Below are 142,653 nucleotides of genomic sequence, written 5' to 3'. Positions count from 1 at the left end.
GGAGTCCTGGAGACCTGCACCACGGTTCCGTCACACGTGGGAGAGTCTGTGTTGTGTGCGTGGAGGGCTCGCTTCTTGGATTCCCCAGGAAAGGTTTACTTGAGGATCCGCGCTGGAATGGAAACAGCCAGAAGGAAAGTAGCCAGCACACAGAGGCCACTGAGGACAGTGCACTCTCAAGAAGGCAGAGCGGGCAGGCCCAGAGGTGGCAACTACCCTGAGGCTACAGGGGTCCTTTCTTTTTATGTGAGGAGTGGGGTGTCTTGGGTCATGGACGGAGTCGTCCCTAAAGGAGGCAGCTTCCAATCGTTTGGGGGCCGCCTCCCACAGGTTAGGAGGGAGAGTCTTTGATCCTACAAGGTTTGCACTGGGGCTAAAACCACACTGCAAATGTATTATAATGAGTCTAGGGGTTACCCCAGAGCAGAGGGGGAAGAGGAGAGCCATGTTCTGTACTGGTGGCTCACTATTAGCCCCAGGGTCTTGGAGGCCCCAAGGCCAAGATGCTGAAGGGTCTTAGAAGCCTACAAAGTCAGGATGTGATGTCCCCAGCCTTCTAATGTGTGATGTTGTGCACCTGGGCTTCTACCGTGCAACCTTTTTATCACTGTCCTTACCTCCAGCTGATGTCTAACTGTCTACTCTATCGGGTCTCCAACTGGTGCTGGCCACAGGCTCCAAATAGCACTCCTCTTGCCACAGATTCTTTAAGTATCATTGGATCCGTTGTATCGCAAAGCCGAAGGGATGGAGCAGTTCACACTCGGCCTGGAAGTCCTGCAGACTTCCTAGGTTCCCACTCAAAGCTGGCTGCGGTAGGCATGACCCTGTCGTTGGATGGAACTGGGCCAGCGTGATGTTCTGTGGAAAGTCAAGACGGCCGAAACCACATCATGAGCGATGCAGGACATTCAGCGTGCCCCTTAGGTAAGATTCTGACGGTGTACAGCTGGCCCTGCCAGGTCACAGAAAAACAACTTCTGGTGGTCCCTACAAAATTGGTTTAGAGGAAAAGGCACCAGCAAGGTCCAGCTGCCAGGGGCCGTGTTGATTTGCTCCAGGGACACAGCTGGGGACACATCTGCAAGCAGAGTAACCACCTGACCGTTGACAAGAATCCAGTCAATTCTCCGAGATGCATCTGACTTCTGAACCAAGCTCATCAGATTCGTTAACGCGCCCATTTAGAAGCACCCTTGTGTCTCTCAAGTTTGGACGGTGGCATTGATCCTTATAATCCACACCCCCCCCCCCCCCACACACACACAGACACGCAAACATACCCTTACAAGGAATCATTATCACATTGGGTTTACCGCCTTTCTAGGAAGGGCAAGTTCCGGGGACTTCTACTTCGCCCTTCCTGGGCCAGAGAGACAAAGTGGGAACTGTACCTGCTGCCATACATGCCCAATCCAGTTGTACGTTCAGAACTAGGGAGATAACAGACCTGGTTCACTGCTAGATGAACTTGAAATCAGATTCCATCTATCACCTGCAGATCCCCACTGTGGTGGGCCACAGTGGCATGTTGGGTCCCCAGGATTTTGTATCAATTCGTAGCCAGTATCTGGTCACCTCTAAAAAGTCTGGGTCTGGGGCACTTGGGTGGCTCAGTCGGTCAAGCGTCCGACTTCAGCTCAGCTCATGATCTCACGGCTCGTGGGTTCGAGCCCCACATCGGGCTCTGTGCCAACAGCTCAAAGCCTGGAGCCTGCTTCGGATTCTGTGACTCCCTCTCTCTCTGCCCCTCCCCTGCTCGCGCGCTCTCTCAATCTCTCTCTCGCTCTCTCACTCTCTCCTTCAAAAATAAATAAACATTAAAAAAAAATTTTTTGAAGGGCTGGGTCTGCCCTCTTCTCCAGCAAACAGTCACTCTGGTACAGGGATTGGCAAGCTGTGACCCGCGAGCCAAGTCTAGCCCGTGGCCTATCTTTGTATGACCCACCAGCTAAAAGTGGTTTTTAGATTTTTAAAGGTTGTTACAAAGAAAATACCATCTCTGCTGGCCTATATCCTGGGACCAGTTCCAGGACCAATTCTGTATCACTCAGGATCTAGACAGAAAATAGGATCACACAGTAATTTTATCAGGAAAGGTCGACATAAAGAACGATCGGCTGGGGGCGCCTCGGTGGCTCAATTTAAAAATAAAATAAAATGAAATAAAATATAATGAATGATCAGCTGGTAATGGAATGCGCTGCTAAGAAGTAAAAAGAAGTCTAGATTAAACAGAATTAGCTAATATATGGAGTTGAGGTGGCTGTCTCCAGGAACCAACAATTTTGAAAGAGCCACCGCCCCCCACGCTTCGATTCAGACCTCGGGGGAGAGGGGTGTGGCTGGAGCCACTGAATGGGGCAGAAGTCTGCTGAGGTCCCCACAGGCTGAGAAAGCAGGAGACAGCCCGCTGGAGAGCGAAAGCTACTGGCCAGGCCTCTCCTCTCTCCACCTCCTGTGTAAAATGGAGATGTGATTCAACAGCTCAGCACATGTGAAAGTCCTGAAGCAAGTGGGGGTTTTGTAAGTGTGCTCAGGTGTAGGTAAGCCCTCAGTAAACATTAGCTGTCTCATCATGACCGTCATCATGGTCCATCATCATCATCATCATCATTACCGTTATCACTATATTCCCCATGGGGAGAAAACTGACCTTGGAGAAGTGACCTGCCTGAGGCCACCCCAGGACACAGCAATTCTGGACTCCAAGCCCCAGCCCAGCTGGTGCCAGAGACCATGATCTTGGACGCCAAGCAAGAAACCCGTAGCCCAGTCTCTGCATTAGATACGTGGAGAAACTGAGGATCGGACAGTAGAAGGGCCAGAGTCAGGGCATAAGCCTCGCCCGCCACCCCTACCCCCAACCCCTCCCTGCACCCGCCACCCCACCCCCTCCTGTTGACCAGAGGCAACAGGAACTCTGGTCACCTGTGCAAACGTAGCATTTCCTGCACCTCCTGGCCTCCCTCCTCCTTCCCTTCCTCTTCCTCCCGGCCTCCTGTCTGACGCTGATTTAACCTGTGGTTTTATGGTTAATCATCTCATAGTAAATCTCTGTCTTAATCTCCCATGGGCCACCCAGGCTGTCTTTTTATTAGGAAATAAATAGCGCGGGCACTCTGTGCCACGCTGCGGCCAACACGGGGAGCTTGGCGGTGGGAGGAGAGGCTGAACGAGTCTGGAGGAGTCTTGAGGCCCTGGAGACAAAGCGAATATGAGAATAATTACAAGACGATAGGTGTCTGGGCATTGTTGGTGCAAGACACAAAAGCTGTAATAAAATCGGCTTTTGCTCCAAAGCTCGAGGTGAGATTTTGAATGAAAGGATCAGGTCAGGGATGCTGGCTACGCTTGGAGACAAGAGTCCTTGACTTAAGTCCCTGTACCGCTGGTTCCGTGCTGTGTCACCTGAGGCCAGCCAGGCCCCTCCTCTGGGCTTCAACCTCATTGTCAGGGGAAGGAGGGGGGAGGGGGCGGTGCAATCTTCCCACCCAGCTGGACAGGCCCCGGCTCAGAAGGAAGCTGTGCCCACAGAGCCCTGGGCTGATGGCCTCTGAGGAGCCCTGCGGGTCAGCCCTGCCCTACTCAGCTTCCTCTCCATGACTCTGAAGGACGAGGACAGGGACAAGAATCAAGAAACCTGGGGCCTCGGCCCAGCCTGGACAACCATTTGCTGTATGACCTTGGACAAGGGTCTTCCTCTCTTGGGGCCCAAGATACTGTGACTGATAAGAACTATATTTTTGGTCTTTATCCACTGTTTCTGGCACAGCAAGGCAGAAACCTTTGGAATTTCCTCTGTCAAAAGCAACAAGGGTTTTTGTTGTGTTAATGAGACGACTTTCAGAAAGCCCCTAGGTTAACCTCAGGACAGGGCTGGTTGCCAGGAGAACCAATCTTGTGATTAGAGGGTTGGAACTTTCAGTCCTTTTTCTGCGAACCTCCAGGGAGGGGAGAAGGGCCTGGAGAAGTCCGTTCCATGGCCCAGGGCCAACGATTTCAGCCGTTCCCACTAGGTAATGACACCTCTGCCCACATACCTTGCCCTAGGCCTCCCTTCCCTCTGGCCAGGTCCTAAGTCATATCCTTTCATGTAACAAACCAGCAATCTAATAAGGAAGATGTTTCTCTGAGTTCTGTGGGTGGCTCCGGCACATCATTCGAACCCGAGGAGGGGGTCTTGGGAACCTCTGATCTGTAGCCAGTCGGCCAGAAGCACAGGTAACCACCCAGACTTGCACTTGGCATCTGAAGGGGGGCACAGGGGGGGTCTAGGGGGACTGAGCCCTTAACCTGTGTGCCGGGTAGATGGTGCCAGAACTGAGTTACTTTGGTGACATAGGAAAACCCCACATATCGGAGGGTCTCATCTGTGAAAGAGGGACATGCTGGACATTAACGTTCTTTCCAGTATCCCAGGTTCTGAGATCTGCCCCAGGATGGTCCACTCAATGAGAGGAAGGGGGGTGGGGGGGCCGTATGGGGCCTCTCTGCCCAGCCGCCCGCTACCTCTCTCCCCTGCCACTGTGGTTCCCGGGCGCCCCTCCGCCTCCTTGTCTTATCTCTGGGGGCCCCATATGGCACCGTCCTCACTCCCTGCTCCCCAGATGCTGGTGGAAATATTTCAGTGTCTCAGTCGGATGCAAAGAGCTGAGTCTCTCCCTCCAGATGGTGATGTCCTCTCCTGCTCCAAGCCCTAAACTTAGCCGTGTTAAAGATGAAAACCAGAGGCTCTAATTCCTCCTTGCCATAGCTGTCATCCTACAACCTGTGCTTCCGAAAGCAGTGCCACAAAAGAACCGAAAGCGGGGTTCTGGAAGAGATATCTGCACTCACATGTTCAGAGTCGCGTTGTTCGCAAGAGCTACGGAGGAGTGGATAAGCAAGATGTGGGGTACACACACAATGGAGTATTCCTCAGCCTTAGAAGGAAGGAAATTCTGACATGCGACACATGCTGCAACACGAGAGGAGAGTGGGGGTTGCCAGGGGCCGGAGGGAGGGGGGAATGGAGAGATGTCTCCATAATGGGGATCGAGTGTCTGTCTAATGGTTTACCGGATGGTGGTGATGGTTGCACAACATTAAGAATGTATTTACCGCCACCGAACTGTGCGCTGAAAAATGATCGAGAAGGCGAACGTATGTGCTGTAGGGGAGGAAAGCTTTTCCCTTCTTCCCTTCTAGGTTCTTGCCTTGGCTGGTCTGATAACCAAATGGAGGTAAGACAGATTAACAGGGGCCCCTGGGTGACTCAGTAGGTTAAGCATCTGACTCTTGATTTCAGCTCAGATTTTGGCCCAGGTCATGATCTCATGGTTCGTGAGTTCAAGCCCATGTCGGGCTCTGTGCTGACAGCACGGAGCCTGCCTGGGATTCTCTCTCTCCCTCTCTCTCTGCCCCTCCCCTGCTTGCGCTCTCTCTCTCTCTCTCTCGCTCTCAAAATAAGTAAATAAACTTCTTTTTAAAAGTTTTTTAAAAAGACAGATTAACAGGAGAAAAACACATTTAATTTTGTACACACTGGAGCCTATAAAAATATGAAGCTTGGGGCATCTGGGTGGCTCAGTCGGTTAAGCGTCTGCCTTCGGCTCAGGTCGTGATCCCGTGGTTCGTGGGTTCAAGCCCTGCATCGGGCTTGCTGCTGTCAGCATGGAGCTGGCTTTGGATCCTCTGTCCCCCTCTCTCCTTGCCCCTCCCCTGCTCGTGCTGTCTCTCTCAAAAATAAATCAACTATATATATATATATATATATATATATATATATATATATATGTATATGTATATATATGTGTGTATATATATATATATATATATATATATATATATATATAATGGCTCAAAGAAGTGACCCAACAGCACTTTGTACACTTTTTAGACCAAGAAACAATAATTTGTGAAGATTGGCCAAGGCAAAGAGGTTTGGGTCTGGGGGAGCAAATTAGTAAGGAAATAACAAGGTTAGTTTATACAGCCCTCTCGGCCTTAAATCTCCTATCTCTGGTGCTAAGGACGCCCCGTACCCTCCTGGTGCAGGGAGGGATGGCACCTTTCACACGGGAGATTTATTTCCTGCCTTCGAGGGGATGGAGGAGGTCAGAGAGTCCTTCTTGCACCGGCTGTTTCTTAAGTAACTTTATTTCAAAACAACCAATATGCCAAATCGACATATTTGGGGATGACACATGCTGCTCCCCTTCAGTATTTTACCACAATTTCAAAAACTGAAAAAAAAAAAAAAAAAAAAAAAAAGCAGCACCCAATAATAACATCTACTCCTCTGCTGATGAGTGAACGCTTACCACCTCAATACGAGGCACGGCGTTAAATGATTTACATGCAGGAATTCATCCACTGCTCATAACAAGCCTCCCAGAAACTCTTATCTCATTTTGCAGATGGGGAAACTGAGGCACGGAGAAACCAAGTAACTTGTCCAAGGTCACACAGCTGGTAACGGCTAAACCAGACCCAGACGAGACACACTGGCCCTTGAGTCCCCGATACTGTCACCCAAAACTGGGTCCGCCCCTTGGTGGGTGTCAAGCCAAGAGACACAACCAAGCCAAGGACGAGGCAAAGGAGGGTTTTTACTTGCAACAAGCAATGGAGAACTCCGGGGATGTTTCCCAAAGCAGCATCTCCTCCAACAACAAAGCTGGCGAGGTTGGAAGCCAGGGGCCCACTCGTATTCATGAAGGGGCGGCTGGACGGGGAATTAGCATGGCATTGGGGCAAAAGTCACCTTAAAGTGACACAGTCCCTGTCCAAGTCACGAGGGCGGCAAGGGTAGGCATCGTCAATTCTCTGGCTTTAGTTGGTCCCGTATCTGAGTGCTCAGAGGGGTTTAGATCCCACAAAGATAACTCAGCAATGTGAGGCCGGTCAGTCTTCACTTTTTAGATCAGCATTGGGAGTTTTACCACCGATGTAATTAGACTATCTCCTGGCCCGAAAGATCTCCCATCTTTCCTAAGATGCCCCGGGGCCTAAAATGACTTCTCTTATGTCAAGAAAACCATGTCTTTCTTTTTCTGGGGCCCCCTAACTCTTTCTGCTTCCAGTGATGACCTATGTGAGAGGCCTTATTAGGCCCAATTTCCTTTTGATGGACTTGTCCAATGAGACCCCGGGGGAAGGCTCTGGGGAAGGTGGGGTCAACGGAGAGTTCCACTTGGAGGACGAGGACTGTCGGCCATCAGCCCCTTCCCACAGTCCCAGAGCAGCCACCAGGCCATCCCTATGGAGAATGAACCACACTCAGCCCTCCAGGAGCCTCCAGGCCTGAGGCGGCGAGTACTGGGCTCAGCCACGGGTGGAGGGTGGGTTCTGCATCATGTGGGGCCGGACCAGGAACAGCCTGAAGACTCCATGACCCCTTGTTACCGAACCAGGCCCTTGGGCTCTCAAGCAATAGACGTTGACAGGAGGTTGAACGGGAGGTTTGGGCAAGGCTTTACTGGGGCTTACGCTCGAGCACAAGGGAGGCAGCCCAAGAGAAAGAATCCTCAAGCTGACTCCCTGAGGAGAGGTCGGGAGAGTTTCTGAAAGAAACTTGGGTGGGAGGGGGGCGCCTGGGTGGCTCATTCGGTTCAGCGTCCAACTTCGGCTCTGGTCATGATCTTGCGGTCTGAGGGCTCGAGCCCCAGGTCGGGCTCTGTGCTGACAGCTCAGAGCCTGGAGCCTGCTTCAGAGTCTGTGTCTCCCTCTCTCTCTGTGCCCCTCCCCCACTCATGCTCTGTCTCTCTCTCTCTCTCTCAAAATAAATAAACATTAAAAAAAAATAGAGAAACTTGGGTGGGAAAAGGGTGCCATCCAAGCCCGCAGGGGCAGGGATGTGTTAGCGTCGGTGCACTTACAAATCATGCTTCTTCATGCGTTGTGTGTCTGATTGACAATTAAATCTCCACCCCTGGGCATGATTCTTAGTGGTATATTGAGGGGGAACTCGGCCAAAGGTCAGCACTGGGGTCCATCTCGGCACAAACTGGTTTCGTCTCTGCCAGGCTCTGTAGTCCAGTCCCTCCTGTCGGTAAGCGTGCTGCCCCCACGCTCCTGCGTGTTTCAGTTTTGGGGTTTTTTTTATTTCTCATGGAGGCAGCCAAAGAACACTGGCTTTTGCGATCAGGGTTGCAGGGACCTGAGTCCAGTCCCTGTTCTGTCTCACTCCAAGGAGGAGAATCACTGAAAGGTCCAGAGGGTTCCTGCTCTCAGTAAAGGGAGCGGCCAGGGCTGTCTGGGTAAGAGAAAGGTCAGGCCTTTGATCACCCTCCAGGAGGCTGGAAGCAGCTATGGCTGAGCCCTGGGAAGTCAGGGGTCAGCTCTGGTTATCTTGTCTTTCCTCCTCTGGAGGTCGTGACCCCGGTACTGGTCACGATCACCTTCAGGAAGTGACCACGGCAGGGACTGGCTTCCTTCCCCGCCCCTGGCCAGTCCCCCAGGGGCCTCGCCAGCTTGCTTCGCAAATTAACACTGTCTTTAAAAATCAAAAAATACAGAGCTGATCCCAGATCTGTCAAGGGCTAGAGGGGAAAGAGGAAGGGCTGGGGAACAGACAAGTCTGGGGCACTTACCGGTGCAATGAACTTGCGCCCTCGAAAAATTCGCAAGCCACCCCTGATCCTCAGCCCTGTTGGCAGTAAATGGGGACAGTGACCTGAACTCACAGGCCTTGGGAAGATTAAATATGATGACGTTGGTAGGGTCTGACGCTCACAACTGTTTCATCACCTCTTTGCTCTTGATGGAATGTCTTTTCTCTCTGTCCTTGATGGAGTGTCTTTTCTCTTTGCTCTTGATGGAATGTCTTTTCGTGACCTGGGAAGGGAGGGAGGTAGCAGCCAGTGAAAGGGAACAAGAAAACATCTAAAAGTAAAACATTTTGCCTGCCTAAGCTTTGAAAATCAAACCTTCCCTCCAGGCTCAAGCCCAGACCCTCCTGCTGGGCCCGGCTCTGAGCCCCACACTCAGGGCCTCCAATGTGGCTTCTGTGCCTGGGCCAGAGGGAAACTGACACCTAGAGCCAAGTCAGCGGCTGAGCTGCGGGCCAGAGAAGGGCCTGGCGCCCAGGCAGAGGGAAGGAGCTGGAAGAGAGGCCAGAAGCCAGTGGGGAAGAGAGAGGGGGAAGGAGGAGGACGGGAGGGAGAGAAAGAAGGAGAGTCAGAGACAGGAAGGAGGGAGAATGACAGACAAGAAAGAGAAACAGGGAGAGAGAGAGACAAGACAAGTGACCTGTGTGAATCCCTTTCGCTCAGGGCCCTTTCCTCCTCCCTGTCCCCTCCCTGCCCTGTCCCCCGCTGCACTCACCCCCACCTCCTCTGTAATACTGCTCTTCTCCTGTAAAAGCAGACTCATCGCAGCCAGCCCCTGGGGGCCCAGTGAGCCACCACAGCAGGTGTCCTGGGAAAGGTGACTCTTACGTTTGTTCCCCCTTCTCAGGAAGGCACGGGGGCTATCCCCAGTGGGGCCTGAGGGAAGCATCCAGGGGAATCAGGGTGGAATGGGGGCAGGAGTCACCGGCTCACGGCACAGGGAGGCAACGTGAAGTCACCTCAACATATATAAACACACACATTAGCTGGAGCTGGGATGATAGTGTAGACTTTTCAAAGCACCCAGTAGGTACACAACAAAGATCTGCTGAATGAATGAAGGACATCCCATTCACAGATATGACTTGGTTCCCAGATGCCCCTGTGGATTGAAGAGGGTGATTGCCATGATCTCATCTTTCTAGACAAAGAAGGAAAGGCCCAGAGAGGTCAAGCAACCTGCTCAAGGACCCACAGCGGCAGCTGGTACTCCTGACACCTGGGGACCACTGAGTCCAGATCTCCTTTGACAGATCAGGGGGCTCAGGCTTGGGGAACCTCAGAGTGATGGACCCAAGGGCACCAGCCAGGGTGGTACCACAACTGGCCGGGACTTGGACCCAGGACTTCTCTGACCACAGGTTAGGTGCCTGGATCTAAGCTGTCTTTCCCTTGGGCCCTTCTGCACTGCCTCTTCCTTCCCCTCCCAACTCAGAGGTGTGACAGCCCTGGTCCCAGCCCCACCCTGACCTCAGCCTTGGGAGGCCAGATGCCTGGAACTCGCCAGGAAAATGGAGCTGTGTGGTCCCTTCAGCTCTCTGTGGCCTCCTCCAAGATGTTCTCCTGGGCTCTTTCCCCACCAGAAGGGCCCAGAACATGAGCACTCCTGTAGATGCTCTACCTTACCCTAGAAGTGAGCCAGCCCCCCCCCCCACCGCCAGCCCCCGACACAGTCCAGGACTCTAGATTGCCAAGTCCAACACCTGAAAGACACTGAATACAATACACCGAAATATCTCTTAGGACGTCGTCCCCAGGCCTTACTATCAGGCCTCTGCTTACACGCCTTCTGTGATGGGGAACTCACTCCCCCAAGTCACCCACCACACGGAGACAGCCCTGACTGTTAGAAAGCCTTTCCTTAGACTAAACGGAAAGCTGTAACCTGTGGCCTTACCGCTCTGTCCTAGACACAACTCCCAGGGCTACGTAGGCTGAATCCCTTTTTCCCAAGGTAGCTGTTCAAATATTTGAAAGCATAATCATGGTCATCTATTCATTTCTGAAATATTTACTTGAAGACAGCCACCATAGCTCTTTTCATCCATTCATTCATCTTCCTGGCTCCCAGGTCCTGGGCTGGCTTCTGGGGATGTGACTCCACCGTCTCAGCTCTCAGAATGTCCCCAGTGTCCTGGGGGAGACAGATGCTTGGGCCAGCCGTTACACGCAAGGTCCCAGTGCTGTGATGGGGGCGGGGGGGGGGGGGCGGCCCAGCTGACTGTGAGAGCCCAGAGAAGCGAAGCGGGGTGGGGGGGCGGGCCGGGGAAGCAGAAGAAACAAGTTCCAGACAGAGAAGCAGGAAGGTCCGAAAGACCCCTGGCCCCAGGGGCAGTGAAAATGGAAGGATGATGGCTGCAGGGGAGAATGGGGGGAGAACAGACCCACTCTGGTCGCACCTGCGTCCTGGACCACGCAGGCCAGAGACCCACCTCGCTTTGATGTTCAGGCAAATGTAAAGCCCAAGCCCACGGGAGCCAAGAGCAAAAGAGAGAAAAGGGCTGTGAGGGAGCGGAGAGCCCAGGCCCAGGGTGAGGGCCAGGCCCTGGCTGGGCTTCCCACGCGCAGTGGGGAATTGTCCTCACTGCAGTCCTGCAGAGGGACCCTTATCCAACTGCCAGACAAGCTGGTGGGGCACATTCGGTCACATGTGGGTGACCCTGTCGAGAGGGGGGCCCCCGGCCCTGTGTGCGGGCTCAGTACCTCATCTAGGCTCAGGCTGGTCTCTGACCCCAGAGCTCAGCCCGTGTCCAGGACTGCCCTGGGGCAGTGGACAAGGAGGCCAGGGTAGGAGTGACTGGGTGGCCCAGCCCACGGAAAGGCCCAGTGGCCAAACAAGGGCCAGCTTTGCATGACCTTGGGCTCAGGCTCAGGCCTGTCCAGCCCTATCCTGGGCTCGCTCCCTGGGAGCTGGGGTCAGTGGGGTTAAGGGCTCTGCTCTGGTTCAGACAGACCAGGATTTCAGTCCTGCCTCTGGGCTTCATCGGCTGGTCCCCCACCAGCCTGTGGGCTCCAGGAGGCAGGAGGGGGTCACTGGTGAGAGGCCTGGAGGGGTGGACAGGAGCGCAGGCTCTAGAGTCAGAGGTCAGAGCTCAAATCTTGGTTCTGACCCTGAACAGCCATGCCCTGGACAAGCCACATAACCTCTTAAGCCTCAGTGCCCTCATCTGGAAAATGGGCTGATAACAGTAATCCCCACCTCCCCAGACACACGGGCTGGTTGTGAGGGGTCCCTTGCCCATGGGGCATTCAACATGGAGTCTGAGCTCTACTGAGGTTACACATAATTATCTTCACCTTTTGGTTCCTGGACAGAGCCCTGGGCTGGTGAATCCGACAGAGGCATTCACTCTCCTCCCTCCCTGAGCATCCATTTCACAGGGTTGTGATGAGGCTAAACCAAGCCCCGCCCCCACCCAGTGCCTGGCACCAATCAGGACCCAGTGTATGGGGTTCCGCCCCTTTCCCCTTGAACTTGCCCCAGGCCTCGCCCTTGGTGGGTTGGCTGGTTAATCATCCCTGGAGCTGGGCCGCCTGGGTGGCTCAGTCTGTTGAGCTTCCGACCTGGGCTCAGGTCATGATCTCGGCAGTTTGCAAGTTCGAGCCCCACATCAGACTCTGTGCTGTCAGAGCCCACGGCGGATCCTCTGTCCCCCTTCTCTCTGCCCCTCCCACTCCGCCTCCCCCATCCCCTGCTTGTGCTCCCTGTCAAAAATAAAAATAAACATTTAAAAAAGATTCCTTTAAGCTGACACTTGTGATGAACGAAACGCTCACAGCTGTCATCCCCCTGAGTCCTCCCAAAGGCCCCAAGCAGGCAGGTGCTGACCACCCCATGGAGTGAACTGAACAGCTCGGAGGTGAGCAGGGACTTGCACAAGGCCCCACAAGTGACAAACTGGGGAGCCCAGTTGGAACTCAGCCCCCAACTCAGCCACTCTCTCCACCACCCACCCTCCCTGCCAGCAATGACAGGATGAATAGCTAGGAGGTGACAGTCCCAGCTGTGAGGATGATGCTTGAAGGGACAGAGCCCTCTGATTCCCAGTGACAAACCCGGAGACTCAGCAGGAGGGGGGCTCACTACCTGGCCTTGCCCACTGAGTCACTGTCTATGCAGACATGTCCGGGACACCCGCTCCTGCTGTTTTTTATCTGTTGACCTGAGCAAGCCTGAGGGACAGAAGGTGAGTGCGGCCATGGCATTGCTAACATTCCTCCAAGATGGGGGTGGGGGGAGGGTTGGGGGGGAGGGAGGCTGCTCCACAGCCAACACGAGATGTTGAGGACACCTATCCTGTCCCCTCCTGCGGTGGCCTCCCCGACTCCTTGGCAACTCAGTGACCTTGTTCCTTCTCCCCCTCATACTCTACTCCCAGGAACAGATAGCTCTCAGTGTGAACATGGACAGAGGGAGATGACCACTGTTAGTGGACACAGAGGGTTCCATCCCAGCAGGGGAGGGGGCCGCTGGGGACAAAAGGGACGAGCTTTGAAGTCAAGTCACTTAACCTTTCTGAGATCAGTTTTCTCATCCATAAAATGGGATGATAAATCCATGCCTTGGGAAGAGTATAAGAACTCTTATGAGGGCCCAGTGCTGGGCAAGCCCACCGCGAGTACTCAGTAAGCACTGGCTACTACTGTTATTATTAAAATAAAGACCATCTAGTCCAAGTCCCCTTAATTGTACAGAGAGAAACTGAGGCCCGGAGAGAGCAAAAGGTGGAATCCAGGCCTGAAAGTTGTGAACACGGGGCTGGAAGGAAGACTTAAGGTCTTTTGAGCCCGCAGCCCTGAACCTGATGGGTCTCAGCCCCACTGGGGATCTTCTGAGCCAGGTAACCCCCACCCTCCAAGGGTAATTTCCTAAGAGAGGAAACACTCCCTGTCTCTGATCTCAAACCTGGAGTCATGTCGGTGCCCTAAAGGGGGTCTCTGGAATGGGGAGACGTCTGGGGAGAACCCAATAGGGGCTTCGCAGACACCCCTTTAGGAGCCACCCACCCATTTAGTACCTACTGCATGCCGGACGTGGTGCCTGGTGCTTCAAATCAGACAAGGCTGTGCTCAGAACCCAGCTCTGCTGCTGACTTACTACGGCCTCGGACAAGTCCTCCAACCTCTCTGAGCCGCCGTGTTCTCATCTGTGAAATGGGAATATACTCTCCACCTTACGGGAGGGCTGGGAGGAATACATATAGTAATTTGTATGGGGCACCTGCAGCCTAGTGGGAGCCCACACACTCTAGCTCTCTTCCCCTCAGCCCTAACGAGCCTGGGGCGCTGGATAAGCTTGGGCTCCCTGGTTCCAGCCCTTCCTCCAAGAGAACTGGCCTCGGGACTTCCATACTCCTCCCCTACACAGCAGCTCATGCCCAACCACCACATTTTCTCTGTTCCCTATACATCAACCCAGGTTCATCCTGGGGGCCCGGCTGCGGGCAGGGCAGGTAGGGGTGGGTGCAACGGTAGGGAAGAGGGAGGGGCCACTCTTTGAGAAAGAGTGGGGGGTGGGGAGGCTGGGGACAAAGAGAGTCTACTCTTCGCTGATTCAAGACTGATGATGAGGGGGAGGGTGATAATGGTAGTTGGGGGGGGGATGGTGATGGTGGTGGTGACAGTGACAGTGACACTGTTGTGCAGACAGCAGCCAGGATGACTGTGTCAGACAGTGACACGGTACCTGCCCTGTGCCAGGCAGTGTTTGAAGCACTCTACAAAGGCGTTCGCCCTTCCCAACCACTCTAAAAAGTCAGTATCGATATTATACCCATTTTGTAGATGAGAAAACCAAGGCGTGGAGAGGTTAGGCAACCTGTCCAAGGTCATCCGGCTGGTAAGTGACGATGTTGGGATTCCAGCCAATCTGGCTCGAGTCTACCCGTTTACCCCCAGTGCTATGATAATAACGAGAGTAAAATAATGGCGATAGCAAGAGCTCCCAACATCTATTAAATGTTGACAGTGTGCCAGGAGCTGTTCTCAGCACTTAGTATCGTCTCATTTAGTTTTCACTAGTTTCCTATGACAGAGGTACTATACCTCTGCCCCCGCCATTCTACAGATGGGAAACTGAGGCTCAGAGAGGCAGGGTAACTGGTCCAGTGGCTCAGTGATGGAGCTGGGATTTGTATGAGGCACCTTTCAGACTCCAGAGCCTGTGTTTTTCACAGCTGTAGATGACACAGGGTACAGTCGGTTGTCCCTCCCTGCAGCTGGGACTCGGGATCAGGCTCAGCTTTGCTCTTCACTCACTATGTGACCTTGGGCAAGCTGCTTGCCCTCTCTGATCCCCTTCAGCCCTCAGAGTCCAACCCATCCCTCCCAACTGGCACTCTCCCACTTACAGCTGCCTTCTGGATCCTCTCCCCTTGCCCTCCCCCCCGTATGTCCCATGTCCCTTGAACCCACCCATCCAAAGCCAACTCCCCAGACACTTACCCCTGCCCTCTCTCCAGGATTCTGCCCACCTGAGACCACGACTCCTGGGTCCTCGGGTCTTGTGAAACTTCCAGGCTCCCTCCCAGTAGCCAGCATACGGGTACCAGGCCTGCCTTTTTCTCGCGCGTTCCTCCCCACCCCCGCCCCCATATACACAATCACTGAGCCAATTCTTCCCCAGGAGCCCAGAGATCAGAAGCACAGGCGCTGGACGGTAGCAGACCCAGTGTTGAGAATCTCGGCTCTGCTGCTTTCTGTGCGATCTCGGGCAAGTTTCTTTACCTCTCCGAGCCTCAGAAATACGCCTGCCAGTTATGGGTAGCAATCCTAACTATCTGGTGGGGTAACCGTAAGGATTAAATATGAGAATGTAGTATAAAGTGCCTGAGTGCTAGAAACTCTCGACCCACGGTAGCTGCAGTCTCATAATTGTCTGCCCCTCCTCCACATTCAGCCGCCCCCACCCTGGTTCAGCTTCCCATCTCATCTCTGTCCTTGCCTAATGAAATGCCTCCTCCCCAGGTCCCCTGCCTGAGGTCCTCCCTCCCACCCCACCCTGGCCTCTTCTATCTTGCTTAGTGCTGACCTTCTTCTGTTTCAAGACCTCCCGGGCTCCCACCGCAAGGTCTTAACCCGGCATTTGAGGCTCTGCCTCTTCGCCCCACCGGCCCCCGACCTGTGTTGCAGACACAGCTCTGACCATTCCCCTTCCGGTCCAGTGTTCTAAGTGACCATGGCCCCCGGATCCCCCTCTGGGCTTCCCCACTGCCAGTCCTTTGCAGAGACTGTTTCCTAGGCTGAGAATGCCCTGGTGCTTCTCTCCACATCCCATCTAAATTTCAAGACCCAGCTTGAGTCTCCTCCAGGAAGTCTGCTCTGATCTCCTCCAGTACTCCTGGGCCCTACCACATTCTCAAGAATAAGAGTTCTCCCTCTGCTTGTCCATCCCCACGTCCAGAACAGTTCTCTGGTCTGTGCTCCTTGAAGACACTTACGCAGCCTGTTCAAATGTTCGGTTTACACACACACTGTATTCTCCGCTTCGCATGTCCTGCCAGCAAGAAGGGGGCACTGTGTTCCCTCCCCTGGAATGTGGAGGCTGTCCCTGCTTCCACCGTGGAGTATGGCAGAGGTGACGCCAGGCCGGTTTAGAGCCTACCCTGTAAAGGGTCTAGCAGCTTCTGCATTGGTCTCTTGGAGCCCTGAGCCTCTGCCTGAGACCCCATCCATCCAGATGCCGCCATCCTGGGAGGAAGCCCAGGCATGTGGACAGGTTCTGGAGGAGAAGGCGCCGTGGGAGAGAGAAAGAGAGCCAAGGGCACCAGGAGGCCAGCCACCTGGGGCAAGACGCCGTCTTGGAAGGGATCCTCCCTCCCAGCTGACACCAAGTGGCCCGGATGAGCCTTTCTCAAATCCCTGACCCACAAAATGGCAAGCAAAAGAAAATGGTTGTTTTAAGCCACTAAGCTTTACGGTAGTTTGTTCTCCTCCCCAGCTGAGAAGAGCTCAGCTCCTTCTCATCCTTCATGCTCTCGCCTCCAACATCACCTCCTCAGGGAAGCCCGCCTTGACTTCTGGATGGGGTCAGATCCACACGCCCCCATCACGACGTGCGGTCACCCATGTGCCCTGTGTGTGTCTGAACCACCCCCGGCGCCCCCTCTAGACTGAGCGGCCCTGCTGTACGGCCTGGTGAGCGGCCTGGTGAACCGGCCCGGCACCTATCAGGGCTCAACAAATACTTGTGAAGTGAATGAACATGTCTGTCTGAGAGGTGGTGCTGTCTGTCCCAGCCCCACATGCAGGGTGTGGGCAGGATAATGGGCCCAGCCCTGCCTCCCAGTTTCCTCCTAATGATGAGATTCAAGGGGCTCAGTCACTCAAGGGGCTTGGTCACTCTGCCAGCCCTAAGGCTGCACCTCTGCGGAATCTTGGGGGTGGCCTTCCGTAGGAAGGGCGCCGGGAGTACTGGGGTGCCAGGACAAATAAGGGGCTTCAACCTCCCGCTGCCCTCCCTGCCAGCACCTGCTGTCTCCACACCACCTTCTGCAAGCCTCCAAGGCTCCTCCAGGACCCCCAGCGGTTCCTCCATCCGGCGTCCGCCTGAAGGCCTCTGGCCACACTTTGTGGCCTATGGGTTTTGCCTCATCCTCCATTTATTGCCCCCCACCCCCCCCCCCACGCTGTGCACACGTTTCCAGTCCTACAGCAATTAACTTGTTTAATCTTTACAACAGTCCCGTTTTACTGAGGAAACAGAGGGTCAGAGAGGTTGAGTGGCTCACCCAAAGCCACACAGGAAGTTGAAAAGGCAGGACTGGGCCTTGATCCTCTGGCTCTGGGTGCAGTGTTTCTTCCACAACACCAGGTGAGATGACAGGCTCCCCCTCAGCTTTGCAATAGGTCCTGTCCCTGAGGATCAGCTAGGAGCTGCCTGCCTGCCAGGAAACTGATTTATCCTTCCTCAGAACTTGGGGCCCTCAGATCTGAGTCTCCCAGATCCCCGTGTTGCTATCACCAGCAAATACGGGGTGGGGGGGGGGGAATGAGCAAGTTTGAGAAGTAAAGACGGAGACATCAAGCCAAGCTTTATGAACACAGAGACATCACATGCACACACACACGCACACGTACACTCACACATACAAGGTGAAAGGCGGGGGCGTGGAGATGAGATAATAGAAAGAGAAAGGAGAGGAAAGAAAAAAGAGGGAAAAGCAGATTCACCCAGAGAAGGAAAAACAAAGAATAAGAAATACCCAGAGGAAGATAAAGACAAAAATACAGCAACAGACTGAAAGATACAAAAAACATGCACATATACACAGTTAGACACACCCATGAAGAGAGCCACCGTGACAGGATGTGAAATTCAGAAAGAGAGAGAGGCTCAGGGAGAGAGTTAGAGGCACACACCCAGGAGATAGGAGAGGCCACCGTGAGACAGAAGAGGGATGAGGGAGGGGATAATAGAGAGACAGAGAGAGAGAGAGCAAGAGAGGGGCAAGAGCCGGCAGCCCAATCATCAGAGGCTGGAGCTCACACATTTCTCCCCCTACCCCCACCATCACACCCCCTTCCCTCTGCCACCTCCTGACCTGGCTCACGAGAGCCCGAAACGGCCCCAGGTGACAGGTGAATTCTCCCAGGCCCAGTGGCCCGGCCCCCATCTGCCTTAAGCCAGAGTGCCCTTGACACAGAGAGTGTTAAGGAGTCCTCTGCACGGAGCAGGGACTTCTTCTCATCTTCACTTTGAACCCAATGCCCTGATGGAAAGAGAGAGACCTGCCCCCCTCTGCTCACCAGGCCCAGGCCTCAGAGTCACTTGGTTCTCCCTGCTGACTTCTGAGCCACGGGGGCCGGAGGCGGGTGCAACCTGCAAACCCCAGCAGGCCTCTGCCGGGTGCCCACCGTGGGCAAGACTCAGCCCCCACCCCGGGGAGCCTCCACTTGAGAGGCGGGCACCCGGGCTCCAATGCCCCTTCCTGCGTACGACTATGGTGAGTCACCTGACCTCTCCAAGCCTCAACACCCACCTCCGTGAAATGGGGACAATCCTGCCGACCTCACAGATTGATGAGAAAATAAGTGGGTGCTAGTAAACCCCTGACACAAAATCTGGCATATAGTAAGTGCTCAATAAACACTGGCTTCCTCTCATCGGGAAAGCCTGGAAAATACAGAGATAAAGGCAGAAAGTAAGACAGAGCCAACAGGAGTCGGGGGTCCTGGGAAGGGACAGGTCATTCTGTCCTAAGGGCAGACTTTGGAGGCCAGGTCTTGGAGCCCAGGGAGTGTTTAGAAGCAAGAGACAGAGCTCTCTGTCATCTCAAAGATGAATAAATGTTTAAAAAAAAATTTTTAATAAAATGAAAAAAAAAGGAAGTGAGAGACAGAGATGGGTGGAGGGGTTGGGCAATCCTGGCAGTGAGAATGGCAGGCACAGAGGCTGGAAGGCAGGGACTGTCTGCAGAGCAGAGACCCGCTCTCTTTGGCCGCAGTGTAGGACAGATGTGGGGCATGGGAGGATAACTTAGGACAGTCCTCACATTTCACGGATGGGGAAACTGAGGCCTACCGAGGTTAAGTGACTTCTCTAGGCTCACTCAGCTGGCGAGTGGCAGACCCAGCCTGCGAATCCAGGCCTGGGTCACTCGGCCCTTCTCCCCGTGCCAAGCCGCAGGTCAGCCCCACGCAGGTGAGAGCAGAGACGCAGCGGAGGGGATCTCAGGGCTTCAGAAGTTTGGTGTTTGTCTACCAGCGGAAGTCCCCGAATCCAAGCTCAGGGAGGAGAGTAGGTTCCTGACAGCAAGGGTCGATGTCTCCCAGAGAAGCAGATAGAGCACATCCTGGAAAGCCCAAGCTGTGGCTGCAGGTGCCCCTCGGGTAGAATAAGGGGGTCCATCAGGCCCGAGGACTTGAAGGTGGGGCTCAGCCTGGGACTGGGAAATCCTCTCGGGGTCCTGCATCAGGCACGTGGGAGGCCGGGAATCGTCTGGCCTTAGGCGAGAGCTGGGGCTGTTAACCTGTGGCTTGTGAATCGGAGGGTGAGGTTCAGGAGATCAAAACTCCCTGAAATTTGGTCAAGCTTGATAGCACAAACCATGCACGGACAACTCCAAATTCCGTAGTGCTAATTGTGTTCCCGCATGCCGTCTAAGGAGGGTGGATGCTGCTAAGAGCAGCCGTCCTTTCTCCTGATTGCCTGGCTGGGTTTGGACCCACACAGGTGGGGCAGGAGCAAGGAGCTGGGTTGCTCTGCATGAAGAGGAGAGAACCTGGGGCTCACAGAGGCCACCAGTGAAGGGGAAGCAGGGGAAAAGAGGGGCGACCGGAGGGGAAGGCCGCCATTGCCGCAAATCAGGTCACAGAGTACGCAACGGGCAGTGACCTGAGCCAATCACTTCTAGAGCTGAGGGAGGAAAAGGGACCCTGGAAAGGGGCCCTGTAATCTTATGATTATACAAATGTATATTTTCCTAAGGAGAAGATCATAGTTTTTATCAGATTCTCAAAGGGGTCTGTATTTGTCAGGACAGGGTAGCATTATTCTGAGTAACAAACATCCCCAAGTCTCTCTGGCTAGCAGTTTCTTTGTCTCTTTATCTCTCACCAACTGCACTGAGGGCCGGGGGACTCAGGCGCTGCCGACTCCCATTGTGTTGACCCACTGATCCAGGCCGCTCAGAGCCTAGGTCTCATCCATCTCGACAGGCTGCCTCCATGATCTCTGACAAAGAAGAAAGAGCTGGAAAACCTTGCAGGAGCTCTTTACTGCTGTGGCCTGCAAGTGACCCACATCATTTCTACTCACTGGTCACTAACCACAAACAGGTGCAGGGTGCACCAAACTGCAAGGGAAGCTGGGAAGACTTCCAAGTGCCCAGAACAGGGAGGGGAACGGGATACCAGCTATGTTGGGGAACACCCAAAGTGCCAGCACCATTAGGATTGGAGCAGCTAGTCCCAAACTCTGATTTATAGACCACCTTTATCTGCTTTCTCCTGAAAGCTTTCAGGAAATGTAGATCCCAGGCCACTACCTTAGTTATACTCTAGGGTCCCAGAATCTGTATTTTTAACAAGTTTCACAGGTACAGAACAGGTTTGGCAACGCCTGGGATAGAAGGTCCTCTGATCACAGGGCTAGCAGCTGCCTCAGAGGTCATCCTAGGTTAAAAAAAAAAAACAACCCTCCAACTTGCTTGGTCTCCTTTCTCAACATCCTTCGTTCCTGCCATGGAAATGCAACGTGAAATTCCAAAGTTCTCTGCAAGGATGATGCCAGGTGTCACTCAAAATTCCAGAACCTAAGCCTGTGTTCCTCCTACCAGCACTAGGATTGGGCCCATTTTACTGGTGGGACAACTGAGGAACAGAATGCTGTACTAGACCTGGGATTGCTGACTCCCACCCACGTCTGGTCTAGGGAAGAAGCAAACCTCTTACCCCACAGTCCATCCCCCAGAGATCCACTTACCTGGTATTTTCCAGGGCAGTGGGCCTTTAAGACACAGGGTGCTCAGAAGTGCTCAGATATATCCCCATTCTGGCCAGTTCTCTCTCTGCTGCTGTTGTTTAATTCCTCTGGAGAACGAGATTGGAAAGACAGTGCTAATTTAATTTCCCAGAATGAATAAAGATAAGACAGTATCGGAGGGTGATGAAGCGCGGGGAGCACGTAATTCGCATCCCGAAACCAGACTCCCCGCATCACGACGGCCCTCCCCACGCTGGAGCTGATTAAGCCGGAACGATGCCAGTTAATTATCTTCCTCTGTCTCAGAGGAAGGCTGGCTTCCCGGGCCAGGCGGTGGGCGTGAGGGGGTTTGTAACTGGGCAAACGAGGTTAAGGGAAGGAGGGAGTCAGGGTTTGCAGACCCCTCCAGGGCTCACAGGTCGCCATTGAGGCGGGGGGTGGGGGACGGGTTAGGGGGGTGGGCACAGGTTCATTAGCAAGTGGTTCACCAATGAACCTCCCAGAGTTTGGAGTCCAGTATTCCTGGAAGCTGTTTATGGGTCTCCCTAAAAGGGGGCCCTCCAAGAGGCAGTCAGGCTAGGCTGGGTCCGGAGTACGGAACATCAGTTGTGTTCACGGGACAGCATCACTGTGCACATGGGGGCATTCAACCCCGCGCACAGGTTTTCACCCCCGCGCACAGGGATGTTGCGCATCAGCAAAGCGAGGAGTCTTTTCATGGAACCTGCTGGAGTGCGCATCGGCGGGAGGGCATGTGGGGATACATGGGGGCTGGTTTAGCTCCATGCACATGGGTGTGATGTCGTTAGAAGCACCCATGTTCAGACAGCCCTGGGGGTAATTCCTTGCCCCACTGCTAACTAGTTGGGTGACCTTGGCAAAGTTTCTTCCCTAAGCCTCAGTGTCCTCATCTGAGGACTGGCGCTGGGAACAGCACCCCCTTTACACAGTTCTGGCGAGGACTGAAATGTGGTGCCTGGAGGGAGCCCCGCTCAGCACCCGGCCCACAGGAAGGGCTCCATGATCATGAGTTACCATCAGAGTCATTACCGTGAGGATCACACGGCTCCCTCCCGGGCGAACGGAGGGCGTGTGTTTAACCGTGAACGCCGTGAGCGGGCCCGCCGTGCCGGTTATCATCGCGGTGGCATCTGTGGCCATAGAACCTTTCTGTCACATGCAAGGCTCCCTTCCACCTCTCTCTGTGGCCCAGATGAGGACGGGGGCGGGGCGGGGGGGGCGGGGTGTGGAGTGGCAAAGAAGGTGGAGAGCTGTTCCTCCAGGGTCAGAGACTGGACTTTTTCCAAAACCGGAGACCAACTTTGCCGGAGCCGAAAACGGTTTGCAGCAACCCGAAAGGAGGCATCAGCGAGAGCAGGAGCCCCGGTGGTGACGGGGACTGATGGCGACAGAGTGATTTACATGCAGCCACAGCCGCAGCACACCTGCCAGGGACCGGCTGCCATCCTCACGGAATGAAGAAAAGAATCTGCTGGTTGGGGAGGAAAGCAAATCCCCCCAGTCCCCAGACTCCGTGGCTGGGTTTTAATGTCCTTTTTCTTGGAGTCTAAAACGAAGACAGCTCAAGTTGGGGCCTGGAACAGGGCGATCTTGGGCTCTGGGTCAGATGGGGCTGGAATTCTTCTGGGGATAAGGGACAGGATGGAGTCACAAAGACGAAAGGGGTTCAGGGTTAGAAAGGCTGGGGGGCTCGGTCGGTTGAGCGTCTGACTTCGGCTCAGGTCATGATCTCACGGTTCACGGGTTCGAGCCCCACGTCGGGCTCTGTGCTGACAGCTCGGAGCCTGGAGCCTGTTCGAATTCTGAGTCTCCTCCTTTCTCTGCCCTTCCCCTGCTCACGCTCTGTCTCTGTCTGTCTCTAAAAATAAAATAAACATTAAAATTCTTTTTTTAAAAAAAAGGCTGGGCCAGGCCTGGGTTCAAGGAGTGATCTTGGCTGTGAGTGGGGGGTTTCAGGGAGCAGGTGGGATTGAGGAGGGTCAGGTAGTGCAGAGTAAAAAGCTGAGGATCGGACTGTGAACAGGGGAGAGTGGGGTGGGGCCCAACAGCTTAAAAGAACAGGAGCCTGGCTCTTAGCCCCTCACCCCAACCCCAGGTCACTGTCGGGCTCCACCACCCCTCCGAAGTCTGGGCAGTCCTGGATTGAGGAAACGGAATGAAACCCTGCCATCTCAGGGTCACAGAGAATCACAGAGAGTTAGGGATGAGAAAGCTCTTGAAACTAGCCAGCCCATAAGTAGATTTAAGGATTGCCAGGTCTAGAGATGGGAGTGATATGCCCAATACCTCTCTAACCATCTGGATCCTTTTCAGCAAATATTCCCGGCCCTCGCTCCTGAGCCACAGTGTAGTTCTCCACCCTGCTGACGTAAAGCTTGGCCACGGGGCTGATTCCGGCCCAAGACCACGTGCGTGGACGTGACGTTGCTGATTGTGAGTCAAGTCCTTAAGAAGACGTCCAGTGTTTCTGTTTACAATCTTATGTTTGTGCCGTGGTTGACGAGAAGAGCACGTCTCAGGAGCCACTGAGTCACGGAGGATGAGAAACACACGGAGCAGACCGGAACCCAACCCGTGTCCAAATCATGCGCCGGGACAGGCTGCTCCACGGTCCACAGACCCACGGACAGGACAGACAGATGCTTAATGCTATAAGCGACTGTACTTTAGGTGGTGTTTCTTTACACATCATCACGATGGCGATAGCTGTGTGATATTTTTTTAAATGTTTATTTTTAAGAGAGCGAGTGCGAACATGCGTGGGGGAGGGGCAGAGAGAGAGGGACAGAGGATCCGAAGCAGGCTCTGCGCTGACAGCAGTGAGCCCGATGCGGGGCTCGAACTCACGAACCGTGAGGTCGTGACCTGAGCCGAAGGTGGACACTCAACCTCAACCAACCGAGCCACCTCAGCCGTGTGATATTTTGATGTATAATGAATATATATTTGGTCTTCACCTCCATGCCTGGCACAGAACTCCTAAAACTCTTGGAATTTCATAAGTGCAGAGAGAGATACATGTGACTTTTGTTACGCTAAAGGTGACTCTGGGAACACACCTAAGGATGGGGGCTGGCAGCCAGGAGAAACAGCCATGTGATCGGAGAGCTGGCAGTTTCAGACTCACACTCCGCCCCTCCACCCTGCCCTCTGACCTCCGGGAGGAGGGAGCGTCTGAAGGTGAAGTCAGCCACCCATGATTTATTCAAGCATGCCTATCTAAGGAAGCCTCCAGAGAAACCCAAAAGAACAGGATTTGGAGAGCTTCCTGGTGGGTGAACACTCTGAGACTGGGGACGGGGCACGGAAGTCCCAAGCCCTTCCCACGTGCCTTGCCCTATGGCTGCTCTTGACTTACATAAAGTGCTCGGATACTAGGCCAGGGCTCTAGTGAGTAAAAAGTTTCTGTGGGTTCTGAGGGCCACTCTAGCAAACTGAACCTGAGGAGGGGGTCACGCAAACCTCTGATCTCCAGCCGTTGGGTCAGAAGCTCAGGGGACAACCTTTACTCGAGATTAGCATCTGAAGTGGGGAAGCCAGCGTCGTTCTTGCAGGACTGAGCCCTGAACCTGCGGGATCTGACATCATCTCCAGATAAGGTTGAACCGCAGGACATCCAACTAGTATTGGACTTTGCTTAAAGTGGGGAAAACGCCACACGTGTCAGACGTGGGAGAAGTATAAGCGGACAGCCACACAGTGAGTCAGGGCTGAGCCGGACCAAAGCCCAGGCCGCCCGCAGAGAGCGAGGGACACCCTCTGGCGCCTCCCTCCCACCGGGGCATCAGCCTCTGACAACATCACAGCTCAGGTCTCCCTCTGAGGAGTCACTCCCGCCAGGTGTGCCATCTCAGGAGGCCCCTGCCAGCGGCTCCCCGCTCCCCGGAAGGGCTGTGCCGGCCCCTCCCCGTCAGCCCCCAGCGGTCCGTCTGGGACCAGGCAGTGACGCTGCGCTGCTTGACGGGGGCAGGGTCAGCAGGCAGCGCGAGGCCCAGCGAGCCCGGGAGGAGGGGGGGCCCGAGGGAGACAGGTGCAGGTGCCAGGTGGACGCGGCACCCCACTTTCCACTCTTCCGCGGGGACGAGCCGGGTGTGGGGCGAGCGGTCTGCCCCACGCACACTCCTCTGTGCCCGGGCCGGCTGTCTCACTGCTCTGAGCCAGGGAAGGGGATAACGACACCGGCCTCCAATGATCACAGTCCCAGGACCCACTGATGTGCCCTGAAATACGCACCACGCCTGGCCCAGAGACTCGCATGTGAAGGTCCCAGAGAGACAGGGCTCCCTCCTGGCCACCCCCGGGGGCAGGAATGTGTGCTCCAGGGTCACACTTCTGGGACTTGTGCCCTGCTCTACTGTTTCCTGGCTGTGGGACCATAGGAAGCATGGGAAGCCCCCTCCCCTTCCCTGGGCCTCAGTTTCCTCATCTGCAAAATGGGAATCATGACAGCACCTCCCTCCAAGTCATGGTGAGGACTCAGTGAGATAATCCTCGCAGAGTGCCTGGCATAGGGCTGGGCACAGAAGAGGCACCAGATCAAAGGCAGCAGGTGTCCCCTCGAGCTGGGGCTCTGCAGGGGCCTTTTACTCAGTGAACTCCTAGACCCACAGGACGGTTGTTATCCCCACAGCTACCGTTCACCCCGGGTGTCCCCTCTAGAATTTCACATGGGGTCTGTGGCTGTCCCTCTCCTGCCCCTGACACCTTCCCTCTCCCACCCCATCCCGCTTTGACCCTGTGGGCCTAGCCCTATGTGAAAATGGATTCTCTGTTCACAGGAAAATGTCACGCAAAACAGTAATTTCTTCTACCTAATGACAAGAGCAAAAAAATTTCAGTGCTCTTCCATTGTGCCTTTATGAGCACAGAAGCCGACCCTGTATATGAGGCTCATTAAAAACCATCTGGCAGCACGTGGCTCCTCCTTTTAAGCCACATTATGTTAAAAGCAGTTTCCTCTCCACTACCTGTTACCTTTTGCCTTTCTTTTCTTTTGAATGAGAGAAGAGAGACACCTGGCTTTCCTCAGGGGTAAAGGCTCTGTCGTTTTGCATGCTGGGCTGCTAACGTCTATTCTCCCCACTGACACACACACACACACACACCCATGCACGTCTATGGCACAGATTTGGCTGCAGCCCTCAGAAGTCCTGCGGGGGGAGATACAGGAAACAAGATGGCGCCCTGGAAGCAAGGAGCCGGAAGTAGGGCCATCAGGCTAAGAATCTCGGTGAACTGGGTCCTCTATCCCTCCTCTGAGAAGAAGCAGGTGCTGAGATACCGGAGACTGTTGTCTGGTGGTCAGGCTCCGACCAGGGCTGTGGAGTTAATTGCATCTGAGAAGCACTAGCTCCTTCCCATTCCCTTGAGATCTGACATCTCAAAATTTATGGAATCACGGCATCTCAGGGCTGCAGGGACTTCCGTAGGCGCTTACTGATAACCTGCCGTGGCAGCAACAGGATTTATGGTCACGTCCGTGTTTGCAACCATTTTCTCACACACACACACACACACACACACACGAGAATTTTATCTTTCCCCGCCCAAGCTTCCCCGCTTCGCCTGCCCTCCAAACAAGAATGTTATCTGTGCAAGATGGTTTCTGATGTGCGTGTACGCATGCTCGTGGTGCCAGAACAGGAGAATCGGTGAGGGAGAGAGAAACAAAGGCGAAACCAAGAAGACCGCAGTGATCGTTCCCTTTAATGAAATGAGGGGGTTAAAAGGGAGCGAAGAGAACACACAGCTCGGCAACCCTGCGGTCTGGGGAGACTTGCGAGCTTCAGCTTGTGAGAGGCTCTACGGCTCCCCGACGTGAGGAGCGGGGCCTGGAGAAAGGTGTGGTGCAGGCACACCTCGCATCTCCGTTAGTTCTCTTCAGGAAATGGAAGCCAAGTGGGAATTCCTTTCCAAGCGATTGTTGGTTACTGGACTGTCGGTTGGGCTACAGGACTGAGTGGAGACTGGGGTCTCACAGGAGCCCAGTTATCAGGTCACGCCATCATGAAGGCTGCAGAGGTGGGGTTGAAGGTGTCACCCAGCCTGTGCCGGGAGACGCTTAGAAAATAGTTGCTGACTTTCAACAATAGCCAGATTATGGAAAGAGCCTAAATGTCCATCAACTGGTGAGTGGATAAAGAAGATGTGGTTTATATATACAATGGAATACTACGTGGCAATGAGAAAGAATGAAATCTGGCCCTTTGTAGCCATGTGGATGGAACTGGAGAGTGTGATGCTAAATGAAATAAGTCATACAGAGAAAGATACCATATGTTTTCACGCTTATGTGGATCCTGAGAAAGTTAACAGAAGACCATGGGGGAGGGGAAGGGGGAAAAAAAAGTTAGAGAGGGAGGGAGGGAGGGAGGGAATGAACCATAAGAGACTCTTAAAAACTGAGAATAAACTGAGGGTTGATGAGGGAGGGGGGGATGGAGGGGGGATGGGGTGATGGGCACGGAGGAGGGCACCTGTTGGGATGAGCACTGGGTGTTGTATGGAAACCAATTTGACAATAAATTTCATATTAAAAAATAACAATAAAATAAAATAATCTGAATATTATAAAAAAAAGAAAGAAAATAGTTGCTGAGCAAACAGAGAAAGAGGAACAAAGGAGAGTCTACTTTTAGGAGTTCATTTGATAGAGAGTTTGTGGAACAACAGTAAAGAATACAAGGCTGTCCTGAGGGGAGTAATCGAGTTAACACTTACCAGGTGCCATACTGAGAGCCCGGCTGTACAAGGACTTCAACTCCCTCCATCTTGACCTCAAACTTTCTAAGTGATTAAGTTCTTTCCAGCTTACCTCTTAACTCAGGCAAAAGGCCCAGCAGGCAAAGCATCCCCTGATGGGAACAGAAACTACCGCCTCAAGCAATAAGGGCCGCCCTGAGCCAGCTAGACGCCGCGTGACTCACCCCAAGACGACAATCGACCTGACCTTCACAGTCACCTGCATGGATGCACACGACCTGTGTCCCTCATTTGCCTTATGTGAACCTGGAAGTGTCTTCGGTACTTTGGAGACAGTCTTTGGGACACTCCCAGTGCTGGCCTCGCAGAAATAAATTCCTTTCTCGTGTCACCGCCATGCTCTTCTCTGCCTTTGGATTTCTTCAGCACTGAGTGGCCGAACCTGGTCTGTCTGGGACCCCGGAGCCAGGTGCTCGAGCCCCCTCCCTTGGGCCACAGTTACACGGCTGGTCAGTGAGTGTCACCTCCCCACCCCACAAATGAAAAATAGACTCAGAGAGGGGCAGAGACTCACCCAAAGTTACGCAGCCAGGCAGGCTAGAGCTGGGTGCAAACTCTGCCTGCTTCTGCAGCCACACTCTCTCCACCCATACCCCAGGGAGCAGAGGAGGGAGAGGCAATCTACAGCTATGGGGGGGGGGGGGAGGTTCTGGGCAGGCTTGGGGGGAAAGTCACATGAGCTGAACTTCCACGGAAGCTAAGGATTGTGACAGGCAGAGGTGTTAGGACTCAGGTCGTAGTAGAGGGAAGGCCATTACAGGTGGAAGAGGCTGCAGGAGGAACAGCCAGGAAGTCAGGAAGCCTAGAGCGTCTTGGGGAATAGAGACAAGTGGACTTTGAACCTCCCTTCTAGCACTTGACCTTGTGTGAGACCCGGAGCAAGTTATTTTGCCTCACAGAGCCTTAGTTTCTTCATTTACAAAATAGGGAGTGACAATCTCGCTGAGCTCTTTTGAGGATCCCGCGGACAAGTGCGTAGGTGCCTGAATTGTAGTAACTACTCAGCAAACGGTGGCCTCCATTATTCTCAGTGTTGTTCTATTTTTTTATTTTTTTTAATGTTTTTATTTATTTTTGAGACAGAGACAGAGCATGAGCAGGGGAGGGGCAGAGAGAGAGGGAGACACAGAATCCGAAACAGGCTCCAGGCTCTGAGCTGTCAGCACAGAGCCCGACGCGGGGCTCGAACTCACGGACCACGAGATCGTGACCTGAGCCGAAGCCAGACGCTCAACCGACGGAGCCACCCAGGGGCCCCAAAACTGGAATATTTTTAAAAATAATGACGATAGGGGAAACTAGGTGCGGGGTTCATGGGAACTCTCTAGACCATCTTTGCAACTTTTCTGCAGATCCAAATCTCTTTTAAAATAAATTTTTTTTTGTTGTTAAAGAAAAAAAAAACCCACCAGGGCCAAAAGAAATAGACGTGAGCTGGATCAGTGCAGTGGGCAGCCGTTTGCAAACTCTGTTCCTGATAGCACTGAAACTAAGCACTTCGCACACATCAGTGTGCACAGTCCCAGCCCTCACTCACTCCCACTTCCTGCTCAGGCTGGGTGGGGGGAGGCGGGGAGGGCCCCCCCGGAGCCACAGGGGTGAAAAGCAGAGTAGAGCAGAAGTGGGGTGCTGTGAAACTGGGGAGTTCTGGGCAGACATGTTAGGTTGACAGGCCAGTGGGTTGTGAGAAAAGGGAACCCTCCTGCACTACAGGTAGGAGCGTAAATTGGTTCAGCCATTATTGAGAACAATAAGGTGTTTCTTCAACAACTTAAAAATAGAGCTACCCTGGGGCACCTGGGTGGCTCAGTCAGTTAAGCATCCAACCCTTGACTTCAGCTCAGGTCACGATCTCACAGTTGCTGAGATGGAACCCAGCATCGAGCCCCCGCATCAGGCTCCGTGATAAAAGCATGGGGCCTTCTTGGGATTCTCTCCCTCTCTGCCCCTGTCTACCCTCGCCCCAAAATAAATAAATAAACTTAAGAAAAAAATACAGCTACCCTACGATCCAGCAGTCCTACTTCTGGGTGTATATCTAAAGGAAATAAAATCGCTATCTTGAAGAGGTATCTGCACCCTCATGTTCATTGCAGAATTCTTCACAAATAGCCAAGACATGAAAACCACCTAAGTGTCCATGAAGGGATGTATGGATAAATAAAATGTGATATATAGGGGCGCCTGGGTGGCTCAGTTGGTTAAGCATCCAACTTAGGCTCAGGTCATGATCTCAGGGTTCGTGGGTTTGAGCCCTGCATCAGGCTCTGTGCTGACAGCCCAGAGCCTGGAGCCTGTTTCAGATTCTCCCTTTCTCTCTCTCTCTCTCTCTCTCTGCCCCTCCCCCACTCACACACACACTCTCTCTCCCTCTCAAAAATAAATAAATGTCAAAAAAAATTAAAGGAAATATGGTATATATATCACATTGTGTATAATGAATATTATTCAGCCGTGAAAATTTTACAAAAAAAAAGGAAATCCTGCCATTTGCAATAACATGGATGGACCGTGAGGACATTATGCTAAGTGAAATAAGTCAGACGCAAATCCTGTAAGATCTCATTTATATGTTGAATCTCAAGGAAAAAAATCCAAACTCAGAGAAACAGAGAGGAGAATCGGGGTTTCCAGGGGGCATGGGGGTGCAGCAATGGAGAGATGTTGGTCAAAACGTACAGACTTCCATGGGGACTCCTGGGTGGCTCAGTCAGTTAAGCACCTGACTCTTGATTTCAGCTCAGGTCATGATCTCACGATCCGTGAGTTCGAGCCCTGCATTGGGCCTCACACTGACAGCACGGAGCCTGCTTGGGATTCTCTGCCTCCCTCTCTCTCTCTGCCCTTCCCCTTCTATCTCTCTGTCTCAAAAATAAATAAGTAAACATTATTAAAAAAAAAAAAGTACAGACTTCCAGTTAGAAGACAAGTTCTAGGGTTCTAAGGTACCACCTGGTGGCTATAGTTAATGATATACCTGAACGTTGATAGGAGAGTCGATTCTAAATGCTCTCACGCACATGCAAAACAAAAACAAGAACAAAAACCCTGTAATTATGTGAGGTGATGGATGTGTTAACTAACATTATTGTGGTAATCGTTTTGAAATACATATGTGTATCAAATCATCACATTGGACACCTCAAGCCTACACAAGTTTGTACGTCAATCACATCTCCGTAAAGCTGGGGGTGGGGGCAGAAAGTTGAGAAGTATCAGGCACCCAAGGGGAGAAGCGCAGCAGGCAGGTGGGGTCTGAGCCAAGCCCATCTTGGAGCGGCGTCATCTTGGGAGTCGCCAGTGTGGAGGCGGTGTATCTGCGGAACTGGATGGTCTCCCTTTGGGGGAAACATCGCTGGAGGGGAGGAAAGGGCGAAGCACTGAGCCTTGGCCCTCTGTTAGCGACAGGACAAGAAGACAGGAAGGGTCCAGCCAAAGGAGACCAAGAAGGACCCACCGGAGGGGTAGGAGGGAAGCCCCGGGTGTGTGTCCTGCACACAAGTGTGATGGGTGGGGACCATACGAGACTTGGCCATCTCAAGACCCTCTTCGATCGGGGTGAGAACGAATTCTGAGCTTGTTCTCTGAGTCTCTGACTCCAGCAGTGCAGAGCAAGGTCAAAGGCCTTGAGCTTTAGAGTCTGACACATCCTACCTGGACCCCGACCCCTTACTAGCCGTGTGACTTCAGGAAAATCACTTCCCCTCTTCAGAGCTCAGTTTCCTGATCTGCGAGGTCACAATCACTTTGCCTCATCTCACGAGCCCCAGAATCTCCCTGATCCACGTCACGTCAGGAGAGAGGGCACACGGCGTCTCTCACTCTGACACCCCCGCTGACGGCCAGCCGCCCTCACCGGTGACACTCCTCCCCACGTTGCTGACAGCTCGGCTCCGGGGCTTCTCTGCTTCTCTGTCTGGGCCTGGCTTCCCTTCCGGAGTTTGGTTTTGCCTCTTGATTGCAGCTTGTTTGTAGGTAGAACCTTTTCTTGCAAGGGGGCGGAACATAAAAGCCAAAGCAAAAGGTATAATGAGTTCTTGGCCCACGTGACTGATGGAAATACAGGGGTGGAACTGGCTTCAGGGAGGGCCGGAGGCAGGGGCTCAAACCATCCCCCCAGGGCTCTTTTTTCCTTCCTCCTTTTAGCCCTGCTTCCCTCTGCTGCTGGCTTTTTCCTCCCTGGGGGGAAGGCAAGCCACCAGTAACCTCAGGCTTCGATAATCCTCACAGCTTGTGATCCCACAGAAAGGCCTGTCTCCCTCCCGGTGCCCATCTGTCAAATCAGAAGATCGTGTTAATGAAAGAGGGGTGGAGGGTCTGGACAAACACCTCCAAAGTCCTGTAGATGACCTGATGCCCCCTTTACCGCCTAGGACCCTGAGGGCCCAAGGGTATGTCTCCCTGGGTCCATGGGGTCAGCAAAGGCAGGGTCCACTTAGTGGAAAATGCAAGAAAGCAGGAATCTGCCCCCTGGGTCGTCTGACTGGAAGCACAAGGGAAGACTGGAAGGACCGGAAGCCAGGACTGGACCCCTTACCACAGTCCCCAGAGGCCCCAAGGCCCCGTTAGAGGCAACGTCCCAGCTGTTCTCGGAGGCTCTGGGCCGGGCCGGGCTGCCTCTTGCAACCGGGGGCAGAGCGAATAAACAACACGAAGGCGGATGCCTTAGAATAACCCAGGATTGAAGAGAACGGTATTTCTCAAGCAAGCAAACCACAAGAAGACCCAAGGAGCTGGGCCAATCAGCAGGGACCCCAGTCAGCAGGACCAATGAGATGGACTCATCTGTTCGGCCAATCACGTGCTGGGCGCTGCGGTGGGCACCTAGGAGGAGACAGGGGGGCTGGCATCGGTGAGGCCTCCCACTTCGCAATGACCTAGGACGTCCCGGGGCCTCCCCACCTCCCCCAGGAGGGTGCGCGTCGTACCCACCCCACGCAAAGGACAAAACGGCCTCCCCTGGGGTGGCAGCCTTTAGAGGCGGGCGGGGAGGGGGCCCCTTGCCTGACATTCGGTGGCACGTCGCTACCCTGGCATCTCCAGGCTCCTGAACGTGTCAAAATGTTGTGATTTTCCTGGGAGAAGTGATGAGTGGAACCAGGTGGGACTAAATATAAGCCTGACTGGAGAGGTGGGCTGCTAAATGGGTAGCCATGGTAACGGCATCCCTACCAAAGGGGACACCAGCAGTTGGAGGCGGAGGGGCCTGTCGGGTCCTCCTGGGGAGCCCGCTCCCCAGTCTTGTCTCATTCGGGAGACTGAACGAACTTTGCTCATTAATTCCCTGACTCGTTCCATATATTTACCTAGGCTCCGTTTGCCTTTGAACAGCAGGGAATGTCCCCTGTCCTCAGAAAGCATATGGTCTAGGGGAGGAGGGAGATATAAATATTATACATCATATACAGACATGAATATTCAACAAGTGAATATTATCTGGAGTCAGGATCAGTTCTTGTGAAAGCGAGAGAACAAAACAACGTGAGGGAGAAGGAAAAAAGGACATGACTCGGGGGTCCAGGGAGGTTCCCCTGAGGAACCATCTGAACTGCGACCAGAAGCCTCAGGAGCCAGTCGGGCAAAAAGGCCTGTGCAGAGGCCCTGAGGCAGGAAGGAGCCCGTGGCATCCCGGGATCAGAGGCCACCGGCGTGGCTGGAGGGCAGCTAGAAACCGACAAAGAGGTGGGACCACGCGACTGGGCCAGGGTCTAGTGGCTTATCCCAGGGCAGTAGGGGCCACAAGAGAGGTGTAAGTGGGTTGTGAGGTCACTGGCATGTTTTTAAAGCTCTTTTGTGGGGCTCCTGGGTGGCTCAGTTGGTTGAGCGTCCGACTTCGGCTCAGGTGGTGATCTCGCGGTCCGTGAGTTCGAGCCCCGCGTCGGGCTCTGTGCTGACAGCTCGGAGCCTGGAGCCCGTTTCGGATTCTGTGTCTCCCTCTCTCTCTGCCCCTCCCCTGTTCATGCTCTGTCTCTCTCTGTCTCAAAAACAAATAAAACATTTTTAAAAAAAGTTTTTTTTGAAAGCTCTGTGTGTACACTGTGGGGAGTGGACTGGGGGAGGGGCGGGAAGGGAGAAGAATGTTCTAGGAAGAGGCAGGGCAGACCTGAAGGAGCAGGACGTGTTCTAGGAACTGCCAGAAATGGGTGGCAGGCAGCATGGAGGGAGGGGAAGCTGCTTGAGATGAGGGTAGGGATTTGGGGCATTATGGCCCCAGCTCTGTCCTTCCCAGCTGTGTGGCTTTGGGTGAGTTCCTGAACCTCTCTGAGCCTCAGAGGTCCAGAGAAGGGAAGCGACTCTCCCAAGTGTGGCAGATGGCAGTGGTGGGCAGCACCTGGGAGACTGAGAGCTGAGGATGCCGGGCATTAGGGTTGGTGCCCTCTGAAGCCCCGTGGACGTGGGTTCAAATCCCATCTCCTGCTCACCAGCTGGGTGCCTTGCTCAGGCAGCCTAACCTCTCTGGGCCTCAATCACCGCATCTGTAAAACAGGGTCATCTTCACACTGCCTCCCTCGAGGGGTCACTGTAGGAACTGCAGCGGGTGGTGCGGGGGCAGCCACAAAGTTTCCGGCACCTTCATTCCAGGTTCAGTACATGGTGATCATGGCGCTGGAATCTGGCGCTTTCCCAGCCAGGCAGCAGGTTCAGAGTGACCGAGGCCACCCCACACGTGGCTCCTGGGACAGGACAGATGCTGCTTAATGAACTGACCAAAGAGAAGAACAGCAGGGCAACATGGTGAGGCACGGCCTGTGAAGGAGAATCGCTCTCTCCTAGGGAGCAGTCACCCCAAGCCTCTTACATTTCAGCTTCTCTTCTCCCAGTTGGACCTGCCCGATCTGCTGTCATTTCTGCACAGAGGTAACAGTTACAACGATGAGAATAATCCCAATTCTCACGTCCTTCCCGTCAGCTGAGCTTTGCCAGCATCAGCGGCACCCACACACCTCCCCAGAGAGAGAGGTGCTCTCTCTGAGCAGGTCCTTTCCCATTCTGGGCCTCAGTTTCCCCATCTGCACAACACAGGCATTGATCTAGGTACTTATAGAGAACGGAGGAGTCCCTCACTTGAAGCCACTAAGTTCGGAGGTTGTTCAGGGAGTGTGTGTGTGTGTGTGTGTGTCTGCCCCTCTGACTTTATCCCCTTCTCTGCCCAACTCACACAGCAACAACCACAGTGACCTGCCATCCTCAAACAGGCTGTGCACATCCCCAGCCTCAGGGCCTTTGCACTTGCTGTTCCCGCTGCTTCTGCTTCTCTCTGCTCTAACCAGGTTTTTCCCATCATTTCATTCAAGTGTCAGCTGAGACATCCTCCGAGTATTACCCACCCCAGCGTATCGCTCTCTGACCCCCTGAATCTGCCCCCCCCAAAATTCACATGTTGAAACCCTAACCCCCAGTATCTAAGAAAGTGACTATACTTGGAGACGGCAGCTTCAAAGAGGTAAGAAAATTCAAATGAGGCAGTTAGGCGGCCCTAACCCAATCTGACTGGTGTCCTCTTAAGAAGAGGAGATTAGGACACAGAGAGACGACAGGGGTGTGTGCACACAGCGAAAAGTCCACGTGAGGACACAGCAAGACGGTCGTCTCTGCAAGCCAAGGAGAGAGGCCTCAAAGAAACCGAATCTGCCAACACTTTGATCTTGGATTTCTAGCCTCCGGAACTGTGAGAAGTATTTCTGTGGCTTAAGCCACGACTGTGGTATTTTGTTTTGGCAGCCTGAGCAAACTGATATGCCCACCGAGCCTGCTTTGTTTTTCTGTACAGCACTTATCAGCCCTGACATGCTCGACACATGTATTTGTTTATTGTTTGTCCCCCTCCCCACCCCCTACACTACAACAGGAGCTCCGTGAGCCCAGGACTTAGCCTCTGTTCCCCAGACCACAGGACAGCACCTGGTACTTAGTAGATCCTCAGTAAATGAGGAGGTTGGAGCCAGACATCCCTGAGCTCAGGTCTTTGATCCGTAGAACAGATCCAGTAATCGTGCCAGACTCAGAAGGGGGTGGGAAGCTACGGTGAATAACTACAGGCAAATTGCCCAGCGCGGTGCCCAGTACTCGGGGTACGCTCCAAAAATAAGACCTGCAATTGTGGCCGTTGTTATCTTAACAGTAGTAAGGTCATTCATTCATTCGTTCCCTCCACAAACACACACTGACACCTCTTCTGCTGCCGGGTGCTGGGGACACGGAAAATCAGACTCGGCTTCTGACCTGGAGATGCTTAAGGTTTAGTGGGGGAGACAGACCAGGGGGCCAGTAACTAAGTGCCGTGGGCAGAGATATAAATAGGCTCAGTCAGGAGGGCTCCACAGGAAAAGGGATGTTGTCTGGTGTGTACCTGGCTAATGTCCATGCCTTCCCGTGGCCGGTGCAGGGCTAAATAATTTGGATCATGATATAAGGACGCTGTGAAGCCTGGGAAGGGTTTCCAGGGAAAAGGTGGGGATGGGGGGACCCAATCGGCTTTGTGCTCCTGAGGATTGCTCTGGGGCAGAGTGGCGCGTGGGCTAAAAGGGACTGGCTTGAAAACACAGATGGTGTTGGTGCATAGAGCTGGGGCACCGGCGGGCTCGGCCAGAGGACCAGGGCAGGACCCAGTGGTCAGGTTGAGCCCCAGGTCAGCTTAGAAGCAGCAGCCAGGTCAGTGGGCTTGACGTGGAAATGTCTGAGCTTCGCAATAGGTTTCCCCCACCAGGCAGAGCAGGCAGGGCTTGGTGGCTGTGGGGTGAGAGAGCTGAGGAGGGTCAATCAATGCATCATTTTCACAATTCACAGTGATGTCAGGAAGGAACATTCTGTCAACCAGAACCAGGGCAGAAAACCTGACGGGACTAGAGAAGTTTCCTCCCACCAGAAAGCCAAAGGGAAACACATTTGTTTCCATGACACTTATGTTTTCAGGAGACCATGTGATTGTTTTTGCACTGAAAAGCCGTGAATGGAAAATTCCACCTGCCGTTCTTTCTCCAGGCACTAAACAATAGAGGAAGTTTCTGTCCCCAGTTTACTGGTGCCTGAAATTCTACCATTGGAGCGTCATTCCTATGGCTTGAGGCTTTGTCCTTTATTAAAATGCAAACAACTGCACAGAAGTCATGTCTTCAACACAGACTTATTTTCATTAATTCAACAAATATTTATTGACTTCCTGGTCTAAGCCAGACAGTACCTAGAGGCTGGAAATGAAGAGATTAATTAAGACTTGTCCAGTTTTTTACCTTTGTTTAAAAAAAAAAATGGCTGTAAAGAAGACAATGTAGGTGATACAAACTTTATTTAACACTTCACGAAGCAAGCAGTCTGCGGCCAAGGGTCCAAAGAATTGCAAAATTGGGCGGAAGGCAGAAAGCTTTTATAGGATAAAGAATAAAGGAATGAGAAAAAGGAAAAAACAGAAAATGAATAAGGAACAAGAAAATGAGCACAGAGCCCAGAGTTGGCTTCGCATGCGAGGCTTGACTGCCTGGACATACTACATTTCCCATGGAGGGAAGCACTTACAAACACAGGAAAGTTAGACTCTGCGTTTCCTGAGCTTTGGTTTACTGACCTGGAACCCTAGTCTAGAGCAGCTCCATCTTGGGCCTAGAAATTTATTTCAACACTTTCAAGGAGCTGGCAAACTCCGTGTGTATTGGGGGCAGCGTGGGGGATGATAGTCACGCTGACCATAATGGAGCATCAAATTGGGAGTGAGGTGCTGTGGGAGCCCCCAGCATAGGTGACCCATTTCGCAGTTGCAAAAGCTGGAGCTTGAGCCTCAATCTATAGGATAAAAGGCGGGGGGGGGGGGGGGGGGGTTGATAATCCCAGTGGAAGGGCACAGCCAGGGCAAATCAATAGGGTCATTAGCCAGTATGGCGGCACAGGGGGACGACATAGCACTCAGCAGGCTAGGGTTTAAGGCAGGATATGCCAGGTGGGACCGCAGCTGCAGGGAGGACCTCTCATTAATTGGACGCTACCTGTCATCGCAGGAGGTGGCCTCTGTCACAAAGCTTTCCTGCCTCCCCAGCTTCCCACTCACCTCCTCCCACAAAGCCCACCCCACTCTCCTTTGGGGACTACCCTGTGACTCTCTCAGTCATGTGGTCTGAATGACTCACCCTCAGCTCCAGGGGTGGGGCCTGGTTAGTTTAAGTAGTCTGGCCCCACCCATCCTGATGATATCTAATTGGCTCAGGAAAGGGCACATGACCCAGTTCAGGCCAATGAAAGGCCAGATGTTTGCCAGGGGTTCTGGGAAAGGGCTCCTCCCCTCTCCTCCAAAGGAGCTCCCAGATATACCTACCCTTTTTTTCTGGCTCCAGGGAGGGAGGGTGGTGGAGGCCAGGGGTGAAGACGACATGGGGAGGAGGCAGAGAGGAGAGAATGTTGGAGAAATGGGGTCTGGGTACACCTACCCCTGCTGTTCTCAGCTGAGCCAGCAAATTTTTTTTGCTTAGCCTGTTTGTTGTTACTTTCAGGTGAAACGTTCCTCGCTGATTCCGGGCATTTCTGGAGGACAGCATTGGGTGGAGCTGGAAAAGGAACGGCCTGCGGGTGCCTGGACCTGGATGGGGCGGGGTTGGCCAAATCCTTTCCTTTGGATTCCACCTCCAGGTACAGTTCTTATCATGAGTGAAGCTCTTTCCCCAGGAAACATCTCCTGACCCCTAACACTGGCAGGGCACTGGGATGGCAAGTCCTGGTCGGACAGGCCAGCATCAGCAGTCCTGGGTTCTATTCTAACCCATCCTCTGTCGGACTGTAAGGCCCAGTGGAATCACACACCCTCTCTGGGCCTCCATTGGTGATTCATCCGCCAGCCCCAAGACTGAGCTCCCCAAGGAGCTCACCCAAGGGGTGATGTCCAAGCAAGCCCTGCAGCCCTAGAGCAGGTGTCAGTGGGGCTGTTGACCAATTGGTGTGGGAACTATACCTTCCTGCTCTAACCTCTCATGGTCAGGACCATGTATGATGCTGACAGGGACCAGCTATTGTTCTTCTATCCACCCCAAGGAGCTTCCTGGAGACCCCAGCCCAAGGTAGAGTAGATGGAAGAGATTTAGCATTCAGCGTGTAGGCTGGAGGCCTCAGCTTACACAGAATCTCTAGTGCTATTGAAGGCTCACTGAGCCACAATTATACTGCAGGGTAAGAAAAAAAATCCCCTGAAAGCTCAACTCTTTGCTTTCCAACTGCAGCTTATCTGAACAGTCATACTCTCCTCAGTCTACTCATTGCAATCAATGATGAAGAGCCCATGCCTGGAGGTAAGACTCAAAGAATAAAATAAATCAATGGGGGCCAGCCTTGGTTTACTACTTAAAAACAGCAAAGCCACTGCCCTGCTTTCTGCTGGATGGTATGGACTTCATCTCAGAGTGCAGGACACATGTCTGCAATCACAGGCAGGATCAGAGAAGGCAGTGGTGGAGGGACTCACTTCTCTCATGGAAAAATAACACAACCTGAGAACACTGAATCCAGGGCCCAAAGGATCCTATGTATGTGTGGGATGTGTGTATGTCGTGTGTAGTTCTTGTGTTAGATGTGAGGGTGGATCAGGGGTGAAAGTGGGGGAAGAAAAGGAGGAAATGGTGGATAATTATACGAATTCCAAGCTAAATATCTGAACTTCACCCTGTAGGCAGTGTACCCCCCCCCCCCCCACACACACACACACACACACACACACACACACACACACACACACGCTTGCATGCACGCCAAAGGAATATTGGCCATGTGCCCAGCAGTACAAGAAGCCATAGGATAGGCATAGAGCATCCTTCCTCTGTGCCAGTTTTACTCCAGAAACATGGAAAATGTCCATTATTTTGTATTTTATGTTGAAACAATTGTGGGTATGATAGAGGGCAAAATATGCATAGATTTGAAATCTTCAATTGGAGGATTCAAAGAACCTGTGAGCCTGTGATCAGTCTAGATGAAGCACTGTCCGATGCTTCTTTAGGTAACTTGGGTGTCCTCATGTCCTGATGCCATTAGCAGGAAGCTTCCCCTTTTTCCTTCCTAAACTTGTCAAAATGGAACTGGAGGCTCTTCCAAAAGTGGGGGTGCTCTGTCCATGGTACTGAAACAGTATGAAACCATTTCAGCAGGTGAGTTCAGACCTCAATGTTTCTATTGTGTCTCCATTTCTTGGAAGGGGATGAAAGAGATGGGCTCAGGAAAGACCCCAAGAAGTTGAGCACCCCAGAGAGCCAAGAGTAAATATCCCTTAATATTTGTTCTTCAGTTTAGGGGACAGAAACTTCAGGGCAAGATAGGGCTGGGGGTAGGAAGGGATGCTGGAGGAACAAGATTACAATTATGTATGGCATTCACAGGTTCCAGAAAAAAATACTTTCTTGAGTTTGGAGACTTTGTCTGCTTCTTAAGAACCATTCAATGGGGCGCCTGGGTGGCTCAGTCGGTTAAGTGGCTGACTTCAGCTCAGGTCATGATCTCACGGTTTGTGAGTTCAAGCCCCGTGTTGGGCTCTGTGCTGACAGCTCGGAGCCGGGACCCTGCTTCGGATTCTGTGTCTCCCTCTCTCTCTACGCCTCCCTCGCTCACGCGCGGTCTCTGTCAAAAAATGAATAAACATTTTTTTAATTTAAAAAAAAAGAACCATTCAAGGTTCTTGGAGAAGGAAAATAGCCTCAAAAGATATTTGTGCATGCACGTGCACATGTACACGTGTGTGTGTATGTGTGTGTGTGTGTGTGTGTGTGTGTGTGTGTGTGTCTGACTATTCAGGCAATAGATTCTGTGACTGATACTACGTCGCTCATACTTAAAAAACTGGCATCTCATAATTCAATTACTCAAGAGAGAAAATCTAGGACAAATATTTAGCTGGCATTTTATCCCAGTTCAAAACTGTGTGCATCCTAAGTTGTTTCATCTCCACTCACTGATTTGTGGTCATAGCCACCTGGGCATAACTGCTAAGAAGACAAAGCTCTGGCATCCATGTGAAGTGGGTGTGCCCCTACTGATGGTTACTGAGGGGACAGCTTGCAAGGATTTCATAATTCTGGGAAGCTGGAAAGCCCATAACTTGGCACACCCATCCATCTGGCCTTGCAGTCATGGTCCCTGGTTATGTTTCCTGTGCAGACCATCAGGACTGCAGGGAAGGTTTCCTCACCCCAGCTATCTACACTCCTCAGTTTATGGCTGCTCTGTCTCCCAATATTGCTGGGCTAGAAAGGTCTGGTAAGGTCTAGTCCAAAGACATGGTGTTGACCAACTTTGATGACTGGTCAGAGCCTCGGCTTCAGACAGCTGGGTTGGAGTCTGGGCTCCACTCACTTGCTGAGGGATTTGGGGGATGTTGTTTCACATACTGCATCCCATTTGATATCAAGTTCCAACCCCAGTGAGTGCTCCAGGGTGGCTGCATACACTCAGTGCCATCATTCCCTCTTCCATCTCTCTGATGTCATACTCATTTCTTATACACGTAACAGTCATTTGATCATGGTTCTCCATTAACATTTTTTTGCAATTGATCTAGTGACATGAGCTTTGCCATATCATTGTAATCAGTTTAGCCAGCATTAGCACATGAATTGTTGTCCTCAAACATAATTGCTGTTAGCCACATAAGAATAATTTCTACTATAATCAACACAATAAAAATTTGCTAACTGCGTTCTTTTGTGAGATCTAAGTTTCTGTGCCTCTCCAGGCTTCTTTCAACTTGGACAAACCCACCTTCTCCTCTACATGAACAAGCCCTCTTGTGTTCCTGCATCCAGTCAGTGGGATGGATTCTACAGCCAGTCCCTGAAGAACACACTAATTTATAGATTTACAGCTACTTGCCCTGCATGCACTCTAGCTACTGTGTTTTGAGAACTTTGGCTAGGCATGGTGTCAAGCACTTTGCCAAGACTAACCCTAAGAAAGACGCATCATGGATGTGCTCTGAGCACCCTGTTCCCCCAGGGGTCTCAAAGCCAGACGTGGTCTACACCACTGCTTGGCTTGGCACAATGCTCCACTTCCTCAGCAACGATTTTAATTCCTCCTGCTGGAAACTTGGCTCCATGCATTTGGGCTGAATAAGTTGATTTGTAGAAATTACCCTTTCCTGAGGCTGCTCACATCAGAAGCAGCAGGTGGGTGCTCTGAGTGCTTCTGAATGTGCCCTGGAGTCCAGCTGGGACAAATCTATCCCTCCAAAGCGACATCTGCTGGAAGGTGGCATTGAATTATGTCACATTATAATAGCATCTCATTCAGTTCCAGTAACCTTTATTTAACCGGCGTCAGAATCTCCCCTCGAGAGGCGCACGTCCTTATCTGGGACTTCTTCTGGCAGGAGGGGTCCTGGGAGCCCACTGTGTTACAGAGGACGGAACCTGTGATGCTGGCAGAGTGAGGGGCCACAGAGCCTGGCAGGGGGGGCAAGAGATAGGCCTGATGGGGAGGAGAGGCTGGTTGAAAGGGCCACACTGATGGGATGACTAACTCTGCAGGGTCTGTCACCCTGGATAGGCGCCCTGGAGACTGTCGTTCATCCATTCACTTTCTCACACACTAACTCAACAAACACTTGTGGTCAGGGATGGCCAAGGAATGTGCAGGTGAAGGGGGACACAGAGGTGAGTAAGAGCTGTTCTTTACCCTTGAAGGGCTCAGGGTCTATCACAAAAGATAGACTCTGCCTCAAGAAATACAATAATAGACACCAGGGAGCAGGAGAAGAAGCATGAACTCCCTTGGGGGTCAGGTGGGACAGGGGTGGGGCAGGTGGGTGGCACATGTGGGGCAGATATGGGGCAGGTGTGGGGTAAGTGTGGGGCAGGTATGGGGCAGGTATGGGGCAGGGGGTTCAGGTGTGGGCCAGATGGGGCAGGGGTGGAGCAGGGGTGGAGCAGGTGTGCGGCAGGTGGGGCTGGTGTGGGGCAGGTATGGCAGGCAGAAGTCTGAGGATGGGTGCCCAAAAGCAGACCTTGAAACAGAGGCTCTGGTGTCAATAGTTTATCTGGGAGATGAGCCCAGGTGAGGGATTGGAGAGACTGATCATGGAAGAGAGAAAAGCCAATCACACATGGATCAATGAGTGAGTCACAGCGATGGGTACCTGGGACTCAGTCCTGCTGGGGATGCTCTGAGGATCATGTGGAAGATGATTCAGGGCAATCCTCCTGGAGCAAGGGAAATGGCACTTATCCACTGACTCTCAGGGCCTTAACTCCTCCTGCCCCCTGTACTTCTAGGTGGGACCTACTACACACACCTGTCACACCAAAAAACAAGTTCTCCAGGTGCCAGAGAAAGAAGATTCAAGCATTTGAGGCATTCAAGCATTTGAGGCGGGGCACTGTCAGCATACCCAGAGTTGCCTTAGTTGCCTGTAGAACTCGGAAAGTTGAGGGCAGATGAGGTGGGACATTAAAGCATCTGCTATGGCATCTCAGAAAAGCTAACATTTGAGTTGGGTTGAAGAATGAGTAGGAGTTTTGTAGCTGGAATGGGCATAGGGAGTGGCTAATCCAGGCAGCTGGAACAGTATGTGGATGAGAGGGGAAGAAGTGAAGGTGGCTCAAAGGGCCTGAGGATTTCAAGAAAAGAATTCATTTTAGAATTAATTAGGGGGGAGATTTGAGCAGACTCTACACAGGGAAACCTTAGTGGTGGAATTGGAGGAGCTGACAAGTGGAAGAGCGATTAAGAGAGAGAAAGAGAAAGAGAGTACTTATTAGGGACAGCCCCCTGCACAGGCAGAAACGAACGGATCCAGAGGACAAGAAGAAATTGGCCTTCCACCAGGAGAGAAAATTTCTGTTCCTGAGCTGATTGACAATAGGTTTAACTGTAGGAGAAAAGGAAGTACTCTCGGAAGTCAGTTACCTCTTGAGAGTGAAAGAGTCGACAGTTGGTGGGAGTGGGCTTGGGGAGGGTGGAGGACTTGAATAGTCCTTGAAGGTGAAGAGAGAGGGAGCAGACTGCAGGAAGGTCAGAGGAAGGATGGACGGTGGTAGAGCCAGCTTACGTTGGCACTTACTCCTTGGCAATGCTGCCAGGACTCACTGAGCACAGTGTTCTCAGCGGCTTCCCAGCAGCTCAGAACGGGAGTTGAGAAAGCAGATGGTTGCATTGAGAAATGACTGGGGTTTGGCAGGGCAGGGGTGGCAAGAGGAGAATGCCATCCACCTATAGGCACAGTATTTCTGGGGAAAGACCTCACTGGCTTCCCCCTCTCTTTTCCTATCCTTGCACCAGGGAGAAGAATGGGTGAGGGTAAGAGTTGAAAAGACCCCAGCTCAGAGTTAGGGGACCTGGGCTGTCACCCAAGCTCTGCCACTCACTTTCTGTGTAAACCTGGGCAAGTCACTTCCCCTCTCTAAACCTATTAATTCAGGACTGCTCAGGCTCAGCACTGTTCATATTTGGAGCCAGATAATTCCTTATTGTGGGGAGCTGTCCTGTGTGGTATAGGATATTCAGCAGTATCCCTGCCCTCTACTCACTAAATGCCAGTAGCACACAGGACACGCCCACTGTGACAACAAGATGACCCCTGACAAGCAAAACTGCTCCAAGTTGAGAGCCATTATGTTAATTGGAAGAAGAAGAAGAAGGAGGAGGAGGAGGAGGAGGAGGAGGAGGAGAGGGAGAGGGAGAGGGAGAGGGAGAGGGAGAGGGAGAGGGAGAGGGAGAGGGAGAGGGAGAGGGAGAAGGAGAAGGAGAAGAAGAAGAAGAAGAAGAAGAAGAAGAAGAAGAAGAAGAAGAAGAAGAAGACGAGGACGACGACCTATCTGGCCAACCCATGAGAAAAGGGTTCTCATGAGGAACACATAAAAGAATGGGAACTAAGGCAGAGGGGACCCTTGACAGCTGATTAGAGCAGCTTGGAGGTGAGTAGTTATTTACTACAACTTCTCTTCCATTTTCCCACCTGTAAAACACATGGGTCAGTGACTGAGCTGGGTCTAGAATCCAGGCATCCTGCTCCCAAGGTGCAGGCTCTTACCACTCTACCAGCTTTGTGAAATCTCACCTTTTTGCAAAGCATCCTGAGAGGATGCCACATCCTTGTCTTTGCACAGTAACTGGGTTGTTCTTAAAAGAGGGATCTGAAAGAGCAGAGGTGAGGAGAAAGGTTGAGATGAGAAGAACAAGAGGGAGCCCAAATCTTCCAAGGACGGGGATGGAAGCAGCAAAGGAGACTAGATATCAGGATAGAGAGTATTTGGGCCAGGGTCCACTCAGGAAACAGAGAGCACACCAGTAAGTTGAACATGGACATTGTAATGTAAAGAAGTGATCATTAATAAAAGGGGGTTAATCACTAGAAGGAATAAAAGACGACTCTAAAACACACAGGAATAGCAAATGTAGAGAAAACTTACTACCCCTCACCACGACTAAGGCTGTGGCTGAAGCTGGCCTGTAAAAGTGAACACTATTAGTGAGGAGAGCATAGCCTGAGGGCACAGTGGAGCTGGTTCCTGATGGCCACTGCTCTGAATGTTACTGGACAGCTCCCAAACCAGATGAAAGAAAACAGAAGGAGGTCCAACACAGGAAGAAGGGAAAAAAAGTGCCTCCCAACGTTATCATCTTGCAATATCCCCCCAGTGCCCTCTGTTAACAGATACTAACACTGCACCAGCTCGTGAAGAAGAAATGTTAACAGGGTCCAGCTCCAGTATCACAATGCAGGGCGAAGAAGGGTGGACTCAGAGCTGAGAGACAATAAAGTGATAGCTGCTGTAGTCCTTGCCTTTGGCTAATCAGCTTCTACATATACCTTCTACACACTTTTGAGCTTCTATTCACAACACAGCAACTCTATATTCCCACCTAACAAGATACAGTTGTCGGGGCACCTGGGTCGCTCAGTCGGTTGAGCATCAGACTTCAGCTCAGGTCATGATCTCACAATTCGTTAGTTCGAGCCCCGTGTTGGGCTCTGTACTGACAGCTCAGGGCCTGGAGCCTGCTTTGGATTCTGTGTCTCCCTCTCTCTCTGCTCCTCCCCTGCTCACGCTGTCTCTCTCTCTCTCTCAAAAACAAATAAAGATTTTTGTTTATTTTTTAATAACAAAAAAATGTTTTAATAAAAAAACAAAAAAACAAGACACAGTTGTCCTTGGTACAAATAAGGAAGGTCTTGCGCTTGCCCCAAAATGAAATACATAGTTGCAACACCACTGTATTCATCACCAGCTATATGAATGACTCCTCAAATTCAGCACAGTCACACTGACTATTTTGTTTATAAAGTTAACCTCTAATAGCCTGCATATAAATAATAATGGAAAGAAGGAGAGGAAAGAAGAAAATGGTTAACATAAATATATATTTGAAAATATAACAATAGCAGAGAAAATATGCAAAGCGACAAGAGTTCTCATTTCTGTAATCGGTCACAAAGCTATTATTTATATACATGGCTTCCTTCTTCCACTCCCCATTCAACGTTTTCCCCACCCTCTACCAGAGCCTCAGTTAGTTGGGGTTTTTTTTTTACCGGGAAGAGTGCAGTTAGTTGGGGTTTTTTTACCGGGAAGAGTGAGCCAAAACTGTGTTCCTGAGTCATAGGAGTCTTCAACTATCCTGTTTTGTTGGGTTGCTGAAGTGTTCCACGAACCTTTACAATTGAATATGGAAGTCCTAAGACATGTTCCAGAGAATCCAAAGTTCCAAACAAAGTCCTCCAGGCCCCCATTGCTTAGCAGCAGCCCTTGGCAATCAGGATCAGTCATTCCACCGAGGACAGAAACCCTTTTTTTAGCTTCGATGTCTGTTTGTGACACAAGGGCCTTAAATGACTAGAGAGCAGTCTCACCCTTCCCTTCACTGGAACCATTGTTGCATCCTCTCGTATGCCCCTCTTGGGAACAAAGGTCTCCAAGCCAGCAGAGCTCCAATTTGCTGAGACAAGAAGCAAAACTTCTGCAAGTGGGTGATGAAGAACAATAGTGAAAGGGGCGTGCGCCAGTTGTCATTTATGGCTTCCCAGCTCTAAGTCCACCCTTCGGGGCCTGCTTGTGGTACTAGAACCTTTTTCCCTTGCAAGCATGATGTTAATCTTTGTCAATAGGTGGCACTGGTAGACCCTCTTTCTGAGTCCAGCATACTTTTTCTTGTTCCTGAAGCATTAGATGTGTGCAGGGCACTCAATGGAGCACATTCCTAGTGGGATCGGCAGCACTCCCACCGCTGGCTTCCCAAAGGCAAGATTGTTGGGATCCCTGGCTCACTTCCAAGCATTTTCCCAATGGTGTTCCCTATTCTCTGCCCTCCCCCCAACTCAGTGAGAAATTTATTGAAGCCAGTACCCCAGCTGGCTTCCCAGCAAGTTCAACAGCAACCTCCATGGGCAGCTTCTAGATTGAATCAGCACCTCAGCAATTCTCTGCCCATTAACCTTGACCATCTCTGGCCTGGACAACCTAGTGAACTTTTCTGCCAGTCAATGGGCTGCACCTTTCCAGTGTTCTGTATCCTCCTCAGCCATGGGGAGGATCCTCCCTCCTTTCCATGTTTGATTCATTGCATACTCTCCTTCAATTCGTGGTATGCTTTACAGTTCTCTTTTATTCCTCTCTAGTTAATTTGGTGTGGTTTCTGTCTCCTGATTAGACCTTGACTAACACAGAACCACTTCCGTTTCCATGCCTTGATTACTGGACCCATGTATTCTAACAATAAAGGAAACAGCACTATATGATGGTACCTGCATCAAAGCATATATTGTCAAAATATGGGTTTGCCTCTCCACTGGCACCATACTTGAGCCTTCAGTAAGCCTTTCCACTTTAAAATAGCCATTCATTTCCAGATGATGACGTATGTGGTAAAACCAGTTAATTCCATAACAATGAGCTCACCCCTGCATTTATTTTGTTTTGAAATGAGTTCTTTGAGAAGAGGCAATTCTAGGTAGAATACCATAATGGTGAGTGCGGCATTCTGTAAATGCATGGATGGTGGTATGGACAAAAGCGTTACAGTCAGGATTGGCAAATCCATATCCCGAAGATGATTCTAGTCCATAAAGGAAGAATTTCTGCCCCCTACATGATAGAAGAGGTACAATGAAATCAGTCTGCCGTCAGGTAGATGTCTGGTCCATCCAGGGAATGGAGCCATATTGTAGGCTCATGTTGATCTCTTCTCTTGGAAGACTGAGCACCCAGCAATGGTGGTATCCAAGGCAGCTCTTGATAAGGGGAAGTTCATGTTATTGAGCCTATGCATATCCTCCATTCTTGCCACTATGGCCACTTCATTCATGGGACCATTGGATAAGCACAGGGACAGCTGGCTAAAGAGGCTAACTGATAACCACAAAGCATGTCATATTGTTCACCTGATTATTGAAAGCCTGCACTGCACTTGACTCCCTTTAGTGAGCATTCACAAGGAACACAAATCTTCACAGTCTATGCCCATTCTGAAGAGTCCATCCATATACCTTTTCCCCCAGAATTCCTTGTCACCAATCTTCTAATTATGTTTCCTCCAAGTCCCTAACAATCCAGCCAAACCATACCATGAATAATTGCTCATAAATATACAGAGATCCATACTTCTAGCCATCTCTAATTTCAAAACAGACAACCAAATATTCTGTTTAAAGTTTTGCCCACTGAACAGATCTTTCTTTACCATTGTCCTTCAGGGTCACCCCTGATGGGGTTGTAATGCTGCAGTCTTCTATTTTGGGTGGTACTAGCCTATCCTGCAGCATCATTTGTAAACCAGGCTTGGATTTTTATTTCTCAGTCCCCTGGTCATAAGGAACTCCTCATGAAGCCATAGGCATGATTTGAGAAATAGGAGGCAGTGAAGCAGAAATCTGAACCACTGACTCATACAATTTACTCATACTTTCCAGACTTGCCCAAGCATGGTCTCTTTTATACCCCTCCCACCTGATGATAGATTGCTGCTGCACAAAGCTAAATTTATGGCTAGCTGTGTCAAGGGACTCTTAAATGAAAATCTCAGGCTGTGTGGCCACCTGATGTCCTATAGTTAGGCATTCAGTCTCTACGACAGTTTAATAGCAAACTAGAAGCTGTTTCTCAGAGGGGAAAAAAGTATTGTCTGCATAAGAAATAATATATTTACTCTAAAATCCTAGAGGTCTGCCCTGTGGTTCCCCTTTGGGGCCTTGCCCAAGACTCTATGCACCATCCCTATTTGCTATGAAACCTTTGAGAATCATTGCATCTACTGAATTATAAGTACCAAATGGTAGAAGGAGTTGTACTGAAGCCTTTACTTGCTGTAGAGCCTTCTTGTGCTATGGTCCCCACTCAAAACTCACAGTTTTATGGAGATTTTGCCATTGGGTCAAAGTAGCACACACCCAAATGTCAAGTTTCCTCCAAAATCCAAAAAGCTTACCCAAGTGTTTTGATTCTTTTTTTCAAGGTTGGTAGTATAAGGTGCAGCAACTTGACTTTCACCTTGGAAGGGATATCTCAACACATTCCACACCTTTGAACCCTCAGAAACTTCACTGAGGTAAAAGACCTCTGAAATTTGTGGGATTTATTTCCCACTACCTTGTTCACATATGTTGTAGTTGCTACTTCCTATTCATCAGATGCAGTCAGCTTGTCGTCAGTGGAGCACACCAGTGTGGTGCTTTGTAGAATGTCAAGATGATCACATCATCTGTAGACTACACAATGGCAGAAAACAAGACAATTGATTTAGCTCTGAAGCAAGACTGTGAAGGTATACTGTTAGTCCTTCCAGGTAAAAGCAAACTGTTTTTTGGTGATCTTCCCCAATTGGTGTGGGAAAACGGCAGTAGCTAGGTCAGTGGCTACATATCAAGTGCTATACTAAGTTGCTTTGCTAAGGACACCATGCCTGGGACAGCAGCTTCAATGGATGTCATCACCCAGTGGAGCATACAGTAATCTAATCATTCTCCAAAACCCATGCAACCTCTGCACAGGCCAAACAGGCAAGCTAAATGAGAATGGGATAGGAATCACCAATTCTGTGATTCCAGCCTTCAACAATATCTGAAATTTCCCAAGATAGAGAAGTGCTTTCAGTTTACTATCATGGTAGACAGAAGAAGATTCAGGAACTTCCATTTAATGCTTCCTTCCATAATTCTCTTCACTTCATGAGTCAGAGATGCAAAATGGGGATTCTTCGGTTTGCCAAGTATGTCTACTTCAATTATGTGCTCAGAAACTGGGGGAATGATCCACTGGACGCACTTGGGTTAAATATCTACCACCTGAATACCTAAGTTGTTACTTTCACTGGTAGGCCACAGTGTTATTTTGCATTCCCAAGAATTATCATAAATTCAGAGCAGGGTCTAGTAATCTCCAAAGTTTGGGTACCTTCTTTTACCAAGTGTGGTCACTCTAGTAAATGGCCACTGGTCCTTTTGGTGAAAGCTTAGAGGAAGAGTTTGTGATATATACTTATAGCACTGCTGCAGGAGACTTCTTCAAAAGGCCTGCCTGCCTCTTCAAGGGGGTCTGATATGTGAATTGGCATAGGTCTGGAAACTGATGAGAGGTCACAACTCTCCAATATGGTGATTCAAGTCACATTTTGGCCACCAGTCCCAGACGTTGGTTGGTTGGTCGGTTGGTCAGTTGGTTGCTACATAGATCAAGCAATTCTCTAGTAGGCTATCCATCTATTTCCTTCCTAGAAACACACTGACCAATTAGTCATCACCAAAGATCCCTATGGGCAAAGGCATTCTGATTGCTGGTACATCCCTGCTGCCCTTTTTGATAAGCGCACTAACTTTGTCTTTGGCTATTAGGTACTGCCGCTTAGCCTCTACCACTCCAGGATGCTATCATCCCCTTATAATCAGGAAGCCGATCTTAATAACAACATGCCCCTGGAAATACCTGGGCTACAAAGCTGAACATTTACAGAATATGTTAAGGATGTAGATTCTCATCTCACGAATATGTTTCTCAATACCTTATTAGGAAAGTGTCTTCTGAGAATTTTCATGGAACATACTTTGGGGGTGGCTGTGCAGGTCACACATGATAAATCCACTCCAACACCCTATATCCTTAAGCCTTTGGGTTCCTTCTTCCACTTTATTCCACAAAAGTTCTGGCATCTCCACTCATTAAACAAAAGGCATCTTTAAGTTCAAGTTTCAGTCAACCAACCAAGTAAACTGTTGGATCCACCTTCAGGTGCACAAGCTAACACATTAAATCCCAAGTCCACAACCATGAATTCAAAATTATTTAGTGTTATGTTCCACCTTTAGGATCAACTTCCATATATATTTCCCAGGAATATATCAAATCCTGCCATTAGCCAAAATGTTGCCATTCTTCTGTTGTGTCAACTATCTCCTCCTAGATCATGATAGTGCCCACCTGACCTCTTGGAGCATGTTGAGATTTGACCTTCATCACAGATCTAACAGTAACAAAGGGTGCATGTCTTGGGGAGAATGGTCATCCCCTCTCAAGGCATCTGCCACAGGTGAAGTTTTCAAAGGGTTTTCAAACAAAAGAAAACTAGTCTCCTCAGATACAAGAGGATAAAGTCTTCCTGTTGGTAAAAGGAGGCTCAGAGTGACTTTTTATTTCATCTGAGTCCAACCAGATATCTCTATTCCAAGTTTCAAGATCCCATTCTTTCCTAATTTGTGCCGAAACTCTCATCTGAAAAAACTGGTGACGCTGTAAACTTAACTGATGTTTAAATTCTGCAACCCACACAATTAAAATTTATGTTTGATTTTCAGCAATATCAGATCATCTGTGGCTACATGACATAAGAGATTCTGGTAAGGATACCATGGAAGCTCTGTGGTTCTCAAACCATGATTTGAGCTTAGAATTAAATAACATTAACTTATCATTTTCTTTCTAGTAAATGCTCCAGTGCATTCAAGAATCCATCCCACACCACAGTCCTCGCAGTCATAATTACTGATGTGGTGGTCAAGTGCAGTAGTCACCTGGGCTCCAAAGACACTTGCTTCAGTTGTCATTGAATCAAAATCCATCACGGGGGATAATATAATTATGATGATACTATGCTGTGGATTACTAGCATCCCATGTCCAAGTGACAAGGAGCTCAGCACCATGCTCAAGCCCCAGGGCACAACAAAACCAAGCAAAATCCTACATTTGAGGGTCTGCCTCCTGGGACTACCCCTGCTTCCAATTCTATATCAATTATGACCCAGTCAAGAGACAAAGTTCATAACCTATACGTTGAACATGGAAATTTTAATATAAATAATTGTTGACTAGTAAAGGGTTAAAAGAGGATTCTAAGGGACCCCAGAGTAGCAAGAAAGAAGCATCCAGAAGAAAGGATGTTCTGGGAGGGGTGGGGAGGAGCTACTATGTCCAGGCTGAGGGAGAGTGAATAACAAATGAACTGAAGACTGAAAAGAAGGTCTCCCCCAAAACCGAAATTCAGACCTGGGGTGCCTGCGTGGCTCAGTCTGTTAAATGTCCGACTTTGGCTCACGTCATGATCTCACGGTTTGTGAGTTCAAGCCTCACATCAGGCTCTGTGCTGACAGTGCAGAGCCTGCTTGGGATTCTCTGTCCCCTCTCTCGCTCTCTGCCCCTCCCCCACTCTCTCTGTCTCTCTCTCTCAAAAATAAATAAACCTAAAAAAAAAACAAACTGAGATTCAGACCTTTTCAGTGAGGGAGTGGTGACCACAAGAACATTCAGCCTCTAAGTGGCTAAGAAACTTGCCAGAGAGTGTGGGCTAGCACTGGTCTGAAGAAATGGAGAGTGGGGCCTAAGGGTATATCTGGGGCTAGTCCACAAGGGCCACTAAGGTCTTGGCTCCTGCGCTGAGTTTTTGGTTTTGTTTTTGTTTTAATTTTAGAGACAGAGAGCATGAGCAAGGGAGAGGGACAGAGCAGAGGGAGAAAGAGAGAGACAGAGACAGAGAGAGAGAGAGAGAGAGAGAGAGAGAGAGAATCGTAAGCAGGCCCCACACTTAGCACTGAGTCCAACACGGGGCTTGATCCCACGACCCTGGGATTATGACCTGAGCCAAAATCAAGAGTCTGTTGCTCAATTGACTAAGCCACCCAGGTGCCTCTTTTTTTTTTTTTCCTTTAAAGGAAGGAGGCCCAGAACTTGGAAGGGAGGTGCCTTGTTGCTGTTGTCACCTTACAGTGTCCCTCCAGCACCCTCTACTGACACAGTCCTAACATCGCTCCAGCTGGCAAGAGAGACCTGTTTACAGGGTCCAGCTCCAGTATCACAAAGCAGGGCAAAGAAGGGTGTATTTGGAGCTCTGAGACAATGAATCAATAATCACCATGGGGAGCAAAGGGTTTGTTAGGGAAAGAAGCTAGAGGAGCGAGGCTTTCTCGCCTTTTGTGGGGGTGGGGAGCAGGCATGGACTGGAGCCCTGGGAAGAGAACTCTGTCCTCAGCTGTCTTCAGAAAGAGAATGCAGTCACATAAATAAACACAGCTCAAGAAAGCCACATTGTTCGGCTTTTGAATGAACAGAAAATAAAATTCCTGGACAGGTTCCCTCTTCCCACCTCTGGGAATAAGTAGGAAGTGAGTGGAGAGGCATTTCATTTTTCTTCAAGAGGCTTTCTCAGCTCAGCGGCTCCTGCTGACTCAGGCCACCCCCACCATCCACAGATTCAACGGACACTTGAACACTCACTCAACGGCGTTTTCTGCGCACCTACTAGGTGCCTGCCACTAAGTCTGGGAGGCTGTTTGGCTGTGGGCCTCAGCTAAGCCTGTCTACAGCTGTCAGTGGCTGAGTCGGGCTTTGGTGTTGAGAAAGCAGACTGATTCCCAGACAAGATAAATTGCAGCAGTTGATGTGGCTCAGGTTCAGATTTGCCAGTATTTCGGTGATGATTAAGGAGCAAAGGCTTTGGAGTCCAGTGAAATGGGTTCTAATCTTGTCTTGGCTCTTTTCTAGCTGTGTGACCTTAAGCAATTTGTCTCGCCTCTCTGAGCCTCTTTGCTCATATCAAACGGTTTTGGTGATATCTACCTTTCAGAATTGCTGGGAAGATTAGGGACAATGTCTACATGAAGTATAATGCAGGGACCTGCCAGCACAGGCGTCCAGACCCATCAGACCAAAGCCCAAACCACACCCAGGGTTTCACCAGACTCAGAAAGTAGATGCTTAAGCCAGTAGCCTGGCACCACTGAGTCATGTCAGCTCCAATGTCACTGATGTTGGACTGATGGTGCCCTACCTGGAATGGGCTCCTAGAGAGAACCTAGTCCCTCCTCCTCACTGGACAGAAGACTCAGCCCCAGAGAGGGCAGGTGTTTGTTCAAGGCCACACAGCATAGTGAAGGCTGAGCCTGACTTCGTGGCATTGAACCATTTGACCATCTGGAAGACTAAAGAGTATGCATCTTTCATTCATTCAACAAATAGTCCTCGAGTGCCTGGCATGTGCCAGGCACTGGGCTCAGGGCAGGGGACACAGGGGACCAGATCCACATGGCCCCGGCCCTCTCACAGTCTGGTGGGGGAGGCAGTCAAAACCAATCAACGGAAAGCCAGTTAGTCACCCACTGTGAGAGGGCAACAAGGGACAAACATTCAGGGAGGGACCATCTGAGCTGGACCTACACACCAAGAAGGACCAGCCAGGCAGAGGCTGGAGAAGGGCATCCAGACAAAGAGCTCGGACTGATGAGGTGACAGCGGACAGGAGGGACATGGGCAGAGACAGGGCAGAGGCCACGTCGGGCAGGGCCTTGGAGGTCACGGCCAGGAGCTCAGCCTTTACTTACAGAGCAGTAGGAGGTCCCTGGAGGGTCCGAGCCCGCAAGTGATGTGACCTGGCGTATTTCTTTCAGTCACTGTGGCTGCTGCAGTGTGTGTGGTACCTGGGGGCTCTGTGACATTGGGCAAGTCACTTATGCTCCCTGAGCCTTGATCTCTCCATCTATAAAATGGGGATAACAGTGCCTACCTCTCAGGCTTCACAGAGCGGACACGTGACAGTCCACACAGAGCTCTTGGCAATATGCCCCCGGCACCGTAAGTGCCCAGTAAGGCTTCCCTCGTTCAGATCCCCACGTCCCCAGCCCTCGTCCTCCACCGACAGGACACAGCTTGGCCCGTACCTGTTGAAACCATAGGTCCCCACAACCCATCCCACCAGCCAGCCTCCCCTGCCCTGGGGGCGCCACCACGCCTTGCCTTTTTCTCTTGTCACATCTCAGATGTGACACTGAGGCTCGCGGAAGGTCAGGACGCCTCGGCGCCCCCGCGAGGACGAGGCCCTCGGACTGAGGCCTGACACCACGGTCCTCACTCTCTCCACCACATGGCAAAGTAGGTTATGTCTACGCAACGGCCCCGTCATTTCTGCATGGCCCTGGGCCATGGGGTGTCTATTAAGCTCCTCTCCATCAGAGGTCAGCCGGGGGAGGGGCGGGGGCAGAGGCCCAGTGACAGGCCCCGCTCTCAATTAGGGCCTCGCAAGCGGCTTTCGCTTCCATCGAAGCCACGGCTCCGTCCTCTGGGTGCCCGGGATGTATAACATGTCCCACTCAGGGGCCGGCAGAGAGGTCGTGAGAAGTAATCGTTGCCTGGGCCTGCTCCCACGGCCAGATTGATTAGGACATAAAGCAAACTCAGCTTCTGGCAGTACTAGGCAGCCGGCCCGTCTGCACTTCTAGAAACCCTTTCTGCGGGGATCTGGGTGGGCGGGGGCTCCTACCCCACACCTGCAAGGCCTGCGGCCCCGGGGCGGAGCCAGACCGGACCTTCCATCATCTCGTGCTACAGGCTGCCTTGTCCGAGAGGGCCCCACCTCGGACACATTTCAGAGCATGGGAAAATCAGCGCCCAGGCCACACATTGGCCATTTGGTGTTGCATCAGGGGATCCCCCGGCTTTCCACGCCACCCAGACCGGCCACAGAGCAGAGCGTCAGAGGCCCGGGCCTTTGGAGTCAGCACAGCATGGGTTCCCGAGCTGTTGTATGGATTAAGTAGGAGATAATGCTGGCCGGCTTTTACCAGTCAGGGACCTTGGTTTATTTATTATGAAGCCAGCGCTCCTCCTAATATACAACCTGTCTTCCCTGTTCCTCTGAAAAGCCACTGGTCAAACAGGCACTTACTCCTTCCTTCCCTCTGTCACACCAACATTTCTAGAGCGCCAGCTAGAAGACCAGCCCTTTGCGGGGCAATGGATGTTAACAGGAAGAATCCAGAAACACTTCAAGCTGCCATCTACCCTGCCCAGAACACATACGTATCAGTTAGCCTTTGCTGCATTAACAATCCTCACACTCTGGCTTAAAAGAAAGGACAATTTATGTTATCTTTTCCAGTTCTGGGGGTTGGTAGGACAGTTTCTGCTCAGGTTAGTCATGTGGCAATACTCACCTGAGAGGTCAGCCAGGCTGGAAGGCCCAAGATGGCCCCATCCGCAGGTCTCGTAGTTGGTACTGGCCATTCATGGGATGTGTTCTGTTGGTTCCTTTCCATGTGCCCTCAAACCTTCCAGTAGGCTAGGCAGGCTTCCTTACATGGCAGAGTTCCAAGAGGGCAAAAGCAAAAGCTGCAGTCGCCCCTTGAGGCTTGAGACCCAGAACTCACTTGCCATCACTTCTGCCATATTCTATTGGTCAAAGCAAGTCACATTCTATTGCTTGGCCAGTATCTGACATGCGTTTGTCAGTACATTTGTCATTCATCAGGTAAGGCTTAGCAGTCAGTTACAAATGAGTGTGGGCAGCGGGGGGAGGGGGGGCATGTACCCTAGCTAAGGGGGATCATAATAAATTCTTAGTTCAGATGAAGAGATGTTGGGTCCTGGAGCCATTGGTATAGGTTGTATTCTCTGGCCAATGGAGAAACTGAGGCAGAGAGAGTAAGCCAGTGTGAAAACGGAATCAGTACATCATAGAACCAGTTTCCATATGAAGATACTGAGGTCCAGGAACATGAAATGTCTTGCCCAAGCTGACACAAGTTTATGACAGAGCCAGGAGTGACTGAGCTCCCTACCAGCTAGCCCACTCCTCCTCCACTCCCCTCCCCCTCTAGCAGAAGCCCAAGGCTGGGAATGCCTGGGATGATCACCATTAAGCAGGGTGCATCTGCCCCTCTTGTGTGTTTGTAATCAGAGCCCTTTCAGCACCCATGGCACCAACCAAGGCACTTAATCATGACTTCCGATCTTATCGGCATCACTCCCATTTTACAGATGGGAACCAAGGCCCAGGGAGGGCAGCTGACTTAGCCAGGGTCTTGCAGCTGGTGAAGCCCATCCACCTGATACCAAAGCCTGAGCTTCCCATGATGTCTTCAAAAGAGCTCAACCCCAGATCCAGCCCCCAGAGGTGAGAGGCAGCTCTGTGGCCCTCAGGGGTCTTGGGATAAAGCCCACTGCCTAAGGAGCTGCTTCAGAGGCCTGAAGCAATAGTCAAGAGTTCTCTGGAACCTGTCCCTACAAGTAGAAGACCCCTGAGCGATGCTCTGGTCCACACCCCCACCATTTGATGAATGGAAAAATCAGGGCCTGACCGGACCCAAGCTTCTGCCTCCCAGCCCAGAGCCCTCCCACTGTACTAGGAGGCTGGGGGCAGGCGAGCAGGCCCCACTCAGGGTGGCCAGACACACACAAGGCTCCTCTGTGGCATTCAGAGAGCACATTTATTTACAAAGCGCTTTACAAACATCAGCTTATGCCTCCCCACAGCCCCCTGCGAGGTAGGTCAGTAGTCATATCTACAGTTTACAGATGGGGAAATTGAGGCACGGAATGGGGGTGTGGCCTGCCCCATTTTAAAGAGATTTTTCCCACCCACCCATCAAAAAATAATGAAATTAACAAGAAAGAATCGCTCCTTCATCCCAAAATACACCTTCTTCCTCTGAACCGTAGACGCTGCAAGCACCCCTGATCTAGCAGTGACCCATCCCCAGTGGGAAGCCTCACCAGGAGCCACAGAGACCTCAACCCCAAGGGCTGTCGTTCAACCTTGCAGATTATCACGGCCTAGGCTGAGGAGTTCCCACCAGTGAGGCTTGAAAGTTACAGGAAGAAGGGCTGAGGTGCCTTCATTCTGCAGACATTGGATCAGGCAGGGAAGGGGCCCCACAGAGAACAGGGTAAGGATGGGCAGAGATCTCCGTTCGAGGAAGCTCAGAGCACACGTCAAAGAAGTAATAGTGGGAGGGATCATGAGCAAAACAGCCCCGGGGCTGTAGGGGGGCAGCAGGGTGGAGGAGGGGGCTATTGTCCCCTCCAGAGAGGACCAGTCTGATGTGCCCAGTCTACCCAGGACCCTCAGGGGCCAGGCCAGATGGGAGTCCAGATGCCAAGCCCCAGTGAACTCTCCATCCATATCCAGAGGAAGCCACGCCGGGTGGAAACTTTGGCCGCGCACAGGCCCCACAGGGCCTTAGTCATCTCTGCCAAGGGCTGGGACAGAGTCGAGGGGCTTGAGCCTGGAGTCGAGGGGCTTGGGCCTGGGTCCTCCCGAGCTGGCAATTCCGAGCGCCTGTCACTCTACCAGGCAGTGCCAGATACACGGCGCAGACCTGCAGGAACCTATGGAGGTAGGCCGGGCTGCAGTCTCGCTAAGCCTCTCCTTGGCCCCCAGCCTGCCCATCGGACATGGTGAGAGGCCCCGGGCACCGTGGAAGGGGCACCGAGATGGCCCGGCGCCCACTCTAGTGCCGTCCCCCGGGGGAGCTGTAGCGGCGCAGAGTTAGGGGTCCAGGTCTTCCTCATCAGTGCTGGGCCTGGCTCTGAGTGCACAGTGGGTGCCCCAGGCCAGGGGCCCCGCTATCTTGACTCCAGCCCCTCCAGGTACTCCAGGGCCACATCATAGCAAAAGTGGTACTGATCCTGGGGAGAGGGAGAGAAGGAATCATGAGCCTGGTCCCTCTTTGGTACTGGGGAAGGGGGGAGTGGGAGACAAGAGGGCGAGCACGGGCCCTGGTCCATCTGGCGGGGGAGAGGGGGGCAAACGTGGATCCCTGTTTTGGCACCACCATCAGGACCCACAGCCCCATCACGGGAACCACACAGAGGGCAGTGGGTACAGAGGGACCTAGCTTGGCATGGACCGGGAAGTTGGAAGCAGTTGGGCAGGGAGACACGGCCTCTCACCAGGGTTTCCACCATATTGGGCTTGTAGTTCCTAAGCGTTTTGGCAGCAAAGAAAACGTCCACCAGGTTGTGGCAGCGGATCATCTCCAGGACTGTGGCGCAGGCGCAGAAGGTGCCACTGCGGCCACCCCCGTTCCTAAATGAGACACACGAAAGGTTTGGGAGTGGGGCTTAAGAGAGGGAGTCCTGAGGCTGGAAAACCAAGCGACTGGCAGAACCGGGGAACCAAAAGGGAGGAGGGTCAGGGCCTGGGAGCCCAGAGGTGACCGGTGGAGCCAGGGAACCCAGGAGGGAGGGCCCAGGGAACCCCGAGGTGAGGGGTGGAGCCCAGGAGGGAGGAGCCAGGGAGCCCAAAGGTAAGGGGCGGGGCTTAGGGAACCCAGGAAGTAGGGGTCTGGGAGCTCAGAGGGGCGAAGTCAGAGGCTAAAACTGGCATCCAAATCCCGTGGGCAGTTAAGGAGACAGCCTCCTGGAGGAAGACAGCAGATTCTGAGGGAAAGGAGGCTAGACACGCTCCAGGAGAAATCCACCGAGACAAAGACAGCGACAGAGGACGGCCGCAGAGCGACAAGCAAAACCCGGAGAGCAGGATGGAAAATGAACACCGAGAACACCAGTCACCCCCAGCAACACAGACGCGAGGTGAAAACACACACACACACACACACACACACACGTACACAGCCACACTCCAAGGCTAAGAGAGACACTTCCTATCCCCTGTGCTCTCCCTCCTCTGCCCCCTGTGACCTCGGGGTGTAGGGCTCCCCTTGGGAGATGGGGGATAAACTAGGCCCTCAGCCACCATCTCAAGGGGTCTCTCCCACTAGAACCTCCCCGAGGACCGGCCCTGCCTGACTCGGCTCCCTATCCCTATCTAGTATGCCTAGACTGGCCCTAAAAGGGTAAAAAAGCTAAAAGCAGGAGGGAGTGGCGGTCAAAGGAGTGAGCGTACCCAGACACGCGTACGAGAATTTATGAATGGGGGCATGTGAAGGAATGAATGAAAAAGTTGCACGTGTGCATGCGCGGACAAAGACTGGAAATTCTTTGGCTTCGAGGGTGCTACTGTCTCACGCAGTGAACAATTCTGACAGGACTCTAATTAAACTGGCAAAGTCACGCATCACACGGAGAGTCTACACCCTGGAAACCGAGCGGAGTCTTCCAGGGAAGACAGGGCCATCCTCGCACGGCCACGCAGAGTGCAGGCCACAGCCGTCTGGTCTCCCCCCCCCCCACCCCGCCCCGCTCCCCCGCCCGGCGGGGGGGGGTTTCGTGCCAGCCGTGAGGCCCTCTCTCAGACCGGGCCTCAGGCCCCCACCCCTCCTCCCACCCCGCAGCAGGGCCCGCACTCACAGGCAGTGCACGACCGTGCGCCCGTCCCCACGCTCTGCCTGCCACTTGTCCACCTCGGCCAGCAGGTGCAGGAAGGCCTTCTTGGAGTCAGGCGTGTCCCGGTAGGCAGACCAGCGCAGGAACTGGAAGTGTCGCACCAGCAGGTGCCCTTCCTGCAGCTGGGGGCACGGGCGGCCAAGCAGGGGGTGTGAGCACAGGGGTCACGAGACCCTGTGGTGACCTCACGAGGGTCTGACGAGGCTGCCCTGGCGACCCCTCGGGTCCTCGCCGCAGGGCTCCCGGCTCACTCACCCGAGACATGTTCTGCACCCGGAAGACACGGGCCACCAAGTCTTCATCCACTGAGCCCGACACGAACTCCACCTCCATGAGGCCATACTGCTGTCGGCCGGGCTCCGGCCAGTACTGCAGGCAAGGCTAAGAGCGTGGACGGACAGGGAGGGCTGAGCAGAGGGGGCCAGGGCGGCCGCCGCCGCTCATACCCAGCCCAGACCTCCACACTTGCCCTGGGGCTCCCGCACACCCTGACCCACTCACTCGCTCCCAACTCCCCTGCAAAGTCCTCCCCCGCCCACCGTCCCCGCCACTCACCCATCGGAGCACAGTGCACACCGGCCCCAATGCCTTCTGCACAGAGACAAACCCTTCCTAGGTGGGCACTAACAATCCCTGCTGTGCAGCTACACAGCTATACCTAACACGCTCGCACATACACATCCCCACGTGAGGCTGCCTCCTTCTAGGGCCAGCCCTCGGGTCACCCCACCCACCCCATCACCCCTGCCCCCAGCCGTCTCTCTTGCTGCCTCGCTCCCCAGCATCAGCTCACAGAGCTGGGGTGTCCCTGGGGTTGCAACACAGCTCAGGACCCCCACTCCTTCCCTAGGGCCCCACCATAGCCTCAGGGCCCTAAATGCCCCCTCCTCTCCAGGCTAGACTGGAGACAGCAGAGGGGTGAAGGAGGTGTATCCCCTGCCCCCTACACACATACAGACACAGGTCCTCCGGGCCAGCAGGTCCAGAGCCCCAGCTTCGAGGCTCAGCTCTGCCTAGAGCCCAGGCAAGGCTCTTCCTTCCCCTGGGCCCCCATTTCCCGGTTTGTGAAACAGTCCTCAAGCTCCTCCCAGAGGACTCCCGGCTCCGCCTGCTTCCCTCTCTGACCACACCCACAAAGAGAGGACCCTAGCTTCCTCTCCTCGCCCAGGGTCCTGGCCACTCCTTGCGTACAGGCCCTTACACATGGTGCTCCCCCTTCTCCATGGATCACTCCCCAGGCCCTGTCTTCACCTAGTTAACTCTACCCTTCCTACACGTCTCAGCTCAGATATCACCTCCTCCAGAAGCCTTCCCTGATACAGGATCCCCCCAGGCTTCTCCACGTCCCAGGACCAGCTCCACGGCAGCCCCTTCCCTCTGTGCTGTCACTGTTGGTTTTTGTGCCCCGCTCCCCACGGGACCATGAGATCTGGGGGGGGGCTGTGTGTTCTTCTATTTCCCTACTGCCTGCTGCAGGGCCTGCCAGTGGGAAAAGGTGGCTGAATGCATGAGCAAATGGTGAACACTCAGTGACGTCTGTGTGAGCCTCCCTCCGGGTCCTTCCCCTCCACCTCAGCAAGGGCAGATTCTTCTCACACCAGATTCCCTCCAGACCCCTGCCCCGGGGCAAGAACCCACCACCCAGAAGTCCTAGGTCATTTATACCAAGTGCCCAACTCAAAAAGAGCCCAGTTGGCAAGGCTTCTCAGCCTTCAAGAGACCGTCATGCTCATTTTACAGGAATCCTCCTGGCCACCTAGGACAGGGAGATGAAGAGAGGCCCAGGGATGGAGGGGACAGGGCCAGGCGTGGCTGGCAGGCTGAACATCTGCACTTCCTGGAAGTGCCAGCCAGCCTTGGAAGCCCCAAAAGGAAACTGGGGCAGCCCCCAGGCTGAGGCCACCGGGCCGGTGTCTGGACCAACCTCAGCAGCAACTGCATCATCTCTATCCCTGCCATGTACGTAGCACCTACTGTGTGCCAGGCAGAAAAGAAACTGGGGCTCAAAGAGCCAATGAACTTACCCTAGATCAAACAGTCAAAAAGTAAGGAGGCTGGAATTTTACTCTGCCTTAAAGGCCCCCACCACGGGCAGTTAGTTCCACAGGCTCCGGAAGAAGGCAGCCTGGGGTAGGGGCACAGCTCTGCGACCTTGGAGAAGTCACTTCACCTCTCTAGGTCTTGATCTTCTCACCTGAAACCCGTAAGTACGAAGCAGAGTCCCTGGCATACAGCAGGTACTCAATAAAAAGCAGCTATTTCCCTCCCATCCGAAAGCCTCACTCTACAGAAGAGGAAACCAAGGCTCTGGGAGGGAGCAAGACCCATCTGAGGTCACTCAACAAATAGGTGGTACATCTGGGATCCGACCCTGGGCTTTGGGGACACGCCCTTGAGCACATCGAGGTCCTGGGCAGCAGAGGCCTCACCCAGGCAGTGTTGGACTGGTGCAGCTGGTTGAGCATGACAATGGAGGTGCACCCGTAATCGTAGACCAGCCGCCAGAAGTCAGGCGTGGTGCTCTGTAGCGGATGCAAGGTCACGATGAAGGCTGCGCTCCGTGTGTAGCTCTGCAGGGAAACCGGGACTCAGCGGGGCCTGCTCGCCACCCCTGACAGGGCCTGAGCACCCCCACCGGCTGTCCTCCCACTCTGCCCACCCTGGGCTGAACAGCCCTCCCCTCGGGGCCAGGCTGCCTCCAGTGGCCCATTTTAGAGGCTGGCCGGCACACTGAGGCCTGAGTTCATAGGGTGAGCCCCCAGGCCTCTGGTGCCCAAGCCCACGGCCCTTGGAACTAACCACAAAAGGTTCTCACATTTGTGGCAATGGGAACTTGGGCATGGTAGTTAGAGGCTGGCCAAGCTTGCTCCCTGCCTCAGGGCCTAGGTATGTGCTATTCCTGTTGCCTAGAACAAATTTCCAAATAGTTGGAATGGTTCTCTCCCTCCCTTCTTTGCGCTCTTTGCTTAACGGTCACCTCCGCAAAGAGGCCCTCCTTACCACCTCATCAAAAATCGCCATATACACACACTCCAAAGCCCACACTACATATTTCTTCTGCCTGGTTGCTTTTTATAGGAATTACCAGTGTATATTCGCTTACTGGCTGTCCCAACCCATCACCCAAATACAAGTTTCAGGAAAGCAGAGATTTAGGGGTATGGTCTTTGCCCAGCACGTGGTAGGAGTTCAATAAATATTTTTGAATAAATAAATCTCTACGTCCCTTCTGACTCCATGGGTGAAGGGTCTGAGACCCCAGCTCAGGGCCCCAGACCAGTCACAGGCACTGACGCCACTCCCTGTCCTGACCTCATCCCGACCAGAGCCCTCGGCCCTTCCCCCTTGGCTCCCAAACCTTCCCAGATACTTCCCAGTGCGGGAATCCCAGAGCCCACCCCACCCCCCCAAGCCCTCACGTCAGTCAGGGCCGCGTTGATGTAGTTGTTAGGGTCCCCGTCGGTGGAGATGAGGAAGGGCAGGCAGCGGTCGGGCGGCAGGACATCCATGCTGCGGTTCTTGTCTCGGTTCCGGGGCAGCAAGGCGATGCTGCACTCTTCCACGTCCAGGGGTGGTGTGACCGAGTTCAGCGTCTAAAGGAGTGGAAGGAGCAACAGGGTGGGCGTGGGTGAGTATAGACATCCAGTGTTTGCTGGGCCTCCTCACAGCTCCCGCCGAAGGACACTGAGCTGGGCTACTAACCCCATTTTATGGCTGGAGACCTGAGGTCCGGACAGAAGGGAGAGAGGGCAGGGACCCCAAGCTCCCAGCCTCCGGACCGCGCAGGCTCTGAACAGCGCTCCGGAGACTCGAGTCTGCCTCCTTGCTCCCTGCATCACCTTAGACAAGCTGTCCTACTTCTCAGCACTGCTTTTCTCAGCCGTAAAGTGGGATAATAATAGGCCTGCCGCGAGGGGCTATCGGAAAGATAAAGAGAGGACGCCAAGGACCAAGCACGGCACCAGGCACATGCAAGGCTCCAGACGTGCGAGGCGCAGTGAGGACCGTTACGAGCTTCTCGGGCGCTTTCAAGAAGACAAGCCCGGAAGCCCCACATCTGCTGCAAAGCGGACTCCGGGGGCCTGGCAGAGATGGTCAGCCCCGTCTGAACAAAACCCAAGTCCGAGGCACCTGTGCTGCCACAAGCCTGGGACTCCAGGTTATCTCCTCCACCTCGTGCCTCATGTAGCCTGATCGATGGGGTCTCGGCTTCTTTCTCTTGTCTTTGGGGGTCCCTAAAGGGGAGCCCCAGTCTCTCATGATCCCCAGAGCCCAACAGGCCCCAAGAATCACAGGCAGCATTTCCTATGACACCAGCCTACGCTGGCTGGACGGCATCAGGTATCCAGAAGGTGCCACCCCACGGAACCCTCGCGGGAACCTGGAGTTCAGCGGACATGTGGGGTCTCTGCCTGCCCACTGAGAACCAGCCCTCCCCCATCTCAGTCACATGACATGCTGAGAGTGGCTCCACCCCCAGAACCCCTCCTGGGCCCATCAATGTGTTCCATCTTCCTGGCCCCGGTGACTGACTCCGGGAAGGCACCGGAGAGGCTGGTCTAAGACTTCTGTTGGGGCTGTTGGGAGTCCTTTCTCCAGTCTCCTGACACGAGCCTGGCACTGCTGGGGGCGGCCAGGGTGTGGGTCCGAGAAGCCGAAAACAAAGCAAGCAAAACTAAAAATGGGCAGAGGCTAAGTTTTGGCATCATCATCTGAGCCCCTGGATCCAGCCACAACTGAAGCTGCATCATCTTCAGATTTGTCCGTTACAAAAGTCATGCAGTTGGATTTTTGTCAGCAACCAAAGTTGCAAATCCTGAGAGTATAAACACTGCAGGGGCAATATCGACTTGCTTTCCGGGATAAGAAAACCAAACCTTGGAGAAGTAATGTGAGTGTTCAAGGCCAGTCTCTAAGTCCTTCCCAGTAGCCCCATTCGGTCCCTCTTTCTTGGCTCTCAATGACGCCTATAGCACTGAGGACTTCCCAATACACACACACACACACACAGTCACAAGCCACATCCACACTCCTATACACACACTCATGCCCCACCTGGAACTCTTCCCGCAGCTGGGAGGAATTACTCTGGGGGTCAATGCGGATCATCTCCTTGTAGGTGGCCTTGAACTCGCTGACAGGGATAGTGGTCTCCCCACACAGGCAGGCCTCCAGGATTGCATCATGAATGAAGATGTACTGCTCCTGGAACAGGAGGAGAGAATATAAGGAACCAGGAGGGGACCAGAACCTAGAGATTTGGGGGTGATGGCAGGGGGAAGCGAGCCCAAGGTTGAGGCAGGGGTGCTGGAGCCCAACCACGTGTTACTACAGGTTGGACCAACCCTGCTGGAAACAACTTTCATGGGTACGTTCACTCATCTCATATTCATCTCTATAATAACCCTGTGAGGAGCTCTGGAGGTGAGGGCAGAGCAAACACGAGTGGATCTTGACTGTAGAACCTGACCCTGGCCCACCGCTGTTTGACCTCACCCGAATGAACACAGTGGTGCGGACTCTGGGAAGACGCTAAGAGGCTGGCGGGCCAAGTTCAGGCATCTCAGCCCCAAGGACACCCCTCTGACACACTCCACCAGCTCTGAGTTCCGCCACGAGGGACCCAAGTCCTGGAGAGGGGAGGGGAGGAGGGCTGCGTCCCCTACTTCTGTCTGGATCATGTTGACGCGCCGGGAGCAGAGGGCCTTCACACAGTTGTAAATGTCCACAACGCCCTCACACTCCGCCATGTCCAGCATCACATCCAGAACGATGTAGCAGCCTGTGCGGCCGGTGCCCGCGCTGGGGAGAGAGCAGCCAGGGGCCCCGTCAGAGCCTGGGGAGGGAGCCCGGAACCAAGAAGGGAAGAGGGGTTCTGGGGTGCCTGGCCATGCCTACCCCACACAGGGACTGGGGGACAGAGACAGACACCCCACTGCACCAGCAAGGAGGAGCCAGGGAGGAGTCTGCAGCAGGAGTCGTGGTGAAAGGTGACACAAGACAGAGCTGGGGATGGGCCTCAGGAGGGGAGAGGGGGAAGGGTAGAAACTTAGCTGGGGAGAGGACAAAGGTGATGCTCAGAACTTCATCCAAGAATGTTCTTGCCTCCTGGGTATCCCCAGATCTACACACCCTTCAAAGCCCCACACGTTCATAGCCGCTCGCATACTCAATGGAGCCTCCCCAACCCTTCCCCAGACATCATTCCTCTGAGCTCCGAGAGTAATTCGGGCAGGCTCTTATCAAACCCTCTTCCTGCTACGCGGTCGTCGTTTTTGTGGCTGTGTCCCTGACCCGACTGGGAGCTCCTCGAGAGCTGGGCTGGGTCAGACCCATCTCTGGGATGCTCCTGGTCAGAAAGAGCTGAGCAGAGTTGAGGGGCGGAGCGAGAGGACAAAAATGACACCAAGCTGTCAGGCTCGAAATGGTGGCATCGGAGCATTGGCAGGAACGCACAGCAGTGGGGGCTGAAATCAGTCCCGCCACTTTGGGAAGCGGTTTGGCAGTATCTACTTAAAAGCAGAACGTTTACATGGCAGCAATTCTACCCCACGTACGTACCCCCCAGAAATGCACGCGTCTGCCGGCCCAAACACAGGCAATAGAATGTCCTTAGTGGCTCTATTCATAATAGCTCAAAGCTGGAAACCACCCAAATTCCTATCAATAGCAGAATGGATAAACACACCGTGGGTGAGTCACCCCGTAGCCTGTGATCCGACAGGGACGAATCTTACGTACATAAGGTTCAGACACCAAAGAGTGCACACCGTAGGATTCCATTTATGCAAATTCAAAAACACAAAATGAATTTACGCTTGAGATGGCAGGATACTGATTGCGCCAGGAGCGAGCAGGTGGGTACAGACGGGAAGGCGGCTCAAGGGGGCTTCTGGATGCTGTTAGCGTTCTAGTTCTTGATCTGAACAGTGCTGGTGATTTCACAGGTGTGTTCAATTTATGGAAAATTGATAAAGGTATACACTTATTACGTGTGCACTTTGCTTTAAGTATGTTATACCTCAGTGAAGTCTTATTTTAAAGACGGTATCTTAAAGAAGCCTAAAGACACCAAATGGAAATAGTCTGTGGGTGGCAGGGCAGAGAAGGACTGAGTCTGCCACGTGGTATTTGGGAAGCTGAGTGGAATCCAAGCAGAGGAGCCAGGACAGATACAGAGGCCAAGGACCTTTGGGTCGGGGAATCGGTAAAACCACAGGGTTAGAGGCTAAGCTCCCCAGGAGGGGAGTGGGGGCAGGAACCAGACAGGACACTGAAGAGGCAAGAGAAAGATGTGGAGCCAGAGAGGAAGCAGAGCAGAGGAAGGGCCGCCGGGGTCACAGGAGCCAAGCAAGGCAGGACTAGGGACAGATAGGAGTGAGGGCCAGAAGTTGCACAGGGTGTGAAAGCCAAGCAGTGAGAAGAGCCCATGGGACTTGGAGAAGAGAAAGCAAAGCCCCGCCCCCCCCCCCCCAGCACCTGGGCCAAAACTAGTGTGCAATGCATACTTGCTGAACGGAAGCAGATAGAACTCAGCCTGCCTGGTGCCTCACCAAGCCCCAGCCCCCTCTGTCTCCAGCGCCTCCTTAGCCTCTAGGCCCAGGGCCTCTGCAGGTCCTGGGAAGCATATGAGGGTGCCGACCTCAGAGCCAAAGCTCAAGGGGCCCTTGGGGGTCAGTCTCTCCTCCGTCTCTAAGCAGGATGAACCTAAGCCTAGTCTCCCTCTGGGACCTTGAACACCACCACGCCCAGTCCTCTTCTGGGGATCCCGGTGCCTCACCTGCAGTGGATGACAACGGGCCCAGCGTCAGGTGGGGTAGAGGCCTTCACGCGCCGGATGAAGGCTAGCAGCCCTGTGGCGTGGTAGGGGACGCCGTGCTCCGGCCATGCCGTGAAGTGGAACTGTCGGACCTCGTGCCGGGCAGAGTAGCCTCTCTGGGGAGACAGGCAGAGTCACTGCTGGCATCCGTTAGACACCTGCCGGGTAAGCATCTCACCCCAGGATCTCAATTAATCCCAGTGATAAACTTACGAATGGGTATTGATGGTTCATCGTACCAGCGAGAAAACCAGGGCCCAGAGAGAAGAAACTGTTTGCTCGAGGTTAGACAAGACGAGCACGACACAGGAAAGGGGCCAGGGCCTGCCTGACGCCTAAACCTGTCTGCCAATCACCCACCTCTGCCACCACGTTGCCGTGCAACCCCCAAGAGGTCACTTTGACTCTCTGGTCTTAGTCTGAAGGGGGAAAGTGTCTCCTTTGAGGATTTACAGAGGATCAAATGGGATCACAGACGGGAGGACTCGGCCAGTCACTGGCCATGTGGCCTCCTGAGTGACACAATGACTCCACCTCATTGTCTTTATTTGTACAATGGGACTAATGGAAACACCTCATTCCAGAGTTTTCAGAGTGGAACCAACACATGTCACAGCTCAGCACGATGCTCAGTGCAGAGAAGGACAAACACCTGGCAGCTATCATCATCTCCAATTCCTCTTGGAGTCATCAGTAAAGGGCAGTCCCCTTCCTGTTCTCCCACAATGCTCCCAGTAATGCTCCTCTTCCTGTCCTCCTGCAGTGCTCCCCTTCCTGTGCTCCATCAATGCTCCCTGCAGTGCTCCCCTTCCTGTCCTCCAGCACTGCTCCCTGCAGTGCTCCCTTTCCTGTCCTCTATGAGTGCTCCCTGCAGTGCTCCCCTTCCTGTCCTCCATCAATACTCCCTGCAGTGCTCCCTTTCCTGTCCTCTATGAGTGCTCCCTGCAGTCCTCCCCTTCCTGTCCTCCAGCACTGCTCCCTGCAGTCCTCCCCTTCCTGTCCTCAGCACTGCTCCCTGCAGTGCTCCCCATTCTGTCCTCCAGCACTGCTCCCTGCAATGCTCCCCTTTCTGTCCTCCAGCACTGCTCCCTGCATTGCTCCCCTTCCTGTCCTCAGCACTGCTCCCTGGAGTGCTCCCCTTCTTCTCCTCCAACACTACTCCCTGCTGTGCTCCCCTTCCTGTCCTCCATCAATACTCCCTGCAGTACTCCCTTTCCTGTCCTCTATGAGTGTTCCCTGCAGTCCTCCCCTTCCTGTCCTCCCGCACTGCTCCCTGCAACGCTCCCCTTCCTGTCCTCCAGCAGTGCTCCCCAGTCACAGAGCGACTGCCTTGCCAAGGAAGACAGCGGAGCCCTCCTCACCTCTCCTGCTTCTGCGCTGGCAGGTGGGAGGTGGACTCTGCCCCACCTCTGCAGGCACCCCTGGAGGGACCACGTGACAGGAGACTCACCCGCTCCAGGGCAAAGGTGCGCACGACATACTCGGCCAGAGTCTCCGTCTTCACCAGCGTGATCTTGATGTCCCCGTACATGTCTGAGTCCTCCGGCCAGTACCGTGAGCACTTCACCTGGAGTCCCACGGGAAGGCTCAGTAGGCTCTTCGCTGCCCCCCTTGGCCCGCCTTACCCCCTCACCCCAAGGCCCTGCTTACCCTGCCCACCTCCACCAGCTTGGTGATCATGACAATGCTGGAACAGTGCTCCTGCCACACCATGCGCCAGAAGTCGTAGACCATCTCGGGCTTCGGCCCTGGGGCGCAGAGGGTGCTAGTCCCTGAGGCAAGGTCTCCACCCAGGGCCAGCACACCTGCTGCCCAGCACCACCACCCCAGGCCAGGAGTCTCCCGAGCCCCATGGAGGGCTTCGTGCTCATTCCACGCCCACCCCACCCAATGCCAATTTGTGCCTGGAGGGCCCTGAGAGCATCAGAGAGGGCCTGGCTGGAGACCCCAATCATCCTGAGTGAAACCCAGGGGGGCAGAGCTGGAGGGCTAGATCCTTGGTCTATAGTGCAAGTCTCCCGGAGGGATGGACAAGTAAATGGTTGGCGGGGGCAGGGGGAAGACAGCCAGCGGGTCCCAGGAACCGCCCCCCCCCCCCCCGAAAGGCACAATCCACACTCGTCAGGACTGAGCCTGGCTCCCCTCTTCTGCATGCACCACCTCAAAGACAGACAGATGGGCAGACATGCGCTGAGCATGTAGGGGAGACACAAACACAAAGAGGGGCAGAGACTGGTGGCCGGATTCCAGAAGACCCAACCAGACAGTGGGGCTCAGACAGTAGAGAGACAGCAGGGAGCAGATGGGGAGTCAAGCAGATCAGAGCGAAGGCAGAAAGGCGGCAGAGGGCATTCAGCACACGGGGGCACACGGGCAGAGGTGCAGGTACCTTGAGTGGCTATGAAGTGGTTTGACCTGTGGTAACCCTGGAACGGGAGAAGAGGGTGCGGTGAGACCCCAGGGAGCAGCCCCGCACTCCTTCAGATCTCACCCCCTCTGCCCTCCTGTCCCAGAAGCAGCACACACACCCAGAGGCAACTGTCCACCCTCTTCCCTAGGCCCTCCAAACCGGGGTGGCCCTGCCCTCCCAGACCCCCAGCAAGGAGGGAAGAGCAGCTGGGACACCAGTGTCTTGGGTCCAAACCCATCTCTGCCTCTCTGCAGTGTGACACCACAGAGGACACGACTCCTTTATGGGCCTAAAAGGTCTCTCCACCCACAAACTGGGGGGAATTACCCACAATCAGCTTACAGCCCAGCTGTTTGGACACAAATAAAGACCATGGTGACCCTGCCCAAGTTACCAGGGTGTCCCCAAAGCCCCAGAGGCCTAATCAACCCCAGACCCCAGGCTGGGTCTTATCAGTCACCCCAGTCCCCTCGTGGCAACCAGATGGGCAGTGCCCCCTCCCCGTGACATGTCATCCAGAGTTTGGGGAACCCAGGGACCCAGATGAAGACTTCAGGCTGGAAGCAGATGGGCACATGGGTTACTCATGGCCCTCAGATAAAATGTTTTTTGAATCTTTAAAATGAATAATAATTTTTTGAGACCCGATTATGATCACATACTGTGCTAAGCACTTTACCTACACTATCTCCCACAAAAGAGAGGGCAAGAGCTACTGTATCCTCCATCCCGGAGCCCTCAGGCTGCAAAGGGGAGCCAGCCCCAACTCCCACCCCGAAGCCACAGCCAAACCCCGAGGTCCTGCCCTCACGTGACACCCAGGGCATCAATGCAGACAACATGGGAAGGGAAAAAGTACTGCAGCACTGATGCAACAGAGAACAATCAAGCTCGGCTGCTCACCTCAAGTTCACGGCCACAACCCAGCTCCCCCCCCCCCCCCTTACTCTGGCGCACAGGGAACCCTGGAGTCAGGCTGCCAGAGTTCAAATCCCAGCTCTAACTCTTGCTAGCCGTGTGCCCTCAGGCAAATCCTATCATTTCACTATGCCTCGATTTTCACATCTACAAAATGGGAATTACAGTATTTCCCTCCTAGGGCTGTTGCGAGGAGTAAACAAAGGAACGTGGGTCAAGGTCAGTACTTAATCAATAACAACTATTAGCACCTGCTACTACTTGAAAGTTCAAAAAGCGTATCCCTGAAGATTCAAATAGTATGGATGTCAAGAATTCCTAGGGCAGACGGCTTACTGCAGGGGTTAAGAATCCGAGTTCGGGGGCGCCTGGGTGGCTCAGTGCGTTAAGCGCCTGACTCTTGACTTCGGCTCAGGTCACGATCTCGCGGTTCGTGAGTTCGAGCCCTGCATCAGACTCCGCACTGGCAGTTTGGAGCCTGCTTGGGATTCTCTCTCTCCCCCCTCCCGACTTGCTCTCTCTCTCTCTTAAAATAAACAAAGTTTAAAAAAAAAAAAAAAAGAATCTGAGTGTGGAGAGTCAAGTTGACCTGGGTTCCTAGCTCGGCTCTACAGAACAGCCATGTGACTCTGGGCACTAAAAAGGCACTTCTCAGCCTTTAACGTGGACAGGAATCTCCTGCGGATCTTGCTGAAAGGGAGATTCAGAGTCGGAAGGTCTGGGGTGGGGCCCAGGATTGTGCAATCCCAACCAGCTCCCAGGTGGTACCAGTGCCGGATCTCAAGACCCACTGGAGTAGCCGGCCCCTCAGCCTCTCGGAGCCTCTGGTCCCTTCTGCAGCATGCGGATAACAGTGAGACACCGACCCCAGAGATGCTGCTCTATAGCTACACAGCATGCCCAAAACACAGTCAAACTTACCCATAGTGAAGAGCGCCCCAGAGCCACTCCGCCCTCACTAGCGGAACCGCTCTGGATATACACTAATTCCCCAGCCGCCGCCTCTGCCTCAAGTCCTCGGCTGAGCTGCTGGGCAACCGGGGTCCCAGGGGAAGGCCCAGCAAAGGTGCTCCCAGGGCTGCCCTCCCACCTCCAGCACCGGTCAAGCTGGGAAGAAGCCACTCCCCCTAAAAGCCGTGTACCTGAGACTCCCACATGACAGCAAGCATCCCTTCTGATTCACCCATCTCTGCCCCGCCCTCCGGTGCCCGGCACAGTGCCAGCACCCAAGCTAGTCAGCCGATACAGTACATAGCTGAACAAGTTTTAAACAGATAATCCTCAGTACCTGCACATTAACTTTTCCATTGCACATGTGCGTTCCTGCACGATTCTATTACACGGAGAACGCTACAGTGGGAAGTGTAAGACGATCAGGTGTTAAACAGATCACTTGGAGCACACCCACTTGAGAAACCAGCATCTGAGAGCACACTGGTCCTCACGCCCTGAGCATCAGCGTGACCTGGGCGCCGACTCCTGGGGAACACACCCCTGGCTGCCTGGAGCCTCTCGCTGGGTGGTTCCGGGGGACTGACCACTTGCATCACGGACAAGAACCCCAGGGCATCTGGACGCTCCTCACCGGGAGAGAACCACAGTCTAGTATGAGGGTGGAGGGCTCCTACTGGGCTTGAGGCCCAGCTCCGTGCGGCCATGAACAAGTCACTGAACTTTTCTAAGGCTCCATTTTCTCATCCACCAACTGCTAGTCCCTCCCTCTCAGAGTACGGTAAAGAGGAAATGATGGGCCTGAGGGTGCTGGCACAGAGCCAGGTGCCCAGCCGATGACACTCTTGTTGACTAGCATGTGAAGGTGTATTAAACCAAGTCTCCTCAGGGCACCGAAGGGCGACAACAAGGAACCAAAAGGGTGGGACTATGTGTTGTATGGAGATTCAGATATAAAGAAATGTACCTAGGGGCTCTGGGTGGCTCAGTTGGTTTAGCCTCAAACTTCAGCTCAGGTCATGATCTCATGGCTCAGGAGTTCGAGCCCCCCCCCCACCACCGTGTCGGGCTCTGTGCCAACAGCTCAGAGCCTGGAGCCTGCTTCGGATTCTGTGTCTCCCGCTCTCTCTGCCCTTCTCCAACTTGTACTCTGTCTGTCTCTCTCTCTCAAAAATAAATAAAATCATTTAAAAAAAAAAAAGAACTGTACCAACTGTACCTATATTCACCACCTCCTAAAGGGGGCGCTAGGGCTGAGTATATCCACTGCATTTCATGGGCCTAATATTCCATTTAAACTTGGGATCTTTACAAACTGTTTAAGCACACTCAAAATGGGGGGCGGGGCATGTCTGGGACCAGCTGCTCGCCCTCCAGCAGCTGTCACCACATGGACCTTTCACTTCATATATACAGAGATGTGTATATTTCTGTACTGTCTGAAATATGATAATGAACTATATTTTTACAATCTTAAAAAACATAAGAACTACGTTTTTTAAAAGAAAAAAAGGAGGTAAAATAGAAAGGTACCCACGAAATAGCAAACAATCCCATCAGGTTATCAAATGTTATTTAAAAAAAATAATATACAGTTGACCCTTGAACCCGTATAGGGGTTAGGGGTGCTGACCCCCTGGGGCAGTTGAAAATCCACACATAACTTTTGACCCCTCAAAAGCTTTACTAATAGCCTAGTTGACCGGAAGCCTTACTGATAATATAAACAGTCAAGTAACACGTATTTTCATATGATATATGGTACTATACACTATATTCTTAAATAAACTACAAAAAAGAAAATATTATTAAGAAAATCAAAAGGCAGAGGAAATACATTTGCAATACTGTACTGTATTTATTTTTAGAAAAAAGTAAGAAAGTGGACTAGCGCGGTTCAAACCTATGCTACTCAAGGGTTGAATGTATATTAAAAGCCAAATTAAAGGATTACTAGACGAATAGGATTTTAAAAAAATATTCCTGGAAGGTCCAGAGATGACCTAAGTTTTAAAAACAGAATACCCAAACTGCACCCCCAAAATAAAACATTCCAAGTAGGGATAAATTGGCAGCAAAGTGGTTAGGTCTGAGTTTCAAGCAAACTGACCACAAAGGGATTTGAACACCCAGAGAAACTAGTTTTAAGGGGACCGGCAGGACCATTCTTACTTCCTTGAAGACCCTGCCCCCCAAGCAACAGAAATGGGGCACCCAGAGCAGCATCCCCCGCCCGCCTCTCCCAGGGCCCCGCAGAAGGTACAGCTAGTGAGACTCATCGGGCATGGGGATCTGGGGGACGAAGGTGACAGAAGGTGGTGGCTGGTGACTGGGGACTGTGGAAGCACCCCAACCCTGACGCCCCATCTCCAGGCAGTGGTGGAGGGGAAGGAATTGCTTAACAACAGGGGTAGTCAAATCTGCAGCCCCGAGTGGCCCCTGGCCAGGCTGCTGAAACGGACGGTTGGCATTGGGCACACGAGTGGAGGGGAAGGAGGATAGAGACAGGGACAGAGAGAAAGAGAGACAGCTAGAGACCGTGAGAGAGTCTGAGATACAGCTGGTGAGACAGACAGACAGGAAGAGGAGGAGGAGGAGGAGGAGGAGGAGGAGGAGGAGGAGGAGACGGGGAGAGAGATACTTACTTCACGGTTTATCCGAATCTTAATGATTCCAGTGAGGGAACAGTACAAAGCAAAAGAGACAGATATTAGGCCAGAGGCAGATGGAGATGGACGGAGCACAGGAGTGGCCAGGATGGGCGATGTGAGCAGGGGAGGCAGAGCAGAGATGGGAGCCGGGCTGGGCTGGAGAGCGGGGGCCGGGCTGCGCCGGAGAGCAGGAAGTGGCCTGAGCCTCCCGGGGCCCAAGGGAAGCCACCTGGGACACTGAGAAGACCCAGAAGAGGCTCCTGTTGCCCAAGTCTAAGAGGCCAGGCCCGGCCCGGCCCGTACCCCAGGCAAGGGAGAGCATGGGAGGTGGGGGAGAAGGCAAGGAATTCTGGAAAACATGGGGCAGCATATTTTCTGGCCCCCAGGAGGTGAAGAAGAGGGAGAGGTCTCCAGAGTCCCTGACTGTCCTGCCTCCCACGTGCACACCTTCCTCCTCCTTCGCTCCTGCTGCCCCCCATTCCCGCCCTTTCCTCTCTGGCCACCCAAAGCCAGTTCAAACCCCCGCCTCCATGCAGCCAGCTGTGGCTAACTCTGGCCCTACCACTGACTCGCTGTGTGACACTGGTCATTCCTCTTTTCTGGCCTGTGCTTTCCCAGCTAATCTGAGGTTATTTCACTTGTCCGTATGTTTATAGGTCTCCCTCACTAGCACCTACACATTCCAGGAGAGCAGGGACGCTGTCTATCTTGTTCACTGCTGTATCTCTGGTGTCCAGCACAAGGCCTGGCACATAGCGGCCGCTCAAAATACATCCGATAAGTGAAGAAACGATTCTCTCCCAAACTTGGCCTGCTGTCGGGACAGGGGAGTCTGACCAGGGTCCCTGGGCCCTGTCCCACCTCACCCTCATTTACACCTGGGGAGCAGATTCATCACCCAAACCCAGGCGTCCTGGCTCCCTGCCCTGTCCCTAGCCCCTTCCTCTGGTCCAGCCAGACCCAGCTGCTACACTGGACGCTAGGACAGCCTGATGGTTAGCAGCAAAGGCTTTGGAGACACAGGCTGAGATGTGAGTCCCTGTTTGCCCACTCCCTCGCTATGCGACCTTGGACAAGCAGCTCCACCTCTCTGAGCCTGTCTCCTCACCTGTAAAGTGAGGCCATCATGCTAACTACCGCGTAGCATGATTGTAGGGTTGATAGAAAATGACATCTTCTGTATAAAGCGCTTAGCACAGTGCTTGGCACACAGTACATGCTGGATAAACATGAGTTGTTATTCTTAAAGTACCACTCTGATCACAGAACACCTTTCGCAACTCCCTGGTACCCCAGGCGAAAGGCCAGACTCCTAAACCTGCCGTCTGAGGCCTGCACAGTCCAGCCCCTGCCTCCCTGCAGCCTTACTCTGTGCCATGCGAACCCCACTTGGCCCCTCACTGAGAGGGGCTCCTTCCTCAACTCCAGGCCTAGCCGTCTGCCCACCTGCCTTCATTCTGCTTCCCTCAAGCCCCCCATCTGTCTGCCCTGGGGGAAGCTTTCCTGATGGCTTTCTTCTGCCCTCCCCTCCTCTGAGCTCCCTGGAGCTGACTGCGGGAGGTGGGGGCAAACCCCCATGTATTCCCTGCCAGGTTTCTGCCCACCCCCCCTCCCTCCCCGCCCTGGGCAGTGCGCCTGGAGTGGGCAGGGCCAGGCCAGCAGGGATGACGGCGAGGCACTCACGTCTATGTAGTTGGCGTTAATGTAGTCGGCATCCGGGCCTCCCAGCATCGGGGGCAGTTTCACTCGGTGCCGATCATCTGGAAACACAAAGCAGGTGGCCATGGGGTGGGTTGGGGAGTGCAGAGCTAGGGAAACGAAGGAAGGCTTCCTGGAGGCCTGAGGTGTGGCACAGGCAGGACAGCCAGGGGACCCAGAGGCCCGGGGCTGACCAGGAGGCTCTCGGCACCAGAGAAGGCAGGACAGGCCAGTGGTTAGAATCTGGGCTGTGGTACCAAGGAGGCCCAAGGTCATGTGCTACTCAGCAAGTATTAGCTGTGTCACCTGGAGCAGGGGGCTTACCCTCCCAAGCCTCAGTTTCCTTATCTGTAAAGTGGGGGTTATAATATGTCCCATGTCACTGGGTTACTAAGGGGAACAAGTAAAATTATGCGTGTAATAATCAGCACGTGGCTTGGCACGTAGGAGGCCCTCAATAAGCGGTTCACTCTGGCCGCTCTCGCCCTCCCTGCTCCCTCCCATCACTGCCCCAGTTCCAGGCCCTTCCCCAGGACTCACAGGCAGGCACAGGCTCTGGCCGGCTGCCCTTGACCTTGTCTTTCTTCTTTGTGGCATCCCAGCCTTCAAAGAAGCTCTGCCAGAAGGGAAAGGAAAGTGGTTGTCAATGGGGCAGAGAACCCCCCTCCCTTGTAAGACCCCATCCCCTCAACAGGATACAGGTGGGACCACAGATAAGGGCCAGAGGCAGGGTTCAACTTGGAGCCTGAGATAGTCACTGTATATCCCTTTATCGGCAAAGGACTAAGAGCAAAAGCAAGGGGAGGAAAGGGTCAGAGTTTACAGACACGTTAGAATGAGGGTCAGGTTTAGGGTAAATCCAGGTTTGAGTTGGGAAGAAGATAAAGGCGAAAGTCAAACTGAGATTAGAATAAGGTGGTGTCACAGTCTAGATGGAGGGAGGACAGGCTTCAAATTAGAGTTCAAATGGAACTTAGGATGAGTCAGGTTCAAAGTAGGACTGAGTGTTAGGTTAGAGGTCAGTGTCGGTATTGGTGGTCAGAGTCATATCGGGGAGAGGATAGAGATCATGATCAGGGTCCAGATGGAGACTATGAGAAGATTCAAGGTCAGATTTCAAGCGAGGGTTAGGACGAGTGTGAGAAACTAGGTCAGTCTGAGGTTGGGATCAAGGTAAAAAGAAAAAAATTAGGTCGAGTTAGGGACTGTCAGATGTCAGAGCAAAGGTCCATCCCAGGCTAGGCTGAGGGTTGCCCAGGGTCAGGGTCCACAGTGAGGGGGAGCCAGGCAAGGCCCTGGCGAGGGGGCCCGGCTGGCCTGGGGCCCTGCACCTCGTACTCCTGCTTGAAGCCATAGCCCTCGGCCGTCTTCATCTGGTTGATGTGCTGCAGGAGGTCGGCCACGCGCACTGCGGGGTGCAGCTGCCCCGTGTGATATGGGGAGCCCTTCCGGCCACACGGACGCCGCGGTGAGCCCCCCAGGAGGCTGCTGGCCTCAGTGACCCCGCCACTGCGCTGGTCTCCTGCAGTCAGAGAAAGGACAGGGGGTTCCTGACGCGCACAGCCCCCAGGCTGGGGAGTTCCAGACAGACCCGGAGATGGGGGAGGGGCGGGGGAGCATGGCCAACATGGAGGCTGTTCCCTGGGGCCGAGCAGCCTGGCTGGGCCCACGCGGCGCACCCCTGGGCAAGTCCCTTCCCTCCTGCCTCGGTTTTTCCGGCTGTAAAATGAGCGGGTTGGGTCACGTGACCTCGGAGGGCCCTAGCGGCCCAGCCCCGCCTGCTGGGATCCTGGGCTCCCCTGACTCTGTCCTGTGGCTCCCCAGCCCGGACCACCCCTCTGTGACCTCACCACACTGCCTGCAGGGGGCAGCGCTCAGCAGAGCCCAGGGGAGTACCCCCCTCCCCTTCTTCCAGGGAACAATCTGGAACAATTGGCAACTCCCAGTAATTACCCCCATTCAAAGACAAGCAAATCCCCAAATTAGCTGCCGCTGCCACCCCCTCCATAGATTAATGCGAGGCACCTGAATAGAAGCATTTCTCCTGTGCAAGCATTTCCATTGTCAGCCCGTGCAGCGGCCTCAGCCAATCCGGGAACAGGTCGAGGGGTTCACAGCGACACACACACACACACACACACACCCAGGGAAAACTATCCCCTCCCCCCAGGCCCACCGACTCCCTGCTCTCCCAGTCAGCCTCCCCAAGGACATCCCACCATGGTCCCCCAGATCAGGTTGTGGCACTGAGAAAAGTGCCCCACTCTGGACACTCCCTCTCACACACTCACCACTCATTTCCCTCCACTTGTCCTGGGTACCATGCAGGGGCTTAGTCAAGGCCAGCCCTCCGTGTTGCTCATGGCTGTTCTCTGCCCAGGTCTGAGCTAGACGGGGCAGGTGAGGAACTCCCAGGAGGGCCTAGATGCCAGCACCCTCCCTTGTCACCACCTCCAACACCCTTCCCCCTCCTGTTCCTGCCTGGTGAACTCACATCCATCCTTCAGATCTTAGCCAACAAGAGCCTTCCTAGGGAACCTTCAGTGCCGGGCCTCTGCTTCCTACTCATGATTGACAGAACGAAGGCATGACACCAGGACAGACTCCTGTGCTGCTCACCTCCCCCAAACGCCAAGTCCCTTCTCTTCGAATCAGGGGGACTGCCCTGCCCTGCCCTGCTTGGGTCCCTCAGTCCTGTGCCTCCGTTTGAAAACTGCCTCCAGGCAGACAGGCAATGTGATGGCATGGCCCACCTCATTTATTTCTCTTCTCTTAGGAATCAGTCCTGAGCTGCCTGCCGCCCAATGTCTAAAAACAATCACTTCACATTTTATCCAGATTTTCTAGTTACTTACAGCGGGAGGGCAAGTCATGTGCCAGTGACACCACTGTGGTCAGATACCCCAAGCCCTTAATTCTTCAGATGGAGAAACTGAGGTCCAAAGAAGAGAGACTTGCCTAACACAGTGCTTGCTAAAGTGCATTCCAGAAAATACTGACCATGGTAGATGACTAAGTGTTACTCCATTAAAAAGAAGCAGACAAGGGGGTGGGGCTGCCTGGGTGGCTCAGTCGGTAAAGGGTCCAACTCTTGATTTCAACTCAGGTCATAATCTCATGGGTTCATGGGACCCAGCCCCACATTGGGCTCTGCGCTGACAGTGTGGAGCCTGCTTGGGATTCTCTCTCTCCCTCTCTCTCTCTCTCTGCTCCTCCCCCACTCACATGTACACGTGCACACGTTCTCTCTCAAAATAAATAAATAAACATTTCAAAAGAAGAATAAGAAGAGAAGGAAGGTGACGAGGGGTTCTCTGTTTTAAAAGACTCCATGAGGGGTGCCTGGATGGCTCAGTGGGTTAAGCCTCTGACTTTGGCTCAGGTCATGATCTCGCAGCTCGTGGGTTCAAGCACCACGTCGGGCTCTGTGCTGATGGCTCAGAGCATGGAGCCTGCTTCGGATCCCGTGTCTCCCTCTCTATCTGTCCTCCCTCTGCTTGTGCTCTGTCTCTCTCTGTCTCTCTCTCTCAAAAAATAAATGAACATTAAAAAAAAATTAAAGGAATCTATGAAATTCCAGTTGAAACAAAAGTAAATATGTCTTTTTCTCTGTAAGACCTCTCAGGGCCTCTACATATTAGTGTGCATTTTAAATCTCCAAGAGATGGGGTGCCTGGGTGGCTCAGTCCATTGAGCGTCCGACTTTGGCTCAGGTCATGATCTCACGGACCGTGAGTTCAAGCCCCTCATCGGGCTCTGCGCTGACAGCTCAGAGCCTGGAGCCTGCTTCCGATTCTATGTCTCCCTCTCTCTCTGCCCCTCCCCCGCTCACGCTCGGTCTCTCTCTCTCTCTCTGTCAAAAATACATAAATGTTAAAAAAAAAAATCTCCAAGAGATGAGTAGAAATAGCAATGTTTCACCACAGAGAGCTTTTTGTTTGTTTGTTTCATGAAACATCCTCAGGGGATACAGTGTAACGTGGTGATTAAGAGACAGGCTCTGGAGCCAAATAGGCCTGAGATCAAATCCCATCTCCACACGTCACCTTGGCGATGGTACTTCCTCTCCCTCAATTTCCCTCGTCACATGTCAAATGAAGACAAAAACCGTTACTCTCCAATACGATTAGAGAAATATTAAGCAAGATAATGCATATAAAGCATCCAGTCCGGTGCCTGGCACAGAGTGAGCACCTGTAGTTGGGGCTGTTGACATAATTAGTCCCAGAAAGCCAGGGCAGCTGGCTGGCCAAGCGGGGACCTTCCTTCCTTGGTCCTTCTCCACTGTAGGACCCCAGCCGGCTGCTTCACGGCCAGCCTGCCACCACTGACTCAGCGTGAGAGGTCCCCATGGTAAAGTTCGCAGACTAAGCAGGCATCAAAATCATCGCGGCTTTCTGTTCCACACCACAAAACTCTGGCCTCCTCTGTTTGGAAAGCCAAGGAGGTGGAGGCTGGACCAGGGCGGGGCGTGGAGAGAGACAAAAGGAGTTGACGCATGACCCCTGCCTGTGTCACGCCTTCTCCCTGCCCTACGCTGTGCCCCGGGGCCCACTCCCCCTCTCACCGTCAGCCACGTCTCATCCAGCCCCAGCCCAAACTCTGACCACCGCTGCCCGAAGGTACATCTTTTCAAAACTCTGGAGGCACTAATCGTTCCCACTGTGTCCACATGGCAATGAGCCTGCGCCCGACTTCCCTAGGCCACGTCTCCCCAGCTGTCAGCGAGCTGGTGGGAGGGCAGAGCCCACGCACCTTGCCTCTCTGGATCTCTCAACAAGATTCAGCAGCAAGGCATGTGCCCACACCGCCCCCACCTCCCACTCTCCACGCTGCCCACTTGAGTTTCCCCACCCATTCACACCTCTCCATGGTTTCCTCACATGCTCACCTCCACGCATCTGCACATGCTGTTCCCTCACCCTATGCCCTTCCTTTCCTATCTCTGCTGTCCAAATCCTGCCTGTGCCTCGGGGCCTAGCACGAGATAGTAGAAACAGCTCTTTGCAACTCAGAAAGACCTGCATTTAAATCTTGGCTCTGGAGGCGCCTGGGTGGCTCAGTCGGTTGAGCATTTGACTCTTGGTTTCGGCTCAGGTCAGGATCTCGTGGTTCATGGGTTTGAGCCCCGCATCAGACTCTGCCCTGACAGTGTGAAGCCTGCTCACTCTCTCTTTGCCCCTCCCCAGCACGTGCTCTCTCTGTCTCAAAAATGAATAAACATTAAAAAATAAATAAATTTTAAAAATAATAATAATAAATAAATCCTGGCTCTGCCACTTTCTGGCTGTTTGACAAGTGAAGTCCCCTGTCTGAGCGTCTCTGTTTCCTCATTTGTAAGATGAGTCATAATAGCTACCGTGCAGGGCTGGGGTGAAAATTTAATGAGGGAGATCACAAAGAGAACTTGAAAAATAAGTGCATGTCAGTGAATTTGAAGACTTAAATGAAATGGACAAATTCCTGGACAAATAAGACTTACTACAAGTGGCTTGGAAAAAAAATAGAAAGTTTCAACAGTCCTTTGCTCCTTTAAACAGAATTAAAAGTTTAAAATTTTTCCATAAAGGGGGCACCTGGGTGGCTCAGTCAGTTAAGTGTCCAACTCTTGATTTGGGCTCAGGTCATGATCTCACAATTCATGAGATCAAGACTCACATCAGGCTCTGCACTTGGTATGGAACCTGCTTGGGATTCTCTCCCCCTCTCCCCGTCCCTCTTGCACACATGCACGGTCTCTCAATAAATAAATTAACTAAATATTTCTGTAAAGAAAACAACAGAAAAGGATTGTGTTATAGATGAATTCCACCAAGCTTTCGAGGTGTCAATTATTCCAGTCTTTCATAACAAGGAAAAAAGAGAAGAGACCTCAGTGCATTTTACAAGACAAACAGAATCTCGATACCAAAAACCAGACAAGGATAGCACAAAAAATAAAAATCATGGGCCAATCCCACTCTGGAATACAGCTTTGAAATCTTGAACAATATTATAACTATACTGAATCCAACAAGGCGTAAAAAATGCAATGCATCATGACCAAGCTGAATTTATCCCAGGCATGGAAAGTTATTTTAATTTTATAAAATCGAAAAATACCACACACCTCATTAACAAAATAAAAAAATATACATAGGACAGTAAGTGCAGAAAAAGTATTTGGTAAGTTTAATGCCCATTTAAATAAAACCTGCTAGCAAACCAGAAACTGAAGAGCATTTTGTTAATCTGACAAAACATTTCTACCAAAAACTGTAGCAAACTTCATTCTCAGTGTTTCGTGTTAGAAGCATTCCTTTTGAAATCAGGAAAACAAGGCAAGGATTCGTGCTATAACCACTTCCATTCGACACAGTACTGGAGGCCCCAGCCAGTGCCACACAGAAAGACAAGGGGAAAAAAAAAAAGGAGAAATGAAACAAGGAACAGAACTGGCAGTATTTACAGATCCTTTGAACATACTCAGAAAACCTGAAAGATTCTATAGATAAATGAGAATTAATAAATAAGGTTATCAGGGAGTATGGATATAAGATCAATATATACACATAAAAAATCAACTCCATTTCTCTATAGGAGCAACTATTAGAAATGTAATATTTTAAAAGTGTACCATTTGTGCTGAGGAAGACTGGACATCCACATGCAAAAGAATGAAGTTGGATCCCTACCTCACACCAGATACAAAAATCAACTCAAAATGAATCAAAGACCTCAATGTAAGAGGTAAAACTATAAAACTCTTAGAAGAAAACACAGGGTTGGGGTACCTGGGTGGCTCAGTCGGCTAAGCATCTGATTTCAGCTCAGGTCATGATCTCATGACTCATGAGTTCAAGCCCTGAATCAGGCTCTCTGCTGTCAGCATGGAGCCCACTGAGGTTCCTGTCTCCCTCTCTCGCTGCCCCTCCCCAGCTTGTGCTTTCTGTCTCAAAAATAAACAAAAATATTTTTTAAAAAATTTTTAAATAAAGAAGAAAGTACGGGCAAAAGCTTCATAACACTGGATTTGGCAATAATTTCTTGGCTATGACACCAAAAGCACAGGCAACAAGAAACAAAAAATAGGCAAATTGGACCTCATGAAAACTTTTAAAAATTTGTGCCTTCAAAGACACAATCCACAGAGTAAAAAGGTAACCCACAGGATAGGAGAAAATATTTGCAAACCATATATCTGATAAGGGCTTAAAATCTAACATACAGAGAGAACTCCTAAAACTCTAGGACAAAAAAAACCAAACAACCCAATTCAAAAATGGGCAAAGTTGCCTGAATAGATATTTCCCAAAGAAGATACACAAATGGCACATGCTCAACATGACACGGTGCGTCATTAGGCAACTGCAGATCAGAACTACAATGACATAAGACCTCACACCCACTAGAATGGCTGCTGGCAAGAAAAACACAGAAAATAACAAGTGTTACAAGGATGTGGAGAAACCGGAGCCCTTGTACACTACGGATGCCGTGGAATATTACTCAACCCTAAAAAGGGGGAAATTCTGAAAGATGCTGGAAGATGAAAGAAGCTTGAAAAACAAGCTAAGTGACACGGACCAGGCATAAAAAGACAGATGCCCTGTGACTCCACATCTATGAGATAACTAGAGCAAATTCACAGAAACACCAAATAGAATGGGGGTTGCCAGGGACTGGGAAGAGGCAGGAATGGGGAGTTAATGCTTCATGGGAACAGAGTTTCAGTTTTATGAGACGAACAGAGCTGTAGTGTTGGGTGATCGTGATGGTTCCCAACATTATGAATGTATTTAATATCACCAAACTGCACACTGGAGAATGGTCAAGGTGGCGAATTCTATGTTATGTGGATTTTGCCACACACACCCACACAATGCACCATTTGCAATGGAAATCAAAAATATAAGGGATCAGGGGTGCCTGGGTGGCTCAGTCGGCCGAGCGTCCAACCTCGGCTCAGGTCATGATCTCGTGGCTCCTGAGTTTGACCCCAACATCGGGCTTGCTGTTGTCAGTGAGGAGCCCACTGCAGATCCTCTGTCCCCCCATATCTCTGGCCCTCCCTGGCTTGCACTCTCTCAAAAAAAAAAAAAAAAAAAAAAAAAAAAAAAAAAAAAACACCTAAAACTAAATAAATAAAATGTAGCCCTTAAAAAAACAAAAAGAAAATCCTTAATTCATATCACACACAAAAATTAATCACAGAGGGGTAAAGATTTAAATGTTCAGCACAAAATATAAAAAGGGGCTTAGAAAAAAATATTTTATGACCCTGCGAGGGAGGAACTCTTGAAGAAAACACAAAAAGTCGAAATCAGAAAGGGAAAGATTGATGAACTTGACTAAGTTAAAATAAAAACTTGTTCCTCCACAGACACTATAAATAACCTGAGAAGATGAGCCGCAAATTGGGAGAAGGTATTTGCAATTCATAAGGGAAAAGTGATTATCATCCTAAATATGTAAAGAACTCCTAAAAACCACTAAGAAAGCAACAGAAAACCTAATAGAAAATTAGGTAAAAGGCATGAACAGGCATTTCATAGAAGAAGAAAGCTGAATGGCCAGTAATGATTTGAAAATATGCTCAACCTCATTAGTAATCAGAGAAATGCAAATTGAGACTATAGAGAATTCCCGTTTTATACAAACCAGTTTGGCAAAAGTGAAGAAGCCTGGCAAACTCTGAGCTTGCCGGAGAGCAGCAGAATTTCTCACTCGCTGCTGCCGGGCGTGAGCACGGGCAAAGCCACTCCGGGACACAAGGCGGCAGTGCCTTCTAAAGAGCAGCAAAGCACACGCTCTGTGAGCCGGCTGCTCCGCTTCTCGAATCTCCTGCGCAGGTGCATCTGGAGACCCATTTAAGCACATTCAGAGCAGCCTCGTTTGTAATAACAAGAAAACGGGAAGCAAATCAGATGTGGCTGCATGGCAGAATGGAGAAATGAATTGCGATACGTTCGTACAATGGAAAACTATACATCAGAGAAAATAAAAGAAATGACAGCAAAATATCCACCTGGGTAGACATTAGAAACACAATGTTGAGTCGAAATACAGTGTGATTGCATTTTTTATAAAGCTCAGAAACAAGCAAAGTTACACAATGCACTGTTTTGGGGATGCGTGTCCACGTGGAAAAACTGCTCCCCAAAAGGTAAGGAAATTATAAACACAAATTTCAGGGGGATGTTTATGTCTAAGAGGGATGTAGGGCATATACTCAGGGAGGGACACCCAGACGATGTTCTTTTTTTATTATTATTATTTGCTTTAACGTTTACTTATTTTTGCAAGAGAGACAGAGTGCAAGCCAGGGAGGGGCAGAGGGAGAGGGAGACATGGAATCTGAAGCAGGCTCCAGGCTCTGAGCTGGCAGCCCAGAGCCCGATGCAGGGCTCGAACCCACGAACCGTGAGATTATGACCGGAGCCAAAGTCGGATGCTTCACAGACAGAGCCCCCCGGGCGCCCCCCAGATGATGTTCTAATACACCAGTGTGGTTCACCAGTGTTTGTGGTATATATCACTGCATGACTTTCACAAACATGACTTATTTTCATTGGTACAAATCAACACTAACTAGAAGAAACAGACGTGTGAGGAGATGATTTAGGACAAGCTCCTAGCACGTGTGGCTAATTCACCCTATCCTTCCTGCAAGCCAGGCACGGCACTAAATGATGTACACATAATAGCTAACTTAGTCTTCCAGCAGAACTACCGGCAGAGATGATCTTTAACTCCACTCTGTACATGAGGAAGCAGACATCCAGAGAGATTAAGTGACTTTCCCCGGATCACCCAGCTAGGGGATGTGAGATGCAAATGCAGGTCTGTCGGACTCCAGAGCAATCCTTCTTAGCCACTGGTCCCCTGTCTGTCACACAGCAGGTGCTCAATGGCCGTGAGACTGCTCTGGTCCCCTCTGATCACACTGAGCCCCCAGAGAACTTCCCCCAATCAACATGTGACCTCGCATTCCTTCCAGATGAACCTGTGTCTAAGTCCTCCATCTTCCTAAAGCTCTCCCGGGGCAAAAGCAACACCTGTGCCTTCTCCGCTTTGCCAGCACCTGCACCGGTACCCCACAGGAGAACAAGAGATGCTTCAGTTTGGGTTCAAGGCGTTACAGAACTCATCAGAGGGGCCCAGTCCTACTAGTTCAAGTGTGGAGCCCAGAGCCACGAGGAAGGGGCGGGAGGGCCAAGCACTCACCCCGGGGGCTGTAGCCGTGGGCGTCCATGAAGGAGAGGCCCAGTCGCTCATCCTCCTGCAAGGTGCTCTGGTCCGTGAAGCTCCGGTCCACGGCACTCATCATGTGGGTCTTCTCCTGGCGGTAATTGACGGTGGCTTTGGTCATGTTCACGGGCTTTCTGCAGAGAGGGGTTGACAAGAGACAGGGGTGCTGAGCTGGGCAGAACGACACCCAGAGATGGATGGGGAGGCCCGACAGTCAGGGGGCCTTGAGGCCAGGAGTCATTCTAGAAGCATCTCTGAATACTGAGAGGGCTCCGTCTCTATCCTTTGCTCACCATACCCAGAGAGCTGCTACCTCCAAAAAAAGGGACCGAGCAGAGTCCTCGTCTTGGGGACCACTGTTGAGGACAAGGAATGAAGCAGCAGTGGCCTCGGGCTGGGACCTGGCTCCTGTCACTGGCCTCAAGGGCTCAGGAAATGGGAAGAATAGTCACCCTGGGACTATTCTGGTGTCACAGCTGTCACACCATCCAAGCTAGGAAGATGGCTTCCCCAGCTCCAACCCCAGCATGCCCCAGAGCCACCCTCGTCTCCCCATCCTCACCAAACATGCGCCCTAAGAACTTTTTTGCCTACGAAGGGGATGGTGCTCCTCCTTCACGGCAGAGTCTGGCCACTGCTCAGCCAATGCTCAGGAGTCTTCCTCTGGGCATGGGATGAACTCCAACTGGCTTCTTCCTATCCCCTACCAACCCCTGAGTGGCCCCACCATGGGCCACATTAGACTTGTAAAGACATTAGGCTGTAAAGAGATTCCTGTCACTGGCAAGCAGTCCATCCAGCCACCGGAAGCAGCAGAGGGAGAAGGCAAGAGGCCCCAGTCCCCCCCGAGAGGCCTTGTGAAGAGGGCCCTAGACAAAGGACCTGCCCAGGCCTCTAGCCCAGCCTTACAGATGAGGATGGCAGTCTGTGACTCTAGAGGACTTGGAGGAAAGTGGGAAGAAGAACAGGGGCCACAGACCCATGACCGAGGGGCTGAGCAAAAGGGAAAGAGGAAATGACTTGGGACCGGTGTTGAGACTGGAAGAGTCAGGGGCCCAATCACAGGAAGGGCTAAAGACAAGAGAGCCATTTATACTGCAGGGACCTGCAGCATGCAGGATGTGGGGTAGACCTAAGGAAGGACTTCCAGGTTAAGAGGGCTCAGGACCCCTGACCATCAGTGGAGATGAAGAGGCCAATAAAGGGATCTTCCCAAACAGGCAAATTCTGATCAGTTTGTCCTAGCTCAAGAGCTGTCTGGGGCAGGGAAGACAGGGTGATTCCTGGATGCCCCAACCACGAAGCTCTGGGCATCACCCTCACTTTGGCCCAGAGCACAGCCAAGGACCCCTCTGTGGACAGATGAAAAGCCTCTGGGACTGTGACCTTGATTGCTGGCATAAAAGAGAAGTTGAAAAAGGAGGGGGAGTGGGGGGGGGGGAGTGGGCAAGGGAATGAGAAGGAGAAGAGGGAAGAGCAGAGAGGGTAAAGGGACAATGACAAGGAGAGAGATGGAGAAGGGGACAGAGAGAGGGAGGGACAGGCAGACGCCAGCAAACCACAGGGAGGGCAGACAGAGGGCCATGGCCAGAGGACAGCCGGTCACGCTAGAAGGCAGTCTCTGTGGTGTACCACACGGCTCTGTCCCCCGCCCAGGCCTCTTGGTTCACTGGGAAGAACTACAGCCACCAACCGAGCAGATCCACAGAGGACAGAAGCCGGAGGGACACGGGACACTGCCGGCCTCCAGCTGAACTCAGGGCGAGATTCGTGCAGCAGATGGGACGTAATACGGACACTTGGAAAAGTTCTGCATTTCTGTTCGAACATTAACTGCACAAGTAGAGGGGGAGGGAGACCTGTCTTGTCAGCGATTCCTGTAAAAGCCCAGCTGGAGGTTCCCCCTGACTTGCCGGGGGAACGGGGGCTTGGTGGCTGGAAAAGCTGGTGTGACACTGGAGGACGTCCATGCAGGTGGAGGGTTCAGGGAGGAGGAGGGGAGAGCCCACCATCCTCTGGGCTGTCCTGGGGCCTCCTGAGCCTGCTCTGTAAGGAGGGAGAACAAGCACAGGTGCAGGGAATGTTCCGGAAGGCTGGCAGAGTAGGAGAAGACAGGCAGAAAACAGTAGCATCAGGAGGCCGATAGGGCCTGGGTGGTAACCCCAGCTCTGGCTCTTCCTGGGACCTCTGACAAGTCCCTTGACCTCTCTGAGCCTCGGTCCCCGCATCAGTAACATGGGAGTGATCACGGTGCTGCTTCTCTCGGTGGCTGTGAGGATCCTGTGTACAGACAGAGCCCAGAGGAAGCGCCCAGAAACGGTGGGTCTGAAGAGCCTGGGGCTACCTGGCTGGAGAACGAGCTTGTGGTGACCCGACAGCTGGGTGCACTGTGGGGGACAGCTGCCAGGGTGGGCACACACACGTGCACGGCTGTGGACCTGTGTGAGGATCTGCATGAGGACCTCCACACAAGAAGGAGGAGGAGGGAGGAGGAGGGAGGAGGAGGGGGGAGGAGGGGGGAGGAGGGGGGAGGAGGGGGAGGACGGAGGAGGAGGGGGAGGAGGAGGAGGGAGGAGGAGGAGGGGGAAGGGGGAGGAAGAGGGGGGAGGAGGAGGGAGAAGGGGAGAGGGGAGAAGGGGAGGAGGGGGAGCAGTGGGAGGAGGGGGAGGAGAAAGGGGGAGGAGAAAGGGGAGGAGGGGGAGAAGGGGGAGGAGAAGGAGGAGGAGGAAGAAGGGGAGGAGAGGGAAGAATGGGAGAAGGGGGAGGAGGAGGAGGGGGAGGAGGAGGAGGGGGAGGAGGAGGAGGGGGAGGAGGAGGAGGGGGAGGAGGAGGAGGGGGAGGAGGATGGGGAGGAGGAGGGGGAGGAGGAGGAGGAGGGGGAAGGGGAGGGGGAGGAGGAGGGGGGAGGGGAGGAGGGGAGTGGGGAAGGGGGAGGAGGGGGAGGGGGAAGTGGAGGGGAAGGAGGGGGAAGGGGAGGGGGAGGGGAAGGGGGGGAGGGGGAGGAGGGGGAGGGGGAGGGGGAGGAGGGGGAGGGGGAGGAGGGGGAGGGGGAGGAGGGGGAGGGGGAGGAGGGGGAGGGGGAGGAGGGGGAGGGGGAGGGGAGGGGAGGGGGAGGGGAGGGGGGGAGGGGGAGGGGGAGGGGGGGGAGGGGGGAGGGGGGAGGGGGGAGGAGGGGGAGGAGGAGGGGGAGGAGGAGGGGGAGGAGGAGGGGGAGGAGGGGGAGGAGGAGGAGGGGGAGGAGGAGGGGGAGGAGGGGGAGGAGGAGGAGGGGAAGGAGGGGGAGGAGGAGGAGGAGGACGAGAGGGAGGAGGGGGTGGAGGAGGAGGGGGTGGTGGAGGAGGAGGGACAAGGAGGGGGAAGAGGAGGGACGAGGAGGGGGAGGAGGAGGGACGAGGAGGGGGAGGAGGAGGGACGAGGAGGGGGAGGAGGAGGGACGAGGAGGGGGAGGAGGAGGAGGAAGACACGGGGCCCAGGGGGCGGGGCGGAGCTACTTACGGGTAGTAGGAGTAGGCATAGTGGTCCCTCCTGGCAGCGTGCAAAGAGAACAGCACAGTTGGGCCCGTGGTCCTGCCACAAGGTGGGCGGCACCCGGCCAGCAGGGAGGGGCCTGGTGCTTTCTGTGCCGAGGGGGGCGCTGGCCAGGGACCGGGCAGGTCAGAAGGACCTCCCTTGTCCCAAGGCCTGGCTGGGCTCGGTCGCTGAAAACCGAGACCCCAGACCCTTCCAGAACCTTCCCCGAGCCTGCTGCTGGAGTGAGGGGGAGGTGGGGAAAGGGCCTCAGGAAGCAGAGCTGTCACACACAAACACACAGACACAGAGAGAAATACACGCACGTGCACGCTCGCACGTAAACAGACGCGCTCACGTGGATACACACGTGTTCACGCATACACACAGACACAAGCACTGACACACTCGTGCACTCACACAGACACACAGGTAGACATACTGGTGCACACGTACTCACGCACCACGACACGCACTCACAGGACACACAGACACAGTCACACACACACTCACGCACAGATGCGTTCCCTCTGACGCACAGACACGCCCTCACATGCTCACAGGTGATTGGCTCTCCCCTGCAGCCCCACCCCTCGGTCCCAGTGCCTCTCACACCTGCAGGCCCCTCTGCCTACACCTGTGCCTGGGAGGGAGCGGTGGCTGGGGGAGGGGGAGGCGTGGAGGGCTCCAGCCGGACTCCGGGGCAAAGGGGAGGCCGGCCCTCCCTCACCCAGACTGCCCCTGAGCGTGGGGTCCATCGAAGGAGCCAGGCCACCCCCTCTGGGCACCCGAAGCATCGCTTGGGTCTGTCCCACTTCGCGGGCGGGGAAGACAAGTCCCAGAGGGTCACGGTCCACCCCTGCCCAGAGAGGGGGTCACGGGCAGAGTGCAGATGCCGGTCCCGGGACCCTGACCCCCAGAGCCAGCTCCCTCCTGAGGCCTCATCCAGGCACATCCGGGGGTTTTCCATTGACCTGCCCCCACACCACCCGGCCAGCAGGGACCCCGAACGGCCTTCCACAAGGGAATCCTGCAGACTGGGGGGAAGGGAAGGAGAATAGTGTGGAAGGCTGAGGCCCAGCGAGGGCAAGAGAGTGGCTGGAGGTCACACAGCACGTCTCCTGTCATCCATCCTGGGAGCTAGGGGAGGGTCCAGGCCCCGTGGCAGGTCACAGGGGCCCCAAAAAGGGTGGGGAATGGGTGAAGAAAGGGCGTTCCTCTGTCCTCAGCTGAAATGTCAATGACTTTTCAAGGGCCTTCCCCAAAGACCCCCATAATCACCAACTCTATTATGTCACCTTTACCCTCTCTCCATCCCCCACCCGGGCACACTGTTCTTTTCACAATTGACATTTGTGCTTTTTCTAGTTTAACGCCAGATTCCACACTCGCTGCAAAGGACAGGAGGCCAGCCTCCTTATCTCTTTTGCCCACTGCTGGGTCCCAGGACCCAGGACAGTGCCCAGGATATTACAACCCTCCAATAAATGTTTCATTGAATCGGGTAATCAATAAAGAGAGAAATTAAATAAAACAACTCCATCTCTATGAGCATCCATATCCTCCTCGAAACGAGTGAGGTTAATAATGACCACCCCCCCACACACCCAGGGGCCACTGTCAGCCTCACCCTTCCCTGCCTCACTCCACCTGCTGACTTGGGAGCTAGGGGTTCAAGAGGACCCCATTCCACTGGACCAGACCCTGGGGATGCACAGCCAACAAAACAAATTTCTCTGCCCTCATGGGGCTCTCAGCCCAGCAGGGAAGAAAAATAAACAAGGCACTACAAGTAAGGAAAAGTGCAGGGAGAAGAAAGTACTGCAAAGGAGAAGGATGGGATTCTGGAAACAGAAGAAGGCATGTGACTCCGCCTGGTGAGTTCCCCAATCGCGGATGCATCCAGGCTCACTATCCACCGAGGCAGGGCAGGATGGGGAACCCGACCTCCCCCTCGCTGCCCCCAGCCCCCACTGTCTCCCAGAACCACCCCTGCTCCAGGCCGCCTCCTTCCTCCCATGACGATGAGCAGGGGGGGTTGTCAGCCCTCCCTCAGCAACCTCCTACCCAGTCCATTACATTTAATGTGAACAACTCCATCCCTGCCGGACCTGCTCTGGCCCCTGACACCCCGCAAGGCAGACTGGGGGAGCCCTGAGGAGCAAAGTGCACCCTGAAGGCAAGGGTAGGATTTGGGAGGATGCAGTGAGGTGCTATAGAAGCGGGCCAAATGGAAGGAAGGAAGGAAGGAAGGGAATCTGGGGGGATCCTAGGGGGTTCTGGGGTAGCCTGGAAAGGTTTATGGAATAGCAGGTGTATGAAGTGCGGGGTTTCCCAGTGAGGCCCCAGCAGCGTCTCTGACCGACCCTCTCCTGGGTGACACCCCGCTCTCCTTGAGCGTAGATTTCTAAGGCCTCAAATACTATCTGCAAGCCCCCCAAATCTGATCACTCCCTTACAGCCCTCTCCAGGGCTCCAGACCCAGAACTGACTTCCAGGTCCCCCACAGGGGAGGACAGGAACTTGCTAATTCTGGGCACCGACTGTGCGCAAGCCATGGTGAGGCCCTTCACATCCACGGCCATAAGGAGCACGGGCTTTGCAGTCAGGACTGGGTTCAGACCAGGCCCCGCCACTTACCAGCCGAGTGACAAGGTCAAGTTGCTCGATTACAGTTCCCTCATCTGTGAAAAAGGGCTCTGACCTGCTTCATGGGTCAGGATCCAAGAAGGAAATGTTCTCTGATGTATCCTGAGCGCCAGAACGGTGCCTGGCACACAGTAGGTGCTCAGGAGCTAACGGATGGTATATGTAAAGTCCTTGGCACACAGTAATAGTCATCGAATGATGGTTTAAAATATTTTGCCTCAAGTAGCTGTGTAGGGACTAGGGAAGGGAGGAATGAGCTTAATGCCCTAGACAGGCCAACCCCACCTAGCTGGCACACCCTACCTCCAGACTCTCTGGAACTCTCTCTCTGCTGCCGCCTGCCTCAGGCAAGGGAGCCCTGGCCAGTTCTCCTTCATCCCCCCCCAATCCTACATGGCAGCTCCCGGCAGCCCTGAGATCCAGCACGAGCCCAGCAGCAGCTGTGAGGAGCCCAGGTGGGCAGAGAGTGGAGCAGGCTCTGCCTCTGGCTCCCCGTGTGACCTTGGGCAGGTCCATGCCTCCTTGGGGCCTCAGTATCTCCATCCTTCAATTGAGGTGCTTGGACCACAGCGTCCTGGGGCTGTCTGGTGGGGAATGAAGTGGGGGGCTGGGGTGGGGGGGACCAGAGTGGTCTCTGGAGCCTCCAGCCCAGCTCCAACCAGAGGCTCAGCCTTCGTCTGCTCCACGCACTGGCTGTTTATTTGGCGTTTTGAAGACAGGTTCTGTCGCTTTAAAAAGATTTAAAAACCACTAGACTAGATGTCCTTGAACTACCAGGCAGCTCTCGCCTTCTGGGCTCTGAGCCTCTACAATTCTAACTTCTGAGATTCTTCGAATCCCCAATCCGGGATTTCTGAAACTCTGAATTTCTAAGTTCCGGTTTCTCAGATGTGCCAGGATCCATGGTGCCCACTGCAAAAGGCACTAGGAAAGGCATCCCTTGGAAACACGCCGGACCTTGGAGGCCTGGGGGATGGGAGGGGCAGGCTCGGGGTCCAGGAAGACTCCACAAGAATCAACAGTACCAGGGTCCGGGGCGAGCTGAGCCCAAGGGAGGGTGGGGCCCAGGAAGAACCATGGCTCAGTGTTCTTGGTTTGAAGGGGAGTGAGCACCCCCCCCCACCCGCCACCACTGCTCAGGGTCAACACCACGACCCCAAGTTGGTCTGCAGGAGGCCAGAGATTCAAAGTCGGGTGACCTCCACACCCTCCCCGCGGGAACAGCCCAGCAGGCACAGCAGGGCGGTGCCCACTTCCAGCACCGATCCTTGGCAGCTGGCGCGGAGCACCCTTCCCTAGATAGCGGCACCCGGCACCAGCCAGACCTGGGCTCCAGCCAAGCCGCTACAGGGCAGCTTCATTTGCAGAGGCTCTGGCTTCCCGTTGCCTGGCTCGGGCCCGTCCTCAGGCCTGATGCCCAGGCTGGCGGCCTTCCACGCTCACCAGGCGGCTGCCCTCCCGGGCCCCGGCCACCGCTCCTCTCTGCCCACCAGTCACCGCTCCTCACTCACCCCTTACGGATGATGATAATGATGGCCCCCAGGAGAAGGATGAGCACGGCAAGTCCCCCCGCACAGATGCCCAGGATGAGCCCCATCTCCTCCGATCTCTGGGACACCTCCAGGGGTCGCTTGCTTTCCTTGCAGGCAGCTGGGGAGAATAAAGCGGACCAAGGGTCAGAGGGGAGATAGGAACCACCTACCCACTGCCGGCTGGGGCCTGAGCCCCAAGGAATAAACGAACACATGCGCTTCGCCCTCAGCTTACGTCCAGCCTTTCAGTCAGATCTTCCCCCTCACCATCTACACCCGCTGCACCCCTGTGCACCCCATCAGGAAGAGCTCCCCTTTCCTCTCTACTTTCTCAAATCCTGCCTTCAGTGGATGGAGGATGAAGGATGCCTGGGACCACCCGCTTGCCCCCCGAGAGGCAGTGGGGGGAAAGAATTATGTACCTGGGTGTGTTCAGGGCACACACCCTTTCAGGACGAAAGCCAACCCCATTCCCTGTCTACACCGCAGGGTCCACCTCCCCTCCACCACAGCAAAGGGGGCAGACACAGAACCTTGAACCAGTGCCCAGTGCCATCATCACCCCGTGGCCCAACCATACGGCTCCCCCTCCCTGTTCCAGGCCAAAGCCACTTCTGTGACCATGATCGAGAAGAGGGAGGTTAGCCCCGCTGCCCGGTATGGGAGAAGGAACCCTTCAGGTGGGGCAAATGGGGGCCAGGAAGGGAAAAGCTTCCTGACCCCAGGTCTGACAGACCACCCTCCTCTGCTCCCATAGCCCTGGGTGATCAGGGCCCAAGCCCCCCAGAGCCCAGAGGAGAGGAACTCGGTGCTGAAGGCCAGAAGGAACCCAGGGGGCCTTACCTTTCCTGGCAATGCGGATGCAATTCAGCCGGGTCTCCTGGAGGCAAAGATGGGGGGTCTCAGCACTGCCGAAGCCTGGACCTGACCCTCCCCATAGGGATCCTTGAGCAGCTTGTCTTGGGCCTGGTCGGGGCTTGTCTGGAGGTGACTGAAACTAAAGACACCCCTCCCGGTAGCAAGGCCCAGGGTGGGGGTGGGGTACCAGGGAAGGGAGGGAATGGCGTGCAAAGAGGGCAATGGCTTAGGAAAGGGGAATGAGTTCAGGGGGAGCAGGGAAAGAAACAGCGTGGAAAGGGGGCATCCTCAGTAATGAGGGCCAGGAGCCAGTTAGGAGGGGAAGCCTGAGGAGGAGAGAGCCAGGGAGGGAGGAGGCAGGAGAAGGGCAGGGCTTCAGGGAGGAGGTGGCTGGTGGACCTCAAGGTCTGGGGAAAGCAGGACCAGGAGATGGACCCCTCCCGGGAGACAGGAGCTTGAGACAGAGACCAGAGCCTCAGGGACGGGGCAGGGATAGACTGGGGGCTTAGACATAAGAGTCTGGGGGTAAAGTCTCAGGAAGGGAATATGCTCTAAGAGAAGGAGCCTGAGGTCAGAAGGCTCAGGGGAGGGGGGCAGGGTTCCAGAGAGGGAGTGGGGCTGGGGGAGGGTCTCTGGCCTCTGTAGGGGACTGTTCCGATGGCTCCAGGGGGTCCCCAGCCCGCCCCATCACCACCCCTGCGGGTCCCTCACCCCCTTCAGGTGGCTTGTTGCCTGGAAGTAGATGAGGTAGGCCTTCCTGGGCTCCAGCGGTGGGTTCCAGAAGCCGCGATAGGTCTGGTTGTCACCCACCGTGAAGGGCATGGCTTCTGGCAGACTGCTGGCCGCCAGTTCAGCCCCGAAGTAGTGTACCAGGCCCCGGGCCAGCGCAGCGTCAAAAGTCAAGGGTACTGGGAAGCAGTCCTGGCTGCCCGGCTCCCGTCGCAGCCTCCGCGGCCGCTCCTCCTCCACAATCACCTGGTACACGCTGCACAGAGGAGGGCACAGGGCAGTGGTCCCAGGCATGGGGAGAGCCTTCCAGTGGCTGAGGACATGGGCTTTGGGGTCGGGCCCAGCCAGGGACTAATCTTGGCCCTGCCTCTTCTCACTCACTGGGCAACGCACTTAACCTCCCTGGGCCTCAGTTGCCTCCCTCTGTAAGATGAGCGTGATCACAGGGCAGTCCCATGAGCTAAATTACTTTCACTAAGGCAGAAAGAACTCGGGCCCTGCTCCATGGCACCAAGCCCTACAGCCCCACCCTGAGTCCTCGGTGAGTGCTCCAGTGCCACAGGACCTGGGCCACCACCACCCCCCCCCCCCCGGGCCACCACCACCCCCCCCGGGCCGCCAGCCCCCGCAAAGCCTCAGGCTCCACCACCATTACCGATGGCTCCCTTTGGGTCTCCGGAAACAAGAGTCTGACACAGTCCATTTATTCGTTCAGAAAGTATGCTAGGTGGGCCCTTGGGGACCTAGGCTTCCTGGAACTGACCTCCAGTTGGGGAGACAGTCACTGAGCAAGCAAAGAAGGCCACACGAATCCTGCATCACGAGTACCCTCCCAACCTGCAGGCAGCCTCGGGTCTGCAACTCTGGGCCTGTCACCTCCGGGTCCTGACAGCCGATTTGTGTTCCCTCGTCTGTATTCCCTCTGATTTGTGTCCCTGGTCCCGACCGGTGGGTTTCTATTTATTTTTATCAGTTTACTGAATGGCCTTTTGCTGTGAGCTCCTCCAAATCCTCCGTGGAACAAAGCCGAGAGCAAATAAATGAGTGCTGACAAATTTAAATATTTCCCGTCACAGCCTCGGCCACATCTTGGCGTGTGACACCCATACTGCCAGCTGCACTCTGGGAAGGAGAAATGCCTTTTCCTGGCTCTCCAGCTGTTTCTTTCCAGCTTTGAAGCTGTAAGGGAATCACCCCAGCGCCCTGGGATTTGGGTCACACAGTTTCGTTCTTTGTCACTAGCGTATTGCAAACACAAACCCGGGCCCCTCTCAGCCTCCATTTCCCTGAACCTCCCAGGTCAGGCCTCCCCTGGCCCCACATCCCACCAGGAGGTGATAACAATCAACACTGAACAAAGCATCTTGACTGGGATGATCCCCATCGTGCAGACAGGGAAAGGAAGGCTCAGAGAGGTAAAGGGAGAGGCCTAAGGTCACACAGCCCCTATGCCTCTCCCCTCTCACCATGTTCCACTCCCCCCTCCCCACCCCACCTTGTCTCTGTCATCCCTGAGGGACACTGGACAAGCCTGCTCACAGGATCTCTCAAGAAGACCAGGAAAAGGGGTGCCTGGGTGGCTCAGTCGGTTAAGCGTCCGACTTCGGCTCAGGTCATGATCTCACGGTCCGTGAGTTCAAGCCCCGCGTCGGGCTCTCTGCTGACAGCTCAGAGCCTGGAGCCTGTTTCCAATTCTGTGTCTCCCTCTCTCTCTGACCCTCCCCTGTTCATGCTCTGTCTCTCTCTGTCTCAAAAATAAATAAACATTAAAAAAAAAAAAAAAAAAAGACCAGGAAAAGAGAAGGCGCTGCTGGGTTTCCCAGCTCCCAGACTCAGCCACACAAGGGCCCCAAGACTCCTGCAAATGCAACATGCCCCTCAAACACCCTGACTTTTTCCTGAGTCTGGGAATCAGCCCAGGACAGGCTCTGCAGGAGCAAATGCAGGGGAGGCAGAGCAGGAGAAAGGGGGGAGAGGAGGCGAGGGGGTATCAAGGGCACCTGGGCAACCCACTACCTCCTCAGAGGCTCAGCAGGCCTCTCCCAGTGCACGCTTCTTTGTGGAAGAAGGGGGAGGACCGCAGGGGCAGGGAGGCTCTGTGACTTCAAGAAAAGGCATAGGCTGTGCAGACAGACCTGGGTTCCAAACCCCAGCGCTATCACGTACCAGCTCTGTGACCCGGGGGGCAAGCTACTTAAAGTCGCTGAGCCTGTCTACTGAAGTGTAAAATAAGGGTAACAATACCGACTCCACAGGCCTCCATGAGGACAAAATGGCGGGTGCGGGTAAAGTGGCAAACACAGCGTCCAGCTGACAGGAAGCATGTGTGCACATCCCACAAACACCCTCACGCTCTCTCACATACACACACTCACACCTCCACACTACACATCACACATACACACTGCGTGTCTTTATCACATACACGTGCCACCTTGTCTCCAGCACCTTCTCTCCAGCAGAGGCAGCCTCAGCTTTCTCAGTGGAGAAGAAACTAAAGACAAGCTCTTAGCCACTCCAGAGCGATGGCCCTATCTTGCTGGCTGCCCTAGCCTTCTAGAATGCCCATCCCTGTGTCTCCGGGGAAAAGCTGGGAAGAAAGAAGGCCCCAAGCGTTTCACTTCTCCAAGATGTCTGAAGGAAGGCCTCCAGGAGAGGCCCGGACAGTCACCTCTCCAGGCTGGACGCTATCCGAAGATCTCATGACAATCTCCATCAGATACCCATGGGAGTGGCTGTGGGCTTTCCACCTGCCCAGGATCACAGAATGTCCTCCTCTGGACACACTGGGTCCTGAGTGGGAAACTGAGGGAGGATAGCTGAGCTGGCCTATATGGGGGGGGCTCTGGGTCAGAGGATGAGCTTCTTCCCTATGGCCCTGACCTCCCACCCCTCCGTCTAGGCTCTCCCACCTGATGGGCGCACCGCGGCCCTGTGCCGGCCTCAGCAGAACGGTGATGGTGTTCTCAGACTCGCCCAGGGGTGATGGCATGTCAGCATAATCAAAGCTGGGAGCTGGGGAAGGAGACACAGACGTAAGCACGGAGACTGGCTGCTAGACCGGGAAGGCTGAGTCTCTAGCCTCCTGGACTCCCGTTCTCAGATCTCTTCCCCTTCAGCCTTGTTCCCTCTGGCCTGAGATTCCCTGAATTCTGACCCCTGAACTCAGCCCTCAGGTTCCAGTCTCCTCACCCCTCTGACTTAATCCTCCCTGACCCCTGAACTCAATTCCTAAATGGTACATTCATCTCAGCGGGGGCCCTCCATAAACACTCCCAGGACACCGCCCCTCCTCCCTCTGCCCACGAAATCCTGGGATTCTGGGTGTCCTCTAAAGGGGCCAGGCTGGGGTCGGGCGGGCTCACCTGAGATGTTGGTGGTGATCTCGGTGAGTGCCGCCTGGCCAAAGCCTTTGCCCGTGCGGGCCCGCACAGAGAACAGGTAGGTGGTGCCCGGGTGCAGGTTGGAGAAGACGTGGTAAGTCTCGTTGCGGAGCTTGGAGATAGTACGTCGTGGGCCCGGCACATTCACTGCCGGGTCTGACGACTCAATGCTCTGATAGCTGATCTAGAGTCAGGACGGGCAGGTAAGTGGGCACAGGGATGGGGAAGGTCATCACTGGCCCCATAGCCTCCCGCCCATCATAGTTCAGGTGAGCTAAGGAGAAGGCTGGGCAAAGGGGGACTGTGGATGCCCATTAGCCCAGGCCCTGGACACCTTCACCTCTATTCTTTCAGGGTCCCTGTCCCCATAACCCACAGGGCACAGACTTTGACCAGTGGAAGGAACCTCAGTGATCACCTCTGTCCCCTACCCTGCACCTCCCTCTCCAAGCTGGGTGCCCACCTTCCACCAGCGACCTCCACTATAATGAGGTCCAAACTCACCTCATACTGAGTGATGAGGCCATTGGGTTCCTGGGGCTCCTCCCACTTGAGGAAGATCATGTCCTCCAGTGGAGTGAAGGTCAGGGACTCGGCTGCAATCCCACCAGGCACTGCGAGGGAAAGTGGCACAGAGCAGGGGAAAGCCGGCTTTGGGGCAGATACCTGAATTCAAATTCCAGCCTTGCTATTTCTTGGCTGGTATGCTCAGGCGTCTCAACTCTGAACCTCAGTTTCCTCATCTGCGAAATGGAGATGAAAATAACCCCTCCCTCACCAGGATTAAGTGATGTGATGTACAGAAAGCCCCAAGGTAAATATCAGGAATTTCACATGGTTCAACCCAGTCCCAAGGACTCAAAGAGGGTAGCTGGCATTCTCATTACTGTGCAGGTGGCATTCAGCAGAGAACATCTGAATGTTCCAATTCTGTTCCAGTTGAATGGTTTTCAGAAAACACAGACCTTCGCCAGAGAAATGGAAACAATTGCATTAGACTGGCAGGATTATGGGTAGAGATGTTTTCTTGTCTAAAAATTTCTGATTACACAAAAACTATGCTCAGTGTAGAAAATCAAAATGAGTATAAAGAAATTTAGTGGCACCTACAATTCTGTCACCTGGAGACACCATTTACATTTTAGCACAAACCCTTTCAGGTCTGGCTTTGCTTGTTTTTGTTCTAACGGGTCATGTCACCTTAACAGCAGCCACAGGGAATTTCTTCTAGGAAGAGAATGGTCTTTGGGGAGACAAACTGACACACCAGTGTGGGGAAGCGGAAATCCTGAGGCAAGCAGGACTCAATGAACAATCACCGAAGCTAAACTGTTCTGGTTAAAACGAACAGTCAACAAGGCAGTCCATCCACCAAAATGATCAAATGAAAAAGACAATGCCAAGTGTTGGTAAGGATGCAGGCAACGGAAATTTCCACACACTGCTTGTGAACTGATACAAGACCTTGGGAAAGCTGTCTGGAGAGATCTACGTATTATGAGCACAGACCCTATAACCTAGCTGTCCTAGGCATTAACCAATCAGAAATGTGGGTATCTGTACCACTCCTTCCCACACACACACACACACACACACACACACGCATACCCAAAAGAATCTGCAAGTATTTTTCTTTACAGCACAATTGAAGTAGGATAAATGAATGTGGTACATTCACATAATGTAATAAGAAAGAATTCTCTGGAACCCTATGCACAACATGACTGGCTCTCTCAAGCATAAAGTCGAGAAAGAGAAGCCAGTCGTAAAAAGAATACACGCCGTAATGACCTCCACGGATAGAAAGTTCAAACCAAGCAAAAATTAATCTGTTGGATTATAGGTCAAGGTAATGGTTACCCTCAGGAGGCTGGAAGTGGGAACATAAAGGGAGGGCTTCTGGTGAGCTGCTAATGCTATTTCTATTTAAGTCTATTTCTTTTAGAGAGAGAGCACAAGCAGGAGAGGGGCAGAGAGAGAGAGAGAGAGAATCCCAAGCACGCTCCACACTGTCAGCACAGAGTCCCACGTGGGGCTCGATCTCACAAACTGTGAGATCTGACCTGAGTCAAAATCAAGAGTCGGATGCTTAACTGACTGCAGGTGCCCCTGTTAATGCTATTTCTTAATCCGTGTGTGGGTTATCCTGATGTGTCCAGTCTGTGAGGACTCACTGAGTTTACCTTAGTAAGTACATTTCCTAAAACTATTATACTAATACCTAAGTGAAAAGGAAAAAAAATATTAAGTAATAGGCAGTTCTTGGAGGGAAGGAGGAAAGGGACAGAGAAAGAAGGAATAAAGCCACGCAGTCCAAGTGAGGCCTGGTTGGAAGGGAGGGAAGCAGACACAACAACATACCTCAGGGGGGAGACAGGTCAACAGACTTTAACGACGAAGGAGTCAGATGTTGAACTTGAGGTTAATTGTGAAGGGTAGTAGAATATGCCACCCCAAAATATACCACCTTCGCATAAAGATTATTTTGAGCTGAATCAAGAAGCAGCAAGCAGACCCAAGAAAAGTTCTCTGCTCTCCCTGTTTGCCTAAAAGCAGGACATAAATATATAAAGGTGCTCCCATCCCCTCGCTACCAGGAAGGAAAGAGGTTAATCACTGAGACAACCCTAGACCTTTATCAGCTCAGAAGAATCTGCATAAACTTTACTAAACTTTACTAACTAGCCCTTATCTACCACGGGCTTCCCCAAATATTTGCCTTCACATAATCTGCTGTGCCTAAACTCTCAAAAATCCTTTTCCTCTGTCTTATCATTTCCCTACAAATTCATTGTTCTTCTGTTAAGACACTACGTAAGCCCAAGCTCTAACCACTCCTTTGCATAACTCATCAGAGAGTACTCCCATTTGTGTGTGTGTGTGTGTGTGTGTGTGTGTGTGTGTGTGTGTGTGAAATGCACAGGGTAATAAACTCCTATTTGGTTTTCTCTTGTTAATGTCTTTTCTCAGTGTAATTTATGTGGCCCCAACCAATGAACCAAAGACAACTAGAAGGAAGAAGTGAAGTTTTTCCTTCTCTGCATTTGCAATGCTTCAGGGTAAACCCTGCCCCAGATCTCACTCCCACCCCCAGAAAATCCTCAGCACATCAGCACAGGGCACAGGGCATACACTCTGTCTTAGGTAAGTGGGACCTTGTAGAAATCAAGGAAGGAGCTGAATTTTGTGTCTGGGCCCTTGCTGTACAAAACAGAAAATTCCACATGTAGGGAGTCAAGAAAAATTATCCACAAAGGAGCTTAGGTAGGGTACCTAAAGATTTGCAGATATCTGGGGGAAGGCTTTGGACCTGTGCTAGCATAACAGCATTGCTGTTAAGAATGAAACTCTGGAGTGCCTGGGTGGCTCAGTCGGTTAAGCCTCTGACTCTTGATTTCAGCTCAGGTCATGATCTCACGGTTTGTGAGATCAAACCCTACATAGGGCTCTGTGCTGAGTATGGAGCCTGCTTGAGATTCTCTCTCTCCTTCTGCCCGTCCCCACTCATGTTTGCTCTCTCTCCTCTCTCTTTCTCTCTCTCTTCCTAAAAAATAAAAGAAAAAAGAAAAAAGAATGAAACCTCTGCAGCAGATAGCCAGGTTTGAAATCCAGTTTCTGCTACCTATCTCCTAGTTATGTGACCTCACCTGTAAAATCAGGATAGTAAACAGTCATCTACCACCCAGTTGTCATGGGGATTATATGCACTAATAGTATATAAAAAACATTCAAAATAGTGCTTAATGTGTAATAAGTGCTTAATAAGTATTAGTTTGACATAAATAGAACACTGCACCCAATAATGACAGAATGCACAATTTTTTTCAGGTACACATGAAATATTTATCAAAATTTAACAATATGCTGGGCAATAAGGCAAATATCTAATTTCAAAAGACCAAAATTAGAGTATGTACTCTGACCACAGAGGAATTAAGCTAGAAACCAATCACAGATAATTATGGAAATCTTAAAAATTTAGCAATGTAATTCTAACTCTTGAGTCAAAGAGGAAATCACAACAGATATTAGAAAATATTTTGAACTGAATAGTAACAAAGAACATATCAAAACTCATGGGATGCAGCTAAAGCAGGGCTTTGAGGGAAATTTATAGCTTTAAATGCATATATTAGAAATGAAAGAAGTCTCAAAATCAATGATCTAAGAAGCTTCCATCTCAAAAAGCTAAAAGAAGAGCTGATCAAATCTAAAGTATAAAGAAGGAAATACAGGGGCACCTGGGTGGCTCAGTCAGTTAAGCATCCTACTCTTGATTTCGGCTCAGGTCATTATCTCATGGGTCATGAGCCCAAGTCAGGCTCTGTGGTTGGGATTCTCTCTCTCTCTCTCTCTCTCTCTCTCTCTCTTGATTTCGGCTCAGGTCATTATCTCATGGGTCATGAGCCCAAGTCAGGCTCTGTGGTTGGGATTCTCTCTCTCTCTCTCTCTCTCTCTCTTGATTTCGGCTCAGGTCATTATCTCATGGGTCATGAGCCCAAGTCAGGCTCTGTGGTTGGGATTCTCTCTCTCTCTCTCTCTCTCTCTCTCTCTCTTGATTTCGGCTCAGGTCATTATCTCATGGGTCATGAGCCCAAGTTGGGCTCTGTGGTTGGGATTCTCTCTCTCTCTCTCTCTCTCTTTCTCTGTCCACCTCTCCCCCACTCACATTCTCCCTCCCTCTCTCTCTCTCTCTCTCCCCCCTCGCCCCAATAAATAAATAAATAAATAAATAAATAAATAAATAAATAAATCTTTAAATAGGAAATACTAGAAAATAAATATACAATAAAGCAAATCAACTAAGCCAAAAGCTGGCTCTTTGGAAAGACAAAAAATGGATACACCCCTAGCAAGAGTGAACAAGAAAATAAAGAGAAGACACAAATTACCAAACTCAGGAAAGAAAAAAAGGGACATATGCTATTGATCCTTCAGACATTAAATAAATATAATTAGAGATTATAACCAACTTTATGTCAAGAAATATGATGATTTAGGTGAAATAAATTCCTTAAAGCCCAGTACACCAAATAGACACAATTATAGAAAATCTTAATATTCATGAGGCTCCTGGGTGGCTCAGTCAGTTAAGTGTCCAACTCTTAGCTGGACAGTGGTCATGATCTCACAGTTTGTGAGTTCAAGCCCTGAGTCCAGCTCTGTGCTGCTAGTGCAGAGCCTGCTTGGAATTCTCTGTGTCCCTCAGTCTCTCTCTGTCCTTTCCCCATGCGCACATTCTTTTTCTCTCCAAATAAATAAACTTTTTTAAAAAATCTTAACACTCTAATACCTATTTTAGAAAGTAAAACTATTGGGGTGCCTGGGTGACTCAGTGGGTTAAGCATCCAACTCTTGATCTTGGCTCAAGTCATGATCTTGTGGTTTGTGGGATTGAGCCCTGAGTTGGGCTCTGTGTTGACAGTGCAGAGATTGCTTGGGACTCTCTCTCTCTCCCTCTCTCTGCCCCTCCCTCACTCTCTATCTCTCAAAATACATAAACTTTAAAAAGAAGAAGAAGAAGAAGAAGAAGAAGAAGAAGAAGAAGAAGAAGAAGAAAGTAAAACTGTTAGTAATTACATTGCCCCAAAGAAAATTCCAGGCCCAGGGGCACCTGGGTGGCTCAGCTGGTGGAGCATCTGACTCTGGCCTAGGTCATAATCTCACTGTTCTGGAGTTCGAGCTCCACGTCGGGTTCTATGCTGACAGCTTAGAGCCTGAAGCCTGTTTCGGATTCCGTGTCTCCCTCTCTCTCTCTGCCCCTCCCCTGCTCACGCTCTGTCTCTCTCAAAAATAAATAAACATTAAAAAAATTTTCTTTAATTAAAAAAAAAGAAAGAGAACTCCAGGCCCAGATGGCTTCGTTGCTAAATTCTTCCAAACATTTAAGGAAGAAATTATCCCAATCTAGCCCAAGTCTTTCAGAGAATAAATATTAGCCATCATTGCTTTGTTGTTGTGTTATTTTGATCTTCAGCAAAAAATTTTCTATGAAAATTTCAGTCTCACATTGGGTGCCTGCAGGAGGCACTGAGTATCCTGGGAACCAGGGCTGGGACTCTTACCATCCTCGTCTGTCTGGAAGGTGACCTCCTTGCCCTCCTTGCGTCCCTCGGGGTTCGTGAGGATGAGCCGCACGTGAACGTTCCGGTAGGGGGGCAGGTTCTTGATGGTGTAGCGGCTGACGCCCCGCTCCATCTTCATACACTCCCGGATGGTCTGGTTGTGGCTGCTGCCCAGCGTGTAGTGATAGCACAGGGACACCGTGTACGTGTGGCAACGTGTCACATTGTAGCCCAGAGGTTCCCACTGCAGCATCAGCTGGCGGGCCTGGATCTCAGCGAAAGCCAGGCCTTTGGGGGCCCTCATGGGTTCTGGGGAACCCGGGAAGCAGAGAGGAGAAGGTAGAGGAAGTGGGAAGAGAAGTGGGGCAGGAGAGAAAATATCAGTCAGCTGCTGAAATCATCCTTCCTTTGCCCTCAAGAGTTCAAGAGACCATCTAGAACAGGGAGTCAAAGTGTGTAGGGTGGAGACAGGTGGGGCCACATCTGAATCCTAGCTCTGCCCTGTGCACCTGGCAACATTGGCTGAGTCCCTTCACCTCTCTGAGCCTTAGTTTCCTCAGCCACAAAAGGGATTAATATGCCCCACCTCACAGGACGGTTGTAAAGTTTAAGGTAATGTGTGTAAAGCATGTGTGACAATGGCCACAAAAATGTTAGCGATAATTTTTTTTTAATTTTTTTTAACGTGTATTTATTTCTGAGACAGACAGAGACAGAGCATGAACGGGGGAGGATCAGAGAAAGAGGGAGACACAGAATCTGAAACAGGCTCCAGGCTCTGAGCTGTCAGCACAAAGCCCGATGTGGGGCTCAAACCCACGGACCGCGAGATCATGACCTGAGCTGAAGTCGGACACTTAACCGACTGAGCCACCCAGGTGCCCCCAATTTTTTTTTTTAATAACACAGTTCACCTCCTAGTTCAAGATCATCCTGGAAGACATCAGGACAGTCTGAATCAACCAAATGCTGTATTTTTCTTAATTTATTAATTCCAAGCTTGTTCTAAAAAAGCTTATAGTAGGGGCGCCTGAGTGGCTTAGTTGGTTGAGCGTCCAACTTCAGCTCAGGTCATGATCTCACGGTCTGTGAGTTTGAGCCCCACGTTGGGCTCTGTGCTGACAGCTCAGAGCCTGGAGCCTGCTTCAGACTGTGTGTCTCTCTCTCTCTCTGACTCTCCCCTACTCATGCTCTCTCTCTCTCTCTCTCTCTCTCTCTCTCAAAAATAAATAAACATTAAAAAAAATGTTTTTAAATAAAAAGGCTTATAGTGATAGATACAATGCAATAATATATAGAAATCAGGATGATGGGGGAAATGAGAGTCAAATAATTAAATAATGCCAGAGAATGTTAGGAAAACAGAAATTCATGCCATGGGGTCCCATGCAGGTCCAAAGATAAGGTTCAAATTGAGTGGTGACTTCCCTGATTGCCAAAGCAAAAAGGGAAATACAATCTGTCACATAAGGGCAATAAGAACAATGACAGTTAACATTTACTGGGGGGGGCTTTGTATGTGCCAGGCCTTGCTCCAGAGGCTTTAAAACACTTTCTCATTTAATCTTCTCTGCAATCCAATAGACGGATGCCATTATTAGCCCTGTCATATAGCCACGGAAATGGAGGCACAGAGGGATTAGGTAACTTGCCCACAGTCAGTCCCACAGATGGTTAAGTGGTGAAGCTGGGATGCAAATTTGGACAGGCTGGCTCCAAAATCCATACTCTTCACCACCACTACCTGCCTCTCCATGAGGAATTCACGGTCAACAACAACATCACACCAATGCCACAGGAGGTACAGCTCCCCCAACACAAGGGGGAGCGTGTCACTGTGCTTTGTAGCCTCTTGATCCATCCATGAAGCCACTTATAAAATGGTAAAAGCACACAAACAAACAAGCAGAAACACAAGGCTTCTGGAGCAAAGCTAGGATGGAGCCCAGGTGTTCAGCCCCTGGTTCTACATCTGCGTTGACCAGCTGTGTGATCTTAAATCTCCGGGCCTCAATTTCCTCATCTAGAAAATGATGGAGGAAGCCAAGATTACTGACGAACCTTCTCTTTCTTGCGCCCTAACTCCGTGAGATGCAGCTTCATTACCCTCAAGTTCCGCGAGCACCTGCGAAGTGTCCCCAGTTAGAGACTCTCAGCACATGCCTCAGATGAGGAAATGCTGCCACTTGGCCTCTTGAGATGATTAAGTATGACCCTATGACCATGTCCCTGTGACTCATTTGCTCAGGATGCTCTTTACAAAGGAGCCGCAAAGGGAAACACCAGCCCAGGCTGCTCTTTAGTCGGGAGGCCAGAAGTAGCACAGCGTTTGATGCTGGCCCAAGGACAGCACAATACAAACTTCTATTTCCACCAGAGCTGTCCTTTCTTCCCTGGGCCACGGCCAAGTGGCAGGCTCCTGTCACAGATCAGGCCACCAAAGACGTATTTCAGCGCCCGCTAGGAGCAAGGCCCACCTCTTGACTTCTTACAGAGTCTGGCTTCCTTCTCCCCCCACGAGCAAGGCAGACCCAATCCCTACCCGACGGAGACATTAAGGGGCTGATTCCACTGCTCACCGTACCCCGGGGCTGCTGGCTGAAGCCCACTTACCACACTTATGTTTCCTCTCCCTTTCCTGGCCACAGAACTTTTCCTAATGTTTTATATACACAGAGACAGAGACAGAGAGAGATTATTTATTTTTGCAAGAGAGAGACAGAGAGCAGGGGAGGGGCAGAAACAGGGGAAGGGAGAGAGAGAATCCCAGGCAGGTTCCATGCTGAGCGCAGAGCCCAACGCAGGGCTTGAACCCACAAACCACGAGACTGTAACCTGAGCCGAAACCAAGAGTAGGACACTTAGCCAACTGAGCCACCCAGGCGCCCCCCGCCCTGCCCCCACCAATGTTTTTCTATCCGATTTCATTTTAACCCACGTTCTTAGCTGTTCAGAGTACAGGGGGCGGGTTTTGGGTGTGTCCACTCTGCCACTTTGTTCAGAGATCTTTGCTTTATTCCCTGACTTCCAGGCCCTGGTCCTGGCTGCCCCATGTGTACTGTGTGTCCCAAGGTATCTACGGGAGTCAAAGCACCACGGCTTTATTTGTTCCCTGCATCCCTGCTCACATCCCTGCCCCTGGGGACACCTGCCCCACATGCCTTTCCACCCTTGCAGGTTTGGCCAATGTGCACTGCTTCCTTCACCCTCCTGCAGCAGTTAGACAAAGGCACAAAAAGTTACATGTAAACTGGTGACACAGGCTGGGTCGGTACTATGACAAACAGGACAGTAAGTGTTCCATCCAAAAGGGACAGCTGTTTCTCAGCTCCAGACAATGTTCCCATGTAGGACTACAGACGCAGGGTGGCGAGATCCTCCCCCTTTAAAAAAAAAATTCTATTTTTAAGTAAATATACTCAATGTAGGGCTCAAACCCACAACCCCAAGATCAAGAGTCACACACTCCACCGACTAAGCCAGCCAAGGGCCCCAAGATCCTCCCATTTTTTTTTTAATTTTTTTTTTTAACGTTTATTTATTTTTGAGACAGAGAGAGACAGAGCATGAACGGGGGAGGGGCAGAGAGAGAGGGAGACATAGAACCGGAAGCAGGCTCCAGGCTCCAAGGCATCAGCCCAGAGCCGGATGTGGGGCTCGGAACTCACAGACCGTGAGATCGTGACCTGAGCTGAAGTCGGACGCTTAACCGACTGAGCCACCCAGGCGCCCTGATCCTCCCATTTTTTTAAGAGAAGCCAGAATTTCATATTTTTATGTGAAATCTCCAGGTTTTTTAACTATTGGCAACCCAGGGTGCCTGGGTGGCTCCGTCGATGGAGTGCCTGACTCTCGATTTGGGCTCAGGTCATGATCTCAATGGGATCAAGCCCCACATTGGGCTCCGCACTGAGCATGGAGCCCACTTACGATTCCCTCTCTCTCCACCTACCCCTCTCCCCTACTCACATGCTTGCTAGATAAAGAGAGCCAGCCAGCCAGCCAGGTGGATAAATCCTGGCAACCTACTCAGGTTTTTGTAAAAACCACTTTGTAGGTCACTAAATAACTAACCGCCCACCTGGAGAAAGAAACTTCCACCCTCATGCCTCACTCTCCAGACGCTGTGTTAGCCCTCCCCCGCCCCCCCTCCCCACCTCACTGGATTGAGGGAGTCTTCGAAAAGAAAGCTCACTCTCCTCTTCTCACCCCACCCTGATCAAATCTGGGCGGACCCAGGAGCTCAAATAGTTTGTTGACTACAGACGGATATGTTGATTGAGGGGTGTGAATTCACGAGTCACTGTTTCCAAAAACCATTTGGCACCCACACATTCTCTCTTCAGCTGCCAGCACAGGCTGGCAAACAGCCCTTGGGGACCTCAAAGCCCCAGCCCTCTAAACTCCACCACACTGCAGGCCACTCAGAGATCAGAGGTCAGACGCACAAGAAAATAAGGAGGCTCACGGAGAATACCTGTTAAATCACGACACACAGTGCTGATTTTAATAATGCGAATGAGGATGCAATAACCCTGAAACTATCAACTGTTTCTCACAGGAGGGGCTTTGGAGCAGGGCGGGTGCTCCAAAGTGCAAATCCTATCTCCACCTCTCATTAGTTCTGTGACTTCAGGCAAGTTGCTTTGTTCCCTCTGAACCTGGACTGAAAAATGGAGATAGTAACTCCTGCTTTGAAGAGCAAGTGGCAGAGTCACGGGCAAGGATGTGAGCCAGACCGCCCGGCCTCTCGTAATTAATAAACATGTGCGCGCGAAGATGAGGTAACGGTAGAAATAGAAATTAGTACAACCAGTTTTTAAAGCAATATACATCGAAGCCCTTTCTTAAGCCACTCCTGACTATTTATCCTACAGAAATTACTCAGGGGGGCGGGGGGAAACACTATAAGCACTAAGTTTTTCAATGCAGTATTACTTATGATAACCAGGATCTGGAAACAAAATAGTCCAGCAATATGGAGACACTCCATGGACCTCTTTAAGCCAATACACATAATTATAAACAACACAACACATGGTACACCACAAAGCAAAGGAAGCAGGATACAGAATGCCTTCTACATCCCAATGACAGGGGTGTAAAACTGTGTACCATAGGCATATGGGCAGAGATTTGAAGAAGACAGAAAAACTGGGCTAGGATAGTGAGGTTTAGAGTGATTTTTGTTAAATGTCTCTTCCTGACATTATATTATTGCTCTTACACTAAATCATATTGTAGGAGGGGAGTTTCAGGGAGATGGGGTGGGGAGGATAACACAGCGGACCAACAGCAAAACAATTGCTGGTCAAGATGCCTAAGCGGGACGAGGGGTGAGTCGGAGGTAGGGGGTGGGGCAGAACATCAATGAAGGAAGCAAGTCGTTAAGACGGGCAGGATGAGTTGCTTGGGTTCTGTGTGTCTGGTCCCTGCCCCAGCTTCCATCCTCACCAGCCTGTGTGAAAAGTTTAGCAGTGCCTGGCACAATGTGGGGACTCAGCCCACGACAGCAATCGCTGTCACCGTGGCTGCTGCTGTGGTTTCAAACGCTTCCCTAGAAATCGGGATATTCTAACTTTGGCTCTGACTCTGCTATGGACTCACTGGGTAGATCTGGGCAAGGGACTAACTCTCCAAATCTCAGTTTACTCATCTGCAAAATGGGAATTAGCTACCACTCTCGCCATGAAACCCGGGGTCCTGACCCCAGTCCCCTCTCTGGGTTTCAGTCCCCCCCACCTCTGTATGCTAAAGGGGAGTAGAACAGAGATCATCTGCGGATCCCCTGGCTCTGATTTTTCTTTTGAATACCTGACCAGAACTGGCTTTGAAGAGTTAAAAACACCGTAATGATAACAACCGTCATTTGCTGAGTACTTACCATATATATGAGACACGATCGTCACACGTATTTAGTGCATTTACAGGACATTATTTGCAGTTAACCTGAAACACTGGAAGGCCCGAGGGTGCAGGCCTCACATCTCCTCTCTTTGCCATCTACACTTATTCCCTAAAATCTAAGCACTAAATCAGGGTCCTCAACCTTGGCACCACTGACATTTGGGACTAGAGAATTCTCTGTTGTGGGAGCTGTTTATGCACCGGAGGACTTCAGCAGTTCCCCTGGCTTCCCGTACCCTTCAGATGCCATTATCACTCCACCCCCGGCTGTAATAACCAATGTCTCCAGACACTGCAAATGTCTCCCGGGAGACAAAATCACCCCCGGTTGAGAACCACCAGGGTAAAAGATCCCAGCCAGTCTCCTGGCTTTAAATACCATCTCTGTCTACACTGATGACTTCCAAATTTATGTCCGCAGCCTGAACCTCTTCCCTGAACTCCACACTCGTAAATCCATCTGCCTGATGGATATCTCCGCTTGAACGTCTAATAGGCATCTCAAAGTCAACATTTCCAACACAGAACTCTTGATCTACGGCACCCCATCACACCTGCCCCTCTGCAGTCTGCTCGTTTCCAGCAAATGACAACTCCATCCTTGCAGCTGCTCGAGCAAAACACCTTGGAGCCATCCTTGACTTCTCTTCTCTCTCTTATTGCATAGCCCGCCCATCAGCAAACGCAGTCAGCTCGACTTTCACAATAAACCCCGGAGCTAACCGCTTCCCACCACCGCCACGACCTCTCTCGGCTGCACTGTTACAGCAGCCTCCTCACTGGTCTCCCCTCCGGTCCTCGCCCTCCTAGAATCTACTCTTCACAAAAGGGCCAAAGTCATCCTTTTATACAAAGTAGGTGATGTCACCCCTGCTCTCCAAATCCTGCCATGGTGGCGCCCAGTTCACTCAGTGTCAAATGACTCTGCATCCCACATCCCCAGAGGGACTTGGCCGCCCTCTCGGGCCATCTCCTCCCTCAGTCACTAGGCCACAGTTACACTGGTCTCCTTGCTGCTTCTCCTTGTGCCAAGCATCCCCCAGCCTCCAGGTCCTTGAGCCCTGCTGTTCCATCCGCCAGGCTTGCTCCTTCCTCCAGCAATTTCTCCAGCTTCTATGTGGCTCAGTGGCTCGCCTCCCTCAGGTCTTGCTCATAAGTCACCTTCTCAGTAAAATGGTCCCTTGAGCCTTTTTAAAATAACAATCGTCCTACCCCCACACCCAACCCCCCCCCCAACCCTGCTTTATTCTTCACGGCACTTATCATCATCAAACTATAAATCTCACCTGTTTTACTGTCTTCTCCTGCCACAATGTAAGTTCCGTGCAGAGTTCCCGAAGGAGGCACTCACATGCTAATAGCCTTGCTTGGCTCAGTCATAGTCCCACATCCCTAGCAACTACCATAGTGCCCGACGCATAACAGGCACTCAATAAACATTTGTTGAATGAACCCTAACACCGACTCCTGTGGGGTAAAGATTCTTATTCTTCTCATGCTGTAAAATAAGGGCATGAAAGCTCTAAGGTTAAGTAACCTGACCTAGATCCCTCAGTGAGAAAGTAATTCCCATGGGAACACTCTGCACTCTGATGCACCACTCAAGAGTTTCTTCAAATGTGGCACTCAACTGGATTTTTAGGTGGCTCCCCAGATCAGCTTTGAAAAACACTTAAGAGGGGCGCCTGGGTGGCGCAGTCGGTTAAGCGTCTGACTTCAGCCAGGTCACGATCTCGCGGTCCGTGAGTTCGAGCCCCGCGTCAGGCTCTGGGCTGATGGCTCGGAGCCTGGAGCCTGTTTCCGATTCTGTGTCTCCCTCTCTCTCTGCCCCTCCCCCGTTCATGCTCTGTCTCTCTCTGTCCCAAAAATAAATTTAAAAATGTTGAAAAAAAAAATTTCTTTTTAAATAAAAAAAAAAAAGAAAAACACTTAAGAACACAGGCTGTCAAAAGATGAAAACCTCGTCTCTTAACCAAAAATTAACTCAACGTGGATCACGGACTCAAATGTAAAACGTAAAACTGTAACTCTTTTAGGAAAAAAACCGGAGAAAATCCTTGAGATCAAAGGCAAGGCATGGAGGTCTTAACCTTGACGCCAAAAGCACAACTCATAAAAGGAACTTTTGATAAACTGGCCCTCATCGAAATTAAAAATGGGTGGGGCGCCTGGGTGGCTCCGTCGGTTCAGCGTCCGACTCTTGATTTCACCTCAGGTTGTGACCTCACAGTCATGGGATCAAGCCCCACGTGGGGCTCTACTGACAGCACGGAGCCTGCTTGAGACTCTCTCTCTCCCTCTTTCTCTGTCCCTCCCCCACTCGTGAGCACGCTCTCTCTCTCTCTCTCTCTCTCTCTCTCAAAATTAATAGATACATAAATATTACCAAAAAAATGGTTGCTCTGTAAAAGCCCAGGTGAAGAGTACGAAAAGGCAAGCTAAAAGCAGGGAGAAAATATTTATACACTATATACCCAACAAAGACTAGTATCTAGAATGTGTAAAGAACTCTCAAAACCCAAAAGGAATGAATGAATAACCCAATTACAAAATGGGCAAAAGACATGAACAATTCGCCAAAGAGGATACACAGATGGCAAATAGCACACGGAAAGATGTTCAATAACATTAGGCATTCAGGAAGCACCACTTAAGACCAGGATGGGCGATCACTACACATCCCTCAGAATGGTTAAGAAAAATGATGACAATACGAAATGCTGGCAAGGGTGCAGGAAACTGGATCACACATACATTGCTGGTGAGAATGTAAAACAATACAGCCATTCCGGCAGTTTCTGATCAAAACGAAATATGTGATTATCATGGGGACCCATCAGTTGCACCTGTGGGCATTTATCCCAGAAAACATGAAGACTCGTGTTCGTGCAAAACTCTATACACAAATGTTCACAGCAGCTTTACTTGTAACAGCCCAAAATAGGAACTAGTCCAGATGTCCCTGAACAGGTGAATAACCATTCACCTGTTGAACAAAATGCAGTGTGTCCACACCATGGAATACTACTCAGCAATAAAAAAGAATGAATTACCAATATACACAACTTGGATGAGTCTCCAGGGAATTATGCTGATCAAAATAGCCACTCTTTTTTTTTTATTTTTATTTTTTTACATTTATTTATTTTTTGAGAGACATAAAGAGACAGAGCACAAGTTGGGGAGGGGCAGAGACAGAAGGAGACACAGAATCCAAAGCAGGCTCCAGGCTCCGAGCTGTCAGTACAGAGCCCGACGCAGGGCTCAAACTCACAAACCATGAGATCATGACCTGAGCCGAAGTCGGATGCTTAACCGACTGAGCCACCCAGGCGCCCCAAATAAGCCACTCTTACTGCCAAGACAATTCAATGTGAAAAGAATACTCTTTCCAACAAATGGTGCTGGGACAACCAGACATCCACAAGCAAAAGAATGAAGCTGATCCCCTACCTCACACCATGTGCAAACACAAACTCAAAATGGATCATGGACCTAAATGTAAGAATTCAAACTATAAGAGTCTTAGAAAAAATAGGGGTAAATCTTTGTGACTTTGGATTAGGCAATGGTTTCTTAATATGATATCAAATGCACAAACAACAAAAGAAAAAACAGATAAACTGGACTCCCCCAAAATGAAAAACTGTTGTGCTCCAAAGGATACCATTAAGAAAATTATAAAACAACCCATAGAATCAAAGAAAATATTTGTAAGGGCCCAGAATACATAAAGAATTCTTACAAGTCAGTAATACAAAGACAAATAACTTTGAGTGCCTGGGTGGCTCAGTCAGTTAAGCACCCAATTACAGCTCAGGTCATGATCTCACAGTCTGTGGGTTTGAGCCCTGCATCAGGCTCTGTGGTGACAGCTCAGAGCCTGGAGCCTGCTTCGGATTCTATGCTCCCTCTCTCTCTCTCTCTGCCTCTCCTCAGCTCACACTCTGTCTCTTTCTCTCTCTCAAAAATAAACATTAAAAACATTTTTTTTTTTTAAAAAGACAACCCAACTTAAAAATATGTAAAAAATCTGAATGGACATTTCTACAGAGAAGACACACAAAGGTCCAATGAGCACATGAAAAATTGCTCAATATCATTAACCATCAGTGAAACTCCAATCAAAACCCCACTGAGATACCATTTCACACCCACTTTGAGGGTAATTATCAAAAGACAGATAATAACCAGGGTTGGTGGGAACGTAGAGAAACTGGAAACTTCACACACTGCTGACGGGAATGTAAAAATGACAGCCGCATACAATGCAATATTGTTTGGCAATAAGAAAGGATAAAGTAAATATGTGCTACCACCTGGATAAACCTTGAAAACATTATGCTAAGTCACAAAGACTAGATATTGTATGATCCCATTTATATGAAATGTCCACCAAGAGGCTAATCTACAGAGACAGAAAGCAGTTTTAATGGGTGCCTAGGGCTGGAGACGATAGAAGGAAATGTGGGGAGGGATAGACTACTAAAGAGTGCAAGGTTTCTGGGGTGCCCGAGTGCCTCCGTCTGTTAAGTGTCTGACTCTTGATTTCAGCTCAGGTCATGAACTCACTGCACTGACTGTGGAGCCTGCTTGGGGTTCTCTCTCTCTCTCTCTCTCTCTCTCTCAAAATAAACAGAAAAAAAAGAGTACAAGGTTTCCTTTTGGGGTGATGAAAGTGCTCGAAAACTTACTGTGGTGATGGATGCACCCCTCTGAATATACTATAAACCACTGGACTGTGTACTCTAATGAGTGAATTTATGAGATGTGAATTAAATCTCAATAAACCTGTTCCCAAATTTTTAAAAGTCAATTTCAAAAGGTTATATGCTATATGATTTCATGATTTATGTAACATTTTTGAAATGGCAAATTTTTTTTTCAGTTTCTTTTGAGAGACAGAGAATGCCAGCATGGGAGGGACAGAAAGAGAGGGAGAGAGAATCCCAAGCAGGCCCCACACTGCACAGCGCTGGACGAGGTACTCGATCCCACAAGTCATGAGATCATGACCTGAGCTGAAATCAAGAGTTGGACGCTTAACCCACTGAGCCATCCAGGCGCTCCTGAAATGGCAAAATTTTAGAAATGATGGACAGATTAGTGTTTTCCAGGGGCTGGGGCTGGAGGAAGGGAGGCAGGTGAGTATAGATAAAAAGGGCCATACAAACTGACTGAACCATCCAACATCTTGACTGTGGTGATAAGCACACAAGCCTGTACATGTGATAAATTGTATAGCACTAAATACATGCACACACACAAACAGGGACAAGGGAAACTGGGCAAGTCTGAGTAAGATCTGTGGATTACATAAATGTCAATACCCTGACTGTGATATTATCCTACAGGTCTGCCAAATGTTACCTTTGCAGGAAACAGGGTAAAGTGCATCGGGAATCTCTAGCTTTTCTTTTCTTTTTTTTTTTTTAAAGTAATCTCTATACCCGATATGCGGCTCAAAGTCACAACCTGGAGATCATGTACCGACTGAGCCAGCCAGGCATGCTGGCAGTTTTTCCTACGGCCGCATATGAATCTACAATTATCTCAATAAAACTTCCAATTATAATATACTGCAATCTGTCCTGTTCTATTCTCAATTTCTCTTCAGGTTAAACAATGTCCTCTGGTGCATGAGTGCCACAGCTCCTAACAGCTGCTTATACCCTTTTTAAGGAGAAAGAGCAGACCTCAGGTTCAGATGCCCCCACAAGAGACTCTAGCTGAAATTTAATAACACACTTTTTTTTTTCAGTTGTTTATCTAGATGATATGATGTGGAATTAAGAACACAAATTCTGGAGCCAGCCAGTCAGGGATCCCAATGCCAGCTCTGCCACTCACTAGCCAGTCACTTAACATCTCTGTACTTCCGACACCTCATCTGTAGAATGGGTATGACAAGAGTACCTAGATCAGTGTTGTGAGTTTTAAATCACTGTGCGTGTGTGTGCGTCTGACTGTGTGTGTGTGTGTGTGTGTGTGTGTTCATAGACATACGTATAGCGTCAGGCACAAACTCTTAGCTATCATTATTATCTTTACCAAAACAAGGACTAGGGGGAAATAACAACCTTTTAGAAAGTTTTAGAAGTATGGGTGCTGGCCATATTACCTCTCAGAATGTATCCCCTTGGTCCCTCCCACGGTAGCCCTGAGCCCATACCCGGGTGTCCAGAGGAGGGAGTTGGGCCAGGAGGCACCCACCTGCGCACTTGGTGCGGCTGATGAGGGGTGGCCCAGGGCGGCCGGTGCCGCCATCACCTGGGCGGGTGAGCAGCACACTGATCTCATACTCCGTGTCGGGGTCAAGGTGCCACAGCTTGTAGGTCTGCAGGCTGACGGCGTGCACCTCCGCCCATGGGCCGCGGGACATGCGGTACTCAATCTCCTTGCGCACGATCGGCCCGTCGCCAATGATGGAGTTGGTGTTGAGCTGGATGATGAGGTAGGTGGGACCCGCGCGCAGCAGCTGCGGCGGCGCGATGGGGGTGGGGGGCTCTGCGAGGACGTGAGGAAGAGGTGGAGCCGAACGATGCGCTGTGAGACACTGCCCTCAACTCGGGATCCCAGCACACCCAAGTCCCCAGTGACCCTCCCTGTCTTCCCAGGGGCCCTGATGAAACGCCCAGACCCTCGACTAGACTTCCTCGCTCGTGCCCACTAAATCCCCAGGCTTTAAGGGGTGTCCGCTCCAAAGGCTGTCCCCGCCCTCATCCTTAAGCCTACACCCTGTCCTCAGTCCCCTCTGAATCCCCAAAGACTAGCGTTCAGGGGCTGACCGCACGCCCGTCAGATCAACCCCGGATCCCCACAGCCTGACCCCGCCTGCGTGGCTCACGTCTGGCCTGGGTCTCCCCGCCTGCCTGCTTCTCAGTCACACCCCGCCCCCTGGAGCGGACCTCCTCCCTGGAGGGAAACTGCCCCCCTCGACAGACCCGACTCCCAGTCTTCCCCCCCCGACGGCCCCACCTTTCTACAGGCCACGCCCCTAGACCAGACCCCGCCCCCTCGCCTGGCCCCGCCCTTCGGATGGTGCAGGTCCCACCCCCAACCCCACCCCGGGGGAGCGCCCGCACGCGCTGACCCTTGACGATGAGCTCTGCGAAGTTCGAGACGCCCGCGCCGCGCGGGGCCTGGGACACGCAACGATACAGGTCCTGCTCCGAGCGGCTCACGGAGGCCAGCAGGAAGGTCGCCAGGAAGCGCCGGTGGCTGATGTGCCGCACGCTGGCCGCGGGCACCAGCGCCCCGCTCTGCCGCTGCGCAGGGGTAAGGTCGACAATGTCAGGAGCGCTGGGGAGGGAGGGTCCCAATCTCGCTCTGCCCCGGGCGAGGGGAGTAGTACATGTCCTGGCCCCATTTAGCCGTCCCTAGTACACAGGGGACTTATGGGGTTCCTGGAATCAGCTCCATCACAGGAAGGCGCGGGATGAGAAGCTGATTAAGGGAACGTGGTCTCTACCTCCGATGGAGAGTGGTTGGGGGATCCTGGAGTCACCCTCTATCCTGGGGGTATAAGAGGACCCAAGAGGGCAGAGCAGAGCCTAGGTGAGAGCAGGGATGCATGAGTATGGGTGCTGGAAAAGGAAGGAACGACTCCACACCCTGCAAGGGACCCAGGTCCCAGAAGAAGTTTCCCCCCACCCTGGCTAAGGTCCCTGCACCCCCTCACCTGCAGGAGAAAGCGCTCTGCCTCTGCTGCTCTGCCCGCTGCCATGCACTGGAAGGAGGCGTTCTGGCCAGCGTTGACCTCCACATCGCCCAGTCGGGAGAAGTGCGGGGCCTTCGCTGCGGGAATAGAGCCACAGTGTGAGCTGGGCCGATGCCCCCCACAGTCAGGAGCCGTGGCCACCCGCACCCCTCACCCTGCACCCCAGTGGGCTGGGACTCACCGCAGGGGTAGCTGAGAAGCAGGATGTCATCTAGGCCCATGTAGCCCCTGCGGTCTGGGGAGATGAGGGCCTCAAACAGCACCTGGGGGAGGCGGGAGGTTCCCTGTCATATCCCTCCAGCCCTACCTGGGGAGGTGCCCACAAGAGACCCCTTTTAGCTCTGCTCCGGTCCCATGCTCCTCAACCAGCAGAGGTCAGCCCAACTCACAACGGCCTTCCCTACCAAGCCAGCTAGTTGTGGGAAGGTGTGTCAGCAGCCAGAGCTAACAAGGTCAAGGCCAGAGGTTCTCTCCCAGTTCTGGACAGTTACCTTCAAGCAGGAAAACTTTTCCCAGCAGACAGGGTTTCCAGGTCAGCACTGTTCCAACTCACCCTTGACCCCAGCCACAGACCATTTCTGTTGACAATGATCTCTGATGCTGAACCCAAACCATAGCAGCACTGAATAGCCTGATGCTGACCACAGACTGACCCCTGACCTTGACCACATATTGACTCCTGATGCTGAACACAGACTAATTCCAACTTCGGTCACTTGCTTACTCTGACCTCGGGCTGACACCTCTCTACCCGCTCCCCTAAGCACAGGCTGACCACAGACCAAACCCAGCCTACCTGATATTCATTGGGCCAGAAGGTGCTGACAGCCAGCTCAGCCTGGTGCCACTGACGACCATGCGATCCAGTCATATTCCAGACGGCACTGCCCAGGGGACCCCCATTGACACGCACGTAGATGCCCAAGGTGCCCGGGCTGTGCCCATCCCGGCTGTACAGAAAGTAGCTGAACTGCACACAGTGGGTATCATTCTCACTCAGGCTCTGGAAGATGACATGGGCCCGTTGGCCTGGGGCATGCTGGGAAGCATTGACCATCAAGTAGGAGCCTAGAAAGGGAAGAGGCAGGAGCTGAGGAGGCTTGGGGAGGACCAAGGTCAGGTGGGCAAAGGAGGGGGACAGAAACAAAGGAGTTCAGGCATTTGGACCCACTAGGAATCAAGGGTTTTGAGTTCTGGTCCCAGCTCTGACTCGCTACGCTGAGTCCCTTCACCTCCCTGCATCTGTTTCCCAGAGGAGAGAGCAAAAAACACACAAAACTGACTCTCTCCAAACGCTTTATGGTCCCTCACCACCTACGATCACAGTCCAAGCTCATGCTGATCTGTGACTTTCCCCATGTGCTGAGCTGCCCTTGGAGGCAGGGACTAACTAACTAGGTCATTCATCTAGGAGTCAAGAGTCTGGCACATGACAGGCCTTCAAAGGCTACCTTTTCTGAAGTCTTCCCTCCCTGTCCCTCTATAGGCTTCTCTCCTGGCCCTTGGATCATTAATAAAGTGTCTGTCTCCCCACCAGCCTGTGATGCCTCGGAGGCTCCACTGTGTCTCCAGCATAGGGCTGAACCCAAGCTGAATGAGTGTGTAGAACAGAGATTGAATAAAAGGACTCTAACTTCCCTTCCAGCCCCCACCCTGGGTCTAAACGCCTGGGATACAAATCTCTTCCAACCTGGAGAAAGGCAGCAATCTCCTTCCCCAGATCTGGGCTGTGTACTGGCAGGGGGTGGAGGGGGCCTGGCAGGGTGGGAGGGACTGGACTCCTTCGGGATCCAGCTAGGGGATTATGGCTTCCCTTTTGTGGGGAGGAGGCCCCAGCAGCTGCCAAGGGGGTGCCCACAGCCACCCAGCGCCGCCTCCTCCCGGGCTTGGCTGCCAGCCAAAACAAGCTCATTCAGATCCCAAACCACGAGGCTCCCTGCTCTGGGAGGGCTCCCCAGGGACTCCACTGGAGGGGATCTCATTCATCTCTGCAAGCCAGGGGCCTGTGAAGGCGGCTCCTGGATCAGTCCCGGTGGGATAGTAAACAGAACTCCCAAGTCCCCGTCCGCACCCAGAAAGGGGCACATCCTGGCCCCCAACAGTGCCTCTTGGCCCACTCCTCTGCCCCTCTCTCTCCTCTCTTCTTCCCTAGTTTTTCCCCACTCTGCATCCCTCTCCTTCTTCATTTCCTCCCTTCATTCCTGTGGCTCTTCCTTCTCCTGTCTCTGAATCTCCCTCCTTCCTTCTCTCTCCACCCCCAACTCCCTTCCCTAGAATGTGTGCCCCGAGAGGGCAGAGACGGTGGCCCTCTCGCTGACCACTGTGGCCTCAGGATCCAGCACAAGGTCCACGCGAAATGCTAAATGTCTCTCTCCCCTTTCTCACTGGGCATGTCCCTACGGGTGTGAGAGAGAGAGGCAGAGCCCGCACTGGGTCCCTGCCGTGGTGGGCACCTTGACAGATCACAGTCACACAGGTCAGACTCTGATACCCACTAGCACAGAGGTCAAACCAAGAGCTGAGAGCCGTTCCTGCAAAGGAGAGAGGAATGCCCCAAGGAGGGTGCTGTGTGAGCAAAGGCACAGAAAGGGGAGGCAGGGAGGCCTCCAGGGGGCAAGGTGAGCAGGAGGAGACGGGGCTGAACGGCCGCCCATGCCAGGTTGCGGAGGGCCTCTCTGGTGGCTTCAAGTCCTGGCCTCACCACTGAGACCCTTTGCTGCACCTACCCGAACTCTCGAGAGCCAGTGCAATTGCAGCCATGTTGTGAGTGGAGTAGCAAAGGGCCTGGTCCGCTACTTTGACAGGGCAAAGGGGAGGGGCTCCTTAGGCTGTCTACTTCTGGAGTTCCCTCAGCAAGCCCATCTCGTTCTCACCCTATGCTATGTCTTCTAACCCAGCCTTTATCACTAATAAAGTTCATAGGCTGGCCTCCACCTCTCTTATCCTGTTCTGAATTCCCAGTTAATTCTGTACGCCGTGCAGAGGGCCCCCTCAAATACCTCCAACAATAGCAACTAACCATTCACTGAACCCCTACATGCCACTCCCATGTTATATACCTTGTAGGCATTATCTAATAACCCTGTGAAATGGATTATTGTGCTGTCCACTTCACAGTTAAGAAGACGGAAGCTCGGAGACGTTAAGTGACTCGCCCAAAGTCACACAGCTGGTAAAGTGATGAGGCCAGGATTTGAAGCCCAGTCTTCATGATTCTGGAACCAGGATAGCAGGGGCCCTCATCAGAGTAGGAGGCCAGCACTACAATCCATGTAATTAGTCTCCTGACCCCCAGTCCAGTGCCCACGATGCCATAAATGCCTCATCCTGAAATGGGGCAGAGCAAGGTAGAAGCTGGGAAGGATCTGGGACTTCCAGGAAGAAGGGGGCAGAGGAAGGAAGGTCTTGTAACATCCAGCCCCCGGTGTTACGGCTCCATCAGCATCAACATGTTCAAGTCTTGGGAGACCAGGATTCAGAGGCTCCCAGGGAGGAGAGGGCCTCCCTGGAGGTGGAAGACTTAGGACAACCTGATGGGAGCCAAGCTGCAGGGGGAGTAATGGGAAGTGGGGTTTTTTTTTTTTAATTTTTTTTTCAACGTTTTTTATTTATTTTTGGGACAGAGAGAGACAGAGCATGAACGGGGGAGGGGCAGAGAGAGAGGGAGACACAGAATCGGAAACAGGCTCCAGGCTCTGAGCCATCAGCCCAGAGCCTGACGCGGGGCTCGAACTCACGGACCGCGAGATCGTGACCTGGCTGAAGTCGGACGCTTAACCGACTGCGCCACCCAGGCACCCCTAACTTAGCACCTATAAGGGTCTTTGATTGCTTGAACCTGCACCCATCTTACAGGTAAAACTACCCGATACACACAATTGGACAGCATGCACAGAGCACCACATGCACGGTACTACGTATGTCCTTACAGATGCAAAAGCAAACGAGGCCCAGAGAGGTTAAGGAATGTGCCCACAGTCGCACAGCGGGTGGCTAGAACTAGAAGGAGACCAAGGGGAATGGGAGTTGAGAGGAGGCTCACCGTGTGGCAGGTCTGCAGGAGCCCGGGTACCAGGGTGGATCTGCACTTGGTCCCACTGGAAGTCGTCGTACTGGGCCTGGCTGTACTCGCAGGGCACTGCTGGGTCACTCGCCTCTTCGAAGGTGCAGCCGGCTGTGAGGGCAGGGCCTGGTTAGCCCTGGCTAGGGCACCACTGCTGGCCAGGAAGGCTCCTGGGGCTCCCCTCCAGGTGCCCCTCACTGCCCTGCCCACCCAGGCCCGCCCTCCTCCCCTCCCTCTCCTAGGCCTCTCCTCACTGCTCCCTCCTCCAACCCTTTCCCTCTTTTCACTGTCACCACCCAATACTAGGACGTCCGCACACTGCCCACTCCCAGGACCACACACTGCACAACCACCCACCAAAGATCCTCCTCAGGGAAAACTAGTTAACATTATCACTACAACGTTAGAGCCTCACAGCTCATGAGGTCAGGTCTAGAATTATCCCCATTTTACAGATGAGGAAACTAAGGCCTTCCTTAAGGCCACACAGCCGGATAGTAACAGAGCTGGGGTCTGAACGGAGATCTCCTCTCCTAACTCCTACTCAGTGTCCCACTCCCTGCCCCCCCCCGCATCTACAGACAGTGGGTCCCAGGACTGGCAGGCTCATGAATGCACTAAGCCAGCCCTGACGGTATCTCCTTAAAAATAACAATGGCCACTGATCATCTCAGGCAAGCCCGGTGCAGCGCTAACGGCTCTCAGGGTGGCATCTCATTTAGGCCTCGCCTCCTGAGACCAGGACCCCTATTATTCCTGCTTGACAGGTGAGTTTAGGGGATTCGGTCATTGCCCAGTCGCCCCGCTCCGGTCTCTGCCTGCAGGCCTGGGACACGCGAAGTCACAGTCATGTGTGGACGGGGCACGTGCATGACTAGAGAAGCCCGTGATTCGGACCCAATATTTACAGTTTGCACGAGAAGAGGAAGGAGGGAAGAAGGCGGGGTAGAAACAGATGTGAGTCCTTTGCCTGGTAATGAGGTCCACATATCTTAGTAGCTCATCGGAGCCCCGAGCCAGGCACCGAATAAATGTGAGACCACCACCAGTTGGAGAAGTTAACAGCAAACTGGTTCCTGCAGTCACTCCCAAAGCTGGGTGCTTGCGGCCCCGTCACAGGCCGTCCAAGGCATTGGGGAGCCAGGAAAATGCGTGGGCAAGTGGTGAGGCCAGACCCTGTGTGGGTTACGTACCAGCCGCTGGTACTTCTCCCCACCTGACAGATGAGGTGACTGAGGCCCTGGGGGATGAAGGGCTCCATCCACAGTACAACACGGTGGTTATGTGGGTGGCCTTTGCCATTAGACAGACGTGGGATTGAATCTTGACTCTGTAATTTGTCAAGCTGTGTGACCATGGGCAAGTCACTTCTTTCTGAGCCTCAGTTTCCGCATCTGCGTGTGCGGTTGTTGAGGATGCAATGTGGGAGTCCACTGACCACGACGCCTAGCGCGTGCAAGCGCTCAGGAAATAGTGGCCCTTCACGGGTGCCACTTGAGCCTACACGAGCAACAGACAGAAGCGGGACTTGAACCCGCGGCAGTCAGATACCAGAGCCCACGTTTCCTTTACTATGAGAAGGAGCACAGCCGGGCTCTTCCCAGGCTCAAGAAGAGGAAGGAAGAGAAACTAGGGGGTGAGGGCCATGTGCCAGGCACGGCGGGCATCTGCCCCACAGGAGTGACTCCACTCTCGGGGGCTCTGCTCTTTCACCTGCTGCAGGGGACTTCTCTAGGTTGGCACACAGATCACGTGCAGTAGCATTTGGAAACATGCCCGGCAGAGCTGGGCACAAAGGGGGCTCGCCCTTGTTGGGGGTCTCCCGTTCCTCTTCTTGCACCCCATCGGAGTGTAAAACAATGAGATGTGGGCATGAGGCTGGCACCGAGTGGATGGGATGAAATTACAGAAGCCTCTCTCCAGAGCTAGTGCAGGACCCTTCCAAATGCTCTTTGCCTCTTTGTGCGAAAAGCTCTGGTCAGCATCATGCCCTGTGGCCCGTGGGAGGTAAGTTTTAACCCAGTCTGTGCTGAGAAGGCCTCAACTCTCCCTCGAGAAAATGACCCACAGCACAGCACAGAGGGAGGCCATGGACAGTAGGGTTGGTCAAAGAGGGCTTCCTGAAGGAGGGGAGAGCTGACTTCATTCAGCCTGAGCTGAGTCTACAGTCTGCTCCTGAGGTTCTTAGCCAAGGCCTCCCTAAGGCAGAGGGATGGCCAGAAAGGGAAGCCCAGGATCTAGAGCCTGGATGGAGCTCAGGCCCTTCCTATTCCTTTATAAGGCAGCTGCCCAAGGATATCTCATCCATGACCCTGAGGCAAGCCTGGGAGTGCCAGCTCCTTGGCGCCCCCTCACCCCCATCCCCGGTCCATCCCAAGCCAGGCCACATGAGCTGTCAGGACTCCCAGACTGACCAACCTAGTCAGATGGACCCTCAAGACCATGTAACCTTAGCCAGAGTAACTCCCAGACCGACCCAGGTCAGTGACCCCCCCCCAGACAGAACGACCTCAGCCAGAGTGACCCCAACACCATCCAGACCATCTGACTTTATCCAGAATGACCACCAGATTGTCTGACTGACCCCAGACCAGCTAACGCCAGCCAGAGTGTCCCCTGACCTCTGCCAAATGACTCCTACAATTGGCCTCAGGCAGGGAGGTCACCCTAGCTGACCTTCCCCCTCCACAGTGTCCCCTTAGGCAGAATGGCTCACTGTCTCTGGTCCAGGTCCACCCCCCCACCCCCCACGCGGTGCCTCTGGGGCCAGGCCAATTCCAACAATGGCACTTAGAGGATAACATATCTGGGTCCAGGCTCCTCGATGAGAGCCACATCCTCACATTCTCCCCGGCTCCCCCTGGGGTGGGAACAATCAGGCCTCCCAGGTCCTAAGGAAAAACCTATCACCTCCAGTCTGGATGGTTCAAGGGCCCCAGAGCTAAGTCCCAGCTGCTGCTAGAGAAAGATCCAACTTCGGCTGGAGGCTACTGGCCTGGGGTGGGGTGGGGGGAGAAACACTAGATCAGACTTTAGGTTCAGAGCAAGAATGGTAGCAGGGAATCCCTCTTGACTCCATCAACACAGACAGTGGCCACAGACGTGCACACACACACGAACACCACCGTGAGGGGACTGCCACGTTCCGCCATGGCCACCTACACCCATGAAACTTCATAGGAATTCATAAGGAGGTACTATTCTTATTCCTGCTTTACAGATGGAAACTGAGACTCAGAGAGATGAGGTGGCCATTCTAAGGCCACATTCTAAGTCCCAGAAGCTAGGATTTAAGCCACTTACTTATTCAAGGAGACTAGGTCCAGACAAAATAAGGCCCTGGTATTCTGCTGGCCACATGTGTTAATTCGGTTCCATTCACAGGAAATTTGTTCACTGACAGTATAAAGCAGGTCTCAGCCTGACACTATTAGAGGCACAAGGATAATTAAGGTACTGCCCTGGCTTCAGGGACCTCCCAGTCTGAGTGGGGCTGACAGAATAAGACAAAGCAGAGGAGGGCCAAGGCCACAAAGGGGATCCAGGTGAAAGATTTTCTGGAGGTGGGTGCATCTGAGCAGAGCGTGGAAAGATGGGTGTCATTCTGGCCAGTAGAGATGGTGGGTAGAAGGGCCTCTGAGGCGAAGGAGGGCAGGGAGTAAACACACAGTCCAGAGCATAAAGGGGAGTGCAGACTGGCCAAAGCGATGGGAAAGGAGGCTGGAAAAAGGAAGACTGAGGCCAGATCAGGGAGGGAGGGCCTTAGGCGTCTGGGCAAGAAGTTGGAGTTGGGAAGCCAGAATAGGTGTTTGAGCAGGCTTCAGATGAGACAGTGACAAATCCTCTAAACCAGGAAGGTGGGTGGGTTCTCCAGAGGGCACCACAAAATCAGGAGGGACAAGCCACACTCAGATGTCAGGAACTGAGGTCCCCATCCTAGATGCAAACAGCACATACTCTAGTCACACCCAGAGAGATACACAACACACACACACACACACACACACACACACACACACAGCCCCACACTCCCCCCTCCCCACGCCTAGTGCAAGCCTCGGGGACACACTCTCAGCCAGGCTGGGGTAGGGAGAAAACCAGACCCCACAAGGGGGAACCCATCTCTGCCCTGGCCTCCCAGAGAGGGTGGGCTAAATCAACCCAGGACCCCCACCGGTTCCCCCAGCCTCAGCTCAAACTGGCCCAGCTACATTCCTCAGCTAATCTCCCCAATCTGGCAGGCGGTTGCCTCAGCAACCGTCAGCCACAATTTGGGAAGGCAGGAGGATGGCTTATCCACATCCGGCTGGGCTATGGATGGGGCGATGGAAGGGGCAACACAACCTCTGCAGGAAGTCAGGGTGTGGGAAGGGGGTCTCCCCGGCATGAGGGCCTCCTCGTCTCCATTTGCATGTGTCTCCATATGCAGACGTGTGTGTGTGTGTGTGTGTGTGTGTGTGTGTGCACACGTGCCCGTGTGTGTGTGCGTGTGTGTGTGTGTGTGTGTGTGTGGCTGTGAGAGTGACAGCCTGGTACCGACTTGTGAGCACTCAGCTGGGAGGCAGGAGACCTGGATCTAATAGCTGCTGAGCGTCTAATTCCCTGTGTGACCTGTGGCAGGTGACTTGCCCCCTCTGAACCTCGGCTTCCTCACTTACAAAATGAGAATGGGGACCCAGGTGACCTCTAAGGCCACATCCACCTCTAGAATGCTGGTCTCATTTGTGTGAGTATGCCCGTGAGCAAGGATAATTTGAGGGCAGAGAGAGACTGTGGGGCAGAGGTATGTGAGTGAGGGTAAGCATGAGTCTCCCAGGTGTGGGTCCCCCAGGCGGCATGCTGGGAAGGTGTGGGTGTGTGGGTGTACATTCGCGTGCGGAGATCTATGACCACACTCGGGGATAAGCATGGACCTACAGAGGAGGTGAATATATGTGGTGGGGTAGAGGGGAGTTGTGCACATGTGTGCATGTGTGAGCACCAGACTTTTCTCCCCACCAGACAGGCAACGGTGCTCTGTGCCAACTGCGGCTGCCAGCCACAGTATTTTCTGAAGGACCCTAGGTAAATAGAGTTTGTTTGCCATGAGATTTTTGTTCTCTGATTTGTCAATAGAGCATTCAGTTCCCAAGGGTGGCCCCAGGAGAAACAGAACCTCCCCCAACAGACTAGAAGTTTAGGGGCTGGGATCATACCCAACCACAGGCATAGCCCCAACCCTGGCCTGGGGAAACCAGATACAATGCCAATAACAGCACTGTTCCATTTCACCATCCGAAGCCACATCTCTATGTTAGGTAGCCTAACCCAACCCTGCGACCGACACTGGCCTCACCCCTGGACATTCTTGCCCAACCTGGCCCTGTCCTATGTTCTCCACCCCAACTACAGCTCCATGTCAGGCCCATCTAACCACCCCCCTCCTCCTTCCCTAGGGTCAGAGACTGTCTCTTACACCTTCGAACCCCACCCCCCGAAGTCCTGTGTATAGCAGATGGCCAACAGTGGCTGGACTTATTGACCCCATGATCCCAACTAGTCTCACCCCAACCAACCCCACCCAGGCTCAAGGACCATGACTTCATCTCAGAGACCCAGTCCAGCCCATTTCACTGCTTTACCTGCCCAGAGCAACACATCCAGACTTCAGCCCGGGGTTCCCTGGAGCCGTTCTCCAGAGCCCTGAATAACTGACGAGTAATTAATTAAGGGCGGGGGTGACTACCTTCTAATCACCCAGGATTCAGCATGGCTGGAACTAGGAAGATCACCCTGGGCAGGACCACAGAGAGAAAAGACTGAGCTGGTACCCCACCCCCCCACAGGAGCCAACACAGACCCCAGCAAGGCCAACACCCTTCCACTTCCACTGAGGATAGAAGGAAGCCAACTAGACCAGGGAAACTTAGGCCAGAAGCACTCCCCATCTCCCGGACCAATATGCACCACAAATCCTGAGGAGAACGGTAAGGCTGCCATGTTGGCGCTCTAAGGGGAAGGCACAGGGCTTGGCCCAACTCCAGACAGAGGCCAAGGGCTGAATGAGGGGCTGTGCTATGCAGGGGGATGGTGGGCAAAGAGTACACAGACCCCCTGCCGTGCGGACACTCTGTGTCACCTAAAACACAGTGCAGCAGAGCAGGGAGGCAGAGGGCCATGCACAAACCCGTGCCGTGTAAAAATCTGTACTTCATAAAGGTCCGTGGAGACAGAGGGCTACGGAGTGCCACAGTGTGATGTGTTGAGAGCTCAATGCAGTAGCTTCACGCTGTACAGAGGCAGAATACAGTTACACAACACGGGGGAGCAGAGCCCACGGTGTGCACAGACCCGAGTACTGACACCCGGCACAGTGTGGCAGAGCTGGCCAGGGCCACGATGCAGCGTAGTGGTGCCACAACCCATCGCGGGCATGACCCGGGACTGCACGGAGGCCCGGCACACCAGCGCAGCACCTCTAGGGGTACCCTGGGCTGGCGCTCGGTGCTACACGACAGGGGCACGGAGGAATGCCAAGGTGCCGAGTTCAAGCCTTACTGGTTCAGGGGGCGCCCGGGTGGCTCGGTCGGTTAAGCGTCCCACTTTGGCTCAGGTCATGATCTCGCGGTTCAGGAGCTCAAGCGCCGCATCGGGCTCCGTGCTCACAGCTTGGAGCCTGGAGCCTGCTTCGGATTCTGTGTCTCCCTCTCTCTCTGCACCTCCCCTGCTTGCACCCTGTCTCTGTCTCTCTCTCTCAAAAATAAATAAACACTGGAGCACCTGGATGGCTCAGTCGGTTAAGTGTCCGACGTCAGCTCAGGTCATGATCTCCCGGTTCGTGAGTTCGAGCCCCGCGTCGGGCTCTGTGCCGACAGCTCGGAGCCTGGAGCCTGCTTCGGATTCTGTGTCTCCTCCTCTCTCTGCCCCTCCCCTGCTCATGCTCTGTCTCTCTCTGTCTCTCAATGATAATAAATAAGCATTAAACAATTTTTTTTAATAAAATAAAATAAATCAACATTAAAAAAAACTTAAAAAAAAAAAAAGCTTTACTGGTTCTTCTCCCTCTCCAGACACTAGCACGGGGCCAGGTACGTAGCTGGTGCTCCACGACTTCTCACTGAAAGCATGTGTCCAGCGTCAGCACGCACCACAGTACAGAGACACGGGGATGCGGAGGGTGTGGTGGGGCGCAGAAGGAACCGCCAGGCACGCAAGCCCAATCCGGAATACAAGCCGGACGTAGTCCTGAGGAGCAGGTTAGGGGTAGACTCAAGGGCAGGGGTGGAAAGAGGCGCAAAAACGGAGTGCCGTGAAGATGCTGTGCGGAACAGTGAACTCAACGCAAGGATCCTGGGGTCCGGAAATCCGGCAGAGTTCACACGACCTAACGGCGAGCACCTGCAGTGCAGGCAGAGGCTCAGGGCAGTAACCGTGTGCAGTACGCGGGGTCCTGGGCAAGGGTGCTAACCCGCAAAAACCCAAGCCGGTCCCAGAGCCCAACCAAGCGGCTCCAAGCTGCAGTGTGAGTCCAGACTCCCCGAGCAGTGTGCGGGGTGGGGCAGAGGCCCGCACACAGGGGGGACGCTCGAGGCAAGGATGTTGCTCATCCGGGCCTGCCCACAGAAACCTGGGGGAGAGGCCGCCAGCAGACTCCTCAGCGGTAACGCCAAGAGAGGCTGGGATGCCGTGAGGGGCGGCGTTCGGGCGGCAACGGCACGGTAGGCACATATGGCCGGAAGGCACGTATCCAGAGCCGCGATGTAGTGCCGTTGTTAGTGTAAGTCGAAGATGCGACACACGACCAAAGTGTTACAGAGGGGTCGCGTGTGCTGTGATGCCCTGGAGAACGTGGACGCGCCGACTCCCGGAAAACCCTGCGCCTCTAGCTCCGCCAGCCTGGGCTGTCTGAACCATGGTTTGGGGGCCGAGGCCCCGTCTGCCCTGTGGGCTTCCCTCCACCCTGCCCCCCCACGCCCACATCTTCCACCCCAGTGACTCTCCAAGGGCACAGGATGAAGCCATCGCTCTCCATGGGACAGGCAGCCAGAACTGAGCACATTGTCCAGGTATTCGTATCTGAGCAGGCCCCAGCCTGCTGGCAGGCAAACAATGAATTCAGATTCTGCTGAAAAGCCTTTGGGCAATTAAAGCATATCGCCTGGCCCCCAGCCCAGGGCAGGACAGTGTGGGGCAGGGCAGGGCAGAGACAGGGAGGGAGACCTATTGGGCCGGGCTCTGGTGCAGGATGATCCGAAAGTGGGATGAACAGCGGGGAGGATGTCAGAGAGGAGCCAGATCTAACCCCCCTGGCGGGTCGCTCCCGCCCTCCCCTACCGCCAATACCTCTGGACTTCATCAGAAGCCAGGAACAAACTTTTCTGAGCACGCAGGATGCCTGCACACACACACACACACACACACACGTGCTTAATAATCGTTATCACTTCCACCGTGCTTACTACGTGACAGGCCCTGTTCTAACTATATACCTACGTCGATAAAATAGATCCTCATGGCAACTCCATGCGGCGTGTTCTATAATTATCCCGATCTCACTAAACGCCCAGAAAGGTCAAGCAACTTGCCCAAGTATTACACAGTTAGTGACGGCGGGAGCTGGGATCAGAACCCAGAACCCGTGCTCTTAACCACACTCTAGGTAAAACACATACTTACGCACGTGCACGACACGTACATACACGTAAACACACGTACATGCATTCTGAGCCACGTACCTCCGCTCAGCTAAGACCCACCTATCCTTGTCCACACAGGTTTCTTTTTTTTTTTTCTAAGTTTTATTTTTTTATTTTTTTGAGAGGGAGAGAGAGAGAGCAGGAAAGAGGATCAGAGACAGAGAGAGGGAGACAGAGAATCCCAAGCAGGCTCCTCACTGTCAGCACAGAGCCTGACACAGGGCTCGAACTCACAAACCATGAGATCATGACCTGAGCCGAAATCAAGGGTCAGATGCTTAACCGACTGAGCCCCCCAGGTGCCCCTACACAGGTTTCTGACACCTCGCAGTGGTCGCCTCTTATCCCCCAACTGTCCCATGCCCTCCTGTTCTCTCCGTCTTCCATCTGTCCCCCAACTCTCAGCTGTCCCCCTACCACCTGTTCCCTCAGCCCCAGCTGTCCCCAGCCCCCAGATACATCTTCGCGGATAGCCATCTTCCATCCCCATTGTCCCAGCTGTCACTCTGCCCTCAACTGTGATCTTGGCCATCAAATATCCCCAACCACACCCTTCCCCCAATTTCCCCAACCCAGTCCTTCCACCCAGCTTCTATACTCCACTCCACAATCTCAGGAACCCTCTGAGTCCCATTCTCCGCATCCCTTCTGATTCACCACTAGGTTGTGGGATCTGCACCCTGGGAATGTGCCCAAGACTTCCGGAGTCAGCCAGCAACAGCCTCTTCTGGGTTGTCCACCTCATGAGTCCTCCCCCAGCCATTCTGCAGGCAGTGGCCGCCCTGCCTGGGGCAAGCCAAGAGGGCACACTGGCCCCCATCCATGGCTGCCCTCAGGAGCCCCAGCTCCACACTCCACCCGCTCCAAGCCTTCCCTGCACACCCAGGGTTTCACAATGCAAACACTGAGTGGGCACCAGCCACATACAAAGTCCTGGGGACAAAAAATGACAAAGACCCACCCCAGCCCTCAGGGGGCTTCTGGCCTGGTAGGCCAAGAAGATGGAGAACAACTCAGCGTGTGGTCATACGTGCATTAAGGGAGAAATCTGAAAAACTGTGCAGAGGGATAGGGTCCGGGAAGGCTTCACTGGGGGAGTGACAGAGCTGGGCTCTGAGGCTGAGCAAGTCAGCAGACCCCCACGAGGTGAGAAGGGCACGGAGGGCATTTCCTGCAGGAGGCACAGCTCGTGCAAAGGCAGAGGGCTGTGAAAGGGCCCGGCAGGTTCTGGGATCAGCACTGGCCTGGTGATCCTGGATCGTAAGGGGACAAGGAGAAATGTGGTCAGCGGAGGAGAGGCATAAACACGAAGCTATTCCAGAAAGCAGGGTCTGCATCATATAGATTTGGGTTTTGTCCCCTGGACAAAGACTGGAGACCCTTCAGCTTGGGGCAAGGGAGTGGCAGCATCCTATGTCTGCCTGCTAGAGATCATTCAGGTCACAGGCGCCGGCAGCACTGGGGAGTTGATGGCAGAATGGAGACCAAGAAGGGGGCTACTTCAACAGTCCAGCACGAAATGATGGGCTGGGAGGAAGCAAACACGGATTCAACAAAACCTTCTGCAATGGCTCAGTGGTGGTTCAGCCAGACCAATTCCACTCCCTGAGGTGGCCAGGCCTCACACCTCCAGGACAGCACTGTCCATAGAACTTTCTGCTCTGATAGAAATGTTCACTATCTGCATCCACCGAGCCGGTGGCCACGCAAAACACAAGGTTCTTGAGAATGTGAGATCTGGCAAGTGTGGCCGAGGGATTGGTTTTCTATTTTCGTGAATTTTAGCCACTTTAATAACCACGTGCCAATAAGCGGCCGCCGTATTGGAAAGTGCGGGCAGAAAACATTTCCATCACTGTCAGAAGTTCTATTGTAGGAAGTTCTCTGGAAAGTCAGCTATAGACTGACCAACGATGAAGAAGCAGAACCACTGGAGCCTTCTCCAGAGGCTCTTGGCCTTGGGGTCTGAAGGGAGATTGGGAGGCAAGCCTCAGTCCCTGATCACAGCTGCACACAGTCACCGGGACACTCCCTACCCAACACATGCACACCCCTTTCCTGGAGACAGACACACCTAAACGTACAGACACGCCTACGACAGGGCACCCCACACCCAGACTCACAAACACCTAGATACTCCAATGCATGGGTACCCTGTTCCTGGGCACTGGTACCCCCACACTTTGACATCCAGATACTCGGGAACCCAACACTCAGACGCCCACGTACTGAGACAGCCCGCCAACCCCAACACAGAGGTAGGTGCTCCCTTCCTTGAACACCCATTAACCTGAGGACTCCCAGACACCCGGATATACCCACCTTTGGATGCAGAGACACTGGGACATCCTTAGGTTGGCACACTCTGAGCCTCCCACACGCTGGTATTGGGATACCCACACCTAGATAGTGAAGATACCACCCACCCAAAGAGGTCTGCACCCAAACTCCAGGAATCTGACACTTAGATACCCAAGACCCCCTAGCAGCAGGCTCCCCAGGGATCCAAATAGCTGGTCACCTCCCTATTCCAAAGTCAGATCCTGCCACACAGGGTAACCAGATGGCCAGACACCCTGACAAGCCACACATATGTTCTGTGCCCCAGGCTACAATTATACAATCACACACACACACACACACACACACACACACACACACACACCCCTCACCCCACTCTGACTGTCCAGATGCCAGGATCACACCTGCACACACCTGGGCCAGCCTCCCACAACCCCACGTGCAGGGGTTACCACCATGTGTAGCCCTCCTCCCTTCTCTGGAGCTCACCAACAGCCAAGACACCGGCTGTGACCCCATCTGCCCACTCCTAGATCTGGGACAGAGAACTGAGGGAGTCTCCCCCTCCTGATGCGGGGCCTGCCCTCCCTCCTCCAGAGACGCTCAGCTCAAACTGACGGTTGGGACCCCAAGCTTCTCACCACCTGCCGAGGCCTCCGGCACAAAGGCTGAGCCTGGGGGCTGCACAGGCCCAGCCAGCTGCTGGGGGGGAGGGTGGGTTTGGAGACTGGGCTGGAAGCTGGGGGGAGGGGCTGGCAGGCAGGAGACCGCTCCCTTCAGTCTCTGCCAGGGCCTCAACCTCCCCAACTCACAGCTCCCAGAGGACTCTCTACGTGGCCTTTTCACACACAACACCATCCCCCGGCAGAATTTTCCAGATTCCTGGAGGGAAAACCTAGTTCTTTAATCTCTACTTTCAATGGAGTCAGTGCGCCCCCGTCTGGCTTCTCCAGCTCAGAACTTGACCCACTGGACCTCACTCATTCTTTCTTACAACATAGATTTATTCATTCAGCAACAGTGGGCCAGGACTTGTACCTGGCACTAAGGATTCTAAATACTAAATACCCAGTCTCCGTCCTCACAGAGCTCACAGTCTGTAAGAGACAAAGGACCAATAAACTGTAATTACAATAATTACAATACTTTGTTTTTTTTTTTTTTTTTTTTTTTTTTTTTTTTTTTTTTATTTATTTTTGGGACAGAGAGAGACAGAGCATGAACGGGGGAGGGGCAGAGAGAGAGGGAGACACAGAATCGGAAACAGGCTCCAGGCTCCGAGCCATCAGCCCAGAGCCTGACGCGGGGCTCGAACTCACGGACCGCGAGATCGTGACCTGGCTGAAGTCGGACGCTTAACCGACTGCGCCACCCAGGCGCCCCAATAATTACAATACTTTGAAACCATCGAATCAACCCCCACTCTCCCTTCCCCGGGCTAGCACAGGGAGTAACCAAGGAAGGCTTCAGGGAGGAGATGATATCTAAGCTGAGACCTGAAGGAAAGGCAGGAGTTCACTAGGAGAAGAGGTGGAATTAGAGAATTCTGGGGAGGAAGTACAGCTTAGAGGACAGAAGGGGACTGAGGGAGGAGGGGGGGCACAAGGCACCCCTAGCAACTCTAGCTAAGCCTCCCCTGCATGAAATGGCCACCTAGCTTAGCAGATGAAAGCATGGAAGGATGGAGGCATGCCTCAAGCAAGCAGGTGCCGACCCTGAGTTTTCGCTGACACTTGATCTGGGCAGGGGGCAGCCAAGGAGCTCAGCACCCCCACTCTGGCCACACTCACCACTTCCTGACGAGTCTCCTCCCCCCACCCCAGGGAGAAGGGCCAGCTGCTCAGACAAGCCTTTATTGCCCAACCTGAAACCACCGGGCAGCCTCTCCCTCATTCCTGCTGTCCACAACCCCAGCAACCAAAAGGACAAAATGAGCTAGAACACAGAGGAATAAATTATTGCCAGATTTGCGTGACTGGGAGACATCACACACCCACCCTCGGTGGGGCAAGGGACTCAGGAGGCATTCAGGGAGCTGGGCTGACTTTACCTAGGTGGGGGGCAAGGGCAGATCTACCAAGTACCACACACCCTTACTATGATGCCCGGAAGGCAGATGAGGAAACAGACTCCCCAAATGGAAGTAACTTGCTCAAGGTCTCACTCCCATCCCAAACTTCAGTTCTTGACCACCCCCAACCCCCTGCTGGCAGGAGGTAAGGCACAGGAGGGTTCTTGGAATCAAGGCGAAGTGGTAGGGGGTGGGGGAGCCGGTATTATCCCAATGGTTTGATCTCAGGGTGGGGGAGGGGTTGAGGGGGTAGAGGAAGCCGGGCCCCAGCTCGGAAGGAGCCAAAGGCAAGAGCGACTGCGGGAGCCAAAAGAGCTCCGCCGGAGAGGCCCGAACTCGATCCCGGGGAGACCAGTTCTCGGAGGCCTGAGGCCAGGAGGAGTCTCCCTGGGGCCGAGGTGGCCTGGCACGTGCCTTGGCTCTGATCTCTGCTGGGGCGTCTCCCCGTTACTCAGCGCCCTGGGTACCGGGCTGGAGCCACCCAAACGGTGGCTGACAGGATGAGGCCGCGGGAAAGGGATGCCCCAGGGGACGTGTCGGGCACAACTCCGCGGGAGAGGGCCACAGTCTGGAATCCCGGGCCCCAGGGAGGGATATGGAGGCGCGCGGGGGGGGGGGGGAGAGGTAGTCAGACACACGCACACAGCCGACACACCATCCACACGGTCCACAGCACACGCGGACACACACACACAAGCCCCGGATACACACATTCAGATACGCGAACACACACACATACACACACACACACACGCCCAGAGACCCCCGCGACCACACAGCAGTTAGAAGCACGGAGACACACGCTCACACACGTACACACACACACACACACACACACACACACCGTGGGCCCGGCCCGCGGGGAGGCCGCACAAAGTTGCGGAGTCGACCCGGGGAGTGTCCCGAGAGACCCCGGTGTCCGCGGCGCCTCCCGCGCGCCACGGGAGGGGGCGCCGTCCCGCGGCCGAGGGCCAGGCCCTGCCCGCGCCGGGACGTCGCAGCCCCGCCCGGCCACAGCGGCCGCCACGCGCCGCCCCCTCCACGGCCGGCCCGGTGCGGCCGCGGCCGAGCCCCGCAGGAGCGCCCGCCCGCCGGCCCCGGCGCGCCCCGCGGCCCCGGGCGACGGCCTCCAGCGCCCGGTCCTTCAGCGCCACCGGCCGGGGCGCCCCGCGGCCCCGGAGCCGCCTCGGAGCAGCCCGGCCGCCAGCGCCGCGCAGAACTTGCGAAACAACAAACAGCCCGACATGTCGGAGTCTGCGGCCGCGGGGCCCCCTTCCTCCCTCGCGAGCCTCAGGCCCGGCCCGACCCCGGGGCGGAGGGGCGCAGCCGCGACAACTTGTTCGGGGCCCGCACGCCACACACGCGCGCGCACGCACACACACACACACACACACACACACACACACATCCTGACACCGCCCCCTCGAGCGGCCCCGGGCCCCGGGCACACACTCGGCCACCGCCCAGGCGCGCACCACACTCGCAACATTCCTGGACACGCAGCCAGCACGCACGGACACACACACTCACATCCGCTCCAGACCCGCTCCTACACGCGCATTCCCGGCACACTTGGCATTCACTCGGACCCACGCAACCCCCGGTGGCGCACACCACCAACCCCAGACACTCCCATACGTACACATCGCGCACACAGCGCACGGACACACACGTTCCGGACCCGTTCCCACGCCTTCACACACGTACACGGACCTCACAAGCACACACACCACACACGCGTTCCCTGATCCACACGCGGGCAGGATCTACAGAGCACCCCCCGGTCACACGCATAACACACACAACACATTCGTGGACATACGAGAGGCAGCACTCTCTGCCAAGGCACACGAAATGCAAACAAATGCAACACATTCGCAGATACAACTCCGGCCACACAACCAAACTCAGACACACACACACACAACCTACTTGGCCGCACAAACACTACACACTGGCCGGCACACAAGACACTCAGCGCACACCCAATGCCTCGATGCACACAACATTCACCCGAACACACTCGTAGACGCACAACACACACAGCACCTTTTCGTGCACACATAACTCACGGACACACAACATTCGCAGACACACAAGACCCTGAGCAGCCGATCGCACATCCAACACTCAGACACACACAAGGAGCAGGCTCGGGAACGTTCGGTCACCCAACACTTACACTTTCTTGAGAGCTACGCCACGGGCCCCGGGGGCTCCGCGGGGCAAGCTTGGTCGGACGGACGAGCGCTTACCTGCCGGAGTCTCGGTCTCGGGCGCGCAGAGCTGGAAGGTGAGCGCCAGGACGAGAGCCTGGGCGCGGGCCATGGTGCCCCGCCGCTTGCCCCGGGGCCCGGCACGGGGTTGCCGCCGCCGGAGCCCGAGCCGAGCCCAGCCCGAGGCGAGCCGGAGCCGGAGCGAAGCGGCGCGGCGCGGAGCGGGACTGGCGCCGAGTCCAGAGCGGGAGCCCAAACAAGCGGGGCGCTGACGTCAGGCCCCGCCGCGGGTTCCGCGGTCTCGCGGCGCCCCCTGCTGGCAGCCGCGCGCGCAGCCGGTCAGGTCTCCCGCGGTCCGGACGCACCCCTCCCCCACGCCGGCGCCCCCTTTAGGAGGTCCGGAACGTGGAGGACCACCCCGCCTCTACACCCACAGCACCGACATTCTCAAGCCGGCACGCTCGCTGCCCACACTTAGCTCTGGCACAGCTCTCTCCGGGACAGAGACCTAAAGACACCCTGCTTCTCTGTCCCCTCTGATGCTTGAATCCCCTCCTTACCTACACCCCTCCAAATGCACATTCACGCATACCTCCAAGGACAGGGTGCACGTCACCGACCAAAAACAGGTGGTTGGGTCTTTGGAAATGTTGGCTTTTAAAGCTGTTCATAACATTCCTTTATTATCTTTTTAATATCCATGGGATCTGTAGTGATGTCCCCTCTTTCATTTCTATTAGTAATTTATGTCCTCTCTCTTCTTAGCCTGATTAGAGGTTTATTGATTTATTGATCTTTTCAAAGAACCAACTTCTCTTTTGATCTCCTGTTTTCAAGGCAACTGATTTCTGCTCTAATTTTTTTTTCTTCTGCTTCTTTTGGATTTAATTTGCTTTTTTTTTTTTTTTTTTCCTATTTCCTAAGGTGGAAGTTTAGGTGAATGATTTTAGATCCTTCTTCCTTTCTATAGATGCATTCAGTGCTATAAATTTCCCTCTAAGCACTGCTTTTGCTGCATCCCATAAATTTTTAGAAGTTGTGTTTTCAATTTCATCAAGTCTAAAATGTGTTGTTGTTGTTGTTTCTTTGATCCATGTGTTATTTAATCTCCAAGTTGTTTGGATTTTTCAAGCTACCTTTCTGTGATCGATTTCTAGTTTAATTCCACCACACTCTGAGGGCGGACATTGTATGAATCCTAGTCTTTTAAAGTTAAGATGTGTTTCATGGCCCAGAATGTGGTCTATTTTGGTGACTATCCCATGTGAGATTGAGAGGAATGTGTATTCTGCTGTTCTTGGATGGCATAGTCTATGGATGTCCATTATATCCACTTGATTGATGGTGTTGAGCTCAACTATGTCCTCACTGATTTTCTGCCTGCTGGTTCTGTCCATTTCTGATGGAGGGGTGTTGAAATCTCTAATTATGGAAGGGAATTCATCTATTTCTCCTTACAATGCTGGCTTTTAGAAAGTTTTTACTTTTCATGACACGAAGTCCACCTTCTCACTAATTCTCCTTGGTCCCAGTCTACCTCTGGCTACAAAAGTTAAGTATATTTGGGCCTCTACCCAGTACAGGCCCTGTACAATGACCACAAACTAGTTGTCCATTATTATGTAAGACCATACACCTTCTATATGCCTTACCCACAGAGAGTCACTTAATTCTCCCCACTGTTATTTATTATTCCCATTATATAGTTGAGAAAATTGAGTCACAGAGAGGTGACTTTTCCAAGGTTGTGCATTATTATGTAGTGGCACCAGGAACTGAATCAAGGCCATCTGGTTTAACTTGAATGGAGGCTGAGATCTGCCTCACATCTGGAGCAAATTAACAAACACCACGTAGTGATTTGTTTGTTCAACAATTCCTATAAGCCAAGGTGGAAATATAAAACAGACAAAAATTCCTACCCTCATAGAGCTTGCATTCCAGTAGGAAAACAAGAAAAATAAACAGCCAAACAAGCAAATGCTCTGGTACATGAGACAGTGATAAACTATTACTCTTGGTATGAGACAGAGATATGCCAGAGAAGTGGAGGGAAAAACAGTGGCGCGGAGGGGGGGGGGGGTGTCTGACATGTAGTTGCTGTTCAAAACATACTGACGCTCAAAAAATACTGAATGGATAAACGAATGAATACAGACATGGTCTTTGCCCTCATGAAACTTACACTCTCAGGGAAAAGACCAACAGCAAACATGCAAATAAATACGTAATTACAATCTGAGATGTGCACTCTAAAGAAAGTGGGAGGGATGTTGTGATAAATAATTAGGGGAGATCCTACTTGAGTTAAGGGGATCCGAGAGGGATTCCCTGGGGAAACAATGTAGTGATATTTGAGCGGGGACCTGAAGTAAGGGAAGAAGCCAGCAAGTCAGTAGGGGAGGAATAGCACAGCCAGAGGGGACAGCCTGCAGGAGCTGGTGCGTTTGAGGAACAGCCAGGCCAGGGTGGCTGGAATGGAGTGGGGAGGGAAGGGGAGCCAGATGCAACTAGAGAGGCCAGCAGGATCTGCAGATCATGCAAGAAACTATGGGGCTTTGGATTAAACCCTAAGAGCAGTAAGAAGCTACTGGAGCATTAAATAGAAGAATAAAAGGTCCTGAGCTTGCTTGCTTTTTTTTTTTTTTTAAGTCTTCCAATGAGCCAAGTGGAGACAGAGGAACCCATAGGCAGATGGATCTAACTAGTGGGCAGTGACCCAGGCCAGAGCCTAGGAGTCCAAAGTCTATCTAGGCCCTACCTGTGCCCTGCCTCCACTGCAGGCTGGCTCCTCAGTGAGCGTGGAACAAAGGAGGTTGCCTGGAGGAGGCAGGGCACAGGGCTTGTGCGCTCTTAGCCCTCTCTCTTGTGAGCCCTGATGAGCTCCATGCTGAGCTAGGGAAGGGGCCAAGGAGAAAGGTGAGAGAATTAAGCAGAGAGAGAATCACAGGGAGAAAGACAGAAGCAAGAAAAAGGCAATGGAGAAGAAACAGAGAGATCCTGGAGAGGGGAGAGGCAGGAAGGTCCAGCCAGAGCAAGAAACTCAAGGAGAGAAATCCAGTGAGTAGAAGAAACAACCAAGGATGATGCTATTTTCAGAGGACTCCTGTGAGAGCCTCATGACAAGAGTTTGCCATTGATTCCATTTTTTTTTTTTTTTTTTGTATGTGGACACTGAGGTTCAAAAAGTATAAGGCATTTGTCCAAAATCACCAAGCCAGGAAATAGTGGGCCCGGGACTCAAGCCTAGACTTAACCAATTCCACATCCATCTGCTCTTTGTGCAGGAGAAGAACGTAGAGCAGAGACTATCGTGGAGGGAGGAGGAGAGCACAAGCAACAGGTGGACAGATAAAAAGAGAACATTCTGCTTCACTCGAAAAAGATCACAGACTTCTAAAACCCACAAGTGGCCTGGAGTGACCTGCCCAAATCTAGGGGAAAAGGAGACAGCACCGCAGACAGGGCCAGGCGGTGAAGAAATTCAATGACTTTCAACTCATGGAATATTTATGACACCTACATTGGGCCAGGCCCCATATTGGGTGCTGGTGTCATGGAGATGCACCAGTCATGACCCCCTGTTGGCCAGAGGGGTCAGTGGACATGTAAATAAATAAGCAACTGTGTCCTAAAGGCCATAACACCAGTTCAGAGAAAACACAAAGGTAGCAGAGGTTGACGCAGCTTAGGGAGTTGGAAAACAACATCCAAGAAATGATATCTGACCCTGTAGTTTCCCAGGTCGGCAAGGCCAGGAAGAGCATTTCAGGCAGAAGAAGCAACCTGAATAAAGGCACAAGACATGGGATGGCTAGGAATGGTGGGTATCGGGTGCTCTTGGATCATTGGCTATGCACGGTCTTATAGCAAGAGATAAAAACAGTGTTGGACTCAGAGTGCAAAGTGTATTGAATACGGGGCCATGAAAACTGGACTTGAACCCCTCAACCAGTGGTTCTCCAACTATGCCCCTGGGGAAACCCAAGTGTTCCTCAAGCC

General features: G+C 52.8%; 1 protein-coding gene across 4 annotated transcripts; it reads right to left on the bottom strand.

Annotated features, from left to right (window-relative positions):
* Positions 1–57,419: 57,419 nt before the first annotated feature.
* Positions 57,420–138,827, bottom strand: PTPRU (protein tyrosine phosphatase receptor type U). Of its 4 annotated transcripts, none has more exons than XM_042951135.1 (31): positions 138,691–138,827; positions 123,368–123,499; positions 120,122–120,393; positions 119,507–119,588; positions 119,287–119,402; positions 118,699–118,873; positions 117,819–118,112; positions 105,699–106,007; positions 100,138–100,247; positions 99,616–99,817; positions 99,163–99,265; positions 96,233–96,506; positions 95,507–95,543; positions 94,643–94,781; positions 90,471–90,500; positions 86,952–87,109; positions 78,077–78,267; positions 77,286–77,361; positions 76,731–76,807; positions 70,507–70,543; positions 69,768–69,865; positions 69,568–69,684; positions 68,079–68,233; positions 65,965–66,100; positions 65,354–65,503; positions 63,718–63,891; positions 62,728–62,868; positions 60,554–60,679; positions 60,263–60,420; positions 58,904–59,039; positions 57,420–58,639 (listed from the first exon to the last, which is right to left on the bottom strand). In XM_042951135.1, exons 1-31 carry the CDS (start codon positions 138,761–138,763, stop codon positions 58,577–58,579), a joined length of 4,341 nt encoding a protein of 1,446 aa, XP_042807069.1. In that variant the 5' UTR covers positions 138,764–138,827; the 3' UTR covers positions 57,420–58,576. The 4 variants fall into 4 exon arrangements, with proteins under 4 accessions (XP_042807069.1, XP_042807070.1, XP_042807071.1 ...); XM_042951136.1 differs by having other exon boundaries at positions 69,777–69,865; XM_042951137.1 differs by lacking the exon at positions 90,471–90,500.
* Positions 138,828–142,653: the final 3,826 nt, after the last annotated feature.

Source organism: Panthera leo, chromosome C1 (genome assembly GCF_018350215.1).
Source record: "Panthera leo isolate Ple1 chromosome C1, P.leo_Ple1_pat1.1, whole genome shotgun sequence".
Taxonomy (NCBI): domain Eukaryota; kingdom Metazoa; phylum Chordata; class Mammalia; order Carnivora; family Felidae; genus Panthera; species Panthera leo.
This window is presented reverse-complemented; position numbering and strand designations above follow the sequence as displayed.

Bases quoted from the DNA above. Each gene is read 5' to 3' on its own strand.
- PTPRU (XM_042951135.1), bottom strand. From the start codon at position 138,763: ATGGCCCGCGCCCAGGCTCTCGTCCTGGCGCTCACCTTCCAGCTCTGC. The intron at 119,403-119,506 runs GTGAGTCCCAGC...CTATTCCCGCAG, and splicing joins GCTTCTCAGCTACCCCTGCG to CGAAGGCCCCGCACTTCTCC. The intron at 118,113-118,698 runs GTCAGCGCGTGC...ACGTCCTCGCAG, and splicing joins CGCAGAGCTCATCGTCAAGG to AGCCCCCCACCCCCATCGCG.